A 144179-nucleotide genomic window follows, 5' to 3' on the forward strand; every position below is an offset into this window, starting at 1 on the left:
AAGATAGCATTTAAATAGTCTTCTATGAGAAAGGTCTTAAAGCACTTCAGGTAAATTATTTTTGAAATGCAGTTGCTGTTGTTACGTAGCAAATGATTCAGCTAATTTGCACAGAGCAAGATCCCATAAACAACAATGAGGTGAATGGTCTGATCCATTTTCTAGTGGTGTTGATTGAGGGCTGAATGTTGGTTGCTCTTCAAAATGGGTCATGGGACCTTTAATATTCAACTAAACAGGAAGAGCCTTGGTTTAACATCCCTAAAAGACAGCAACTCTGAGAATGCAGCACTCCCTCAGCATTGCAATGTCATTGTCCTGAAGTAGGATTACAAACTTATAACCCTTGATTCAGAGGCAAGAGTGTTACTAATTGAGCCAAGCTGATACATTATTTTTGCTCATAGTAGAAACTGTACATCACACTGTTCCTCAGTGAGACCCCTAATTCATTTTACATTACTTTACATGGCTTTTGGACAACTTAGGAGGGTCAGTCTAAATAGTCGATTAACCTAAAATCTATGATCTGAACATTTGAAAGTGATCAATGTATCACGTAGCAAAATGAATTGGCCTGGATGTTCCGGGGCCTATGTCTGTGTACACTGCCCCGCAAGTTCCGGGTTTCCACATGCGGTGCACAGGCGCGAAAACACGGAACTTGCGATCTGTCAAGTTTCAGCTTGACAGATCATACAAATCCGCAGGAAATGGACATTCGCTGGTGCAGGATCCAACTACAGGAAACTCTTTTTTATCCGGCACCGACGGGACCGGCGTGGTGCCTGTTGATCAAAAAGTCCGGATTACAGAGAGGTATACTTACCAAGGTATAAGAGCCCCGTACACGACCACAGGTGCAGGAACCCCGGTTACACGGCACTTGTGCAGGAGTCCCGGTTACACGGCCACAGATCCAGGAGTCCCGGTTACACGGGCACTAATATATAGTAAAACTTACCTGAACCTACTCCTGAATTTTGCCGGTTAAGAGAGATTTTAGGTGCCGGTTAAAAGAGAGTTTCCTGTACTGCCCAGCGAATGCCCACAAAACTCTTATGTTTGGCAAAAGCAGACGTAAGACCTTCTTTTACCAGCGTAAGGGTTTAAGTAAATTTTAAATAATTTTTAAAAAATGATTTAAACATTCAAAAACCTTTAAAATTAGTTTAGGTTATTTTTGGTCCCTTTAAAAATGTTTAAATTTAGTTTTCAAAAAACTTTTTTTGTTTAATTAAATTGTATTTTAATTAATTATATTGTATTTTAATTAATTTTGAACATGTGATGATTTATTTTTATTTAAGTGCAGTGAAAGTGTGTTAGGGGATTCCTAGGGAATTCTGTACGTAAATGTCGATTTATGTACAGAATCTCCATAACATAATGGGAATCCCCCTTTGTGATTGGTTGGGCTGGCCCATGTGATCCCAGGGATGCCTGCGAATTGCTTGTGCCCCTGGGATACATGGACCTTCAGGAGCACGAGTCTTCGAAGGTACGGACGCACCAGGTAGGTGCGTACTTTTCTTGTAGTTTGGAGGCGTTCGCCCGCGGGAAGCTTCCGACCGTAATTTCCAGCCCATTGTTTTGTTCAGGATTGGCCATTTTAAACAAGTAACCCTTGAGTCTTTCATGTTAAGCATCAGGGTGACACCTGGTGGCCAAATCAGCTTATGTTTGATGAGATGTATGAGCAACCATACCATTAGCGTGAAATCAAAGACTAGTTTAATGCCAAGATTATTAATGGTGGTTCTTTCATTTAAATTTCTTCCATATTCACAGAATCACAGAATCCCCACAGTGCAGATAGAGGCCATTTCGGCCCATCGAGCCTCCACTGACACATATCCCACCCTATCCCTGTAACCCCACGTATTTAATCCCCTAACACTAAGGGTCAATTTATCATAGCCAAATCAACCTAACCCGCACATCTTTGGACATATTAATGGTTGCAAATTCCTTTGTTGCTGATGATGGTACTTTATTTGGATGGAGGGGAGGGGAAATCTAACCATGTGCCATTGATTTCTTGTTAATATACGGTTGGTTTGATTTAAAATTGCAATTGGACTGATGTTTGAAAACAGAAATGATTTGGCTACTTACTAGAGATTAACGTGGCTGGATTGCATACTAGTGAATCTATCAGTTTTACAAGTCAGGTCTTCAACCAACAGTGCTGTAAGATTTACAGGTTATGCTTGGAAATGTTGATATTTTATCATCTATTTTATGAGCTAAACTCTAACACTAATTTGTTTTACTGCTGGAGAGGAAAATATGCTAATGAGAGTTACAGTCACGAACAAATTATGTCATCTGAAAGAAATTTAATTGAAACCCTGCATTAATGCTCCTAATTTGCCAGAAAAGTGGTTGCATTGTGTTGATGTCACCTAATTATTGCTTAATAGGGATGTCAAGCAATTAAAAAAAGAATTACAATTAATCTCACGATTAACATTTTTGATCTCAGTTAATCTTGGTTTTAAGCTCATATTTAATTGCTACAATTACTGCATCCGCCTCTTTCAAGTTTGTTTTATACACATTTTTAAAAGTTGGAATGGAATGTATTAATTGCATAAGTTAACTTCATAATTTATCTTGTCTTCTCTCCTACTCTTCTCAACCTTGGTGTGCCCTGCCCTACAGGCCATAGCTTTTCACCTAGGTTTCTTAATTAAAAAAATTATTTTTTGCACTGTTAAAAGTATTTCTTATTTATCTTGAACTCTGTGAATTAAGTGCACACAAAACAAATGTAATTCTTTACTAAAAACTAATATAAGCAAAGTCTTCCATTATAGCTTGATCTCATTCAGAACTTTAAGTAAACACATTACACCAGTAGAAGGGTAAAGTTATATCATTAGGGCTAGAATTTCCATTTACCATTCTTACGAACCAGTAAGCCCACTTAATCAGATTTGGTCATCCACCAAAAAACAAAGTGCTGCTCAAGTCAAGCCTTCTACCTTTAACAGTACACATATAATGACTGCAGATAATAATTAAAAACAAATCAGCTGTTTCAGCTTGTTTTTTTGAAACATATATAGGTAGAAATTGGTATGTGTTGCACCCGTTTTTCGGGTGTGCGGTGAACGCAAAGCATACCAATTTAGCAGTGGGACGGCCTGTGCCAAATCTGCGCGGGTGTTGGTCCCACTGCCAAATTCGTGGGGCCCATTTTTTAGGCATCCTGAGTAGACACCTAAAACAGGCTTTAGGGCGCTTGAATGTGCAAATTGGGGGCCTAATGCCTGTTAACAACCCCTTTGAGGAATGAGTCCATGATGAGTGGGGCAGGCCCGATGCCTGCCCCGCTCAAGATTCTTCAGCAGCACCCTTGGCCACCAACAAAAAGGAAATTTGGGCTGGCCTTAGGCCTTTCTGTTTGGGTCTGAGCTGCTCACACAGCACCAAGTGTTGGTGCGAAAACGGGTCCAGACTAACTTCCACCCCATAAACTTTTACTGTGACAGTGAAGTCAATTCCAAGCTCCATAGCATGTTTTTGGCACATGGAAATTTGTTCAGTCAATAGTATCATGAAATGGGTAGAGAAAGGGAGAAATAAGAGAATGAGATGAACTTTTGATGAAAAGAATTTTTGCAATCTGACATAGTCATTGTTCTACATTGTTAAAAATGGCATAGCCTAACTTTTGACATTTTCCCCCCTAACCTTTTACCCTCCTCTGCTAAAAGTGCTGACTTATGCTAACATACTGTTCCAAGGCTGCCAGGAGCCCTCGGGTACCTCGCCCAAGGAGAATGACTAAGACAATGAGGAGAGAGGTTAGTAGAAGTTTAGGGAGAGGGTTGTTGGAGCATGGAATGTTTTGCCACAGAAAGTGATTGAAGCAGAGACCATTGCATCTTTTAAGAAAAAGGTTGATAAATATTTGAACCAGAGAAGATACAGTACGATGGAGAGTGCGCAGGGCAGTGAGATGATGGGACAAATAGCCTCCTTCTATGCTGTAAACTTCTATGGTTTCATGGGCATTCAGATAGTGAATCTCAGCAAGCTGTTTGACTGTGGAGAACATCACAACTGAGCCTGATGTGACTTCACTCCACATCCGCGCACACACACCTTCCCAGGGAACCTTTAGTGATCAATAATAGGAACATTGACTAATCTTTTTCTTCTTCTCTAGTCTAGAGGGTTTTGGGCAAATATTATTTCCTGTATCAGTTTTAACACAGACCAGAGAATGGTCTTGGGACCTTCCTGGTCTGTGCGACTCAATCCCACAACAGGCAACACACTGATATTTTTGAAGCCTGGGGCTCATGACTGCTGTGAATTTTCCCCATTTTAGTAATTCTGGGTTAGTATTATGTTAATATGTTGTTAATTCACTTTTGTGACCTAGTTTTTTCACTTGTGTAACCTAGTTTTGAATGCAGCCAGAACTGATAGGATGAAGTTCTCCAAAAAAAGAAAACTTGACTGAGTTTAACAACCATTTGATGTTTTAATATTTAGATTTTTGGCACAATGTGGTGCTTATGAAGATATTGAATTTCAGTCTGTCCCACTTTTGTTAGCTTGTTTTGGCATTAAGTATAACTTCCTTCTTCTCTGCTCCAACAATACTGTGCTCTAACCCCAATCTCAGAGGAGCAACAATAACTTGCATTTATATAGCGCCTTTAACGTAGTAAAACATCTCAAGGCACTTCACATTATACTAACCCAGAATTACTAACTTGAACAACATAAACCTAGATATTGGGAATAATGAACAACAATGTGCATATCAGGGTTTCTTTTTAAAGAATCTACAGCTGGGATAGTTTTGGTATGAAGTAAAGCTAATTTGTGATGTAGCAAAAACCGATATATAAATGCCTTGAACTTTACACTACCATTAGATCACAAGCCTGTCATCTTATTTACAAAAATATACTATTATAAATGAAAACTTATAATGTAAAATTTCTCAGTACTGTAGGTACATACACCATGTGGTGCAACACTAGGCTATAGAGGACTCTAAGATCCCAGGTTTGATGGTTGCTGAGTTGACGGTTCTCCACAGGGGCAATGTGGTGCACTACAATAGGCCTCAGCATCTCTGGGCCAGAGAGGTGAAAATTAGGTAGGGTTTCTGTTCCTGATTATTATCTTGTGATTCTTGATGAAAGGAGAGGAGGTATAAGAAGAGAAAATTGGAGGAGAAAGGAAAACAATTTGAGAAAGACGGATGAATCAATGGAATAATTGGATTGTAAATCATTGGCAGCCTTTGTACCTCGAAGACAGCGACATGAGTTGCAGCAGCAGAGAAGTCTCACCTGACACCAAAGGTTCACTGTGCGGACGAGCGCGATGGTCCACTACCAACACTAATTGACCCCTTCCAGGATTTTCTATTTTTATTAGATTTTCAACAGTCCCATCATGACAATGATATTAATTTGATCAAGCAATCAACAGCAGGAACATTTTAACATATGTTGACAGCCTCTTTAATATAAGGGCAGATTTCTAGTTGAGAAAGTGGCTGAGAGATAAGGTTGGTATTGGTTACATTCTGTAAGGGAGAAAATCAGATGCTAGGATTAATGGCTGTATGAAGAAAGCAAGATATAAAGTTAAAACAGTATTCAAAAAAGTTCCTGCGTGCAAAAGCTTTTTGAAGTTTTCTTCCAGAAACATACACATGCAAAGCTTTTAGGTGGCTGCTTATTGCTGCCTTGATTTGAGTGGAGTGGCTGAATGTGTTCTGTCATCTTCATAACACTACTTTGATGCACGTCTGGGACTTTATAAATATTGTATGAAATGGCCATCTTTACATTTCTGCATTGCTGATGCATTTGCCCCGAAGCTACAAGCATTTGAAACAAAAATGAACGTGTGAAAATTGACTCATTCATTAGCAACATTTTAAAAGATGATAGAAGTTTAGCTTTTGAGTCCTAATGATTCCCCTGTGGTGCAAAAAATTGAATGCAGCGGCAAGCGCAATAGTGAGATATCCTAAAGTGCTTTAAAGCGTTGTATTTTTAATGTTTTTTGTTTTAATTTCCCTGGTTTCTTTTCCCTTTTCTAGCTAATTTTATATCTTCCACTCCAATTCTTTCCTGAAGGCATTGACTCTGGTGTTGTTCTTTAGGCATTGGTTGCTCACTGATACTCTGCCTACATAGCGATTATTCATGTGTGAACCTTGACAATGATGGTTGGCAAGCTTTTAAACTACATGTAGCATCAAGCTAAGCCTGACCATATCTTCACCCAACATAACACACTTGCACTTCCAGGTAAGGTTGTTGCATAGCGATCAGGAGTGGGAAATCTGGCAAAATTCCTCTCTTTATTTCAACATACAGCAGGTGCAAGCAAAGGACAGTCACGATAATGAAGAAGGAGAAGACATGCCCATTTTTGGATAGAAACTAGAAGCTAGCAGCTATTCCAGTTGTATTTCCAGACTATTTCCAGGTTCTAGGCTCTGCCAGCGGCGTAGACTATGACCTGAATGTGGATATACAGGCTGGTTTAGCTCAGGTCAGAAGTGCACTTTGGGTGCATTCAGTCTGATCAGTGCCCAGGTGTGGAAGGAGAGGAAAATCATCCCCCTATCTATCTATTACAATATATCAAAAAAATCCTTTGTGCACTTTCAGTCTACTTTTTCCATTACAAATTGCTACGTCTATATTTACAATGGAAGCTGCCTATATAAGCTTGTCATTCTGTAATTACACTCTGTCCCCCTCCCCTCATGGCACATATGGTTCCTACAAAATATACTACCTGCAGAATCTTTTTCCACTCTCCACAAAAATGGTCTGAATTGTGCAACTTCAGCTCCATCTCTTCTACATCTAGTTATTAATGACTCCTCGTTCAGGGTATCTTCCAGGAAGGCTCTGTTAGAACTAATTAACTCTTTCTATTGTGGTATTCCGCCAGCCAGCTGAGGGGGCAACACTAGATGGGGAGAGAAACCAAACTGGGGTTCACCCACCAATCGATGGGGGTAAAACTATGGAATATAGCAGTATGAAAAAAATATGTATTTATTGAGACGTTGGAAAAATTCTCCAATGTCTGGATCTCCAACGTGGCAACAGATGCATCAACACCTGCTGACTGACTAAAGATCAGAGAGTGATGGGCAGCAAAGACCTGAGGACCAAAAAGGGTAAATTCCCTTTTCTTTCAGCTAGCATGAGGCCAGGAAGGAAAGTTGGGTGGTCAGCAGGATGTGGGTCTCATGGGCAAGATAAGCTTGGAGAATGCATGGGGGGAGATGGGAGGGAAAATAAAGAACAAAGGCGGGTCTAGGTTTAGGGTGAAGGGATGCTGGGGGTGGTTTGGCTTGGTGGGCAACAAGAAGAGGGAAAGCAACAGAGGCAGCTGAACAGATGGTCTCTATCTTAGTGATGAAGAAATCCATGAGCTCCTCTCATGCTGTTTGAATCTCTCAATCAAAAATTAGGGTGGAGAGGGCAGAATCACAGAAACCCCACAGTGCAGATAGAGGCCATTTCGGCCCATCGAGCCTGCACCGACACATATCCCACCCGATCCCCGTAACCCCTGCACATATCCCACCCTATCCCCGTAACCCCATGTATTTAATCCCCCTAACACTAAGGGTCAATTTATCATAGCCAATCAACCTAACCTGCACATCTTTGGACTGTGGGAGGAAACCGGAGCACCCGGAGGAAACCCACGCAAACACGGGGAGAATGTGCAAACTCCACACAGACAGTCACCCGAGGCCGGATTCGAACCCGGGTCCCTGGCGCTGTGAGACAACAGTGCTAACCACTATGCCACCGTGCTGGGTATAAGGAGATGGATGGTAGTGGAGAAAAGAAGGTGAAGGTTAATTTTGTTCTCCAGAATGATCCTAGAGTAGTGGGCAGTTTTGCAACGTGAGGTCTGGTAGAGCTTGATGTGATCCAGCCAGATCTAGTGACGGATGGCTAAGCCAGTTGTGTGCCAGAAATGCTCAAGTCTGCACCCCTGGATTTGAGGGAGCAAAGATGGCAGCCATACCGGGGGAACAACCAGGATGGGAGACAGTGAATGTTTTGCTGGAGACAAATGCATCGAAGGTGGAGGTGATGGAGTGGTTGAGCAAATAAAAGGTTGCACAGATATTGTGGCAAATGGAGAGACAAAGGCTAGGCAGTTTGAAAGTGCACATGCAAGTGACCTGCTGGAGTTTTTTCCAGGGGAAGACGCAGAGGAACTGGGGTTGGCAGAGAGTTAGGGAGATGTGGCTGATGAGGGATACAAGGAATTAGTCAGAGATGGTCTTGTGAGTGTTTGAGACCATGGGAGTAGAGATGCCAAGGGAGATAGCAAGCTCAAGGGGGTGTCCATTAATATGGATGAGAGTTTATATGGAGGGATGTTTAGAGAGGATAGGAAGGGTGGTAATTCATAGGAGAGAGGGCATATGGGAAGCAGAGATGAAGATTGAAATCGCTCAGTGCAGAGGCTGAGGGAAAAAAGGAAGGAGGATATTTTGGGGAGAAATTGAGGCTGAGGCTTGGGGTGTGGGGGGGGGGGTAGTAGACAATGTGGACTTTAAAATGAGAGGTGAAATGGGGATAGCATGGTGGGGTGCTTGAAGGAGGAGGAAGTACCAGAGGAGTAGGGGGACAGACCAGTGCGTGACTTGCTGATAAGGGCCACACTGCCACATCGGCAATTTTGGGCATGCAGGTGGTGGAAAATATTGCAAGTAAGTTTCAAGGTGCCACCAAGCAAGGATTCAACATTTTTAGCAGGAGAGAAGAAATATGGCAAGAAAGAAGGAAAAAAATTAAAGTTACAATTGTAAATATTAAGAAAAAGAGAATAAGAGAATAGGATAACGAGAAAATATATTGAACACAAGTAAAGTTCTTAAAACTTTTATTTTTATTTAGAATCATTTTTAAATGTATATTTTAATAATATAACAATAATATTATTATAGTAATAAAGCAACTCCTGGGTGGCAACAGCATTATTATTGTGAGCGGGAGAAGCAGGCCACCACTTGGAGCCGGCAACAGTGAGGAGGAGGCCGCGGTGACGAGGAGGACGGAGCGGCTGAAGGACATCGTGCTCCCACTGCCACTGGAAGCCACTGTATTGACTTTCTGAACACGCCGCTGTATGAATAGCTGACGTGTCCCTACGGGGAGTAAGCATTCCATTGTAATTGTACTTGTACTGGTTACATATGGCAAATAAAATTGAATTGAATTGAATATTAGGTGAATTTTCATTGTCATCATGTGTGAGCTGAAATCTTTAAGAATATTTGGCTCAGGGGACACAGAATTCCCAGAATTGGAATAAAAAAGAACATGGTGTTGGAAAATGTCAAAATTCCAAATAACGTTTCAGTTAAAAAATGCTTTTGTTGCCATACCTTTGTGGCATTCAGGACCTTCAATAAACTGTGAAAAGAAATTGATGGCACTTTCATGGTATATGTGGAACATGAAGAACAAATCGTCAATCTGAGTGTGACCTGGAAGCTACAATTCACTTGTACCTTCATAACCTATTAGTCAGATCACACATGAAATAGTATACATATTCAATGACTCCCTGCTGCACAATGTCTATTTATAGCAATGTCACTGTCGAGATCAATGTTTTTCACTAGGAGAGAAGAAAATAGATCAATCCAGGACTGTATAAATCTCCAGTGTACCAGTCATAAGAAGATAATGAGATCATAATGTACTTTAGTAAAATGCAGATTGTAGCATATCCATTTTGTTATTAAAAAATTGCATTATGATGCTGGACTGCATAAGGCTATAGGAAATCTGTGTCTTGTCTGTCAGTTCCCCAGTCCTATTTTTCAAAGTCTTTCTGTGCTCTCAGCAGCCATCAGGGTAAAATCTGTATGTGTGTGTATACATTCTACACTGCTGTATTGTGTATCACTGAGTGAGAGCAGTCTGTTCCCTAATGGTCTAGAAGTGAGTCTGCATCTGATTCCTGGTGCACTAGTGGAGGTAGATGTGTGTGTGTTTTCCCTATTGGCTTGTGGACAAACCTTAGTCATTTGGATCAATATTGACTTCACATTGCAAATACATAAATTCTAAGGTCTCTAAAACATGAGAAATACCTGACTGTTCATCTGTAATACCAGACATTTGACAGTTCTCACAGGGATAGAGCTACGGTTTCAGCAAGATATATAGAAAACAAACACCTGACGGGTCAGAACCTGCAAAAGAAACCTACAAGATCACGTTAGGCAAATAGCTGAATCAGTTATTTTTTTTGTATGGTTAATATATTTTTTCTCGTTATTTTTCTAGTCTAGCGATATATGTCAATATTGTAGAATTTTTTGCAATAAAGTACACAGGCTGGATATTTTCCACTGAAATCAGCTCTGAGTGGCAGCATAACTCAGCACAAAGTGATAAATCCCATGAGTCATCTGTACACAAATTCTGCTCTGTCGCTGTGGTGTTGCTGTTATGTTACTGGACTAGTAATCTAGAGGCCTGGACTAATACTCCAGAGAGTGTGAGTTCAACTCCCACCATTTGAGAATTTGAATTCAGTGTAAAGAAAATGGCTATAAAAGCTGGATTCAATAAAAGTGACCATGAAGCTGTTGGATTGTCATTAAAACTGGTTTCCTTTACGGAAGGAAAACTGGTTTCCTTTACGGAAGGAAACCTGCCGTCCTTACCCGGTCTGGCCTATGTGAGACTCCAGTCCTGCACCAATGTGATTGACTCATAACTGCCCTATGAAGTGGCCACTTGGAGCAAACCGCTACCCAGTAATCCAAGAAGAACCAGCACCTTCTCAGAGCAGCGAAAGATGGCCTTGCCAGTGATGCCTACATCCCGAGAATGAAATTTTAAAAAATTCACTATCTAAACATAGGAACATAGAAGATAGGAGCAGGAGTAGGCCATTCGGCCCCTTGAGCCTGCTCCGCCATTCAATGAGATCATGGCTGATCATCCAGATTCAGTACCCTGTCCCTGCCTTCTCCCCATATCCCTTGATCCCTTTAGCCTTAAGAAATATATCTAACTCCTTCTTGAATATATTTAATTAATTGGCCTCAACTGCCTTCTGTGGTAGAGAATTCCACAGGTTCACCACTCTCTGGGTGAAGAAATTCCTCCTCATCTCTGTCCTAAATGGCTTACCCCTTATCTTTAGACTGTGACCCCTGGTTCTGGACTCCTCAGCCATTGGGAACATCCTTCCTGCATCAAGTCTGTCTAGTCCTGTTAGAATTTTATAAGTTTCAATGAGGTCCCCTCTCATTCTTCTAAACTCCAGCGAGTATAAGCCCAATCGACCCAATCTCTCCTCATACGTCATTCCTGCCATCCCAGGTATCAGCCTGGTGAATCTTCGCTGCACACTAAAGTCTTTAAATGTGGTTTTTGGGTGACCGAATAAGTGATGAGAAACAATAGGCCAGAAATTGCTGTCAAAATAATGGTGAGGCTAATACTCATACCATTTATGAGTAAATGGTACAGCAACTTCAGGTGTGGCTGATGAATGGTTAAATACAGGTATCCAAAATTTGCAGTCGGAGATGCTCCACTCCGCATTAACTTCACGAAAATGCCATCTCGCTGTCTGCCTCAACACTGAACTGCATTGAATGGCGTGAAGTTGCGCGGTAGATACAAACTAAACTCTGCACGGAAAGTTAAGTCTTGTCTATTTCAGTCTAACCAACCTATCAACAATGTGTTAAATGTTAATTACTGCCAGTCAACCTCTCTGGCACTGAAAATTAATTATTACACGTGTGGAGCCTCATTGCTTCAGGTTTTAATTGTTATTGGAGATTTTAAAAATGTAAAAAAAAATTACTTTTCCTTTCTGCCTCTTTTTTCTATCTCTCTCAATCCAATCTTTCTTTCCCTCTCTTTATTTCACTTTCTGTACCTGATTTGACTTTAAATTCATGCACTCTAACTTACACTTCCTTCTCATTCCTTGCACTGTTACTTTCACAATCTTTCAATCTGATTGGTTAAGGAGATACACAGTTGCTTGCCCTGTTCACTCAGGTCCCAGGTGCCCTGTTTCCCTTGCTGTGCCTTTATTAGCTCGCACTTTCAGCAACTTGCCACGTAAGCCATTTAAATCCTAAACATGCAAGGACAAGTCTAACTATGGGAAGATGCCGTTAGATGCTCTGCTACTGCAAATTATGGCCCAATATCTTTGTGATGGCAGACAACTGGTTTAGCCATTCACCGCCAGATCTGGCTGGACCACATAAAGCATTATCGGGTCCTGCCCTCGTCTGCCAAAATTGCTCACTATTCCAGAATCATTCTGGAATGCAAAGATAAACACTGGCTCCTATTCTCTATTGCTAACTGTCTTCTTAAACCCCTTTTCCCTGTCTCCTCCACCCACACCGCCGACAACAAGTGTGAGGAGCTCATGGACTTCTTTGTCTCTAAGATTGAGACCATCCGTTCAGCTGCCTTTGCCACTTTCCTTTCTTCCCCTAGCCCACTGGGCCAAACTTCCTCTAAGGTTCCCTGCTGCCCTAGCCCTGAGCCCACATCTTTCTCCAGTTTCTCTCCGATCTCCCCTCATGACCTCTCTGCGCTCATCTTGTCCATGAGACCCACTTCCTGCTCCCTCGACCCTATTTCCACCAAACTGCTGACCACCCAACTTCCTTTTCTGGCTCCCATGTTAGCTAACATTGTTAATGGTTCTCTCTCCTCAGGTACTGGCCCCTCTCCATCAAATCTGCTGTCATCACCCCTCTCAAAAAACCAACCCTCGACCCCTCCGTCCTTGCAAACTACCACCCCATCTCCAACCTCCCTTTCCTCTTCAAAGTCCTTGAACGTGTTGTCCCCTCCCAAATCCGTGCCCATCTTTCCCGCAATTCCATGTTTGAATCCCTCCAATCAGGTTTCCGCCCTTGCCACAGTACCAAAACGGCTCTCATCAAAGTCACAAATGACATCCTTTGTGACTGTGACAAAGGTACACTATTCCTCCTTGTCCTTCTTGACTTGTCTGCAGCCTTTTACACGGTTGACCACTCCATCCTTCTCCAACGCCTCTCCACCGTCGTCCAGCTGGGTGGGACTGCACTTGCCTGGTTCCATTCTTATCTATCTAATCATAGCCAGAGAATCACATGCAATGGCTTCTCTTCCCGCTCCTGCATCGTTACCTCTGGTGTTCCCCAAGGATCTATCCTTGAGTCCCCCAAGGGTCTATCCTTGGCCCCCTCCAATTTCTCATCTACATGTTGCCTCTTGGCGACATCATCCGAAAACACAGCGTCAGTTTCCACATGTACGCTGACGATGCCCAGCTCTACCTCGCTACCACTTCTCTCAGCCCCTCCACGGTCTCTAAATTGTCAAACTGTTTGTACGACATCCAGTTCTGGATGAGCAGAAATTTTCTCCAGTTAAATATTGGGAAGACCGAAGCCATTGTTTTCAGTCCGTTCCCTAGCCACTGACTCCATCCCTCTCCCTAACATCTGTCAGAGGCTGAACCACACTGTTCGCAACCTTGGTGTCATATTTAACCCTGAAATGAGCTTCCAACCACATATCCGCAGCATAACTAAGACCGCCTATTTCCACTTCCGTAACATCGCCCGTCTCCGCCCTGGCCTCAGCTCATCCGCTGCTGAAACCCTCATCCATGCCTTTGTTACCTCTAGCCTTGACTATTCCAACGCACTCCTGGCTGGCCTCCTGGCCTACCCTACGTAAACTTGATGTCATCCAAAACTCAGCTGCCCATGTCCTAACTCGCACCAAGTCCCATTTGCCCATCACCCCTGTGCTCGGTGACCTACATTGGCTCCTGGTTAAGCAACGCCTTGATTTCAAAATTCTCATCCTTGTTTTCAAATCCTCCATGGCCTCGCCTCTCCCTATCTCTGTAATCTCCTTCAGCCCCACAATCCCACCCCCCCCCCGAGATATCTGCGCTCCTCTAATTCTGCCCTCGAGCATCCCTGATTATAGTCGCTCAACCATTGGTGGCCGTGCCTTCAGTTGCCTAGGCCCTAAGCTCTGGAATTCCCTGCCTAAACCTCTCCGCCTCGCTACCTCTCTTTCCTCCTTTAAGATGCTCCTTAAAAGCTACCTCTTTAACCAAGCTTTTGGTCACCTGCCCTAATTTATTCTTATGTGGCTCGGTGTCAAATTTTTTGTCTTTTAATACTCCTGTGAAGCACCTTGGGACGTTTTACTATGTTAAAGGTGCTATATAAATACAAGCTGTTGTTGTGATATAAAGAGAAAAGTAGTCTGGCACAAAACAAACTACCTGTATTAATAATAAAACAAGCATCTACTAGCTTAGTGCGTAAATGTAGCACATGGATGAAGATTTTCTCTGTCCTATATGTAACAGAATCATAAAACAATTAATCAAATATGGAATTTCCATTTTGTTCCACACGGTGCACAGAAAAAGTCTTCTGCTGTGGTGTGTCAGTCCACCACACAGACCAAGAGCTTCACAGGCTCGATTCCTCACCTGTACAAAGGCTGGTAGTCGATTTCAACTGGGATGGTCTTTGGTTGCAATTGGTCTCGGTGTTCCCAGGTGCAGAAGGCGAAAAATTAGCCGTGATTCCAGTTTGCTATCAACAATCTCTGCTGGAAATGTGTCTGTGCATATTGGGAAAGGACAGAATTGGGCTTGCTTGGGATGATTCCCATGGTCCAAAAGCTCATTGGTTCACAGATGAAGAATGGCCTCTTGGGAGGTACTGGAGAGCTGTTGCCGCCTATGGAACCAATTTGAATTGATAACTTTATGAAAAGCAGAATAAGGGGAGGACAAATATAAACTTTGTATATGGCAAAAGATGCATCAACACCCATCCCTCCAGATGCTGTACATCAGATCATCGGACAGACTAAAGAAATTTCTAAGGTTACAATATGAAGGCCTTGGAAGTGTTGAACAAGGAACTGATGACATATGTAACAGAATACCTCGATACACTCATTAGACCCAACCACAAGGGTTGCATGCAAGCCACGCGGAACTGCCTGCCACACTGTACTGTAACTGGTGTTCACCATGCAGGTAAATGATAGTAACACGCTAACTAAGCAAGTGCAAATGAACAAGGAAGTGGGAAGATGAACCTGTAGTCTGACCTTGCCAGTGCACTTTTGCTTTTTTCTTATTCACAAACTTAAATTTGTAATTTATTTTTACAAATTGGTGGTGATAGTATTGTTCTGATAGCACAGAGCGGTTTATTAATGCAATTCAAACCCTGCTGCACCTTTCAATGAACTCTCAAGATTGTTATTCCTTATAATATATAGAATTTTTTTGCCAGTGGCGAGCTTTCATATTTAATTTTTTACCATTGCAGTTGGCATTTTTCTTTCTTTCTACAACACAAAGTTCAGATTAATGGATGTAATTTTTTTTAAGAGAATAGAACGATCACTTAAAAATGATCATACTTTATTTAAAAGAATGAAACACATAGCATTTTAAAAATGCAATCACGATAATTAAAATGATGTGAGATTTGACAAGTCTGACGTGAAGCATATCAGGCTATGAAGAGGACAGGTCGGTGTAGTGGATTAGTGGCACTTGTCCTTTAAGTTGTGGCCTCAGGGTTCAAATGCAGTGTTCAATGCACCTCACCCTGAAAGAAAATCTCCTCTGCCTACTGGTTGTATGTTTGGTCTTATGTGAAATGAGTTTCCGCAGTCTCACACATGAAGCTGGAGGGCATAAGGCCATGTTTGCCAATCTCATTCAGAGACACCACAGGGGATGGAAAAGTGTTCGGCCTGGAGCAGTGTGTTCTTTGCAAGTTGGTGCCTGAAATGGAAAGTGTGTCATTCCATAAATAAAAAAAACAATATTTGTATGTATTTTTACCTATTCTACTGAAACACACCCTCCTTGTGTGGCTGATAGCAAAATACTGCGGATGCTGGAAATCCGAAATAACAACAGAAAATGCTGGAAAAACTCAGCAGGCCAGGCAACATCCGTGGAGAGAAAATAGAGTCAACGTTTCGAGTCAAACCCTTTGTCGAGACCTTGTGTGGCTCTTGTTCTTTGGAGCCATTGTTATTCCTCTGGCTCGATTCCTTTCTGTCCGTCAGTGGTCTCCAAGGTAACCAGACGCGCCCCAGTCGCGCGTTACCGCCCTCTCTATTTTGATTGCTTGTGGCGCGGTGGAGCCCCGCCCCATTCCGGGAGTCGGCCGCATGTGATTGGTCAATGGAGCTGTCCATCAGGGGTTCTCCCCCCCCGCCCCGCCCCTGTCTCGGTGGTCCGCAGGGTGGCAGTGAGCGTGCGCGGACCCGCTGTCGGTTGGGCTTGAGCCGATTCCGCGGCGGGCGGCGTTCAACATGCCGGTGAGTGAGTGAAGCTGGAGCGCGAAGGCGGCGGTGTATTGCAACAGCTCGGTGTCCCCGCCGCCTCTCCGTTTGTCGGCTTTGGAGCGACGGGAAATGCGGAGCTTCGGCTCAGGCCTTTCAAGCGCCGAGTCGCCGGGGGGGATCAGCCAGAGTCCCCGGGCTGCTCGGTGCAAACCTGCGCTGCGCGGTAGGCCTCGCTCCATAAAGCGCGAACAAAGCCGGGGCTCCGGACAAATGCCGGGTACCAGTGAGACTGCGGTGCTATTTGGGGATGAGATGCACCGAGACCGCATCCCAATTCAGCGCCCACTCCAGCGCAGTGCCTGCGATCAGCGCTTTAATCCAGATTCAGCCCAGATCGGCGAGAGCTACCGTCCGTCCATCCATCCCATCCGCAGCTCCCTTCGTTTAATGTCGGCACTGATTTATTTTTTTTGGGTGGGGGGGCGAGGGTTAATTCTACTTCTTCTGGACGCTACCGTGAGGGAAATATTGTCAATGTGTGATGGTGGTTTGCGAAGTGAGGATGCAAAGGCCTGTGGTGCAGAGGGAGTGAGTGAGTGAGTGAGAGAGAAGGGGCCAAGCCCAGCGAGCAAACATGAGTGTGCTGTAAACAATATTTGGACCAGCCTGAAAGCTGGTGACGCGCCTGTGAGTGAGCTGCATCTATTCTGCAGCATGATGATGATGGATAAGAGATGAATTCATCTGATTACATGAGCAAGAGATGGAGAGGCCTGGGTGCTTGGTCCATGTAAGTGAGCGAAGGATCGCAATTGTAGGATTAATGTATAGCACATATATCTTGATGGGTAGCTTTGGGTTAAAAACAATATGCAGATGATAAAGATTTAAAGACAGCGGGTGCAGTTGGGCTTTAAAAAGAAATTGCATTCGAGTCTCGCTGGATGGAATTAATGTGAGTGGTTCAGTCACCAACGCCTACATTATTTCATTTTGTTCTAAAATGTTTGCTAAATTAGCAGGAGCAGCGAGGGTGGAGGATGCAGTTAATGGTTTGCAGAAGGATTTACATCAGTTATTGCAATTGGGTAGACAAATGGCAAATTAATGTAATACCGACAAATGTAAAGTATTGCATATTGGGCAAAAGGTGTGTGGCAAGGGAGTGGAATTGGCACTGGGAGATTTGCAAAGGGCCTAAGAGTAAGCTTGCAATGCTACAATTCGTTGACAACATGAAGAAGCAATTAAAAAAAACAAACAGGATATTTGGATACATACTCAGAATAATTAAGTAAACATCTTTAGAGTTTATTCTGAGGCTTTGTAATCTCCTGTTGCTCAAGTCCTTCCCAATCCACCTCTGATCACATAACTATTTTTCCTTGCCCCACTGTTCACTAATGGCTTCCTTTATTCAAGCACTAGGAGCACAGAATTGGTAGATGAAAGACCACGGTCCATCTAGTTCATCATTAATCATCTTGGTAGTCACATGATATAATAATGGATTTGTTGACAATTCATAGGCTCAATGATAGAGATTGATTGCTAATAGCAAGCCCAGACACACTTCACCTCCCTTCATCATCCCTCCTCTGTCTTCTTAACCAATGTTCCCTTTCTAACCTCCCTCTCCAAGATTGCTGAATACATTGTTATCCCCTAGTTCCTTACTGATCTCTCTTATAAGCCCCTGATTAAATTCCTTTAGTCAGTTTCTGCGATGCCCATAGCACCGAGACTGCCTTGGTCAAAACCACCAATTACTTCCTTTTTAAATATGCTGCACCTCAAACTCCTCAGCCTTTGGTGATGTTCAACACAGACCGGCTGCAGGGCATTCTGGAGGGGGAGGGCGAACAGCCAGAGGTCGTGGTCCACATTGGTACCAACGACATAGGTAAAAAGAGGGATGAGGTCCTGCAGCAAGAATTTAGGGAGCTAGGTGAAGGATTAAAGAGCAGGACCTCAAAGGTTGTAATCTCTGGATTACTCCCGGTGCCACGTGCTAGTGGGTATAGGAATAGGAAGATAGAACAGATGAATGCGTGGCTAAAGGGATGGTGCAGGGGGGAGGGCTTTAGTTTCCTGGATCACTGGGTCTGCTTCTGGGAAAGGTGGGACTTGTACAAGTCGGACGGTTTACACCTGAACCAGAGGGGAACCAATATCCTTGCGGGGAGGTTTGCTAGCACTGCTGGGGGGGGTTTAAACTAACTTGGCAGGGGGATGGGGTACAGAGTGGAGCTATAGTAGGGGGTGATTTACAGCCAAATACAGAGGAAAAAACAAGTCAGCTGGGAAGGCAGAGCAAATATGTGAAGGCAAAAGGGAATATGGCAGGGCTGGAAGGCATATATTTTAATGCAAGGAGTCTTGCAAATAAGGTGGATGAACTGAAGTTGTTGTTGAACACATGGGAGTACGATATTGTTGCTATCACGGAGACATGGTTGAGGGAGGGTCAGGACTGGCAGCTCAATATTCCGGGGTATAGAATCTTCAGGCGAGACAGAGGGGGGTGTAAAAGGGGAGGGGGTGTTGCAATATTAATTAAGGAGTCAATTACTGCTGTAAGGAGGGACGATATATTAGCGGGTTCCTCTAATGAGGCCATATGGGTAGAACTTAAAAACAAAAAGGGGGCAAGCACTTTGCTGGGAGTGTACTATAGGCCCCCAAACAGTCAGGGGGAGATAGAGGAACAGATATGTAGGCAAATCTCAGAAAAGTGCGAAAATAATAGGGTAATAATAGTGGGGGATTTCAACTTCCCCAATATAAATTGGGATAGTTAGAGGGTGCAGAATTCTTAAAGTGCACCCAGGAGAGCTTTTTGAGCCAACATGTAGAAAGTCCTACAAGAGAGGGGGCGGTACTGGACCTAATTCTGGGGAATGTAGCCGGGCAAGTGGTGGAAGTATCAGTAGGAGAGCATTTTGGCGACAGTGACCATAATTCGGTGAGATTTAAGGTGGTCATGGAAAAAGACAAAGACGGCCCGGAAATAAGGGTTCTAAATTGGGGGAAGGCCGATTTTAATATGATAAGGCAGGATCTGGCCAAAGTGGACTGGGAGCAGCTACTTATAGGAAAATCCACATCAAAACAGTGGGAGACTTTCAGAAGGGAAATAGAGAGAGTACAACGCCAACATGTTCCTGTAAAGGTCAAGGGTGGGACCAACAAGCAAAGGGAACCTTGGATGACAAGGGATATACAAAAATGCATTAGAAATAAAAGGGGGGCTTTTGGCAGTTACAAAAGGCTAAAGACGGAAGAAGCCCTAGAGGAGTATAAAAAGTGCAGGGGCATACTTAAAAAATAAATTAGGAGGGCGAGGAGGGGCCATGAAATAACACTGGCGAGCAAAATAAAGGAAAATCCTAAGATGTTTTATAAGTATATTAAGGGCAAGAGGATAACCAGGGAAAGGGTAGGGCCCATTAGGGACCAAAGTGGCAATCTGTGTGTAGAGCCAGATGATGTAGGTGGGGTTTTAAATGAATTTTTTGCATCTGTGTTCACTATGGAGAAAGACGATGCAGACATAGAAATCGGGCAAGGGGACTGTGACATACTTGAGCATATTAGCATCGAGAGGGAGGAGGTGCTAGCGGTTTTAGCAGGCCAAAAAGTGGATAAATCCCCAGGCCCGGACGAGATGTATCCCAGGCTGCTGTGGGAGGCAAAGGAGGAGATTGCAGGGGCTCTGACACAAATTTTCAGAACCTCTCTGGCCACAGGGGATGTACCAGAGGACTGGAGAACAGCTAATGTAGTACCATTATACAAGAAGGGTAGCAGGGATAAACCAGGGAATTACAGGCCAGTGAGCCTAACATCTGTGGTAGGGAAATTATTGGAAAAAATTCTGAGGGACAAAATTAGTCTCCACTTGGAGAGGCAAGGATTAATTGGGGATAGTCAGCATGGCTTTGTCAAGGGTAAATCATGTCTGACAAATCTGATTGAATTTTTCGAGGGGGTGACTAGGGGGGTGGATGAGGGAAATGCTGTGGATGTGGTTTACATGGACTTCAGTAAAGCTTTTGACAAAGTCCCGCATAGGAGACTGGTCAAGAAGGTAAGAGCCCATGGGCTCCAGGGTGCCTTGGCGCGTTGGATCCTAAACTGGCTGAGTGGCAGGAGGCAGAGGGTGATGGTCGAAGGTTGCTTTTGTGACTGGAAGCCTGTGTCCAGTGGGGTACCTCAGGGATCGGTGCTGGGTCCCTTGTTGTTTGTGATCTACATAAATGATTTGGATGAGAATGTGAAAGGTATGATCAGTAAGTTCGCAGATGACACGAAAATTGGTGGGGTGGTAAATTGCGAGGAGGAAAGCCTCAGGCTACAGGACGATATAAACGGGTTGGTCAGATGGGCGCAAAAGTGGCAAATGGAATTTAACCCTGAAAAGTGCGAGGTGATGCATTTTGGACAGACAAATAAGGCAAGGGAATACACAATGAGTGGTAGGACCCTAGGAAGTACAGAGGGTCAGAGGGACCTTGGTGTACATGTACATAGATCCCTGAAGGCAGCGGAACAGGTAGATAAGGTGGTTAAAAAGGCATATGGGATACTTGCCTTCATTAGCCGAGGCATAGAATATAAGAGCAGGGAGGTTATGATGGAGCTGTACAAAACGCTGGTGAGGCCACAGCTGGAGTACTGTGTGCAGTTCTGGTCGCCTCACTATAGGAAGGATGTGATTGCTTTGGAGAGGGTGCAGAGAAGATTCACCAGGATGTTACCTGGGATGGAGCGCCTCAGCTATGAAGAAAGACTAAACAGGCTGGGGTTGTTTTCCTTGGAGCAAAGAAGGCTGAGGGGGGGACCTGATTGAGGTGTACAAAATGATGAGGGGCATAGATAGGGTAGACAAAGAGGAACTTTTCCCCTTAGTAGGGGGGTCAATAACGAGGGGGCATAGATTCAGGGTAAGGGGCAGGAGATTTAGAGGGGATTTGAGGAGGAACTTTTTCACCCAGAGGGTGGTTGGAATGTGGAACTCAATGCCTAAAAGGGTGGTAGAGGCAGGAACCCTCACAACATTCAAGAAGCATTTGGATGAGCACTTGAAATGCCATTGCATACAAGGCTATGGACCAAATGCTGGAAAATGGGATTAGACTGGACAGGGATGGATGGGCGGCGCAGACACGATGGGCCGAAGGGCCTCTTTCTGTGCTGTAAAACTCTCTGACTCTATGACCAACATGCCATCCACCTCCACCATCTCACCTCTGTGGAACCATCCTTGCTTGTCACAACAGAACCAGTACATGAGACTGAACCATTTTTAACTAAACATTAGCAAAACTGAAGCCATCCATTTGGCTCTCACCAAAATCCTCTATACCATTGCCCCAATCTCCATCTCCCTCTCCGGTAGCTTGCACAGGTTAAAATAAATGGTGCACAACCTCCGTGTTTTGTTTGACCCAAGATGAGCTTCCAAAACCACTTAATTCCGCCCTTACCTCATCTCCACTGTTGCTGAAATCCTTATACAGACTTTTTAGCTGTAGATTTGATTTCTCCAATGCCCTACATGCTAGCCTCCTGAACCGCCCTACATGCTAGCCTCCTGAACCGCCCTACATGCTAGCCTCCTGAACCGCCCTACATGCTAGCCTCCTGAACCACCCTACTTAAACTCCCAACTCATCCAAAACTCCATTGCCTACATCCTATTTGTTCATCATCCTTGTCCTCATTTGCCTTCATTGGCTGCTTGTCCCCCAACATTTCAAAATCCTCATTTACAAATTCCGTTCAGTGCCTTGCCCCACACACCTCTGCAACCTCCGCCAGTCCTATGTCCTTGAGTCCGATGGCTCTGGCCTCGTCCCTCTGGTTCAGTAATGGTGCTAGATCCTACTTTTTCAAACTCCTTCTCTGAAACTTTCCACCTTGCTACTTTTCTTCCCTTCTTTAAAAACCTCCTCAAAATTATCTCTAACTATTCTTTTAGTCACTTCTTCTAACTCCTTTATATTTGTTCATCATCCATTTCACCCTTTTCATACATTAAAGGTTCTCTACAAATATAAGTTGTTCTTCTTATCGTGTCCACGGACAGTCTATACATAGCCCAGCCAGAACTGGACACATTTTTGCGCCTTGTTGTTGGATTCGGCAAGATCTGCAACAGTGCAGGGTTCCTCTAACGATGGGCATTGCAGGAGATGTTGCATAGTCTGTGCCTCAGTTCCACATTCACAAGTTGTCGGGCTGGTTGAATATCCCCATTTGTTTAGTGACACCTTTGAGCAACCTACACCGGTCCTAAGTCTGTTAAGGCACTTCCAGATTGCCCAGTTGCAATTAGCCCCTGGGGGAAGGCTTTCATCAGGTAAAATTTCCATCGCTGGGGGTTGTTCAAGACTGGTGAGCCAGTCTTTCCACAAGGCGATGCGGGCTTCAGATGAGGTTGATTGTAATGGAACAACACTGTTCATGAAGCTCTTCCTTGACTTTAGGTGGCTGCGTGTAGGTGTATGACAATGCAGAGGGTGCCTCTCATCTGATGTTTGACGGAGTCATTCTTTCTTGCTGGCTACCGTTCTTCTTGTATCAGGGGGAGCGATACCCGCCAGGATATATAGGCTGTTGGTTTTAAGCAACCTGTGATAAATCGGCAGCTTGCATTCAGAAAGGCATCCATATATGTAAAGTTGCTATACATCACTAAATATCTGATTAATAACTCTTTATCACAGACATATCAGTTCATCTTCCTTTTGAGCTATGTGCTTGCATCAATGCTATCGAAAGTAAATTATTTCTATATTTGTTGTGTACTGTAACATAATTGATGTACATTTAGTGATTTTAATCAGCACTCTCAAGTACAGGTTCAGCATTACTACTGTCACTAACACAAGTAAGTAATTGTAAAACTAGGAAATTGGTTGGATATTAGAATGTACAGGACAGGACTGCCTCACTCAAACTGCAAATGACTTGGTTCCCAATATTGGTGCATTCATGACTTGCTCTGGTCTCTCTCTAGACATGTTAGACAGTAAGTAGGTAGCGGTAGGTTTGTTGAAAATCCGAATACAGTTTTCTGTATTCCCCATTTGTTATCGTTTTTCTAGGTTACTGAATTGGAAGTGGCAGTAACTGGGTTGTGCTCTAATCTGGCTACCATTCCCACAGAATGGAGTTTCCCCCAGAGAAATGATCCAGAATCACTGCATCATCATAAATTCATTTTTTGAGTGCCTGTCACTATAGTTTTATGAAATACTTCATTACATTTGCAACTTAAAAGGGGTCCTACTCCTTTGAGTGATCCAAGTACTTCAGTGTATCTGGCTTGTTAGGCTGCAAAGAATGTAAGAACATTGGGAAGAAGTAAGTAGCACTTAGTCTGTTCCATTTAATCTGCAATAAAATATCTCCTTCATATTCTCTTCATATTTTCTCCCCCCCCCCCCCGCCGCCAATACATTTCTATTGATTTCCAATTCTATTAGATAAATTAAACCCCTATCGGGTTTCTGGCTTCTCTATTACACTATGTTCCTATTCCTCCACATCGTCTTGCACCAGAATCTGGTTTATACATGAACCCACCGAATACTTCCTGATCGTTCATTCAATATAGACTTCAACAATTCATCAGGCAAACCGGTTTTATTCAATTTCTCTGCTGACTGCAAGTATCTAATCTTTAGAACAAGTCCGCTTGTGTTAATCTTTACCCCAGGACTAAAATAGCATTTTCCAGTTCCTTTAATTATTTTTAAAACCTGTATCATATTCCTTCGTAACCTTTTTATGCTCCATAGAAAGTAAACTAAGCTGTCTCAGCTGGTCCCCAAAGCACTTGGACGTGAGCCCAGGAGTCTACTATTTGCTCATCTCCACGCTCTTTGTAAAGCATCAATAGCCTTCTCTGATAATGCAAAGCAAAGCTAGCTACTGATTTACTAATGGCCAAGAGTCTCAAACTCCTGTCTTTGCTTAAATTTAGTGAAAATTAGATGTAAATAAATAGTGGAATTTTTCCTATTTTTTAGTCAGATTAGCAAATCTTTTACTCAAATTAGCAAAAACAGCAATTTTAACCCTGGGTTTACCAAGCGAGTGTTTACACTGCAGCTTTAATGTCCATATAAAGCGATTTCCAGTGCAAAACCTGTGGTATAAATTCAGTAATGTCTGACCTGACTCCAGAGGAAGCCGTGTGTGAATCCAGTATGGTGATAAACCTACTTTACTAAGTGTTTGAGGGTTGAATAGTCCACCTGGACTCATTTTAAACCTGCCTGATGTTAATTAAAATGTTTAGAGAAGGATATCCCTGCCCCCCATCCCGTGCTTTCTTAAACATTTAAATTGTTTACTGTATCTGGGCATGTGAATAGCTCTGTTCTGGACAGGGCTGACGTTCCATCTGTGCATAAGCCAAGAAATGTAAATGTGGTTCTGCCTGCCTGAAATCCGAACTACAGCTGCTAGTAGCTGTAGTGTAAATGACCTTTAGTGTGTCCTATAAATTAATTAATAAAAAAGTCTTACAAAAAATAATACTGCCTCCTTTGTCTATAAATGCTCTATACTCACACTGCCTCACTCCAGTAAGCCTGCTATAATCTATCTGCTGTAAGATCTTTCCTGTTGTAATCATGCTTATCTGCAACAGTAGAAAAAAGAACAATGAACAAAGTGGCATTTAAATAGCGTCTTTCAAGTCCACTGGATGTCACAAAGTGCTTCACGGCTAATGAATTCTAGTTCTGATGAAGGGTCATCGACCTGAAACAGTAACTCTGTTTCTCTCTCCACGGATGCTGCCTGACCCGCTGAGTATTTCCAGCATTTCCTGTTTTTATTTCAGATTTCCAGCATCTGCAGTATTTTGCTTTTGAATTCTAGTTCTTGTTTTGTATTGTAGACAATAACGCAGCAGCCAATTTGTCCATAGCAAGGTTCCATAAACACTAATGAGCTAAATATTATCCAGTTAGTGTTTTTTTTGCTATGCCGATTGAGGAATAAAGTTTGGCCAGGATACCGGGAGAACCCACCTGCTCTTTTTTGATTTGTACTTTGGGATCTTTTACATCATCTGAACAGGTAAATTGGGCCTTGGTTTAGCCTCTCATCCAAAAGACGGCACCTCTGACAATGCAGCAGTCATTAAGTTTAGGTTATGTGCTCAAGTCTCTGGAGTGGGACTTGAACCCACAACCTTCTGAGTCAGCAAGAGTGCTGCTTCTGGGCTAAGTTAACACTAAAGGTGAGCATAACTACACATAGCCTTACTATTATTTGTTTTAACCATTCATTTACACTGTGAAGCTCACTCAGCCCTTTCTAAATACTTGCTGCTTGTAACTTAGTGAATTATTTAGAAAAGCAAAATCTGTCATCTGCAGATGTGGTTATCTTTTACTTATTAATGCCATTTGTGAAGCTGTTCACTTGTGATGGGGCACTTAATATTGTTATCCATTGTGAAAATTCCCTATTTACAACTTTCTGTTACCTATCATCCAGCCCACCTTATCTATACATATATCTAGTATGCTAAATATTAGCAAACTATTCATGGTTAAAACGAATTAACTTCCTCTTATTGTGGTGGCAGAGTATGTTGGAGCTCCAACGTGCAAACCATCTCGATTTACCCCATCTTCTACCCTGATAGTTCAGCAGATAAAATATATTGCTTGATTTGGTGCAGAGCCTTGTAGACCAAGAAGACCCAGACTTGATGCTTGGTTTTTGCTGAGTTAGCCAATCACAGGTGGGCAACTGTGTTGTACTGCAATTGGGTGCAGAGTTTCTTGGCCGAGGAGGGAGGAAATCGAAGGTTCCTGCTCTTGATTGTTAGCACTTGACTTCTAGTGAAAAGTGAGCATGTGTGGATGATGACAGGTTTGGGCTTCTGGTTGAATAGCCCAGGGTCACACATGAAAAACAACTGATTTAAGCAATGTACTGGAGTGCTGCTGGAATGTGTCACTGCCTTCAGGAGAGATGGGGTTAAATTGTAATGGGAGAGGTGTATGAGCAATAGAGCATTTAAAAAAAAAAAAGGCTTTCATATGAATATTTTGTGCTGCTCGTTGAAGGAAATACTACTTACTGTTTCTAAGTAATTACTAATAGTCAAATTTGAGCTTGTGATAGTTTGTAGCTAATTAATTTTGAACTTCAACTTAAAAAAAAAAAAAAAAAGTGCTGTAGTTATGAATCAACTTGCAATTTAATCTGAGCAGTCTTTCTGAATTCCAATCTATGAATTTGATTTCAACCTCTCCTCTGTATAATATGATTATATGTAATGTTAAAGTCTTGCTTGCATTATAAAGTCAATTCTGGGGAGATCCCAACATGTACTGAGTTGCAACCCTCATTCTAGTGATTTATCTGTACAAAACACACCCCTCTGGCCATGAGAATACTGTGACAGTAGTTCAATGTAAACTAGTCCCACAGTGCCTCCATTGAGGGCTGCCTTTGATCTCCTTCTGTTTCCAGGCAATAGCAAGACTAGTGCCAAAGTCCCTTTGGGTATAAGGTTTCATTTATATTTACCAATTCATTCATGACAGTCGAGTGGTGCAGATGTTTTGAGGGGTGGTGATTGTGGAAAATTCTAAGCCTAAACATAATTTATATTTCAGTGTTTAGCGCTGCAGCCAGGTCTGTCCAGATACCAGTGTAGAAAAAGTGCAAGAATATTATACATTTCAGAATTATTAAATGTGTAGTACTGCCCATAATTAAGTGACATTAAACCTTCCAGTCAGTTGTCTGATCAGAATGCCTTGTACAGTATAATATGTGGCAAGGTATTTTTATGAAAAGATTTTATTCCAGTCTGTTGTAGCACTAACCTATACATAATTGATTATAATTGGAAATCTACAATTGGCTTCATTATTCCTAGGCTAGTGAAGAGCAATTTTCACTCATGATTGCTATCTCTCTGCTGATAAGTGTCTAGTCGGTTGAGGAAGACATGGGGTTCAGTTGTGATACCCTCCACAGGTGAATAGTCTGCCAATATTCACTGTTTGGACTCAGACATAAAGAATTATCACTTGGGGTGGACTGCTCGTATCCATGCAACTGTGCCCTGCGTCAATAGATTTTTGGGCTCTAAGGGAATCGAGGGATATGGGGATCGGGTGGGAAAGTGGAGTTGAGGTCGAAGATCAGCCATGATACTAGTGAATGGCGGAGCAGGCTCGAAGGGCCGTATGGCCTACTCCTGCTCCGATTTCTTATGTTCCTATGAGTCTGTGCCTTCAGAACAGGAGAGCAAATTGAAGGGCGGAGAAGAAGAATAGATTTTGTTCATGGATATTGTAGGGCTTTTAGCTTAAAAAGAGGTGACTTTAGCAGAAAGGGAAAATGTTGCAACAATTCCTAATTTCCTACTTTATTGGTGATCAGTCATTCTTGTTTGTATATCCACAGAGTAATAAATTAGAGAAGACTGACCGTGTCGAGTCCAGCGATAATGTGAAGGTCGTAGTACGCTGCCGGCCAATGAATGAAAAGGAAAGAAACATGGGACACAGACAAGTGGTGAATGTGGATGAGATACGAGGAACAATCACTGTCTACAAGACAGATGCTGCCAATGAGCCACCAAAAACATTCACTTTTGATACAGTCTTTGGTCCGGAGAGCAAGCAAGTAGATGTGTACAATCTCACTGCAAGACCCATTGTTGATTCTGTTCTGGAAGGATACAATGGTAACTCCTAGGCCTATAACTGCGTTCAGTTATTTAATTAAAAAAATATTCTTATGTAAAATTCCCATCATTATGTTTAGAGTTAGGATTTCATTCAGACTCCTGTATCCAGTTTATGGGAATCCAGTAATGCATACAAGAAGAATGATTTCACAGATGGAGCTATTTCAATATAAAATGCTTCTTTCCCTCACCAATCTGTTGTTCAAAGAAAATTATGCAAGGATCATTTAACCTTGCAGATCTCTTTATTCATTCTCTTCCCTTGGAGACCTGCTACCTTGGATCCAGTGTGTTACAAATAAGCACAGACACACCCTTTGGCTCATTGCTTCTGGTAGGTGGGGTGTGTGCGGTGGGAGAGCTGAGCTGTTACAGGTTGGTGGAGGAGGGGATTCCCCTTATTGAATAAGATGAGGGTCGATTGCATTGGAAAAATGCACTTTCTGAAGTATAAAGCCATTGCAAGGCTTTACCTGGATGTATTATTTTAATGGATAATTATATTTTATTTTAATAACTAGTAACCTATTATATACTTGGCTACAAAGGTGCTTTTTCAAATTGTAACTTATGAACACAACCAGAAGCAGTGGCTTTAAGATTGCCATTGTTTTTGTACTATGCAAAGTTAGAGTGTGGGTGGAGGGAAATAAAGGATTCGACCTGGATAATTGATTTTTGTCTTTCTCTTTCAGTACTGTGCGTTTTCAGCATTTTAAATTTTTGTTTCAGATTTTAAGCATTTGCATTTTTTCTTTGAGTGATCTTTACTGGAGCTGCGATCATATTTACATGTTGTGATCAGAAGGGCATTAGGTGTTATTCCTGATGGCTATTCCGTTTAACTCTGAGAATTGAACCAATTAAGATTAAATCAAAGCCTTAATTCACAAATTGAGATACTGCATTTCTTTTTTGTTTGTGTGAAATCAGTGACCTCCTTTCACAGATAATTATCAGTAGGCCTGCTACTTTTATCAGTAATTATTATTAACAAAATTTGATTCTCTAATTCAGCAGGCCTGATTTTTAAACGGATTCATGTCTATTAAAAGGTTTAACTGCCGTCTTTCCTAAAATTCCTCAGCAATAGTCATTTTGATCTTTACAATAGCATGCACCACCCTTAACATGGGTAATTAAAGCATTTATGGTACTAAAGGATCACTTTTTAAATTATTTCTGCAGCCTGTCTGCTGTATGCAATTTTGCCTTTGCAGGAATGAAGCTGGCTGTTGAAAGGCTAGTACCAGTGTTGCTAACCCAGGTTGTAGTGCTTTTTGATACCAGTTTTCATTACTGCTAGTTTCATCTGGTAACAGGAGTTCTGATGGGCACTGGTATAGGTCTGTGCCAAAGCTTTCAACGCTAGCACTGCTTGATGCTTATACATCTAGTTTGATTACTTGGATAGACCTGGTATTAGTGTTGCTAATATCAGAATAGGTGTTAGTGATATTTATACCATCTAAAACCTCAAACAAATGTCTAGCAGATTCTAAGGATGCCCATTATGAATACGTTTTGTTTGATCCATAATTTGAAGTCCTTTTCAAGACACCATGGCTTTTGTTAAATGTACTGGAGAATATTGTACAAATCTTCCCTTCATTAGTATTTACAAGAGAAGCTGAAAACTGAATACATTTCCACTACGTGCTGAGGAATAGAATATTATTTCTATTTTAGACACTCAAAAGCTTGGTAATGTAGAGCTCCCATCACCTTATAACAATCTGTCAACCTAAACGCTTGAGCTGTATGCCTATTACTGTACTAGAATGATTTTTTTATTTTCCAAACTCTCTGTTCAGGCCTTTTGAAGTGAGATTGTTGAATTAGTGCCAGGGTTACTGAGTGTGAGAACAGTTTTCTGCTGTGGATTGTAGCATACTAGAGACTGTCTGAAGTCTTTCTCTCACTAATCAGCATGGTAAGAGTGGAGATACTTCATCCTATCATCTTTTTGGATGAATTTATAAATTCAAGAGTAGAAAGCCATAATATCTGTGTTGCAGATATGTGACCTATATGTATATGGAGTAGACTAGGACCAAAGGCTCAGAAGTGAAAGACAACAATTTTGTCCTTGTGCACTAACCTGTCCTCAGAACGTAACTGTTTCAGACAGTTTGCCTGGACACTTATTTATCACTGACATTACTATGGCTCTCCTGATGAACCATAAAAGTTTCTGATCGTAACCAGCTGTGAAAACATAAAATATGTTCACTGTGCTAATTGAAAATGAGTATCGAGCACTTCGAGTTCCACCCCTTTCACCTCTTTAAAATCCTTGTTGTCTACTGCCACCCCAAGTTTCTCACCAAGATATCCTTCCTCCTTTACTCAGCATCTACACTGAGCAACTCCTCATCCTCAATGCTTTAAAAATTCATCTCATTGCCCCTTGTCCTCTTTCCTCTGAATTCACTGACCACCTGTCCTTACTAAACCTCTCCCTCCAGAAAACACTCCTACTCATACTTGCGTCAACCCATGACCTTGGCATCTCACATGGCCTCTATACTCCCATGATCTCTATTGCAGACAAGGCCATCTCTGACCACTTCCTTATCCTTCATCACCCACATCCTCCTATCCCCTTTCAACCAATGTTCCCCCTAATGTTTTTTGGGTGCGCGGTCCATTCACAGTTTCGCGCATGCGCAAAATTTTACATTAGAAAAGCTGGTCCCTATAAGCTGCGCACTGCGCAGCCCAGGAACGTTGCTTCCAACCCTGGTTTCCGCTGTGCTTGGAAATGTTTTCCCCCTCAAATCACTTACAACTGCACTTTATAAATCCCAATTGCCCAGCTTTTGGACCTCCATTCTCCACAGTGCTTCTGTTGTCGCAGTCACAAATGACATCCTGAGTGTGACCATGGGGCATTAGCCCTCCTTGTCCTTCTTGACCTCTGCAGCCTTTGCCACGGTCAACCACACCATTCTCTAATGCCTTTCTTCTGTTGACCAACTTCATGGGATTGGCCCTCGCTTGGTTGCACTCTTGCCTACTTGATCGTAGCCAGAGAATTTCCAGAAATGGCTTCTCTTCCCACCCTCGCACCGTTACCTCTGTAGTCCTTCAAGGATCTATCCTTGGCTTGCTCCTCCTATTCATCAACATATTACCTCCTTGGCGATATCATCCACAGACAATGGGGGTCAACATCTACACTGACAACACCCAGCTCTACTTCTCCACCACTGCCTCTCTATTGTCAGATATCTAGCCTTGGGGTGAGCTGCAGTTTCCTCCAGTTAAACAGGAAAAAAAATGACGCCTTCTTTTCAACCCCTACCACAAACTCCATACCCTCGCCACTGATTTCATCCCCCCCATCCCAGCCATCTTCTCCAGGTGAACCACACTATTCGGAATCTTGGAATGCTATTCAACCCCAAGCTGATCTTCTAATCCCATATCCTTCCATCCAAGGGCTATGGTGAGAAAGTGGAGTTGAAGTAGAAGATCAGCCATGATCTTATTTAATGCCAGAGCAGGCTCGAGGGGTTGTATGGCCTCCTCCTGCTCCTATTAAGTTCTTACCACAAACACTGCCTAGTTCCATTCTGTAACATCACCCACCTCTGCCCCTTCCTCAGCCTATTTGATGCTGAAACCTTCCACCCATGCCTTTGTCCTCTCCAGACTCAACTATTCCATTGCTCGCCTGGCTGGCCTCCTAGCCTCCACCCTCCGTAAACCTCAGCCGTTGGCTCCCAGTTCCCCAATGTCTCATTTAAAATTCCCTCTCTAAACCTCTCTGCCTTTCTACCTCCTTCTTGTCCTTTAAGGCGCACCTCTTTGCCTAAGCTTTTGGTCACCCCTCTCAATATCTCCTCTGTCTCAGTGTACATTTTTGTCTGATTACACCTCTGTAAAATACTTTGAACTGTTTTCCTATTTTAAAGTGCTAAATAAATGCAAGTGTTCCATAGAATTTACAGCACAGAAACAAGCCATTTGGCCCAACCGGTCTATGCTGGTGTTTATGCTCCACATGAGCCTCCTCCCACTCAATTTACTTCATCTCACCATATCGACATATCCTTCTTTTCCTTTATCCTTCATGTACTTATCTAGCTTCCCTTTAAATGCATCTATGCTATTCGAGTGAACCACTCCATGTGGTAGCGAGTTCCACATTCTCACCACTCTGAGTAAAGAAGTTTCTCCTGAATTGCATATTGGATTTATTAGTGACTGTTATATTTATGGCCTCTAGTATTGGACAACCCCACAATTAAAAACATCTTCTCGACATCTTCCCTATTGAACCCCTTCATAATTTTGAAGACCTCTATCCGGTCACACCTCCATCTTCTCTCTTTCTAGAGAAAAGAGCCCTAGTTATTTTAATGGATGGACCATCTAAATCTTGGACTGTTGAAGCAACAGAGAAAACTCCCTAAATTGAATTCTGAATATTCGTCACTCACACTGCCAGTCACAAACTTTTTCACTTTAAAATGTTTAACTCTGTTGTTCAGCCTCAGTGTGTTATGTTTTAGCTGCAAATCACAAAACACCCTTTTCTTTAATTTCTCTAGGTACCGTTTTTGCTTATGGACAAACTGGCACTGGCAAGACATTCACTATGGAAGGCGTGCGGGCTGTGCCTGAACTTAGGGGCATTATTCCCAATTCATTTGCTCATATATTTGGCCACATTGCAAAGTCTGAGGGAGACACCAGGTAAAGTTCCAAAGTTAAATGTATTTCAGAGTTACAAAAGCAGTGTTGTAAAAATAGTTGTTTTATTTGTTCCAAGACTGATTCTAGAGATTTTTAATAATCGACATTACAAACTCGTTTTAAAAAAAAAAAAAAAAAGTTTCTGCATGTGGAGGGTGAAACAGTACTAATTTGTACTCTTGTTCTTGAAGGGGTTGGAGTATGTGTTCAATCCTTGGTAGCGTAGTGTCCTGTTTGAGTGTGCATACAATCGCTGGTAGTGTTTGCGATGGAGCCTGGTCTCATCAGCTCAGTGATGTTAAATTTGTGCTGTAAAGCCATGAAGAACATTGGCCTAGAAATTCAGTATAGCCACGTTTGGGGCGCTACAGCCGGGCGGCCGCTAAAGTTTGCGCCCGGCGCAACTTAGCGCCACCTTCGCCGATATTCAGTGGCATCGCCCCAAGAGGTTGCTGCTGCACTAAAACAGGCGATGCACGACTATCATTAGGCGCTAAGCCGGTGGCCCGGGGCGATACCCCCGAGGGCGGGCGCAGCGCAGGTGCGGCGAGTTGCTGATTGAAGGCAGACACTCTGGCGCCGGTGAGCTCTTAAAGGGGGAGGGTGGATTTGTTTGGCTGCCACGCCCTGCACACTGCAGCCCTGAAGCAAGGCCTGACCACTGCTGCTTGATCTGTACAACGCCCAGGACAATGGAGAAGGCCAGGGAGAGAGCGCAGCGCTTCAGCGAGGGTGACCTGAGGGTGCTGGTTGGCGCAGTGGAGCGCAGGCGCCATGTTCTGTTCCCTGAAGGTGGCAGGAGGCCGCTGCCCAGCACCTATCGGAAAGCCTGGAGGGAGGTGTCAAACAGGGTGACCTCCAACAACGTGGTTGCCAGGACTCCTGTACAATGCCGAAAAAAGTTCAACGACCTCACTCGGGTTGTCAGGGTGAGTACCCTTTCCAGTGTCCTCCTCATCCCTGCATGTGCACCTCTGTTTATGGGCAAAGGGACCTGAAAACCCTAATGCCCAGCCCTCATCCAGCAGCTATGGGACTGTCATGAAAATCACTTGCACATTCAGGACTTTACACACTGTCAGGGCTATTCCACCATGGGAGGCAGTGCAGACAAGATCAGGGCTTCACACTGTCGGGGCTAGTCCACCATGGGAGGCAGTGCAGACAAGATCAGGGCTTCACACTGTACTTAGAGGCCGTCCTTTCTCTTGCAGGGCAAGGTGGCGCACAACCGAAGGCAGCAGCGTGAGACCGGGGGAGGCCATCCTGACCTCAAACAGCTCTCCGACCTGGAGCAGCGTGTGGAGCGCATTATGTCAGGCCGGCTGATTGGCCCCGTCGCCAGTGGAGATGCCGACCCTGTTGTGGGCCCCAATGGTAAGGGCATCACCTTTTTGACCTCTCTCTTTCCACTTGCGCCTCAGAACAGCATCCTTTGCCACTGTCGGACCAATGTAGTGCATAGCAGCATTCATGCCTCCCTCGCTGCCGCCCTGTCCTCACTCTAAAGCAACTCTTGTGCCTCCCTGCTTTCAGATGCTGAATCGCCCGGTGAGGAGGCGGGCCCTCAAGCTGGCACTGTGAGTGAATCGGAGGGCGAGGAGGAGGAAGAGGAAGCTGGACCATCAGTGCCACCCTCAGCCGAGGCAGCCCATGGCGATGATGGGGACACGTCTTCCCTGGAGGGGAGCAGGGGGGAAGGGTCGGAGGAGAGTGAAGCTCCGGGGCCCAGCGGGCTGCAGCAACGCGGGAGAGGTGGGGAAGCTCGGCGGCCTTCTCCCCGGAGGGTGAGTGCGGCCTCCAGTCCTGCTACGGTGAGCGCAGAGGAGGTGCGGCTCCTAGCGGAAATGGCCGCCCAGGCTGAGCGCAGGTACACTGAGCTCATGGCTGCAGTGGCAAGGATGCCTGACTCCATAGAGTCACTGTCAAGGAGTGTGCAGGAATTCGGCGCAGCACAGGCCAGGAGTCTGCAACAATTCAGTGCAGCACAGGCCAGGAGTCTGCAGGACTTCGCGGCAGCACAGGCGGCTTCTAGCCAAGTGCTCAGTCGTGCCGTGCATTCACTGGCTGGTGTCATGCGGACACAGACCAGGGCCACACGGGCACTAACTGCTGGTACCCTCGCTGGATCGGCCAGGCATCGCCAGGGCACTCGCCGCACCGCAGCAGCCCAGCAGTCTGTGCTTCAGATTGCTGTGCATGCTGCAGTGCTGGCCCGTGCGAGTGCCAATGTATCAGGCAACCAGGGACTACCTGTGATCTGTCAGGTTGGCAGCATTCCTGCAGCCGAAACTGTCACTCCTCCATTGCAGCTGCCACCAGCCGCTGGACAGACTGCTGCCGCCCAAGCAGAGTTGGAGCAGTCAGCAGCCGGCCCCTCCGGGCCCAGAGCTGGTCCAGGCCGACCCCCAAGGGCATCTGCCGTCTCACCATCTGACCCTCAGCAGCCTTCCCCCAGCCTTGCTGCAGCCACTGGGGTCCCATTGAGGAGGAGCTGCAGGGCGGGCAGGGGCCAGTCACGGATGCGAAACGCATCACCCTCGCGGGGGAAAAAGTAGGTGGTGTGGCCAAATGTTTTGTTTCACTTGTAAAGGCCGATACTGGTGTCTTTGTTTTACTTGTAAAGGCCGAGACTGGTCTATTTGTTTTTTTGGAAAGGCCGAGACTGGTCTATTTGTTTTTTGGGGGGGGCTTCTCTCCATTAGTTTGTTATGTGGGAAGGGCACAGAGGTATCAAAGTAATAAATTTTCTGAAATCGCACCGTCCATGCTTTCTTTTGGAAGTCCTGGTTGCCCTGCTCGGCTGAGGGCTTGTGGAGCGGCGACATTCATCTTGTGCCATTCCCTGAGAGGGGGCCTAGAACCGACGTGCAATAAGCCGCCGACGGGCGGCCCTTGCACTTTCTGCCTCCCTCCTGTGCTGGTCCTCCTCCTCCTCCTCCTCTGGTGGTCTTCCAAAGTCTGGTGGCAGTGGCTGAGTCCTGCAGATAGCCAGGTTGTGCAGCATGCAGCACACGACAACGAAATGGGAGACTCGCTCAAGCGAGTACTGTACGGCTCCTCCGGAACGATCCAGACAGCGGAACCGTTGCTTCAGGACGCCGATTGTTTGCTCAATGATGTTCCTGGTTGCTTGATGGCTGTCATTGTATCCCTCTTCAGCAGGGGTGCGGGGCGCACGGAGCGGGGTCATCAGCCAGGTGCACAAAGGATAGCCTTTGTCCCCGAGAAGCCATCCTCGTGGGTGAGGCTGGGCCTGGAACATGTCTGCCACAGAAGTTTGGCGCAGGATGAAGGCATCGTGGCTGCTGCCTGGAAAGCGGGCATTGACAGCTAGGATGAGCTGCCTGTGGTCACACACCAACTGCACGTTGAGCGAATGGTAGCCCTTCCGGTTGCGGTAATCCTCGGCATTCTCTAGAGGTGCCCGCAAAGCCACATGCGTGCAGTCAATGGCGCCCTGCACCATGGGGAAGCCGGCTAATGCTGAAAAGCCCATTGCACGCTGTTGCTGCTTGTCAACGGTCATGGAGAAGGAGATGAACTGACGTCTCCTTCTGAAAAGGGCATTGGTCACCTGGCGGATGCAGCAATGTACCGCAAACTGGGAGATGTTGGAAATGTCCCCAGTAGCGGATTGGAAGGAGCCGGTGGCATAGAAGTTGAGAGACACCGTCACCTTCACTGCCACCGACAGAGACGTCCTGCTCCTCAGCTGTGGCGGCAGATCTCCACGAAGCAGGTGGCAGATCTCAGTGACCACCGCCCTTCTGAATCGCAGCCTCCGAACACACTGCTCGTCAGACATGTTCAGATATGAGAACTGCTGGCGGTATACCCTGGGTGGGTAAGGCCTCCTTTGCCGACGCTTGTTGCCCCTTCTCCGCCTGGCCATGACTGGCACTCACGGCGTCTCTGAGCCCTTTGAATGCAATGGAGAAGCCCAACGTTTCCACCCATTGCAGCCCCCATTATATGTTTCCAATCAATGCTATGGCTCTGAAGTTAAAGACAAGTGCAAAGCTGTGGCCTGAAGCCACAAGTACCTGTGCGAGTGTTGAGCCAAACCAGAAAGCTCTCTACTTTTGTCTCTCTCCAAAGATCCGTCTCTCACAAAGAAGGAGTGTTGCAAAATGGCTGCCATTTCTACTGCAGGAGGAGTGCCCTTTAATTAGCGCGCCCCGCAGCGACTGGGAACCGTTCCCCTCTACCACTCGCTAGGGGTGCCAGGCGCACAATAGGCCGGCGCCACTGAATTTCCGGTTTGGGGCGCACAAAGGGCGTTGCACCATGAAATGACGTCAGGATCTGCGCGCGCAGCTGAGCGCGCGCAAAGGCTTGGCGCCGCCGCTAAATCTTAACTGAAGTTGGCGAGAGGCGCAGATCGCGCTGTGCCCGGGCGCTAGCCGCTTAGCACCCCACACCTCTTCCTAAGGCGCTAGCGGCTGGCGCAAACAACTGAATTTCTAGGCTATAATGGGGTGTCCAAAACTGCAGAATAAACTCTAGCTGTGGCCTAACCAATGCCGTGTACAAATTTATCAGAGGAGATAGTGAACCCAAGATTTTGCATGGATGAAGAAGTCCTAGATGCAGATCTATCAAAGGTTAGAGGTGGTAACTGTTGGCTAGACTTGAGTGATACGAAGAAACAAGATTTTTTCAGTGCCCCATGAAGGAAGTCGAGACCTAGTGATTCAGCCATTACGCTGTGATGCGCACTCACAGTTGTGAGCACTGAGGGGTTGCAATTTGATGAAGGTTGATGAATATGTTCCCCCATTTCTCAGCATGCTGGCATTAACGCATGGTAATTAACAGGAAATTTCTTAACAATATTTTGCAGCTGTATACTGTGTGTTTCCATAAAGGCTTTTGACGTAGAAGCACAAATGCTGTATTCATGCTTGTGTATTCACTAATCTTTGGCTCAGTATAGATGGCACCATCGGGCAGCTAATTGTTGGAATTTTTGAGAACTCCTACGCTTTTTCTGAGCTGCAGCTTTTGATTCCAGTAGTTTTCCAACATGAAGCTGAAAGATTTGGCAGATATCCCCATGCTGGTTCATCATCTGGCTTTCTAAACTTTGAAACTTTATGTTCAATTATTGCAGAGGCCCCATTGCAAACATCAGGAAGACAAATATCATTCTGACTACTCGGCACTGAAGCTGTTATCAGAATCACCTTAACAGTATATTGTTAATAGTTTGATAAATGAAAGAAAAGTACGGAACAACGGTCAAGTGGGCATTTGTTTAATTATCTTGATTGGCTGTACGTCGTTTTATGATGCTCGAAATTAGGTACAGCAATCCAAAAATGACCTCCGTAGCAAAGTTGGAATGACTTGTTTTGATTTGCACTCGGTGGCCTTGAAATGTAACCTGTTGCCAACATAGTTTATCAAATATATGTGTTGAAGCTGTTATCAACAATTATTTGTTTAACTTTGTGGTAAATAGCTTTGCATTAATTGGAAACTTAGCAAATGGTCAATAATCACACCTAATCCAAATACAGGAAACTGTCTGGTATCCGGCACGGACGGGACCGAGCTGGTGCCGGTCTATCAACAATGCTGGAGAATCGAGCGCTATAGTTAAAAGATACGGAGCTCAGCGCTCCGTCTAAAGCAACAAACCCAGCTTCAAAACAATCAGCACAGCTTGCAAGCGTCTCTGTAGCTTAGCAACAGCTTCAGTTAGACGCTTGCACAGCCAGAAATGAGTTTTAAAAAAAAAAGTAACTAAAAGTTAACTGAACCGACTCCTGAATTTTGCCGGTTAACCGACATTTCCGGTTATTTAGTGGCCGGTTAATCAAAAGTTTCCTGTAGGACTGTACCCTTGTATCTATGTTTCCTGTTTCCTGTTCCAATCTGCTGTAATACCAACATTGCTTCTGCCAACAGTGTGGTTCCTGCAAAAAAAAACTTTAATTCAAAGGAAAGGTCAGTTGATACCCCTGTCAAAACTTTCAATGCTATCCATAGCAGGGGTTATTAGGAAGAGTGTTTGAAAAGACAGTTTCTTGATCACAGTGTGGTAATTGTTACTTAAAAAAATTATACACCTTTATTCGGCGAGATCCTTTGGAACACCTTTAGATGTTTTTCAAAATGTTAAAATTGGTTGATAACTACTTGATAGACTAGGGTATATTTATTGTGTGGCAAAATATGATTTTCTTTTTTCTCTGATTCAATTTGTAGCCTCAGTACAATCTCTTTCTGTGCTGAGTTAGCTGATTTCAGCCGAGGGAGCAGTGGGAATTTTATATACAGTAGCAAACTTGTGAAAAAAGGAAATGCTGCATTTTACCAAATAATTGTGTTTGTAGTCATTGAATTATTGATTCCTTGGGTAACGTGAGGCAATCTTTCTACTCCATGATTAGTTTGACAAAAGAAAAAGGCATTAAGAAAATAAACTCACTAAAAATGCATAGGTTTAGGGTTAACTAGGAGAACTATGAGGGTAAATTCAGCAAACCCATGCTTGCAGTGGGGAGCCATACTTGAAATGTGCAAGATAGAGAATTAGAGCTACAATGTTGTATCCCTATCCAAACTATGTTCCCTTTGACTGTGGCTCCCTGCTGGGAGTGTAGAGTTAATGGGCTGGATTTTCCGACCCCCATGGGTGTGTACACACCCGTAGGGGCCTCGCAAGTGCCGGGTTTAGGCATGCGAAGAGTATGCGCTAAAACCCGGCACTTTCGATCTGTCAAGAATCCTCTTGACGGATCATTCGCCTGCCCGGGAAAAGGGCCTCCGCAGGTGAAGAGTTCCGCTTTTTGCACAACCTCCGCCTGCTGAAAACCTTTAAAAATCTTACGCCTGGTAAAAGCCTGCGTAAGGCCTGCTTTTACCAGCATAAGAGTTTAAAAAATATATATATTTTTTTTTTCACTCATTTATAATTTAAAAAATACTTTAAAAAAGGTAAGATTATTTTTAGCCCCGTAAATAAAATTTATTTTTTTCAAAAAATTAAATTTGTTAAATATTTAATGTAATTTTAACATTTTAAATACGTGATTTGAATTTTTTTTAATGTTTAACTTTTTTAAGTGATCCCCATTCATACTTTATGATATACAGGTATCTGCCTATACAGACCTGTCAAAAGTATGAAATCCCTTCTTTGATTGGTTCTCCATGGCCCACGTGATCCCAGGGATGCTTGTGAACCGCATGCGCCTCTGGGATACCTGGGCCTCTGCGCATTTTGTAGAGCAGAGGCCGAGGATCGCAAGTCTCGACCTACGGAGCCAGCAGGTAAGTTCGTAGATTTATTCCAATCGGAGGCATCCGCCCGTAGGAAGCCTCCGATCGGAAAGTCTGGCCCATTGAATCTGGCCTCTAAAGCATGAACATGCTGATTTTTTTTTTTTCTTGCCTTTTTTTTAAGGTTCCTTGTGCGAGTATCCTATCTGGAGATTTATAATGAGGAGGTTCGTGACCTTCTTGGGAAGGATCAGAGTCAGAGACTGGAGGTAAGAAATTCAGTCCATGTTGCACAACCAATTACAGGAAACTCGTTTAAATGGCACCTAAATATCCGGACTTCTCTATTAACTGACAAAATTCTCACTCCGAAAACAACACCTCAATAATCGGCAATGTTGCCGAGTCCGAGTCTCCCGCGGTGGCCGAGTTAGTCAGTGGGGGTAGTTCTCCAAACTGCCACTACTCGGCTTCTTGGCGGTGTCGGAAGTCGGAACACCTCAATACCCCTGTAACAGGAGCCTGACTCTCCCGCGCTGCCAGTAGTCTCTTCTGATCCGCCATTTTACAGGGGTACTGTGTGTCTCCCATGCTGCTGGTAGTCATTGCATTGCATTACCCTCAACTGGCAGTACTGTACTTAATCAAGCATCTTCCACCATCCATTTAACACAACATTCTGTAGGTGAGTACCCAATTACTGTATACTGCACATTTCTTAATATTTTTATTTTTCTTTGTTAAAAATAGCCTCGGTAGATAACCCTCTCCGTCATCCGGAATTTTTGATCAACCGGCAACACGCAGATCCCGTCGGTGCCGGATACCAGAGTTTCCTGTAATGGGGAAGAAAGGAAAAACTTACTACAGGAAACTTTGTGATATCCGGCACCGACGGGACCGAGCTGTTGCCGATCTATCAAAACTGCCAGACATACAAAGTTAATGTTGAAGCATATGGAGATTTTCATCTCCGTATCTGACAACAAACACTGTTGCTTAGCAACAGCTTCAAACAGTCAGCCCGTACCTTGGAAGCGTCTCTGTAGCTTAGCAACAGCTTCAGAGAGACTTTCCAGAGCCCGACTGTTGGAAAAAAAAGCCACGAGAAGAAAAACAACCTAAGAGAACGGCTCCTGATTTCTGCCAGTAGATCGAGGTTTCTGGACATACAACCTCCGGATAAACCAAAGTCTCCTGTAAATTTATCATTTTATAGATGGTTCATTTCCCACAGTAGAGTAGAAAGACTACTGCTTCTAGGGATCCTATGAAGACTTTCACTAGATATGAAAGGCTAGCTCAACCTTCATTAGCTGCTTGTATTTAGAATTTCACTGAGGAGCTTTTGCTAGTAACACTACTTCAACTTTATTTGTATTTTAAATAATCCCTTTCCTACTTAATTGTACAGTTGACTCATGAGGATAATTTTCAACTTCAGCGTTTGTGTAGTAACTTGGCAGACTGGATTTTTTGCCTGTTGGGGAACCCACTCGATTTTCATCCACTCTGCCCAGGCAGTAAAATTGGAATTACTCGTATTACTTCAGTTTGCACATTTAGGATCCTGTCTCATTTCCATGTGTTTTATTTCTAATTTTTGTGTGTTTCATTGTGTAGGTTAAGGAACGGCCTGATGTTGGAGTGTACATTAAAGATCTCTCTGGTTATGTAGTAAACAATGCAGATGACATGGACCGCATTATGACTTTGGGGAATAAAAACCGTAAGTTTAAAAAAAAAAAAATTGATACGAACTGCATGGTTTTAAGGATGCTCTTTTTGTCCCAGGATTTTTAGTCTGTATTTTGGACATTTGTGGACTGATGAAGTATTTTTTGATTTACCCCCTCCCCCTAAGAAGCACCCAGTCAAATTGCCTGTTTGCATCCTGTATCAGTTGAAATAGTCTGCAAATGGATCAGAGACACCAGCTCTAATTAAAGGAGCCAAAACTAATTTCACCTGGCAAATCCTAGAGTAGATTTTTTTTATTACTCCAGTTTAAAATGGTCCAGCTAATCCCACTGATCTCTGAGCTGTCTCCAGGTTAGATACAATGATGGATGCAGTCGACTCACCACTACTGACCGAGCTGGCCGAGTCCTGAAGGACATAACTGCCAGTTTGGGCCTGCGACAGGTGGTGAAAGAACCAACACGAGGGGAAAACCTACTTGACCTCGTCCTCGCCAATTTACCCGCCTTCACATTGAGGACACCATCGTGTTGTGTGGCACTACCACCGTGCTAAATGGGATAGATTCAGAACAGATCTATCAGCTCAAAACTGGGCATGAGGCGCTGTGGGCCATCAGCAGCAGCAGAATTGTATTCCACCACAATCTCTAACCTCATGGCCTGGCATATCCCTCGCTCTACCATTTCCACCAAGCCAGGGGATCAACCCTGGTTCAATAAGGAGTGTAGAAGAGCATGCCAGGAGCAGCACCAGGTGTACCTAAAAATGAGGTGCCAACCTGGGGAAGCTGCAACACAGGACTACATGCATGTTAAAAAGCGGAAGCAGCATGCTATAGACAGGGCTAAGCGATTCCAAAATCAACGGATCAGATCAAAGCTCTGCAGTCCTGCCACATCCAGTTGTGAATAGTGGTGGACCATTAAACAATTAATGGGAGGAGGAGGCTCCATGAATTTCCCAATACTCAATGAAGGTGGAGCCCAGCATGTGAGTGCAAAAGACAAGGCTGAAGCGTTTGCAACCATCTTCAGCCAGAAGTGCCAAGTGGATGATCCATATCGGCCTCCTCCTGAGGTCCCCACCATCACCGAAGCCAGTCTTCAGCCAATTTGATTCACTCCACGTGATATCAAGAAACGGCTATGCGCACTGGATACAGCAAAGGCTATGGGTCCTGACAACATCCCGGCTATCGTGCTGAAGACTTATGCTCCAGAACTAGCCACGCCTCTAGCCAAGCTGTTCCACTACAGCTACAACATTGGTAACTATCCGACAATGTGGAAAACTGCCCAGGTATGTCCGGTCCACAAAAAGCAGGACAAATCTAACCCGGCCCCATCAGTCTACTCTCAATCATCAGCAAAGTGATGGAAAGTGTCATTGACAGTGCTATCAAGCGACACTTACTCACCAAAAACGTGCTCACTCACTGATGCCCAGTTTGGGTTCCGCCAAGACCACTTGGCTCCCGACTTCATTACAGCCTTGGTCCAAACACGGACAAAGGAGCTGAATTCCAGCGGTGAGGTGAGAGTGACTGCCCTTGACATCAAGGCAGCATTTGACCGAGTGTGGCATCAAGGAGCCCTAGTAAAATTGAAGTCAATGGGACTTGGTGGGGGGGTCGCACCACTGGCTGGAGTCATACCTAGCACAAAGGAAGATGGTTATGGTGGTTGAAGGTCAATCATCACAGCCCCAGGACATCGCTGCAGTAGTTCCTCAGGGCAGTGTCCTCGGCCCAACCATCTTCACATGCTTCATCAATGACCTTCCCTCCAACATAAAGTCAGAAATGGGGATGTTCGCTGATGGCTGCACAGTGTTCAGTGCCATTCACAGCTCCTCAGATAATGAAGCAGCCAATGCCTGCATGCAACAAGACCTGGACGACGTTCAGGCTTGGGCTGATAAGTGGCAGGTAACATTCGCGCCACAGAAGTGCCAGGCAATGACTACCTCCAACAAGCGAGAGTCTAACCAGCTCCCCATGACATTCAACAGCATTACCATCGCCGAATCCCCCACCATCAACATCTTGGGTGTCACCATTGACCAGAAACCTTACTGGACCAGCCACATAAATACTTTGGCAACAAGAGCAGGTCAGAGGCTAGGTATTCTGCGGCGAGTGTCCTCCTCTCTTGATTCCCCAAAGCCTTTCCACCATCTCCAAGGCACAAGTAAGGAGTGTGATGGAATACTCTCCACTTGCCTGGAAGCGCGACACCATCCAGGACAAAGCAGCCCGCTTGATTGGCACCCCATCCACCACCTTAAACATTCACTCTCTCCACTACCGGCGTACCGTGGCTGCAGTGTGTACCACCTACAAGATGCACTGCAGCAACTCGCCAAGGCTTCTTTGGCAGCACCTCCCAAACCCGCAGTCTCTTCCACCTAGAAGGACAAGGGCAGCAGGCGCATTGGAACACCGCCACCTCCAGGTTCCCCTCCAAGTCTCTCACTATCCTGACTTAGAAGTATATCGCCGCTCCTTCATCGTGGCTGGGTCAAAATCATGGAACACTCTACCTAACAGCACTCTGGAAGTACCTTTACCACACGGACTGCAGCAGTTGAAGGCGGCGGCTAACCCACCACCTCGAGGGCAATTAGGGATGGTAATAAATGCTGGCCTTGCCAGCGGCACCCACATCTCATAAATGAAAAATCCCTATCTCTGTAGGCCTAGGAAACTGAATTATGTTGAATCAGAGTAGGAATATACAATCCTGGGCCCCTAAGCATGTCTATATTGAAAATGGTGGCCTTGGTGTAGTGCTTACTCATTTACCATAAACTTTAATTAAAATTTAAGATGCGTTGATCTTTTTTAATTTGGCAATGTTAGGAATAGCGTCATCACAAACAAAATCCTACTTGCACCGTAAAGTTCTATTTTGAAGTTCCCTGATGTAGAGGTGTTAATTGTTGTGGATGAGATGGAGTCTTTCAGCTCTGACCTTGGAGAGCCTTTGCCTTGTGCTACTGTGCCAGTTCACTCATATTTTCCTTTAAGAATATAAGAAATAGGAGCAGGAGTAGGCCATTCGGCCCTTCGAGCCTGCTCCGCCATTCAATGAGATCATGGCTGAACTTCTGTCTCAACTCCGTTCACCGGCCCTATCGCCATATCCCTTGATGCCCTTACTAGTCAGAAATCTATTGACTTCTGTTTTGCATATACCCAATGACTGAGCCTCCACAGCCCTCTGGGGTAGAGAATTCCAAAGATTCACCACCCTCTGTGTGAAGAAACTTCTTCTCATCTCAGTCCTGAATGGCCTACCCTTTATCCTGAGGCTGTGGCCCCTGGTTCTAGATTCCCCAGCCAAGGGAAACATTCTCCCAGCATCCACCCTATCGAGCCCTGTAATAATTTTGTATGCTTCAATGAGATCCCCTCTCATTCTTCTGATTTCAAGAGAATACAGGCCTAGTTTACTCAATCTCTTCTCATACGATAGTCCTGTCATCCCAGGAATCAATCTCATGCACTCCCTCTATGGCAAGTATATCCTTCCTTAGATAAGGAGACCAAAATTGTACACAGTACTCCAGGTGTGGTCTCACCAAGGCCCTATATAATTGGAGTAAGACTTCTTTACTCCTGTACTCAAATCCTCTTGTAATGAAGACCAGCATACCATTTGCCTTCCTAATGGCTTGCTGCACCTGCACATTCACTTTCAGTGACTCATGTACAAGGACACCCAGGTCCCTTTGAGCATCTGCATTCCCCAATCTTTCACCATTTAGGAAATACTCTGCCTTTCTGTTTTTTCTACCAAAGTGGATAACTTCACATTTATCCACATTATATTCCATCTGCCATGATCTCGCCCACTCACTGAGCCTGTCGAGATCCCCTTGAAGCCTCTTCACATCCTCTTCACAACTGACACTGCCACCTAGCTTTGTGTCATCAGCAAATTTGGAAATGTTACATTTAGTCCCCTCTTCCAAATCATTGATATAGATTGTGAATAGCTGGGGCCCAAGCACTGATCCTTGTGTTACCCCACTAGTCACAGCCTGCCATCCTGAAAAAGACCCGTTTATCCCTACTCTTTGTTTTCCGTCTGTTAACCAATTCTCAATCCATGCTAGTATATTACCCCCAATTCCACGTGCCCTAATTTTGTTCACCACCCTCTTGTGTGGGACCTTATCGAAGGCCTTCTGAAAATCCAAATACACCACATCTACCGGTTCCCCTTTGTCTACTCCTCTAGTTAAATCCTCAAAGAACTCCAATAGATTTGTCAAACAGATTTCCCTTTCATAAATCCATGTTGACTCTGCCCAATCTTACTATTAGTTTCTAAGTGCCCAGTTATTGCATCCTTTATAATAGATTCCAGCATTTTCCCAACTACTGATGTGAGGCTAACAGGTCTGTAGTTCCTCGTTTTCTCTCTCCCTCCTTTCTTAAATAGTGGGGTTACATTTGCTATCCTTCAATCTGCAGGAACTGTTCCAGAATCTATAGAATTTTGGAAGATGACAACCAATGCGTCCACTATCCCAATTGCCACCTCATTCAAAACCCTAGGATGTAGGTCATCCGGTCCTTTGGATTTATTGACTTTTAGTCCCATTAATTTTGCTAGTACTGCTTTTTTACTAATAATTTTGTTTAAGTTCCTCATTCTCGCCACACCCTTGGTTTTCTCGTATTTCTGGGAGGCTTTTTGTGTCTTCCTCCGTGAAGACAGAAACAAAGTATTTATTTAATTTCTCTGCCATTTCCTCATTCCCCATTATAAATTCTCCCGTCTCTGACTGTAAAGGACCTACATTTACCTTCACCAGTCTTTTCCTTTGCACATACCTATAGAAGCTTTTACAATCCATTTTTATATTTTTCGCTAGTTTGTGCTCCTATTCTAATTGGTACCCTGAACAATATTGCTAAATTTGTACATGTATTCGAGTTGAATTTAAAAAAAAATTACTTGTGTCCTTAATAGCTCTCAAACTATCGGAACAACTTCATCCTGAAGCCTGGATGCAAGGCAGCATTCTAACAAACTGTTGCGGAGTCTCTCCCTAACCCCACAATAAGAGAAAGGAGAATTACAACCTGTTCTTTTTGGGCTGGCTTTGAGTAATCGTCCTGGAGGGTATCTCAGTCCTATTTTGCATCTCACTTTTTAAAAAACTGGCGATATATTGATATTGATGCTTTGTTTCCTTCTAGGTTCTGTTGGTGCCACAAATATGAATGAGCACAGCTCCCGTTCTCATGCTATTTTCACCATTACCATAGAGTGTAGTGAAAAAGGAGTTGATGGAAATATTCATGTTCGCATGGGCAAGCTACACCTCGTTGATCTTGCAGTAAGAATTGGCAGAATATCTAGAGAATGCTTATACACAGTGGCAGAGTACTCTGCCCTTTTTATTTTAAGTGTGAAAAGTTATATACCAGCCACATTTGCAGTTTACTCTTCTAACTTTAACCTGTGCTTCTGCAGAATTTGTAGCACCTCTTAAAATCTTGATTTTTAATTTTTTTTAAAATTTTAATTGTTCCACCCTTAGCTATTGTTTCTTACTGAAGCCCAAGTTTCACTTCTTTCTGACCCTTCTCCCTTCCAGTTTCCTTCTTGTATTCAGTCTTTCCTTCCTCCTGCAATCTTCAGGATTGAAAAACTCAAGCTGGCCATCACTTAATAAGTTCTAATGAAACATGCACATCCAAAGTGTCATAAACTGTCTTTTCTCTTTACAGATGCTGACTAACTTTTTGTGCATTTCAGCATTTTCTGTTTTTATTTTGAAAATTAAGATATTTTTTCAAGTATATATCTGATACAACTTTTGTAACCACAAAAATGAAAAGTAATAATGAGCACTTTTACAGGAATATGTTGAGTGGCAAAGAATTGATCCCATCATATGTGCTTGCAGGGTTCAGAACGACAAGGAAAGACTGGAACCACAGGACAGCGATTGAAAGAAGCAACAAAGATCAACCTCTCATTGTCCACCCTGGGCAATGTTATCTCTGCTCTTGTTGATGGTAAAAGTACACATGTACCCTACCGTAACTCTAAACTGACACGCCTACTCCAGGATTCATTAGGAGGCAATTCAAAGACCATGATGGTGAGTCTTTTATTCCTCCTATTGATGCATATAATGCATTGAGGATAACTGATGTACATTTTGTGAGATTAGACTGTATTTAAACAATGTGAATAGCATATAGTTTGACAGCTAATTGTTTCTATAATTCAAGAGCCATCTTGTGAAAAGTGGCTCAGTAAGTACAATTGTAGCACTTTTTACGTAAACAGGCCTATTCCCATAGCTACAACAGGATAAAAACATTCTTTAGACTTTTCTCTATCACACAATGTCAAACCTTTTCTGCAAGGGAGAGGGCTGGTGCTTTGAGTTAACGTTTATCCACTTTTGGCTCCAGAACTTTTATTGAAAAGGTCAAATCGATGGGCTATTCTGTCTGTCTGCATCTTTCAGAAGACATCAATAGAAGTTGACTACCTATTTTTGAAGGGTGAAAAATCTATTTTACTGATGATGTTTAGTATTAGGATGTCCCTCCCAAATTCCTTTTGATTTAATGACTTCCTTGGACCACAAACCATTTGCAGTTAACTGGATGAGTAGACAACCTAGTTCCAGGGCTGTGTTCATTTCAACTTGTGGAGAGATGCCTAATCTGTGTACCATCTACAAGATGCACTGCAGCAACTCGCCAAGGCTTCTTTGGCAACACCTCACAAACCCCCGATTTCTTGAAGGACAAGGGCAGCAGGCGCATGGGAACACCGCCACCTCCAAGTTCCCCTCCAAGTCACATGGCATCCTGACATGGAAATATATTGCTGATCCTTCATAGTCGTTGGGTCAAAATCCTGGAACTCCCTACCTAGCAGCACTGTGGGAGTACCTTCACCACAAGGACTGCAGTGGTTCAAGAAGGTGGCTCACCACCTTCTCAGGGGCATTAGGGATGGGCAATAAATGCTGGCCTTGCCAGCGAGACACACATCCCATAAACAAATTTTAAAAAAAAAATCTCTACTTGGCACCTCCTTGTAACGAAGTAGCTAAGATTGACAACTCGGTAGCGTGCAGGATTGAATTTACATCACCTTTTTCTATTTTTTTTTAACCAGTGTGCAAACATTGGACCAGCAGATTACAATTATGATGAAACCATAAGTACTTTACGATATGCAAATAGAGCCAAGAATATAAAGAATAAAGCCAGAATTAATGAAGACCCTAAAGATGCATTGTTGCGCCAGTTCCAGAAGGAAATAGAGGATCTTAGGAGTAAACTGAAGGAAGGTATGGACCCCTGATGTAGAGGAACATTGAGCTACTGATAAAAAAAATAAAAATGTTGATTAATTGAAATTTTTAATGATTTGCAGGGGAAGAAATCTCTGGTTCAGAAATGAGTGGCTCTGAAGATGATGATGAAGAAGGGGAAAGTGGAGATGGGGGAGAGAAGAAAAAGAAACGAAGAGGTAGACATTTAAAATAAATTTGGATTATGTCCCTAATTAATAAATAATGTAAATTGGGATGGGAGCATTCAAATTTAATGTGATAGTAAACTACGTTCAACAATGGATTTGTACTGGTCAGAAATAATTTGTTTTTGCGTTTTATTCTGTTTCTCCCTTCCCTATTTAGCCTAATTTTGGTTGGGAAGGCTGGGTGTGTGAAGCCTCAACTTGTGTTTAGCTAGAGTAAGGGTGTACTATTTATATTTTAAAAAACTGTACATCAATATAAAACTAAGTGGCAACCTTATGGAACAACTGTGTGCTGCTGTACTACTGTGGTGCATTTATGATATGCAGGCTGTGTATTTATGCCTGCGATATTTTTCGTTCATTCTCTGGATGTGGGGGTTACTAAAAAGGCTGGTATTTATTTCCCATCCCTAGTTGCCTTGAGAGGGCCTTCTTGAATTGCTGAAGTCCATGTGGTGAAGGTCTTGTTATTCTTTGTAGTGGTTTGATATGACTGAGTGCCTTGCTGGGCAGTTACAGCTAAAGGATCAGTTGGGTTTTTATGACAACTGATATTTTTATTTGCAGTTTTTTTTTTAAACCGAGTTCAATTTCTCAAACTGTTATAGTGGGATTTGGACTCCTCTTCGATGGATATTAATCCAGGCCTCTGGATTGCTAGTCCAGTAACATAACCACTATGCTACCATACCTCTTGTGATCAAACATGGCTGTTCTAGTGTATCACCTAGTATCTAACTGCAAAGGAGAAATGACCCAGCCTATCTTGTGGAGAAGAATGGGTGCGACACAGGGGCAACTAAAAAGAGAGGAGAAACTAACTTAAAAAGGTTGACGCTGCCAGAAGATTGAAACACAAATGAGAAAATAAGTGTTCTAAAACTTCATAAAATCTTACAGCACAGAAGGAAGCCATTCGGCCCATTGTGCCTTTGTCGGGTCTTTGAAAGTACCACTTTCTCACTCTTCCCCTTTTTTCTTAAATTTGGTCATATCAAATATTTACGGCTAATGAAGATTTAGGGAGAGGCACACATGATCGACTATTGATTTATATGAGAGCGCACAAATTTAAACAAATAATCTGTGTAGCTTAAAAATGTATATGTTCTACTTGGTTCACTTTAAAGAGGCAAGGCATTGAAATGTAAAACACTTAGGGGGAGAAATTGGGTGAGTAGCGCCACCTGTTAGCGCCTAAAGAGGCAGTCAGTGGCTGTAGCGCCACTGGCTGCGCCTCCCGCGATATTCAGCAGGGGCGCTAATGGTGGCGTTAGCCTTTTGCGCTGCGCCACCACCGATGACATCATCGGTGTGCGCAGCGCCCCATTCGCGCCCCGATCGCGATATTTGGTAGCGAACGCAGCTGTAGCGCCGTTCGCTACCCGCGCCCGGATCACGGGGCCTTGCTGCGCCGGCAGAGGCGCAAGTTAAGGTGGCGGTGCAGGGCGGCCGCCTGCCAGCACCTCCGTCCCCGGCCTCCTGGTCCTCCCCCCGCCCCCCCCCCCGCGGCATTGCCGGCTGTTTCCCGAGAGCCCGGCACTTCTCCTTGGTGCCGGGCTCTTTTGCCGGCACTCGCGATCGGGGCTCGCGCTGCTGCAGGCCCCTCCCCCTTAACAGTGGGAGGAAGGCCTGCAGTACCGCAGCGTGCCGTGCCGCAGCGCTGCGAAATTCACTTTCAGCACCCTAAGAGGGACGCGGAGCACCTCGAGCTGCGCCCCGTCTCCCTCTAGGGGCACTTCAACTGAATTTGCGGCGATCGCTAATGCGGCGATCGCGGTGCAAATTCCAGCGCCCAGGCGAACTTTGTGCCGCTTGGGCGCCTCAGGCCAATTTCTAGGCCTTGTGGGGGAAAAATTCTGTTGGTTTGCGTCTCCCGCTAGCGCCTTAAGAGGGCGCTAATGGTGCGCAAAGCAACTAGCGTCCGGGCGCAGTGATATCTGCACCTCTCGCGGAATTGACTGGACATTTTGCAGCGGCGCTAAACAATATCGCCCGATCTCCTGCGCACGCAGACCTTGACGTCATTCGAGCATGCAACACCCTTGTGATGCCCCGGAATGGAAATTGAGTGGCGCCTCCCTCCTTTCCGCCTGGCGCAACCAACGACAGGTAGACTGGAATGCTTCCTAGTCGCTGTGGGGCTGGGGGGGCGCTATTTAAAGGGGGCCTCTTCCTGGCTTTTTGTGTGGTAGACATTTTTGCACCACTCGTTCTGAGAGAGAAAGAGAGAGACTTCTGCATTGAGGCAACGCTGTGTGAAGTCGTTTTGGCTTCTGACCATAACTTTGCAGGTACTTTGGTTTTTGACCTTAATTACTTTGATTGCCAAGAGACTATGGGGGCTGCACTATTGGGGGCGTTGTCCTGTGCCAGCAGATTCGGAGGCCACAGAGAGAGAGTGGCAATCATGGCCAGACGGAGGAGGGCCAACAGGCCTCTCTACAGGAGACGTTACCCTCCCATGGTATTTCGCCAACAATTCTCCTACATTAATTTGTCTGAGGAGCAGTGTTTGCGAAGGCTGCGTTTCAGCAAGGAGGTGGTCACTGAGCTCTGCCACCTGCTTCAGTCAGATCTGCAGCCTCAACTGAGGAGCAGGATGTCTCTGTCGGTGGCAGTGAAGATAACAGTGACTCTCAACTTTTATGCCACCAGCTCATTTCAATCAGCTACTGGGGACACCGCCAATATCTCTCAGTTCGCGGTCCATTGCTGCATCCGTCAGGTCACAAATGCCCTCTATAAAAGGAGACGAGAGTACATCTCTTTCCCCATGACCCCAGACAAGCAGCAAGAACGCGCTATGGGTTTTGCGAGGATAGCGGGCTTCCCCTTGGTGCAGGGTGCCATTGACTGCACGCATGTGGCTTTGTGTGCTCCGCATGAGAATGCAGAGGATTTCCGCAACCGAAAGGGGTTCCATTCCTTAAACGTGCAGTTGGTCTGTGACCACAGACAGCTGATACTCGCTGTTGATGCCTGTTATCCTGGCAGCCGCCACAATGCATACATCCTGTGCCAGACTACTGTGGCAGAACTTTTCCAGGCACCGCATCACCCAGGTGGTTGGCTTCTTGTGGACAAGGGATATCCACTGTGCACCTGGCTGATGACACTGCTCCATACGCCCAACACCCCTGCTGAGCTGCGGTACAACGAGAGTCATCAAGCTACCAGGAACAGCGTTGAGCACACAATCGGCATGCTCAAACAACGGTTCTGCTGTCTGGACCATTCTGGAGGAGCCCTTCAGTACTCGCCTGAGCGAGTCTCCCTCTTCGTTGTTGTATGCTGCATAACCTGGCAATCCTCAGGACCCAGCCAATGCCACCAGGCCTTGGAGCACCACCAGAGGCAGAGGAGGAGGATGATCAGCAGCAGCACCAAGGCGGGAGGGAGGCCCACAGTGTAGAAACTGGAAGGGCCGTCCGTCAACGGCTGATAGCAAGCCGCTTCTAGGCCCCTGCTGAGGAAATGGCTTCTGCCATTGAGAACAACACGAATGAAACCAACCCGCAACCCCTAAGCCAGCCAAGGCAGCAATGATTGCAAAGACCAAACGTACATTTTGAATACAAAAATGTATTTATTTTACAAACTCTGTGTGTGTTATTCCCTCATGACAAACTAATAGAAAGAAACACAAAAAAACAATCATTAACATAACTGGTTCTCACAACCTGGAGATAATGTCCAAAACACTAAACAAAAGTTTGACCACGAACCTCGGCCTTTAATTAAAAAAAATGACCAACATTTTGTGTCACCTCCTACTTCTTGCCCTTCGAGGGTGATCTTCCCTTGCGCACTTCCCCCCCTTCCCACCCTACTGCTCCTCCGTAATGGGACCCCAGTGGCTGCAGCAAGGCTGGTGGAAGGCTGCTGATTGTCAGAACCTGAGACTGCAGATGCCCTTGAAGGACAGCCTCGACCAGCTCTGGGCCTGGAGGGCCCAGCTGCAGACTGCACCAACTCTGCATGGGCGGCAGCAGTCTACAGGCGGTGGTAAGTACAGTGGAGAAGTGACAGTGGTGGCAGCAGGAATGCTGTCATCTTGAGAGAGGACAGCAACTCCCTGCTCGACCGACGCACTGGCACTCCCACGGGGCACCACTTCAGCATCCGGAGCAATCTGCTGGAGCACAGATTGCTGGCCTGCTGCGGCGCGGTGAGAGTCCCAGGGAAATGTGTCCGAACCAGCGAGGATGGCAGCAGTCAGTGCTCGCGTGGCCTCAATCTGAATCTGCATGAGAGCAGTCAGAGATGGGGTCATGGCAGCCAGGGACTGAATTGCAGCACTAAACATTTGTGCGGCATCTGCCTGTGCTACAGCGAAGTGCTCCACACTCCTTGCCAGTGATTCAGTGCATTTGGGCACCCTTCCCACTGCACCCATGAGCTCAGTGTGCATGTCCACCGCCTGGGTGTTCATTTCAGCAGTCAGCCGCTCCTCCTCTGCGTCCACTGCAGTAGGACTTGCTGGCATACTCTCCGTCTGGGGAGAAGGCCCCCGAGCTTCCCTACCCCCATCGCGTTGCTGCAGCCCGCTCGGTCCTGGAGCTTCACCCTCATCAGACCCTTCCCGCTCCCTCCAGGAAAGGCGTGTTCCCAGTGTGGGCATGGGCTTCCTCGGGAGAGGGTGGCGCTGATGCTCTGGCTTCATCTTCCTCCTTGCCTGCAGCTTCACTCCTGTCTCCTCAGCTGGTGAATCACCACCTGAAAGCAGGGAGGTACAAGTGGCTTTAGTGTGAGGACAGGGTGGCAGTAAGGGAGGAATGAGTGCAGTGATTTAGTAAGTTGGATTTAAAGTGTCAAAAGCTGGTGTTCTGAGGGACAAGTGGAAGGAGAGAGGACAAAAAGGTGATGACCTTAACCATTGCTGTCCAGAACGGAGTTGGCCTCTCCAATGGCGACGGGACCGATCGCCCAGCTTGCCACAATCCTGTGGACGCGCGCCTCAAGATCGCTGAGGGGTTGCAGCTGAAGCCGCCCTCCACCCGTCCGTTGCTGCTGTCTCCTATTATGAGATAGCTTGGCCTGCAAGAAAAAGGACGGCGTCTGAGTAAATATACAGCCATGGTCTTGCCTGATGTGCCTCCCATAGTTGAATAGCCCTTACTGTATGCAGCCATGGTCTTGTCTGATGTGCCTCCCATAGGTGAATAGCCCTTACTGTATGCAAAGTGTGGAATGTGTGTGTGTGTTTCATGAGAAGGCCATAGGTGTTGGATGAGTGTTGGGCATTGGGGTTTTAAGACCCTCTGGCCATCGAGTGAGTTTGAGATGGAGGGATGGAGAGGTATTGAAAAAAAGCCACTCACCCTGATGACCCGAGTGAGGTCGTTGAACTTTTTTCTACATTGTATATGGGTCCTGGGCACCATGCTCCTGGAGGAGACGCTCTGTGCCACCTCCCTCCACACTCTTCTGTAACCGTGCAGCAAAGGCATCCTGCCACTCTCTGGGTCCAGTATTGATCTTCTGCGCTCCACCACGCCAACCAGAGCCTCCAATGCCGGCTTGCTGAAGCGCTGTGCTCGCTCCCTGGCCCCCTCCATAGTCCTTGGCTGCAAGGTTTAGGCACAGGTCTCTCCAGGCCGAGATTCAAGGCTGCAATGAGCAGGGTGTGACTGGAGAGCAAGATCGACCCTCCCCTTTAAGAACTGTCCGGCGCCAGTGTGTCTGTGTTCCATGGCTAACTGACCAGTTGCGCTGCGCCCGCGCTCTGAGTTAGCGCCTCGCTCCTCGGTCTTTCCGCCTTGAGAGGTGTGTAGCGCCTGATTTAGCGCTCCAATCACCTCCAGGGGCGATAAAAGCCAAGTTTGCCGTCGGAGGCGATAATTAGCGCCAGGCGCTAAACTTTGCGCACGGCCGATAATCGTGCCCCAAACGGGGCGATACTGAATTTTTCCCCCTCATTCCATCTATTTCAAAGCATTAGGTTGTAAGTAAGATTGTTATTTATAGAAACATTCATTTGAGTGAAGTGGATGAAAGCAGAACACACTGCAAAGCAATGGAGGTGGAAGATCCTAACTAAATTCACTAACGCCATTAAATGCTCTACTGTTATGTATGCAACACCACAGTCTTTTTGGTCATCTGGGTGTCTCGCATCCATGAAAACCCATCACCATACTTCAGAATATTTCAACCCAACTACTAAGAAAGCCATCTAAAGTATAGTTTCCATTTACTTGATATGTCTTTCCATAGGAAAGAGAACTTTGGAGCAAGTTATCAAGAAACTAGGCCTAGGGACACCCAATTGTGTGCAAGTACATGGTTGAAATGTCACCAGCATAGAGCACTGGTAAGTTTTATGCAACTTTCCCAGCTAGGGCCACCCTCCCTGTTAAGGCATTGGCTTGTGGAGTTACCTGAATCTGAGTGGGAAGAATCCTAGCCCCCAGCGATAGGTCAATTAGCCACACTGTCTGGTCAATCACCAACAGCACCCTTGATTACTGGAGTACTGCAGACCTACCTGGTTCAGGCATTCAAACACCAAGGGCTAAAAGTTCAGTTGGGCGCCGTTTGGGGCGCCAAGCTCGCCTGGGCGCCGGAATTACCGCTGCGAGTGGAGCCACTTGCGCCATCCCGATATTCAGTTTCTGCGCCCCAAACGAAAGCGGGCCGCTACTCGAGGCTCCCCGTGCCCCGCTTGGGGCGCTCACCCTGAATATCGGCGCGCTAAGTGCGCTGCGGTACTGCAGGCCTTCCTCCCACTGTTAAGGGGGAGGTGCCTCCAACAGCGCGATCCCCGCTCGCGAGTGCCGGCAAATGAGCCCGGCACCAAGGAGAAGTGCCGGGTTCTCGGGAAACAGCCGGCAATGCCGCGGGGGGGGGGGGGGTTTAGGAGGCAGGGGACAGAGGTGCTGGCGGGCGGCCGCCGAAAAAGCGGCTGCCCGCACCTCCACCTTAACTAGCGCCACTACCGCCACAGGTAGGCCCTATGAACCGGTCGCTATTTGCGACCAGCGTTAGAGGCGGGCGCGACCAAATATGGACATCGGGGCGGGAGCGGGGCGCTGCGCACACCGATGACGTCATCGGTGGCGGCGCAGCGCTACAGGCTAACGCCGCCATTAGCGCCCCGCTAAATATCGCTGGAGGTGTGGCCAGTGGCGCTAAAGCCACTGAGTGCCCTCTTTGGGCGCAAACTGGTGGCGCAGCCCACTGAATTTCTAGGCCCAAGTCTGCAGCATAAGATTAATATGATTCCAGCTTCCCATTGCCAAGCCATCGCAATCCCAAAGAGATCCTACTTGCGCCCATCCTTCCCAACTCCCCCTCCACTCACCAAGAGAATATTCACTGGTTGGCCATTCGATAACCAACAGCGTAATATTGATCATCCGGTTACGGAGTAGGTATCAGGAACTCTCTTTGTTAGCGGCATTTTAAGTAGCACAACTCGCTATAAAATATGTGAATGCATTGCCATCATCTTTTTGACCCCAACATAGACAAACCCAATTCCCCATTGAACAGAGGTTTCACCAGTTTGAGGTGCAGAAATTGCTAGCCCACTCATGCTGGAGCCCTAAATAATAGTGTGTGTGTTCTTGGACCTGGCTTACTAGGTAATATCTTCCAGCAGCATTTCATCAATTCTTCATCAGCTTTATGATGGACATCTCTCTCCAGTGTGATGGAATGACCTATGCAGGATACCATGTAATGTGCCAGCCACTTGATGTTCTCGATGTCCAAATACAGTGTTGTGTCCCAGGCTTACTCATCACTGACAGCCTAAAACAGATTCTCATGAGTGGCTTTGGCAAATAGACATACCTGTGAGGCTGATTTCCCATACTAGGGTGCTGAACATCATTAAGGCTAGAGCTATCCCTGTAGCAGTTTTGCCTTTGTGGCACAAACCTGTTTTGAAGCTTGGTCCTGGATCTTGCACATCGGCTGAAGAAAGCTCTTCTGTTGCATGTGTAGGATTCTGAACCACAGAGGAGCACTTGTTGGACATGCACGTTATGTGTACACAGAGCACACAACACAAATCAGGAATTGTTTCTATTTAAATATGTCCCTTTTTAGAGGTTGTTATTGGGTAGGAAAGACATGCCAAAATGTGTAAACCAGTTTAAAAATAAAACAATGACGTGTAAAGGATCATTATAGAATCCTATACTGGCTAGCACATATTTCATTGGGGAACCCATGTCTTGCCATTACATGTACTTCATAGAGGGCCTTGGTTTAAGACCCCAAGGGCTAGAAATTCAGTAGGCTTTGCGCCCAGTTTTCGCCCAAAGAGGGCTTTTGCGCCACTTGCTGAGATTGCGCCGATATTCAGCGCTGCGGTAATGGCGGCGTTGGCCAGTAGCGCTGCGACGTCATCGGTGTGCGCAGTGCCCCGTTACCGCCCTGCTACCGGCCCGACCGCCATATTTAGTTGCGGCCGCCTCTTCCGCAGCGGCCGCAAACAGCGATCTGAAAACGGGGCCGTCCTGCAGCCTTAGTGGGGCGAGTTAAGGCGGAGGTGCGGCCGGCCGCTTTTTCGGCGGCTGCCTGCCCGCACCTCCTTCCCCGGCCTCCTCCACCCCCCCCCCCCGCGGCATTGCCGGCTGTTTTCCGGGAGCCCGGCACTTCTCCGTGGTGCCGGGCTCATTTGCCGGCACTAGCGAGCAGCGATCTCGCTGTTGCAGGCACCTCCCCCTTAAGAGAGGGAGGAAGGCCTGCAGTACCGCAGCCTGCCGCTCCGCAGCGGGTGGCGCTGCGGCACCTAGCGCGCCGAAATTCAGTTTCAGCGCCCCAAGCGGGGGCGGCCACACCCTTGAATAGCGGCCGGCTTCGACTTGGGGCGCTGAAACTGAATTTCCGGCAGGCGCAAGTGGCTCCGCGCGCAGTGGTAACTTCTGGGCGCAAGCGAGCTGGCGGGCCCAAACTGAATTTCTAGGCCCAAATCTTTGTGGGACATATACAGGGTTCAACACGTCTTACACTGATATTTCCCTTTAATTTTACAAGAATGAAATCTGGAAAGAAATTGCCCCACATCATGTTAAGGCATCCCACCTTTGTATAAGTTTGCTATAGTTGTTTCCTATACTCTTTACTGCCATTTCAGCCAAATATTTAGCATAAATTTTAACTTTAAGCCCTGCACAAGATTTTTGTTTTTAGTTTGTCTACAGAAAAAATGTGCATGTGTATTTGAAACATCGCATCTAACAGTATTACAGTTTCTTCTTCCTCCTCTCCTCCTGCAATTATGTGGGAGATTTGAGCAATAGCATCTCCATAGACATTGTGAATGAAGCTCTGAGTCCCCAGCATACGATTGCATTATAGTGAGATTGAGATTATTTGGAAGTACTTTTTTTTGCCCTCCAACCCAGCAATAAATGAGTTACTGCTACACAGGCCTCCATTTAGCAGCCTGACCGTGTGAACAAGGAAATTCTAATGTCCGTCAAAGCTGAGATTCACATTTATGACTCCGGTTGGGGGAGGGAGGGAATAATCGGAAAGATAAACTCCGTGCTACTCAAGCTACTGAGTTTGTTGTTTTCATGTCATTTTCTATTACTTTTTGTTTTTCTTCACGCTCATTTAAGGATGGAATTGAAACTTAACATTTACATTTCTTCAGAAGGCTGCATGCTCAAATATTTTTCTTGACTTGAAGAATAAAGGTGGGCCATTGACCTACCTACTGATAAAGCAAAATACTGTGGATACTGGAAATCTGAAATAAAAACAGAAAATGCTTGAAATACTCAGCAGGTTGGGCAGCATCTGTGGAGAGAGAAACCGAGTTAACGTTTCAGGTCGATGACCTTTCGTCAGCACTTGTAGATCAGATAAAGTTAATTAAATGGTTGTTTAAAAGTGGGACAGAATTTGGAACTAAAGTAAGGGGAGCACCTCAACTGTTGTACCAGACAAATTTAGCTTACTTGCTTCTAATATATTCCACAAGCTTGTTAATATAAGTACTGCATCAGTTATAAATTTTACTATTTAACTGCTGCAGTACTTTTGTTAACATTTGTTACTTTACTGACATGGAAGAAGTTAACCCAAATGGTCTGGCCAATCGTTTCCAAAAATAATTATTTATCCACTATGCTGTGCTTTTTAATCTAATGGTGATCCTCCTTTTTGAGCACATTTTTGACGGTGATGAAATTATGTGATGTATCTTTAGCCTTTTCGGTAAGCTTGACCCAGACTGTTCCAGCTCTGCCACTTTGCGCTATCTGCCTTTTTCCCCGTACACTCAAATACTTACTTTTTTACAGGGGTGGAAAATTTAACTTGGTTGAAGACCTTTGAACTTTGGATTGATATTAGTAAAATATATCTTCTGAAAGGCTAAACGACTATAAATAATCCACTGCATTCTACTAGTGCAGCTCTTCTCTTGACTAGGGCTAGTTTGCAAGTGTATACATTCCACTGCTTTAATCCAGTATTTTGGTAGTGTCAGATTAGTCAATGGTTTAATCAATGATGTAAATATCTTTCGAGCATATTTAACTTTCTTACTGGATTAGTGGCCAAGGACATTTTTACTGGTCTCTGTGGATTTACATACTCTTGGGTCCTGGACCAGTGTATACCCAAAAGAATTTTCAACCCCTGCTCGAACTCTTCCTTTTTGAAATGCAAGCAAAACTGCTTTGATGGAAGAAAAACAAATCTGAAAGCATGTGCCTTGCATCATTTCTTGAGAAATCCCTTTGCCCATTATTCATTTTGCCTACTAATTCCAAGTCGCACATTTGTATCCTTCAATCAGCACAGTATGCAAAAATGCCTTTAGGCAGTACTATTAATAAGATGTTGCGCTACACATCATCATTCATTAAAATAGCTTTAGCCATGAGGCCGAGATGTGCAGTTTCCTGTTAATATTGTACAATATGTATTTTAGAAATGCAAATCCGATTGAAGTCTTCCTACTATTTTATGAATCTTTACAATTTTTAGTGTGAATCTAAATTGGGCCTTCATCCGAAGCTGCACTATTGTGAAGTGAAGTAACTATCCTTATCACCCAGCTTAAAACCTCCCAAAACAAGTTAGTATTGTGCCAGTCGGCTGTGAGACCTATCCCTACAATCGTGATACCACACTACATCATTCTCTACTCATAATAAAAGCTCCATGTTTTAATTTCCTACAACTGTTGCATTTTTGATTTAGTAATAACAGCACTGAACTAATTTTATTTACTGATGTGTACATTGACATAACCATTATAGTAGCAAGTTACTAAAACAGCATACTTTTATGAGGAATGCCAAGAATATCCAGCAAGCCTTAGAGGAAACTGAACAGTACATTACTTCTATCCAGCAAATAGGCTGAAAACAGACAAAACTATGGGCACATGAGCAGTACCTTCTGCTAGTTAATTGCTGAACATAATTGTATGCGAGGGACTGCATACAATGTGGAATGACTTGCATTGGAGAAAAGATGTTTTGAGTACTGAGTTTTCTATTCTTAGTTTTGAAATGTGTACTTTTTAGGCATCTAACTTGAGTTTTTCCCCCCTCTCTAGGTATCTAAAATCGGTGAATATTCTAATGTAGAATTTTATACATATACAGAAATCACAGTTTCCAGATTTTGTGTGTGGTGTGTCCTATGTTTTTAGTGCTGTTTCAGTTTTTTATTTTAAATTGCCGTTGTTTGCCATTAGTGTAGTTGCACAGATTAGATCCCAGCAATAATAAATAGTAAACCACATGGGCAAAACAACCAGCCTTAATAGAACAAATTTTATTACAAAGATGATGATTTTTCATGATTGCTGTAACAGTAAGTTCTAATAGCTTCATTATTTTCTATGAAATCTTGTTGTCAAGGGGAGAGCAAGAAAAAGTTTTAAATATGCTGAAAGAAGCCCTCGGGCTGGATTTTCTCGATGGGGAGCTTTTGGAGGCGGGACTCCCACTTGTCGGGTTTTAGTCCCGCCTCCATCGACTTGTGGCCAACCCACGCTATTTTCCCTTGATTGACCTTGTTAAGCCTGCCCAGCGAGCTTAGCAGGCCAATTAAGGGAAAGCTGGTTACAGGTGACCTCAGCGAGTGACGTTTCATCTGTCGAGCTTTTGACAGATGAAATGTCAGCGTTTGATGGCTCTGTGAAGCTCCTGGGAAGATGGCATGGAGGCGGGATGGGTACCCGCCCCCAGATTCTGCCATTTTCCCGGCAGACCCGCCTCCCCAGGGCTGGCAAAATCGCCCAAGTGTTACTTTAATGTTTATCTGTGGTAGCTGCATTACTTAGAGTGCTGGTGTAAAGTATGGTAAAGTGCCACATATTATAAATTACTATTTCTCTGGGTCTCTTGCCTCTCAATTCCATCATCCTCCTTTGACAAGAGCACTTATACTGAGGTGTAGTTTCTTATAGCTGTATTGTTTTAAGGGTCCTATTAGGTTTCCTGCAACTTGTCAAAGTGGCCAGTCTTCAAGTGTGGGCCTCTGATCTGAGAATGCTGGAAAGGTATTTGGCTACTGGGGAGAGGGGACAGGAATCACTAACAAGCCTAACCCTGTCCTCATTCAGCATCAGCAAATGCATATGGGCAGCCAAGCTCACTGGGTGATGATCTTTATGAAAATTTTGAAAGGTATTTATATAGGGTCCAATTATGTCTCAGAAATTTCTCAGAGCTTCACATGCGATGAATCTGGAGTGGGAACTTTGCCCTGTGTGTTTGTTTCTGCCCTAGCAGCAATAAGTCCAATTGTAGTTCCAGCACCTTGGCTGAGACTGGCTAACAATACAGACCAAGGATGAACCTCGTGCCTTCCTGGACCAGATGGCTCAGTATCATATTTTGCTGAGTGATCAGAAGAACCACTATCTCTTAATTTAATGTACAATTTGAGCTGTTGGATTATTAATATATACTTTGACAACATTTCACCTAATTTAGTATGAAGAAGGCAAGCCAGTTGTATATCTGGACAGCTTGAATAATTAGCTTTGTAGCATACCAGTCAGCTGACAGTAAGATATATAGCCATACTACTAATTCAGTAATCTCATTGGTACTAAATGATTTATAATGTGTTTATCAACAGAGTAGGCCAGACTGTAGCACAAATCGGTGAATCTTCGCTCCATTTTCACAGAATTAGCCTCTTGGTAATTTTTAAAGCTAAATTCAACAATATCTCAACTTGCTGTAGATTTCCCAATTGTACAGCAAGTATTTCAAAGCTCTTTTCAAGCTTTGTATGCGTGATGGCACTGTTTTGTCTCCAATAAATCATAGGGTGAGATATGTTCAGTATGCCCACAAATACAGCTAACCAGCAGTGATGAAGTAGTGAATTTGATGGACCATTCTATGAATGGATGTTTAGCCATCTATGCAAATTAAATTACACTTTTTTTTTCCAATAAAATCACAAATCTGAAAATACTAATGACCTTGTCTCTCTACTTCCTAGATCATGATGTAAGATGAAAACTTTAAAATTTATTTTAGGAATAAAACATTAACTTTATTGGGCCTACATTCTTATTTTTAGTTGGCCAGTGGATTTGGGGAAAAAAAAATCTGCTGACCTTGAAATAGAGGGCGTGATTTTTAACTACCCACCTGGCGGTAGGTGGGTAGTTAAAATTGCCCAGGTCACTTACCCACCCTGAAGCTGACCTTCCATGATTTTCACCTGCTCAACTGAGCAAGCAGCAAGGACACCCACTCAAAGCGGGTGGGGTCCATTTTAACATTTACATGGCAATTATGTCATCGGGACTTGACTATAATGTTTACCAGGTAGCCTGAGCAGGAAGTGGCAGTGAGTTTCCTGCTAGGCTAATCCAGCAAGGAAGCCAATCGGGCCAGAATAGAACCAAAAATGTGAGTTTTTAAATTTAATTTTTACTTTCCATGTGAGGCCAGGAGGAACAGAAGTGCTCCTCCTGGCCACACAAGGAAAGTTTAGGCCACCCTGCACATCACTGGGACTCCTGTGATGTGGTCTGTCAGCCAATACTGCCACTAACCTGCTGTTGGTGGATGGGATCCAGGTCGCATGATTTTCTGCCACTTCCCATCCAGAACGGCTGAGTAGTCGGCCAGCAGAATTTGAATGATGCCCGGGAGTTAAAATAATCCGCGCCTCAATTTTGGAACAGTGGGTGAGTTTCTAACTCACTGCTGCTCTCCTGCCGAAAACTGGCCCAGAGTTAAAATTGGGGCTCGAGGTTTGTAATTTATTCTTCAATTTTATAAGGGATGTTATCGGTTGCTTAAGCAGATTTTATGAGAACTACAGTTCAAAATTAATTCTGTTCCATTGAATTATCTTGATAATCCTTCATGATCGCATCTACTTTTCAAAATTGGTGATCTGCTTTTTGTGATAGTTTTGTTAAATTATGGGTAAGAGTTGTGGGGCACAATATCCTTATTAACTTTATTTTTTTTAGTGACAGTTCATACTTGAGTTGTGGTCGCTTCCATCTTCATTGCTTTGGCTGTCTGAAATGCAGAAAATAACAATTTAATTTGTCTCTCTTTTCCCTCCTTCTGTATTCACACGCTGCCCACCTGTGGCTTGTTAATTTCTTCCTCCTAATTCAAGATCAAGCAGGTTTGTGGGCTCACTTTTTTCATTTTCAATGGAATTTTTTTTTCTTTTGCATACATTTTTCTGTATGGATAGTAGCTAATGCAAGAACTGAACTTTATGCCATTAAAAAGGATATGATGCTGCATGCTTATATGCAATAAATACCCATAGAAAGGTGAACTGAAGTAGAAACCGAACTAAAACTGATATCAAAAGAAAGTCAATGGAGATTGAAGTTAGGTAGTGTGGAGACGTACAGCATGCTGTAGCCCCAAAGCACAGGACCATGGGGCAGTAGGATTATGTCCATGGCCCTGGTTCCCCATGGGTTCCTGACCTCAGTCATATTGAAGTGGAGAGGTTTTTTTGGGAACTTCTAAACTGGAGGGAAAACTGAAGTGAGTATCTTGCAACTCGAGAGTACTTTTTTGTGGTTATTACAGAGCAGCATTGGTGGAGGCTTAGGTGGATGTTACCAATGCCCTTATTTGCATGGTTTAGAACACCAGGGAATAGGGAGAAAATTCCAAGTATTATTGCACTCAAATGACAAAGTTATAAAAATGTGAAATAATTTAAAAGTATTAATTTGATGGTCAAACGTATTCACTTTGTTCACAAAAAAACACACCCAAGGCTACTTGAAGAGATGCTTGCACATCACTGTTAAGTTTGTGGCTTGGTTGAGGTGCTTCATCATAAATTTACAACTGTAAACAAGCTTATTTTAAATATAAAAAGGAATCACTTTTATAATACTGTTTTATCTGATAATCAGTTGATAGAATTCCTAGTTTCCTATTTGTAATTTATGTTTTCATGTAAAACATTACAAGACCTATTCCAGTAAATAGATCTAGTGGTTATATAAATACAAGTGCATTATCTGAAAAGCAAATTTGTTTTTTTAATTAATAATATCCTTTAAAAAAATATTGGGACACCTGGTATTTCATATAATAAAGTGAAGGAAAAGAGCAATCTAAAATGGTATGTTATTGCAATGAATAAATTGCAGTCTAATATGGCTCAGTAATGAATGTACTGTGGTCTAAATCTCTGATTGTAATAATCTGAACAAGAACAACCTAGCTCAAAACCCAACATTTATAGGAACCTAATTTCTAGTTTATTAAAAGAGCAGGTTTATCAAAATTTGGAAAGAACATGGCATCAGTTATTGAGTATATTTAGCTTCTACAAACTGGTACTTTAGCCCGATCAGCCATGATCTAATTGAATGACGGAGCAGGCTCGAGGGGCTGAATGGCCTTCTCCTGTTCCTGTGTTCCTAACCCAGGGGTACTCGTAATGTAGCTGTGTCTCCTATAGTAATATTTAAAAGCCTTGCACTTAGTGCATCTCTAATGCATTATCCATTAACTTCAAAATCTCACACATCCAGAGTGCATGTCAGTTTGTTTACACTTGATTGGCTCAAATAGCCACTATCTGTTAAGTTAAGCATGCTAATTCACTCCAATACAGACTGTTAAATAAAGCTACCAGCTGCAAACTGGAAACTGTCCAAAACAAACTAATTAAATCCCTCTTTTTTTTCTGATTTCTTTGAACAGCTGTTATTTTCTCAACTTGCCAGCCATACACCTTTTTTAAAAAAAAATACAATTTATAACATTATATAAAACAATTTGAAATAATTCACAAATGTTTAAACTTTCCTAGAAAATTATGAATGCTATGTGGAAATCCATCCAATTATTTTTTTAAGCAGTGGCCTACCCTCTAGGGGATCTGGGGCTTAAGTTTTGCTCCTTTCTAGAGCTTGAGTTCTTTCACTGGCATTTTCTTCTTAATGTTGTTCCAGCCTCTCTGCATGGATGATATTGGTGCCCTGCAGTGGACTATTCCAGCTCCTTCACTTTAAATGTCTTTTTTTAATAATATAATCCAGGCTGCTTTTTGGCTTTGCCTGACCCAGCCATGTGTGCTGCTCAGACAGCCAAGTACTTCCAGCTTGTCATGACACGGCCTCTCCTTAAGTGCCCAACTGGCCTCTTGTTCACCTGCTCCATCCTTCCCTCTCCAGCCTCGAATATCCAGTTACAAAAATAATCAGTAGACACAGCCCTCTCCTATCATGGAAAATCCATAACGGAAATTTGGTGTTCATTTTGAAACAAAATGAAGCTTTCAGCATTGCTTTCATTTACGCTTAATCATATTACAGTCGTGTTAATCCAGGCCACTTGACTGCCCAAATGTAAATATGTGATCTACTCACTGAGATGAAACAATTTATTTTTCATTAAAGGAAGGAAGAAGGTATCTCCTGAAAAGATGGCAGAAATGCAGGCAAAGATTGATGAGGAGAGGAAAGCCCTTGAAGCTAAGCTTGACATGGAGGAGGAAGAAAGGAACAAAGCCAGAGCCGAACTAGAGAAGAGAGAGAAAGACCTGCTAAAAGCACAGTAAGTCGAAGACTATAAAGTTCAATGGATGATTTTGGGATTCAAGTCACTAAAGTTAGTAAAATGTATAAATGCAATTCTGTTCTTTCCTCAAAATAAAAGATGAACAGAATTGGGCTTATTTTCATTAGAAAAAAGAATAAAAGTAGATGTGATCCACACCATAGACTATTTGATTCTGCACTGGTCAATCCACAATTTTCTACCCACTCGCTTTAATGAACAGAAAATCACGGACTGGCAAGCACAGAATAGGAATTTCTACCTCCAGGTCCTTAAAATGCTGAAAAGCATGAATGTATGCAAGTTTTAAACTTAAGCTGTGAGAATATAAGTGATTATGTGATCAACTTGGTCAGTTTTATGATCACTGAGAACTTTTTTAGATGGACTCCCAGTGGATGAATATCTGTATCTAAGGAATGGCTGTTAAATACTCTGTGGATCACAGGGTTTCCCTGTTCTGAACATAGCATCTATGAAATGCAGCAGATTGCGATTGAATAATTTTAGGTTGGTATCCTTGAGGAATAATTAGCTTATTAAAGCATGCATGTATATATGATGATCTGAAAACAAAACTTGTTTCAGCCAGCAAATCAACATTTATCTGCGTATATGTGTATGTAATTAATGCGTCAGATATTGATGTAAAAATAAGGCGAGGCTAACGGCGTTCACCGTTATTTATGTGCAAATTGGACAGCAATTTCTGGTGACGCACATGCGCAGTTAAACATGAAAATCCGGAAGTTGATGTCTGTGATGAACTTCCCCTCTAAGCTGTGCGAAAACGACATCTCGCTGTCACTCCCCATTTAAATGTATTGAACGCCATGAGGTTCCTTTACTGACATCGTAGATACAGACTAAAGTCTCCACAGAAAGTTGGGGCTTGTCCATTCCAATGTAAATTCCTTTTTAATGGCATGGTAAGTCTTAATTACTACCAAACAACCTCTCTGGCACTGAATATTAACTTTTACAAGTGTAGAGTCTCATTCCTTCAGCTTTTAATTATTGTTGGAGATTAAAAAAAAGTAAATACATAGAAACATAGGAGAAACATAGAAGCATAGAAACCTAGAAGATAGGAGCAGGAGTAGGCCATTCGGCCCCTCGAGCCTGCTCCGCCTTTCGATGAGATCATGGCTGATCGTCCAAACTCAATACCCCGTACCTGCCTTCTCCCCATATCCCTTGATACCTTTAGCTCTAAGAAATATATCTAACTCCTTCTTGAATATATTTAAAGGGTTGGCCTCAACCGCCTTCTGTGGCAGAGAATTCCACAGGTTCACCACTCTCTGGGTGAAGAAATTCCTCCTCATCTCTGTCCTAAATGGCCTGCCCCTTATCCTTAGACTATGACCCCTGGTTCTGGACTCTCCGACCATCGGGAACATTCTACCTGCATCTAGTTTGTCCAGACCTGTCAGAATTTTATAAGTTTCGATGAGATCCCCTCTCATTCTTCTAAACTCCAGCGAGTATAAGCCCAATCGACCCAATCTCTCCTCATACGTCATTCCTGCCATCCCAGGGATCAGCCTTGTGAATCTTCGCTGAACTCCTTCCATGGCAAGAACATCCTTCCTCGGATAAGGCGACCAAAACTGCACACAGTACTCAAGGTGTGGTCTCGCCAAGGCCCTGTACAACTGCAGCAGGACATCCTTGCTCCTGTACTCAAACCCTTTTGCTATGAAGGCCAACATACCATTTGCCTTCTTCACTGTCTGCTGCACCTGCATACTTACCTTCAGCGACTGGTGCACAAGGACACCCAGGTCTCGTTGCACTTCCCCTTCTCCCAATCTATTGTCATTCAGATAATAGTCTGCCTTTCTGTTTTTGACACCAAAGTGGATAACCTCGCATTTATCCACGTTATATTGCATCTGCCATGCTTCTGCCCAATCACCCAACCTGTCCAAATCATCCTGGAGTTTCTCGGTATCCTCCATGCAGCACTTTTTCTTTTTGTCTCTTTTATCTCTGTCAATCCCATGTTTCTTTCCCTCGTTTTATTTTGCTTTCAATATCTGATTTGACATTGAATTCACTATTCTAACTTGCATGTTCTGGTTCAGACTCTGCGCTGCTCATTAACGATTCTTCAATCTGATTAGTTAAGGAGATGCACAGTTGCTTGCCCTGTTCACACTGGTTCCAGATGCCCTGTAAAGGGCGCTGTGCTGTTTGGATGTTTGGCTGGCAGCAACTTGCCGTACCAAAGCCCGTAGAAAGTCTATGGGCAAGTGTAAGTCTAACGAATGGCTGGCGCCGTTTGTTCGGCACTCACTGCAAAATCCAGCCCAGTATCTATTATGTTAGTGTTTATAGAGAAGGAGTCAGTTCATGATCTGAATAATGTTCTTGCATTCAGAGGCTTGAAAGTGATACAGTAAACTCTCACCTAAACGGCACCTAATTATCCGGAATTCTCTAATAACCGGCAAAATTCAGGAGTAGGTTCAGGAACCCAAAGGTAAGTTTTACTGTATATTTGTGGCTGTGTGACCGAGGTTCTCGTACCTTTTGCCATATAACCATGGCTCATGCACCTCTGGTTGTGTAACCAGGTCCCCTGGACCCGTGGCCGTGTAACGGGGGCTCCTGGACCCGTGGCCGTGTAACGGGGGCTCCTGGACCCGTGGCCGTGTAACGGGGGCTCCTGGACCCGTGGCCGTGTAACGGGGGCTCCTGGACCCGTGGCCGTGTAACGGGGGCTCCTGGACCCGTGGCCGTGTAACGGGGGCTCCTGGACCCGTGGCCGTGTAACCGGGGGCTCCTGGGCCCGTGGCCGTGTAACCGGAGGCTCCTGGGCCCGTGGCCGTGTAACGGGGGCTCCTGGACCCGTGGCCGTGTAACGGGGGCTCTCGTACCTTGGTAGGTATACCTCTCCGTTATCCGGAATTTTTAATCAAACCGGCACCATTCCAGTCCCATAGGTGCCGGATACGAAAGAGTTTACTGTATTAGGCCTTAACTTGAAAATAAAAAGACACCTTCACAAGGATTCCAAAGAATCCACAGATGGCTACCTAAGCAAAAATGAAATCTAAATATTTCCAAACCTGACTGTCTTACCAGGTTGAGGTTTAAAAGAAACTATATACGTTTTAAAAAAAACTTTTTTTTTTGCAGAGGTTCTGTTTTAACAATCTTTTACTGAAATGAATGGAGAATTCATTGCAACTCTGTAACCTATCTCATCTGTCACTGTACAGTGCACTGTTTGGGAAAATTAGTCAGGCTGTGGGTGGACCGGAACACACAGCTGCAATTTTCTGAGTCTGCGATTCACAAAATGGCTGCCCACAAGAGGGCTACCTCACTTCTAATTGAACAACTTTTTCTGTCATTTTTAAATGTAATATTTTTATTGGACTGTAAATGGTAGAATTGTATTAATTTTGGATTGCTGAAGGTAGAATTATTAAGGTTCTTTTTTTGAGAACATCCATTGAGATTATTTATGTACACTAATATTTTCTTCATGTGAGAAACTCGTAAAAGTACATTTCAGCCAATACTAAAGATTGTTCACATTATGACGTGCATGCTTTGGTAGGATTTTAACTTGTTAAGTTTGTGAGCTCTAGTAGTGAAATTTGAGGCCTTGACCGTTAATTTGCTGGCGCTCAGAGGGCGGGTTCGGAGGCGGATCAGGTGTTAAATCCAAAATGATTGACAGCGGGTTTGTAACCCGCTGCTAACCCGCCTCCATGCCACTTTCCAAAGTGTCGGGTTGTTGCCTTCACAGCAGACCTGATACCAAGTGGCGGGAGAGATATTTAAGATTGTTAACTCCTTGTTAAATGCTATTTTGCCAGGGTAATTCCATTTCCACATTCTCAACGTATTTCATGCCGTTCGGCAAACACACCAGCTGAGTGTGTCGGTTTTCCAATGAGCTGAATAGTTCACAGCTGCAATTGCTGCATATAAACTTAACTATGACTTCAGTTCAATTTCAAATGGCCGAAGTGGCTGAATTCATGATTTTGAGGAGACCTTTGAGCTGTATTGAGGTTGAGTGTGTGCTGTGAACTCTATATATGCACCGTAAACTTGAGGTCATCCAAAACTCGGCTGCCCGTGTCCTAACTCGCACCAAGTCCTGTTCATCCATCACCCCTGTGCTCTACATTGGCTCCCGGGTAAGCAGCACCTCGATTTCAAAATTCTCATCCTTGTTTACAAATCTCTCCATGGCCTCATCCCTTCCTATCTCTAATTTCCTTCAGCCCCACAACCCCCCCCCCCCCCGCACCCGAGATATCTGCGCTCCTCTAATTCTGCTCCCTTGAGCATCCCTGATTATAATTGCTCAACCACTGGTGGCCGTGCCTTCTGTTGCCTAGGCCCTAAGCTCTGGAATTCCCTGTCTAAACCTCTCCGCCTCACTACCTCTCTTTCCTCCTTAAGATGCTCCTTAAAACCTACCTCTTTGACCAAGCTTTTGGTCACCTGCCCTAATTTATCCTTATGTGGATCGGTGTCAAATTTTTTGTCTTAAAATACTCCTGTGCAGCGCCTTGGGACGTTTTGCTACGTTAAAGGTGCTGCAAGTAGTTGTTGTCACCTCCTCGGAATAAGGTCTCTCCCCATTGACTTACTCCTGATAACATCTCATCCTAAACTGCCAGATATAAGAGCAGAATGGGAACCATTTATACTCTCTCATCCTGGTCCTTGGATTCGGAAGAGGATCATCCGCAGCAGCAGCAGAATTAGGCACAGCAGCAGGACCAAGAACAAGAGCGCCAACCTTCTCCTCAGCCGCTGGATGCTGCACAGGGCAGAGGCCATCAGGGCTTGGCTGGCCCGCGCCGCAGGAGATAACCCCAAAACCGGGTTTACAGGCAGAGGATGAGCTTCCTCAACATGAGTGAGCAACACTGTCAAAGGAGGCGGAGACTTTTGCGAGAGGTAGTCGCAGACATCTGCACAATGCTGGACCAAGACTTTCAGCCCAAAGGCGCAGGTGGACACCACTGCCCTCAACTTCTTTGCGTCTGGGTCCTTCCAGTGATCAGCAGCAGACATTAGCGGCATCTCCCAGTCGGCCGCCCACAGATGCATCACGCAGGTTATCGATGCCCTCTTTGCAAAGTCCGCCAATTACATCAACTTTTCAACTGATGAAGCACGTGTTACCGCACGGGCGCCAGGCTTTACCAATTTGGCTGGCTTTCCACGGGTGCAGGGCATCATCGAATGCACCCATGTGGCCATCAGGGCACCCCATTACAACCCAGCAGTATTTGTGAACCGCAAGGACTTCCACACCCTTAACGTGCAGCTGGTGTGTAACCACAGGAAGAGCATCATGCACCTGTGCGCAAAGTACCCCAGCAGCTGCAATGACTCTTGCATCCTGCGCCAGTCTACTGTGCCTCAGCTCTTCACTCCTCCAAATGAAATTTCCGGTGGCTCCTTGGAGAAGAGGGCTATCCCCTGAAGACGTGGCTAATGACGCCGATGATGAGACCATCCAATGAGTCTGAGGAGCGCTACAATCAGAGCCATATCTCCACCAGAAGTATCATTCAGCAGGCAGTAGGGTTGCTCAAAATACACTTCAGACGCCTGGACAAATCTGGTGGAGCCCTACAGTACGCACCAGCCAGGATCTCGAGAATCATCATCGTCTGCTGTGTCCTGCACAACATCACACTGCAACGGGGATTAGCGCTGCCTGAGGAACAGGTCGCACAGCCTCTTCAGAGGAGGAGCCAAATGAGGTTGCAGATGAGGAACCCCTGGAGGAGGCGGCTGACCCAGTGCGACCAGCATGCGAGCACATTGCTGCCCATCGGGCAAGGGATGGCCTTATTCATGCCAGATTCAACTAACATTAGGCATCACTTGCATGTGGTTGCCACATGCACGCGAGGGTTCGCATGACCCCACTTCCACACCATAGAGCATCCCTCCAATGAACTGTGCATTCCTAACCCTTTCACCACCATTGCTTCAGATAAAAGGCGCCCTCACCCCTCGCTGTGCCACCTCCACTTGTGAGCACACAAAGGGCAATGCTTTAAAACATTCACATGACGTCACTTTAATACAATAAAATAAAGGAATACAAACGTTGCACTGATTTATATGAAAGCACCCAAGTGACTACCCTTATGACTATTTGTGTGTTAGCTTTCTCTTACGCGTGCTTCTTTGTGGTGCATCCCCTGTGGCTTCAGCAAATGCAGAGGCAGCCTGCTCACTTCCCTGGCAGCCGTCCTCTGGGTCGTGGAGCCTGTGAGGGCCTCCGCCAAAGTCTGCTCTTCCTGCAGCTGTGCAGGGGCAGACTCGGCCATCTCTATTGGGGAGGCATCTGGGGCTCTGACCGAGGGGTTGGCAATGGGATAGCAGTGTGAGCGCTTGGTGAGGAGCCCCCACTTCCATTTCCCCTTCCACCGCCATCCCTCTCATGGGCAACCCGCACTTCTCTGCTAGCAAGTTGCTGGAGAGCACCTTGCTGTACATCAGTGGGGCCTGAGGACCCGTCTGTGCTGACATTCCTCATAAGGACGTCCATGAACCTCTGGTTTCTCTCCTTGATAGATGCCCATCTATCCTCCATAGCTGACCATCTATTTAGAAGTGTTACCATGTTCTCTTGAGTCTGCTGATTTATGTCCTCCATGGAGGTTGCCATCCTTTCCACGGCGGGACCTACGTTTGCCAGAGCCAGCACCATGACCCTGCTCATATTTGAGATGGATTCCTCCATTCTCTGCATACTCGCAGTCACGGAGGTTGCTAACCCAGTCAGAGCCTCCTGCACTTGTTCCTGAAGCTCCAGCACCACACTCTTTTTCTGGATGGCCCCCAAGGCTCAGCATCTGCATGCAGCTCAGCAAAGCTAGGAGAGTCCTGCGGCCTCCGACGAGGACTCTCCACTGCTGTCACTGTCTCCACCATCTGCTCTTGCTCAGTTGTGAGACACCAGGTGACAACACTACTCTATCTCACGTTGGACCCACCGAGGTGTGTGTGTCTCTGCGCTGGTGCAGGGTGCTTTCATTTCTGCTGACGCTGCTCCCTCAGAATCTGGAGGTTCCTCTGAGGAGTCCTCCTGCTCCTCCTGGACAGTCGGGAGGGAGGCTTTTGATGTGGGAGAGTGAAGACACGATTTAAACATGTGATATGTAGGCTGCAAACACATTCCCTTGTGCAAGTAATTAGCACTCAATCCCTAGGAACATCAGATCTCGTATCGGTCACTCCTGAATGCCAAATCAGATGTTTTAAAAATATTTCAGTCACCAGATTGTTCGGCTGAGCCTGTCTCACCGTCCCCCAATTCAAGCTCCTCAACACCTCCAACAATATCCAGAACTGACTCCTCAGCGCGGGTTAGCTGCGCCATGGATGGTGGCCCTCCTCCTGTGTTCTCCCTCTCCCTCTTATTGTGGGATCTCTTTTCCTGCAATGAGGGACAGAAGTGCAGTCTTAGTCGTCGTCGTACGTGTCTTCACACTGTTCCCTTTGGGGAACTGTATGAAGTGGTGGAAGGATTTCTGGCCACGATTAACGCTCCTTCCGTGACCGTAACCATCTTCGTACCAGCAATTAGGGTTTTACGGGCTCCCACAACCCATACGAGGGGGGGGGCCACCCACACCCACGGACGCAAGTATCCCGCTGGATGTCAACCCAGAATTTAGAGCCGGAGCTCCGACTCCACTTGCCAGGACTGTCTGGAGCGGGGTTCGAAACCCTACGCCTTCTGGCCCAGCGGCGGGGATGCTACCGCTACGCCAAAGGCCCACTCCGCAGTCTTAGTGAGAGTGCTGGAGTGAGTGTAAAGAATGGATAGATGTTTGGAGGGAGACTATGATGGAGTGAGGTGCCAATACCAATTTCCCTCCTTGAGTTGTTAGTTGTTGTCATGGTATAACATTGAGTGTGAGTGTGAGGGGTGCATAGAAAGATGGGGATGTGATTCTGTACATGCGGAGAGAGGGATGAGTGACTGGGGTGAGTTAGTATGTGCAGGAGTAGGGCTGGCAATGTAGATGGATGGGGATGTGAAGACAGGCACAGCAGAATGAAGTTAAGTGTGCTCTTACACTCACTTTTGCTGAACGTAGGAGATCATTGAACCTCTTCCTACACTGGACCCAGGTGTGTGTACAGATGGACCTCGTACTTACCTCCTCAGCAATTTGCAGCCAGGCTGCCTTTGTGCTGAGGAGGCTTCCTCCTTCCATCTGAAGGGAACAGAACCTCCTTGCGCCCTCTTACTCCCTCCACAAGAACATGGAGGGGGGAGTCATCAAAACGGGGAGAAGCTTTTGTTCTAGGAGCAGTCATCTTGGCAAACAGCAGCACTCGGGAGCATCAAAATGTAAATGAAAGGCAAAGGGGACATGGCCCCCTTAAATGCAACTGCTTCAAAGACGTCATCGAAGGCGAGCTGCAGACACGCACCCACTGATTGGGCCGGGTAGTGCGCACAGTGGTCTTAATAAGCCCAATCTACTGAAAATCGTTAGCTCATTGCGGATACAACCGGCAGCGGTTCCGCAACCTGCCAGACAGCGAACCTGCCTCCGGACAGAAGATCCAGCCCCTTTATGTTTTATTAAGTTACCTGCCAATGATTTTCTGATGAAACTAGTCAAGCTCCCATGGCATTGCAGTCAAGACCAAGTGTAGTCTTCAGGTGAAGCAAGGTTAAATGGTGGAGGTTAATTGGGCTTGGGCGTAATTCAGTCCTCCTTTTAAAGTTGTACATTCTGTCCTTATTTTTATATAATGTTGAGTTTATATTCATAATTAAATAGCAAAACTTACCCTAATTTGGGACGCAGAGACATCGAGTTGATTGGAGCATAAGAGTTTCTTTGGATTACAGTTTGAGAAATTGGGAGATACAGGCACTGCCACACCACCACTGGTAGGAAGGTGTAATTACAGTGTTTACACAGACAATTTCCATTATAAATCTGGACGTAGGAATTTATAATTGGAAAAGTTGACAAGAAGTACACAAGTATAAGATTTATGATATGTTTTCTTGTGTGTTGCTCAGTTTCATAGTTGCATTGTTCAGATCTTGAAATGCTTTTCTTTAAAATGCATTTTAAGTAGTTCAATTGACAAATTTTACTTGCACATCAGGGAAGAATATCAGTGCAGAATAGAATTTCCTTAAACATTCCATAAAGCTATGTTTAGTTAGGGTGCTTTATCGTTGGCTTCTCTATCAGTTTTGTTTTCGTCATTGGGCCATATTTTGCAACCCCCTACAGCTGCGTGCGAGGTGTGTACACGCCCGTAGGGGCCACACAAGTTCCGGGTTTAGACGTGCGAAGCGCATGCGCTAAAACCCAGAACTTGTGATTTGTCAAGAATCCTCTTGACCGATCCTCTGCATCCCCGGGAGATGGGCCTCTGCGGGTGGAGAGTTGCGCTATTTGGCCAACTTCTGCCCGCTGAATGCCCGTGAAAGGCCTGCTTTTACCAACATGAGTTTTAAAAAATAGAAAAATAAAATGTTATCACTCATTTATACATTAAAAACCCTGTCCAATAAGATAAGTTTATTTTTAGCCCCATTAAAACATACACATTTTTTTCAAAAAATTAAATTTTCGTTTAAAATATTTAATTAAATGGCATTTTGGTTCATTTTAAATATGTAATTAAAAAAAAATTATTTCATGTGTTCATGTATTTTTTAAGTGATTCCCCAGTCATACTTATGGGAGTTCTGTCCGTACATGTGCCCTTGGAATACGTGGGCCTCTACCCACTCATTCCCGGAGAGGCCCAGGATCGCAAGCCTCCATACCTCCCGGGCTACCAGGTAAATGCGTAGATTTTCTGCTGGTCGGAGGCCGCATCGCAGATTTTGGGCCATTGTATTTGTAGTATTGCAGTACCAGGTTATGTCCACTAGATGTAGCTAACATGACATTGATGGAAATCTTAGGGTTTTCTCCCCAATGAAATCACTAAGAATTGCACCCTATCAATCCCTTCTACCCCTTATGTTGCAGTTGTACTCACATTTCTCATTATGTCCCATTGCTATTATCTTGCTGCTCAACACACATTATCTTTCTTGTGTACATTGGGATCATAATTGAGGTATTTTCAAATTAACTACATTGGGTAGTTACTAGGTCATTACTTCAATAGCCACAAGTGCTGTAGAGTTAAAACTCATAACTGTGAACAAGTGAGACTGACTCCTCCAGCCATATAGATATGTTAACTGTAGCAAGATATTATTTTAAGTTGTCTCTCTTTAATGTGCAATTTATTTTAAACTATATTGCGGACATATTAACATGCACGTAGATGAACAAAAATGGCTTTAGTAGTATCAGAGCTCATTAAAACCAACTTAGTGTGATGTGTCAGTAAGATATTGGGCCGTATTTTGCGACCCCACGGGTGCGTACGAGGTGCAACGCCCCGTAGGGGCCTCAAGTTCCGGGTTTAGGCATGCGAAGCACATGCGCTAAAACCCGGAACTTGCGATCTGTCAAGAATCCTCTTGACAGATCCTCCGCACCCCCGGGAGAAGGGCCTCTGCGGGTGGGGTTGCGCTGTTTGCCCAATTTCCGCCCACTGAATGCCTGTGAAATTCTTTCACCCGGTAAAAGCAGGCGTAAGGCTTGCTTTTACCAGCATAAGAGTTTTAAAAAAAATAGAAAAATAAAATTTTATCACTCATTTATACATTAAAAACCCTGTCCAGTAAGGTCAGTTTATTTTTTAGCCCTGTTAAAACATATTAAAAAAATCAAAAAATTAAGTTTTCATTTAAAATATTTAATTACTGTAAATGGCATTTTAATTAATTTTAAATATGTAATTTTTAAGAATTTATTTCATGTGTTTGTGAATTTTTTAAGTGATCCCCATTCATATTTATGGGAGTTCTGTATGTACGGAACTCCCATAAGTATGAATGGGGATTCCCTTTTATTGGTTGGGCCGGCCCACGTGATCCAAGGGGTGCTTGCTGTTATCAATCTGCTCCCTCCCTCTTTGTGGGGGATTGCTTGCGCTCCGTTGACCAAAGTTAATGAGTACAAAATCACACATCAACCTGCATCCCATTGCTCCATGGTCCAACACTGCTTTTACTTCCTTCTATGTGTAAACTGTGATATTATTAAGGATTTACATTTTTTCCTCCTTGAAGAGAATTTACATCTTAATGTTATTATAATATAAAAGTGTGTAATGGGATCCATTCTTTCCAACTCTCAAGGCAGGAACATCAGACCTTGTTGGAAAAATTGTCAGCTCTAGAGAAGAAGGTGATTGTGGGGGGAGTGGATCTTCTGGCCAAAGCTGAAGAGCAAGAAAGACTACTGGATGAGTCGAATAGTGAGCTAGAGGCGCGTCGGAATCGGGCAGAGCAACTTCGGAAAGAGCTGGAGGAAAAAGAGGTAATGCAGTTACTACTCTTAATGCATTCTTTCTTAGGACCACGAAATTAAAACTCTGCCTCACTCAATCTTCCTGTTATCCTACAGTTTACAAGCCTTAAAACTCCAGCTTGGTGTCACCTGAACCTTTATTCTTGGTTTACCTTGTCTTTACTCCTACTGTTTTCAATCTTGGTGTCCTATATTATAGACATTGATCTTTTACTCAGTTTGTCCAATTTAAAAAGTAAAGTTTCCAAGAAAGACTTGCATTAATATAGCTCCTTTCACTACCACTGGATGTCCCAAAGTGCTTTACAGCCAATTAAGTATTTTGAAGTGTCGTCACTGTTGTGATGTAGGAAACGCGGCAGCCAATTTGCGCACAGCAAGGTCACGCAAACAACAATGTGGTAATGACCAGATAATCTGTTTTAGTGATGTTGGTTGAGGGATAAATATTGACCAGGACACTGGGCATAACTCCCCTGCTCTTCTTCAAAATAGTGCCATGGAATCTTTTAAGTCCACCTGAGAGAGTAGACGGGGCCTTGGTTTTAACATCCCATCCAAAGGACGGCACCTCAGACAGTGCAGCAATCCCTCAGTACTGCACTGGAGTGTCAGCCTAGATTTGTTTTTTTTTGTTTTTTTTTTGTGCTAGCCTCCGAAGTGGGACTTGACTCCACAACCTTTAACTCCGAGGCAAGGGGTGCTACCAACTGAGCCACAGCTGATGCTTCAAGTTTGCAGGACTGCAATCTGGATGAATAAACAATATTACTGCAATCTGGATGAATAAACAATATTATTGGAGTAGCCTGTATCTTGGTATCAACAACACTTAATGTTAGAGAAGCATGCAAATTCAGAACGTAGTGAGAACAATCAATTTATTTGGTATGGAAAATAATAAAGATGCATCTTACTGACTCTACACATAGGCTTACTTCTTTAGCTAAAGTCCATGCTGGCCTCAGCTCACCTACTCCTATATTGCATTAAATCCTGCTTACTCCTCTCTTCTGTCCTTGCTGACCTACATTTAAAATTCTCATTCTGTGTTTAAATTCTTTCAGGGTCTTGTTTCTATCTTCCTATCTCTGTAACCTCCTCCAACTCTGCAACCCCCAACTCTGGCCTCTTGTGCATCTCCCCTCCCTTTGTCCTACCATTTGCCATCTGAGCCCCTTGTTCTGAAATTCCTTCCCTAAACCTCTCCACCTCTTCTGCTTTCCTACCATCCTTAAAACTTACCTTTTTAATCAAGCTCTTGATCACGCCTCCTAATATCCTGTTCTTTGACTTGGTGCACATCTTTTATCTGATTTCATCTCTGTGAAACACCTTGGAATATTTTTCTACATTAAAGGCACTACATAAATGCAAGTAGCCTCATCTGCCATTCATGCTGCAACTATATTGGCTCAGATAGTTTAATATTTCATTAACAATTCTCAATTATTATATACTTGTTGTGGGACAACCAAAAATTTTCTTTGCAGTATAATTTTTGCGATAGGCGTTCCTGCTTGTAGCACAAAAGCTTATAGGGGTAAAACTATCCTGGAAAGGCGTTGCATCCACCTATATTGGTACTGGTCACTTTTAAAAAATAAATTAATGTCCCTTCCTGGTCTGTTTTTTCATTAAATAGCAAGAACGTTTGGACATCGAGGAGAAGTACACCAGTTTGCAGGAGGAGGCCCAGGGCAAGACGAAGAAACTGAAGAAAGTTTGGACAATGCTGATGGCAGCAAAGTCTGAGGTGAGCAGGCAGACACATTTTTGGAGGAACTGCTGTGATTTTTAGATTATTTTCCTTGCGTAATATTGTTTATTCCACTCTAACATTACTCAAACTACACATGAGTATATAAAATTCTGAAAGCCCAAACTGTGAAAGCTAGTTTAATTAAATATTCATCAAAAGCATTATATGTAAGCAGACAGGTTTTAACCTTAAATGTAAGGAAAGCAGAATATAACCAACATTTAGAACATCCAGTTTCTCACTGCTAATGTCTTATACAACTGTCCATAGGAATAGCGCACTTTCTATATATAGCTTAATAATTGTTTGTATGGAATGCCAGCATAGAGAGTACACTGAAGTTACAAGCTTAGAACTTGCAGTTCATAATTCAAGATAGGTAGGAAAGGGGCGCATCTGAAAAAAAATACCAAAAAATGAATAAATGTATTATGAAACAAACTCAAACATTTTACTAGTCATTTCTCAATTGTGCTTAGTAATTGGATTGCCTGTTCCATGTAAAAGTAAAGCTCTTTCACTTGCCCTTGCTTGATAACCTGCAGAAGTGGAGTCCTGGTGGAAGTAACTCCTTTGCCCAGTTTCTTTGCATTACAACTTTCTTGCTTGTGTTTTGTACTTCGACATGATGACATTCCCGTTGTTGTATTCTGGTTTGTTTTTATTCAAAGATGGCAGACTTGCAACAAGAACATCAACGTGAGATTGAAGGACTGCTGGAGAATATCAGACAGCTGAGCCGAGAACTCCGTCTCCAGATGCTCATTATTAACAACTTTATTCCTCAAGAATACCAGGTTAGACAGTTTTTTTTAATGATTTGTTTATGTAAGTGCTTTGATGATGGAAAAACTGAACTTTTTGCTCTCGTGGTGCCTTGAGGCAATCCTAGTTGAAACACGTTAAAGATTATGGTCTTCCTGTTGCTTGGATAGCACAGCTTCCATGGGCAAGGAATATGTTTTCCATAATGTGCACATCACTAGTCCATGAGCTTTTGAACTTGGGTTTAAGGGCTATTTTATGATTTGATAGAAAAGAACCTGCAATGAAATACAGCACATGAACAAAGGGAAACTGACACACACTTGTTCAATGAACGGTGATGTAAGTGAGTTATGAAGGTTTTTCTTATTTGTGCAATATGTTCAGTATGCCATTCTTCTTTGTGTATTCTCTTATAACATAATTGGGAATGATTTTGTTAAAAACTGATTTTTTTAATACCACTAGATTGCTCTTTTCATACATCTTTATCCACCAACTTTGAAACAATGATGGAAAGCATTCCATTCACAGAGCCAGTTGATCTCCCCCCCCCCCCCCCCCCCCATCCCAGTAATATTAACAAGCCATGAAACTAATAATGAATGTTTAATTCCACGCAGGAGCAAAAGATTAGTATGTTTATTGTTGGTTGCTGTATTATTGGTTGCTGTATGTAAAGACATTCAGCTCCTGACACTTCAGTTCTGTATAGCCTGCTGTAAGTGTGAAGCTATTGCTGTGACATACCTGATTGCGGCAGATTTGCAGCATTGCTTGCTGATGAAAAGTTAGTGGTTCTAATTGAAATGTTAACATGTCATGTGATCCATCTCACACGTGGAACTTGCATAATCAGCTCTAATGAAAAGGATTTCCCTTGGTGAATAATAGAAATTGGTGGATAGTTGAGAGTCCCAAATTCTGGTGTTATAAGTATCATACAGAAATACTTTGGGCATTAAATTAGGACGAATAACATAAATTGCATTTCATCTTTCTAGGGCAGTTAGGTTGATTGTGTCATATAGGAAGAAATTGATGTTGGTTTGTTTTGTAAGGTAGCAAAATTTCCCGCAAGACTTTGTCCTGCGAAAATTCTGGTCGATAATTGGGAAGGGTGATAACTGAATTGCAGATAATGAGGTTCCATTGTACTACAGAGGAGCCTGATGACTACTACTTGTCAAGCATGATTTATCAGAATACCTGTTTAGTAAACTGGGTAATTTCTCGTCTTGTATTTGTTGTGTTTCGTGCTTTGGCACAATAAATAAATGTCAGGTTTGGCTAAAATGGATATTTGTGCCTTCTAGGAGATGATTGAGAACTACGTACACTGGAATGAAGACATTGGAGAGTGGCAACTGGTAGGTTTGTACAGTCAATAAATTGGGACACAAATTCTGTATCCAACTGATGCCTGACTAGAAGATTTATATTGGCGATAGAACATCTATAAAGCTGTTGGGTGATGTGAGTCTTTAGAACTGTCTCAACAAGAGGAGTTTCAGTATTTCTATTTCCACTGTATGCTTGTTAGCTGTAGATATTGATATAGTTCTACTGTTAATTAATAATTAAATGTAATGTTAAATCGAGAAATATCATACAGTAGCTTACATTACATAAATTATATGATTTATCTTAATTAGTTGGTAAGTGTGCTACATCTCTTTACAGTTCATAGTGTAATATCTGTGTTTTAATGCCAATATTGAGAGGCATGCATGCAGGAATAAAGGTATTTGTCTGCGAATATTGGTAAAAATAATTTCTAGGTTTCAAGCATTAGTTTGGAAATTGGATTAGAAGAAATGCCACAATGAAATTTTAAAAGTAATAGCGGCCAAAACATTTTAAGTAATGCCAAAGTTTAGTTTTACATAGAATATACAGCACAGAAACAGGCCATTCAGCCCAGCCAGTCCATGCTGGCAATTATCCTCCACTCCAGCCTTCTCCCGTCCTTCCTCATCTAACTCGGATCAGCATAACCCTCTATTCCCTTCTCCCTCGTGCTTATCTAGCCTCCCCTTAAATGCATCTATACTATTTGTCCCAACCACTCCCTATGGTAGCGAGTTCCTCGCCACTCTCTGGGTAAAGAAGTTTCTTCTGTATTCCATTTGGATTTCTTGGTGACTAGTTTTGCTCTTTCCCACAAGTGGAAACACCCTCTGTGTCTACTCTATCAAAACATTTCATAGTTTTAAAGACCTCTATTAGGTCACGTCTCAGCCTTCGCTTTTCAAGAGAAAAGAGACCCAGCCTGTTCATCCTTTCCAGATGGGTATAACCTCGCATTTCTGGTATCCTCCTTATAAATCTTTTTTGAACCCTCTCCAGTGCCTCTATATATTTTAATAATAATATGGCAAACTGTACACAATACTCCAAGTGTGATCTAACCAAGGTTTGATACAAGTTTAGCATAACTTCTCTACGCTTCAATTCTACCCCTCAAGAAATAAACCCTGGTACTTGGTTTGCTTTTTTATGGCCTTATTAACCTGCGTCGTTACTTTGATTTGGGTACTTGTACTCCCAGATCTGTGTGCTCCTTATTTTCCAAACAATTTGTGACCTTTTTCTTGCCAAAATGTAATACCTCACTTTTATCTGTGTTGAAATTCATTTGCCAATTATATGCCCATTCTGCAAGTTTATTAATGTCTTGTAATTTGTTGCAGCCTCCTCAGTATTGACTATCTCTCTTTTCTCTCCCCACCCCCCCCCCCCCCCCCAAATAGGTGTCATTCACAAATTTAGAAATTGTGTTTTTTGATCCCAAAGTTTAAACCGTCTAAAAAGTTTGGTTCCATAAGTGCTTTTTTAAAATAATTGTATAGTTCCTATTTTGTTGTATCCACATTATCAACTCTCACCTATGCTCCTCATTATAACCAGCTGAAGTGTGATGCCAAAATTAGCCTGAAGAAAATGGTCTGTACTGTCTCCACATTTGATTCTGGGCTTTTTTTAAGTGCACCCTAAAGGATTTGTTTACAGTAGCTTAAGAATGATAAGTTTTAAGCTCACAAGAAGACTTTTTCTTTTAATTGTAGAAATGTGTGGCATACACCGGAAACAACATGAGAAAACAGACACCAGTACCTGACAAAAAAGAAAAAGATGTAAGTTTTGAATTCTTAGTTTTAGAGGAAACATTTTCATCTGAAGGTGTTCTTTGTCTCCCCCACCCATGCCCCAACACTATTAATTGGTGTTTATGTCTTCGTAATTTAAATAAAAATGTTCAGCTGTTGAAGGTGTAATTTATTTAAAGTGCATCTAACCAGTAGAATACATGCATTTTCCAATTAAACTGGGCTCTAATCTCTTCAATTAATTTTGTGACGGGGTAAATTTGTGTTTTTTGAAGAATGCTACTCAGACATTGAGTAAAATAACAACAAATAATTTTGGTGACTTGATTCTTTTCTGAATTTATTATTCCTGAGTGCAGTGAAGTTGGCTTGAGTTTTGAAAATAAGCTTCCCCGATGCAGCAGGGGTGTGAAGTGAAATTCAACTTAAGTTACAGTAGAACTCCAGCCTTGGACACTCTGGAAGAAATTACATTGTCATATTTGTTAGAAATGATTAGTAACAAAAATGTAATTGTATCAATTTTATGGCTTAAGGAGTTGACTAGTGTTAGAGTAAATATTGCTTATAAAACAATGCTGCCATTAATCGCTTGCATATGGATGTATCAAAATATTGTCCATCTCTAATGAGTTGTTGGCTGTAAATGAAGCATAAAGAAAGACTTGATGGGTTCTGGTAGTGATCAGAGTTTTCTGCCATTTGCAAACCTCTTTTTCCCACAGAATAGTTGCTTATGAAATGTTTTACAGGAAACTTTGTGCTATCCGGCACCCACGGGACCGAGCTGCTGCCGTTGCCTCAAAACTGCCGTACTCTCCAGAGTTAATGTTGAGAGATACGGAGATTCTTATCTCCGTATTTGACAACAAACACTGTTGCTTAGCAACAGCTTCTAAACACTCGGGTGTGGCCCTAAAGCTCTGTAGCTGAAGCTGTTGCTATAACTACAGACCTTACACAGCTTGACTGTTCAAACAAAGCAAAAAAAAAAAAAACAAAAAGAATAAAAAACGGCGGCTGATTTTTGCCGGTGGCTCCAGATTGCCAGATAGCTCACCTCCGGATAGCACAAAGTTTCCTGTACTTCAGTTTTTTTTTAAAGAAATTTTCTTTAGTACAGATTTGAAGTAGTTCAATATCATTGTGCACTTATTTACAAAGTATGCAATACACCTTTCAATATCCATTTTATATGTGGAACTATCTACAAATGTGCTAATGTATTGAGTCCATACCAGTTTACTGTTGCCAGTGTTACTCGTGTGCCATGTACAAACCAGTATGGAAATGATATAAAGCTTGGCTTAGTGGTAAGAATTCTCACCTCTTAGAAGGTTGAGGGTTCAGCCCTGCATCAGGACTTGAGCACATAACCTAAACTGACATTTCAGTGCAGTATTCAGGGTGCTGCATTGTTGAAGGTGGTGTCTTTCAGGCGAGATGTGAAACTGTGGGACCATCTTTTCTGGCGGTTTTAAAAGATCCCATGGCACTATATTTGAAGAGAAGCTGAGGTGTTCTGGCTGACATTTATTCCTCAACCAATACCACCAAAGCAGACACATTTATCGTACTGCTGTTTGTGGGACCTTACTGTACGTGAATTAGCTGCCGCATTTGCCTACAAAACAAATAACTACACTGTTGAAGCACTTTGGGACATTCTGAAGAATGAAAGATGCTATATAAATGCAAGTTCTTTCTTTCTGAAGACTAAATACACCTTCCAGTTCTATTACACAAGTATAAATGTTGTCTAATTTTCTTACTGGCATCCACCACACTACACACTGTTGAGCAGAGATGGAACAGTCTGGGTCAAGCTTACTGAAAAGGCTAAAGATAATTAAATAATTTCATCACACTGTCAAAAATGTGCTCAAAAGGAGGATCACCATTAGATTAAAAAATATGGCAACCCAGTAAGTCACCATAGCAATTTATATTAAGAGCATAGAAATCAATGTAGTGGATAAATCTTTTTTTGGAAAACAATTGGCCAGACCATTTGGTTATCATCTTCCATGCCAGTAAAGTAACACATGTTAACAGAAGTACTACAGCAGTTAAATAGTCACATTTATAACTAATACAGCACTTGTGATTAACAAGCTTGTGGAATATATTAAAAGCAAGTAAGTTAAATTGTCTGGTACTCCCCTTATGTTACTTAACTGATACATTTAGTTCCAAATTCTGCCCCACCTTTTTAAAAAAGCCATTTAATTAACTTTAGCTGATCTACAAGCTCTAATGAAAGGTCATCGACCTGAAACGTTGGCTGGAATTTTTCCATTTAAAAAACGGATGGTTTTGGAGTGTGGGGGCAGTTAAATTGTTAAAAATAGGATTCCTGACCTAATCCCATCTCCAAACCCGTCCACGTACGGTTTTGCTGGCGGCGGGACAGGGGCGGGTGACCAACCCGCTCCCAGGGATCGTTACCTCAATTTAAATATTGTAATGAGGCTGGAAGCCTCTTTTTTCCCCTGTCCATTTTGAATTTAACTGCCTGTGGCCGGGTTTCACACAATTCATTAAATCCGGCAGTTAAACTGAGGTGGGGCCTGCTGCATCCAGGAGGTAAGTAGCTTTATACCTACCTCCTGGATCCAGGGTCTCTACCTAACCCACCCCCTGTGATTTGAGACCCCACCACAAGGCCTCCGATCACTCCCTCCACCCCCCAACCCCCCCCCCCCCCCCCCCACTGCCAATTTCCAATTCCCCCCCCCCCCCCCCCCCCCCCATTGCCTGCCAATCCTGCACACACACCCTCTCTCCCTCCCCCCCCCCCCTCCCCTGGCCGATCCTCTGTTTTCTCCCCCCCCTCACGATTGCCATCCCTCCCCTGGGCCGACCCCTTGCAGCTAAGGCCTACCCGCCTGCAGCCAACCAGCTTTTCAAGCTGGCTGGATGCGGCCGGGAAACCGAGGCCTCGCATTCAAATTAGGCATTCCCGGGTTCTCGGACCGCCTCCCCGAAGAAACTTCCGCCCATTAACACTCTTTCTCTTCACAGATGCTGCATGACCTGCTGAGTATTTCCAGCATTTTCTGTTTTTATTTCAGATTTCCAGCATCTACAGTATTTCACTATTGTATTGTTTATTATATCATGGTTTATGATCTCAGCATAGAATTATAGTGCAGTTTTACTGAATGCACAGATGCATTTCCTGTAATGTATTTTAAGTAAATCTTTCCTGTGGGGCCTAGTAAAAACTAGCAGCAGGTCTTGTTGAAGTTAACATTAGATGATGACATGAAGTCAGTCGGTTTGAATGAACGGGATGCAAGAGACTCTGTCTAATAGTATAAACTGTACTTTCAGAAATTCTGAACTCCACAGAAACTCTTTAATTCTTTTGCTTGATTCCTAACATGAAACTAGTTTTTGATTGTTTGTGTTTTCTTTATTATTTTAGCCCTTTGAAGTGGATCTATCCCATGTTTACTTGGCCTACACTGAAGAAAGTCTAAGACAGTCATTAATGAAGCTGGAGAGACCAAGAACCTCAAAGGGAGGGAAATCCAGACCCAAAACAGGCAGAAAGTGAGGCAACAATGGAAATATTCACTTAAATTTTATATAAATAATGTGTAGGATGTTCCTTAATTTTATGTTTTCCTCTATTCTCACTAATTTTCTCCACCTGAAAACAGTGACTCTTTGTTGAGATATGATTTCACAGGCACTGGACAACTTCCAGTACTTCATCTATGTAGACATTATTCATATCAGCTTTGACAGGAAGCATTGGTAGATTATTCAACCATGGCGATAATCATAGCCAAGCCAAAATATGCCCTCATCCAACATCCATACAAGTATTCTTCCATCAGCCGGCTGGATAACGCTCAGGAATGTGTTTTACTTCCCAACCAAAGGGTACTGCAGATAATTGTAGCACTTCCATTGACACCATAGCCGAGATCAGTGAGGAGCTTTGTGGTCTCATTGAGTTCCTGATTTTCTGTGATCAGCTATAGGTTATCTGCAAATAAATTCTCCACATCAGACAACTTGCCCCTGCAAGAGGGCAGATAACTAACTCTCAGTCCTCTGGTAATGCTCTTTAAAAACTAGCCAGTAGGCTTGCAAGAGCGACATATGTTGAAAAATTTCAGCTTTCACCATACACGTTTCTGAGGTGTTCTGGTTTAGCGTTATGTATATTGGATACAGTTACATAGGAAAATACAATTGTGTGAATTTGGGTATAGTTGTGTAGTATATTGGATTCCAGACATGCTAATCCAGAGTGTTAGAACCTGGCTTCACACTTATGGTCCTCCACTTGCTGAGTTCTGATCTTACCTATTGTATTATGGAAAGATGTAGGGCAGAGGCCAAGTGCTCATGTCTCCCTCTCCACCCTGGGAGGAAATTGGCGAAATCATTTTGGCAACTTTTGTTGGGGAAATTAGCTTGGAGGCACCCAAGAAATGGGAACAGGAGTAAAATGCTTAATCTCCTCTTCAGATGTTTTAATTTTTGTTTCATTTGTAAAACTTTCTCTACAGCAATGACTACACTTCAAAAGTACTTCATTATTTTTAAAGCGCTTTGGGACATCCTAAGATTCTGAATGGCACTATATAAATGCAAGTTTGTTTCAAAGATGCACATTTAAAAAAAATAGTTTGCTGCATCGCATGAACATCTCAAAGTTTATTATGTAAATATTGGCCCAGATTTTCCAATCGGAGGCTTCCTGCGTGCAGATGCCTCCAATCTGGAAAAAATCTATGCCCTTACCCGAGGGCTCTGGAGGCCTGGACACTTCCGATCCTGGGCCCCTCCTGGTGCGTGCGTGCGCGCGCGCAGAGGCCCAGGTATCCCGGGGCGCAGGCAGTTCGCAAGCGTCCCTGGGATCACGTAGGCCATGGGGAACCAATGGAAGAAGGGAACCCCCCTTCATACTTCTGGCAGGTCTCTCAGCTTAAACCCGTCAAAAGTATGAATGGGGATCACTCAAAAAACACATCAAAACATTAAATAATTTTTTTTAAATCACTTATTTAAAATTACATAAAATTTAAATTTTGTTTAAAATATTTAATTTATTGAAAAAAATAATTAATATTTTACGGGGCTAAAAATAAACTTAACTTTTTAAAAAGTATTTTTAAATTATAAATGAGTGGGGAAATTTTTAAAAAACTTTTTTAAAACTCTTATGCTGGTAAAAGCAGGCCTTACTTCAGCGGGCGGAGGTGCTGCAGAAAGCGGAACTCTCTGCCTGCGGAGGCCCTTCTCCAGGGCAGGCGTGCGATCTGTCAAGAGAATTCTCGATAGATCGGAAGTGCCGGTTTTCAGCACATGCCGGAAACCGGCACCTGCGAGGCCCCTACGGGTGTGTACACAGCTCGTACACACCCGTAGGGTTGGAAGATACGGGCCATTATAAATTCTAGAATGCTCAGAATATGGATGATTCCGATTGTACTGCATAACTGAAATTTGATCACCTGAAGGAAAAAGGATGTGTGTTCTGAAAGTATTGAATGGGTCAAAGCCCAGTAATTTTCAATTTTAAGTGGATTTGTAGTTCAATGTTGCTATAGCTCCAGGAATTCCCATGTTTTTTCAGAAACAATTTCCTCTACAGAGGTGCAAGAGGGAAAGCTATTGATCTACAGGGCTATTTACTTGATATAAACAAAATGAATGGCTACAAAAACCCACCACCATGTTTTAGTGTTCAAACCAAGTTATTGAGAAATCTTAATCCCCTCCTAGAGACACATCCCAAGAATGGACCCAGATTGGCAAAAGACAAGGCTAAGGAGATTCTTAAATGTGTGTAGTGGTACTGCTGGAGCTAAATCCCACTGCTTGTCAAGCTAGGACCACTCTACTGGTTAGGGCATTGCCTCACAGGATTACGTAGAGCTGAGTGGAAAGAGACAGCTCGATATCTGATTAAGGAACTAGGCTGGCTGAGTAATCGCTAAAGATGCCCCTGGAGTACTGTCATTTTTGTCTATTTTAGCACACATTTAGGAAAAAGTAAAACTGAATGTAAATCGCTCAAAAAGCATTGTGATCCATTTCTTTTTTCATAATCAGGAAACGATCTACAAAACCTGAAGCTGGAATTGACTCCCTTCTTCAGTGAGCAAGAGACAAGGCTGACCAAGGTGGATGGACCAGATTTTAGATGGAAAATGTTTCCTGGACAATGAAAATAATCATTGTGCAAAGAATCATGACAGTTTATGTTGTCGCACTGAGGCTTTCTTGAACCATACATACTGGTCTATAAGAACAGTTGGACAAGAAACGGGCTTAAATTTAATGCTAATGACTGTGAAATGCCAGTGAGTTTGTAAGATTTGTTAGTCAACGTTCCAGTTGCTATCAGAATGTTGGTAGTGAATGTTTACAACTAAATGTTTTGGGATTCCAGTATTTAGTTGTCATTTTGTTCTTCTTGACATTGGATTTGGCTTATACTGTATTCTGGTTGGTTTTATTAGTGAATAGAAAATGTACTACTGGCAGCTAAGCTATTAAAAGAAAAAATTGCTGCCTATGAAAGAAATTCAAACCCTAAGTTAACATTTTCAGACACTTCTTCAAACTCAAAGGACTCCGATTTATAAAACTGTTCCAAACGTCCAGGTCTCAAGTAATTTAATTGAGCTGAAGCTGTTACCTCTGTCTTTCCGTCCTCCTCCAATGTACAGGCTTTCAAAACACAAACTTGGCTTCACCTCACCACTAGTTCTTTGCTTATCTTGTCTTCTGTTAGCCAGAGGCTTGTGTGCACTTTGTTGTGATGGTATATCAAGGGTTTGCAGTTCTCAGAATGTGTTAATGACTGCTGTAAGATGAGAGAATTTTGAGTGCTGCTAGATAATGTAGTTCCCTAGTTTTGATTAAGATGGTACATTACTATATTGCATCAGTCATTTCAGACTAGATTAATTGACCACAAGGCACATCATTCACCTTTAGGAGGGGAAAAAGAAAGATTTACGTTGTTTACGGTAATGATAAAATTGTTGGTTCTGGTAAATTAGTCACCCTTCTCCTTCTCCATTGAGGATGCAAGACCATGGAAAGGATGCAGAAGAGGTTCACTAAGATGAGAGGTTGTAGTTCTGAAGAGAGCCTATAGGAACTGGGGCTCTTTTCCATCAGAACAAAGAAGGTTAAGAAGAAATTTGATAGTGTTCAAAATTAGGAGAGGAGTTAAATTAGGAAAAAAAAACTCTTTCCACTGGTGGTTTCATACCCAAGGACATAAGTTTGATATTCACCAAAAGGAAAAGGGAGTGGTTGAGTTTTTTAATGCAGAAGGTATTTAGAACATGGAATCGCACAACAGAAACAGTGATAGAAACTGAATCTATAAGGTAAGTGAATAAATGGCTAAGTATAAAAGGGTATGGAGAAAGGGCAGGGGAATAGGACTAAGTGGATAGCTCTTTGAGAGTCAGCATAGGCACAATGGACCAAATGGCCTCCTCCAGTGTTATTGCATTCTTTCCTGGTCACGTCACATAAAAATAGAGAGTCAATCAATTGGCAGTTGCAGCAATTTACTGAAATATGTGAGAAGCTATTTAGAAGCACCCTGTGTACTGGCAACTGTTAACTAGAAAAGCTGGAAACATAAATACAGGAAACAAAAACAGAACACTGAAGGGCCCTGTGCTCACGGAACCCACATTCAATGTGAGCGCAGGTTGCTGTTAGGTCTACAATGTTGTCGTCCCAATTCTCCAACCTGCTCTCCTGACACATCTCCACTGGGAGCTCAGGATTGTAGAGCTAGTCCTTAATAGCTACTGTAAAAAAAAAACTCTTGTATCTTTAACTTTCTGTTTGAAAGCTAAATCCGAGATCTCACTTAAAACATTCCTTATGCTTGTTAAAAGGAAAGCTTCTCTGTTGTGGGGACATATGGCAGATTCTGGTTAGAACTTTCATCTGCAGCAAAATACAAGGGGACTTGTTCAAACTGCTGCAGGATAGAAGATGACCAGGAAACAGTAAGATCTCCAAAACAAATAAAAAGGTTTGATAGGAACAGCAAACTGTTACTGATGGTACTAGACCATACTCTTAAATGTTATGTGGGTACCCTGCTTTCTAAACATTGTATAAGGTTAAATATGTATGCAAAAGGAAATATTTTCACCTCTGATCAAACTTCAACCTACTGTTTGCCGCCCATTCCTAGGACTGAGGTGGTACTTGCTGCTAGAAGTGTGAAAAACAAAAGGTTGTATGTGTACTTGCTTTGGATACATGGTGGCTAATCCACAGCAAGGATACTTGGTTTCCTGGTTTCACTATTTTGGCATAAGTAATATGTAACCAGGTCATTGACAGCACCTGCGAACAATTGTTGGTTCTTCGATACACATTTGTGACTATAGAAGTAGATTTGGTTTTATTTCAGACTCCGTTGGAAAATGGAGGTTTATGGAATCATAAATTTCATAATACTGGAAGAGTACTGATTCCAAGGTTTAAAAAAAAACATTTATTTAGACTTCAGCGCTAAGTGAAAGTCAAATAAATTACATAAATGCATAAATGAAAATGTATTCACATCGTGGAAACTTTAACCATGAAAGATGCTAATTTCAACCCATTATATTGAATACACTAGGTTCAGCTTCAGCTGATTTATCATGGGCATTATTAAAGAATGCTTCTACTTGCTAGAGCACTAAATTGATCATATTTTCAGTTGATCATATTTCTGCATGATTTGCAACCATGCCAGAATGCTCTTCACAATCACAGAATCACAGAAACCCCACAGTGCAGATAAAGGCCATTTCGGCCCATCGAGCCTGCACCGACACATATCCCACCCGATCCCCGTAACCCCTACACCAACACATATCCCACCCTATCCCCGTAACCCCACGTATTTAATCCCCCTAACACTAAGGGTCAATTTATCATAGCCAATCATCCTAACCCGCACATCTTTGGACTGTGGGAGGAAACCGGAGCACCCGGAGGAAACCCACGCAAACACGGGGAGAATGTGCAAACTCCACACACAGTCACCTGAGGCCGGATTCGAACCTGGGTCCCTGGCGCTGTGAGGCAACAGTGCTAACCACTATGCCACCGTGCTCTTTGCTACATATTAAATGGCACAGGGACCATGTAGCTTGCAACTATTTGATAGTTTAAACAAAAATGATAAAGCAGCCCAGCATTAAGAAAAATAGCCAATACCTTAACTACTTCCTTTTGTAACCTGACTAGAAGATTTATATTGCTATAACTCTGACAACTGTAAAAGGCTGGTAGGTGATATGAGCGAGTATGTGCTTAGCACAAGTTGAGCGTCCTGAATCCGGCAACCTCGGGACCGAGGCTGAGCCGGTTTTCGTGTTTTTCCAGACTTCGGAACGTGTTTCTGATGTCCGAAGTCCGGAAATATCGCAACCTGGGCTTGGGCGTTTCCGGACTTCGGACATCAGAAACACGTTCCGAGTCCGGAAATGCCTGGGCCGCTCCGCGTAGCGCTGACTCGTTCCTCTGCCCCTCCCCTTCTGTTAAAAGGGTGGGACGCTGCATCCGATGGCCCACACGAGGCCATCGGGGTGGCATGGTGCTGTGGCCGCAGCCTGGCGGAAACACTTAGTGGAGCTGTGCAGATTAAGGAGGATAAAACACAACACTAAAGTTTTATTGCAACACTTGCATTTTTCATAGGATTTTTCAAAAAAAGACAACAAAAGTTAATGGCTTTTTGAAGTACAGGTCGAGCATCCAAAATCCGGAGTTCCGGATTCCGGGACATTTAACGGATTCCAAACGACCCTGCCACCAATCGTTCCGGAACTCTGGATTTTGGACGCTCAACCTGCAGTACAGAAACTGGGTCCACATTAACTTTATTTGTAACTATCAAATACTGCAGTTAAACTGTTGGTACAAATACTTTGTTACAAGAAGCTTTTTCACCGTTCCAATAAAAGCTGCATGATCGTGGAACTCTGACCTCAATAAGATTAAACCAGTGGTGAGTAATGCTAATTAGATGGTCTGCATAAGTGTGAAATAGAGGTTTAACTATAAAGCAGTTGTTGAGAGGTTGTAATTCAACGTCAGACTGACAAACTTGACCCTCCAGTGTTTCCTCTGAATAGTTTATAGATATGTTTGATATGTCTGTCTTTTGTTCTTGTGAACTTTAATACTCTCAATGCAGTATTGTATTTTCTCAGAATATTATTTCAGGGAAAATTATATGCTGAAAATTGTTTACGTCTCAAACGCAGGAAAAGAACCTTAGTTTTTGGTCTGCAAGATAAGTGTCAACTTTTCTTTTTACCTCTCCTGATTAAACAGCAATTGCCCTGGACTGCTGGTCAAGAACACTTTCTTACCTTCTACATATTTGAATTTAACAGTGAGTGTTGAATGCAATGATGTTGCACATCATATACACAATGCAAGGGGTTATCATTGTGTGTTTTAATGTGTACATGATATGTGTCTGTTACTGTTACAAAGCTCATTGTAAGATGTTTAAAAATCATTAATAGAAACCTGCACATGTTCTGAAATCCTATTCTAATGCTGGGTTGTATAGCGTGATTAATAGAGGTCCCCAGGTTGTGTTTAACTTTGTTTTGCCTGATTTGAACTCTTGCCATACAAATGTGTCTTTTTTATTGATTATTCTTTGTAATCTGTTATGTATAAATTGTGCATTGTGTTGTACATATGAGAATATGTATATGTATATATACAGCATGTTAATGTCCATGAATAAAGAAATCTCTATACACTTGTATGTTTTATCGCTGGTAACTTCAGTATTGGAAACTAATGCTTTGCCATTTTAATTGAACATTCCATGATTGAAGCCATCGGTTAACTTAATATATTTAATTATCATAAAACAAAATAGTCCATTGTCAGTGCTATTTTTAATTGGCATGATCTCTCTCCCTATCTTCTTGGACTCTGAACTGGGGGCCTCAGTCAGAGGTGATCTGTACTTGGACTTCACACGTCAAAACCGACCAGCACATCATATAAACATAGGAACAGGAGTCAGCCTTTCAGCCCCTCGAGCCTGTTCTGCTATTCAATTAGATCATGACTGATCTGTATTGTAACTCTTATCTACCCGACTCCGGAACCCTTGATACTCTTGCCTAACACAAATCTATCACTCAGTTTTGACATTTTCACTTGATCTAACCTCAACAGCTTTTTGGGGGGGGAAGTTTCCAGATTTCCGCTACCCTTTGTGTGGAAAAAGTGCTTTATGACATCAGCCCAGAACGGCCTAGCTCTAATTTTAATGTTCTGCCTCCTTGTTCTAGACTCTCCTACCAGAGGAAATAGTTTTTCTTTATCTACCCTGTCAAATCCTTTAATCATCTTAATCACACCTTAATCTTCTATATTCAAGGTAATACAAGTCTAGTCTATGCAACCTGCCCTCATTAAAGTTAACCTTTTTAGCCCCGGTATCATTTGGTAAATCTGCTCTGCACCCCCTCCAAGGCCAATACATCCTTCTTGAGGTGCGATGCTCAGAACCTAATGCTCCAGGTGGCGTCTAACCAGAGTTCTGTACAGCTGTAACATAACTTCCACCCCTTTGTATTCCAGCTCTTGTGATAAAGACAAACATTCCATTAGCCTTTTTAATTATAGTTTTGAACCTGTCCACCAGCATTGTGATTTCTGTACTTGAACCCCTAAATCTCTGCTCATCCACAGTTCCTAGCTTCTCACCATTTATCTTTCTTGGGTCCGAAGTGGATGACATCATACTTCCCCATGTTGAATTCCATCTGCCAGTTTTGCCCACTCACTTAATCTATCAATGTCCTTTTGCAACTTTCTGCTCCCATCTACACTATTTACTGTGCTACCTAACTTGGTATCATCAGCAAACTTTGATATTTTTAATAGAAACATAGAAGATAGGAACAGGAGTAGGCCATTCAGCCCCTCGAGCCTGCTCCGCCATTCAATGAGATCATGGCTGATCAGCCAAACTCAGTACCTTGTCCCTGCCTTCTCCCCATATCCCTTGATCCCTCTAGCCTTAAGAAATATATCTAACTCCTTGAATATATTTAATGATTTGACCTCAACTGCCTTGTGTGGTAGAGAATTCCACAGGTTCACCACTCTCTGGGTGAAGAAATTCCTCCTCATCTCTGTCCTAAATGGCTTACCCCTTATCCTTAGACTGTGACCCCTGGTTCTGGACTCCCCTGCCATCGGGAACATCCTTCCTGCATCTAGTTTGTCTAGTCCTGTTAGAATTTTATAAGTTTCAATGAGATCCCCTCTCATTCTTCTAAACTCCAGCGAGTATAAGCCCAATTGACCCAATCTCTCATATGTCATTCCTGCCATCCCAGGTATCAGTCTGGTGAATCTTCGCTGCACTCCCTCCATGGCAAGAACATCCTTCCTGAAATAGGGCAACCAAAACTGCACACAATACTCAAGGGGGTCGATTTTAACTCAGCCGTGAGGCAGGCTTTGAGGCGTGTGGGTGGTTAAAATCGCAAAACCTGGGGGTTGGGACCCCCCCCCCCCACCCCCCGCCTGGTTCCCGACACCTAGCCATTTTAACCCAAGAATGTCTGATGGTCCTGAATCAGTCCTGCCTGTAACAGGCGGGACTGGTCTTTAGGGCCCTTAAACAGCACTGATTGGCCTTTATAATCCCATTTTAACAGGCCCTTGCCTGTTTAACTCTTTCCCCCACATAAAACACATCTGGTGGGGATCACGCCTGTGAAACCTGGTGTGAGCACTATTGGCTTGCTGACTATCAGCTGCATGTCAACCATTAAAGAGGAGATTTGATCAGTCATCATTTGCAGGTGGCAGGACTTTGTTGTTTCAGGTCTGGGGCAACATTTACCAGGCTTAGCCACACCTGTGGAAGGTTGGAGCCTCAAGCACTTCTCCAGTGTGACCTCCTGGGAAATCCCGTTCGCCACCTTCACTCAGCGCTTCCTCAACGGAGGCATGTACCAGAAGCATGGGAGCCATTTATTTCCTTCCCTTCTGGGCATTAGATGAGCTCGAACACCAGCCGCGGCACCAGCAGAACCTGGAACAACAGCGGCAGCAACAGGAGCGCCAGGCTGCTGCGCACCCACCTGAAGCTGCACAGGCCAGAAGGGGCCAGCGCTTGGAAGTGGCTTGAGAGCACCTTGCTGTACATCAGGGGGCCATGGGGACCCGTATCTGCACTGGCAGTCCTACTCAGAAGAACTTCCATGAAGGTCTGGTTTCTCTGCTCAATAGATGCCCATCACTCCTCAAGAGATGTCATTCTATTATGAGCACTCACCATGTTTTCCATACCCTGGCGACTTATCTCCTCCATGGAGGTTGCCATCCTTTCCATGGTGATGCGTTCATGCGCCAATGACTCCACAAAGGCTCTGCTCATGTTCGCTATGGACTCCTCCATTCGTTCCACACTCACATCGACCCTGGAGACAAAACCTGCCAGAGACTCCTGCATCTGTTCCTGGACTTCCAGCCCCGCTGATCTTATGGATGGACCCAGAGGCAGAGGGTCGACATGCAGCTGAGCCGAGCTGGCAGAGTCCTGCGCCCTCCGACTAGGACTCTCCACTGCTGTTCCTGTCTCCACAATCTGCTGATGCTCACTTGTGAGCTGTGATACACCAGGTGACAACACTACTCTATGTCCCGAAGGTCCTACCGATGTGTGAGTGTCTGCGCTGGTGCTGGGTGCGCTGAATTCTGCTGATGCTGCGCCCTCAGAGGTTGCAGATTCCTCTGAGGAGTCTGGAAGCTCAGGCTCTTCCTCCTGGACAGTGGGGATGGGGGCTCTCGATGGTCCTGTGGGGAGTGAAGGAAAGAGCTAAAGATGTGAGGTCAAGGTTACATGTACATTGCATATTGCAGATGATCATAGGTCCACCTGTTATAGCTTCAGAATCATTATCAGCGACTCATGCAATGTCAATGAGAGATGGAAAACTATTCTATCACCAGCTTGCTGTGATGCACCTGTCTGTCCATCCCCCACTTGCACCTCATCCTCCAGTCCTACGATCTCCAGGACTGCCTCCTCCCAGGGGGTGAGGTGGGCTACTGATGGTGGCCCTCCTCCTGTCCTCGCTCGTTCTCTTTTATTGTGAGCTCTCTTTTCCTGCAATGAGGGAGACAAGTGGAGTTTGAGTGAGAATGAAGGAGTGAGTGTAGAGAATCCATATCATAGATGCTTAGAAGGAGACAAAGATGGAGTGAGGTGGCAAGACCAAGGGCCCTCCCTGTGTGTTGTCAGTTGTTTTCATAGCATCAGAGTGATAGGGAGTGTGAGGGCTGCATAGTCGAATAGTTAGGTGAATGTGAGCATAGAGAGAGAGGGAATGGGTAAGGGTGCATGGATGTCTGTCAAGTGGGATGTGGAGGAAGAGATTGCTAAAGCTGAGTGCTGGTGAGGAGAGGCAATGGGGATCAGATTGAGAGTGATGGGAACTTCATACTCACTTTTCCAGTGTCCTGAAGGTCATGAAATCTCTTCCTGCACTGTATCCAGGTTCTGCAGGTAGCTGATAAGGAGTTGACCTCCTCTGCCACTTGCAGCCACGCAGCCTTTGTCTGCTGGGGAGGCATCTTCCTCCCTGAAGAAGGGAAGGGCACCTCTTTATGAGCTCTTGCTCCCTCAACTAAAGCTTGCAGGGCAACGTCATCAAACCTGGGAGCAGACCTAGGTCTCTCACTGGCCATTCTGCCTCCAGGTCCCTCTAGCATGAAAGGGCAAAAGGTTGGCAGCCTGCAGAAGAAGCAAGGCTTGTTGCAGACCTTAAATGCAGCAGCAATGATGACGTCATATTCTGCGACTTTCTGACTGGAAATATTCATTTGCCAAGGGTTCCCACACGTTGGAAATCAATTGGCCAATTGAGTTAAAACTGCATCAATCTCACACACCCATTTAGATTCGTGTGGGAAACACCAAATTCGGGGAACCCGATAATTGCCCGCACCTGAGTTAAAATCGACCCCAAGGTGTGGTCTCACCAAGGCCCTGTACAACTGCAGCAAGACATCCTTGTTCCTGTACTCGAACCCTCTCGCTACGAAGGCCAACATACCATTTGCCTTCTTAACTGCCTGCTGCACCTGCATGCTTACCTTCAGCGACTGGTGCACAAGGACACCCAGGTCTCGTTGCACTTCCGCTTCTCCCAATCTATTGCCATTCAGATAATAATCTGCCTTCCTGTTTTTGCCACCAAAGTGGATAACCTCGCATTTATCCACATTGGGCAGGTGCATGGCAGATGCAGTATAATCACCCAACCTGTCCAAATCATACTGGAGTTTCTCGACATCCTCCTTTTCACTCTATTTTTTGGGTGAGGGATTTTGATGCTGAGATCCAGGGGCTGAATTTTGCCAGCGCTCAGAGTGCGGGTTTGGAGGCAGGTCTGCTGTCAAAATAGCAAAGATTGACCGGGTAGGAAACCCGCTGTCAACCCACCTCCACGCGAGTCTCCCGGGTGTTGGGTCTGTCTGCGCAGAACTAACCCGACACCAAGCGGCAGGGGAGACAATTTAGATCATTAAATGGCTTGTTAACAGCCAATTTAATTATATTTTGAGCCTACCTTGTAATTTTAGTGCTCCCCCAAGGGTTACCCGCTGCTTGGGGGACACGCTAGCTCACCCCGTCATGCGTGGAGTCTGCTTTGATTTATCTGATAACCTGACAGCTGCAGAATTGGTACAAATGATACCATGTTCAGTTTCGGAGCTCAAACTGTTGGTTACTGCATGTGTAAGACATTGAGCTTTCTGTAGTTTGCAAGTGTTTAGAGCCAACTTTATATCCAGTGGCACCTCATTGGAACAACCTCTCTCACCATTGACATCGCTTCTGTCATCTCAACATCTATTCCAGCAACATTGGTGTCCTTGAAAAGATCTCACCTTGGTCTTCTGAATCCTTCCATGATCAGCCCCAACACCAACATCACCTGATGCTGCACAGGGCATCAGCACCTGACAACATTGCTGCCCAGGAGGCCAGCGATGGCATCACCATGGCCAGATTTACTTCACTTGACACTGTGCACCCTGACTGCCACATGATGTGCCAGGTTGACACCATCCCACACCAGCACCATAAAGCATCCCAATAATGCCCAAGACATTCCTTTCACACTCATCGCAATAGCAGGCGGGGGGGGGGGGGGAGAAGTTATGTCTCAACATTCACTGGATCTCACTAAGACACTTCTCAAGGTGCGCACAGATCTGTCCAATAAGGTGACATGTTGAAAATATAGATTTCAATGTTTTATAACACATTACCAGAAACTTCACAAGGACATTGGCTAAACCACCCAGGTGCCTACCTTTGTGAGTTGTTAGTTGATATGCTTGCAGGAGGATGAGGGTGAGTGCGAGGGGTGGCTAGTGAGATGGGGAAGTGACAATGTAGCTAGAGAGGGATGGGTGGAGGTGCAAGGTAAGTTGGTGTGAGTACGGATGTGCAGGAGTAGGGTAGGGAAGTCAGAGTGATGGGTATGTGATGAGCGGCACAGCAGGGTGAGTTTGAGTGTGGCTTTGCAGTAATGTTTCATGATCTACTGAGATCACTGAAAGGTTTGTACCACTGCAGCTAGGGACTCTACTGACGACATTCCTGCTTTTGTCCTCCTGTGCAATGTGCAACCAAACTGTTAATCTCCTGGGGAGGTCTCTTCTGCCCATGGGAAGGGAAGAGAATCTCCCTGCATGCTGTGACTCTCTCCATAAGCATGTGGAGGAAGTCATGCATGAGCCTGGGTACAGACGTGCACCTTTGTGCAGTGCTTGTCAGTGTTTGCAGAGCCTCAATGCTGTAGAACACTGACAGCACAACTGTCAAAATCAATGTGGCCGTGGTCCCTTTAAGGAAACCAGCTGATGACGCGTCATCAAATGACGTTATCAGACCCGCTTCCTAATAATTGGCCAGGAACCCCACAGGGCGGTCTTAACAAGGCCAATCTATGGAAAATAATTTCCAGAGAGCGGCTGCTGATGGGAGTGGGACTGGAACCCGCCAACCAGCTCTCCCACCGCCATCCCGCCTCTGCAGGGAAAATCCTGCCCTAGGTTTTCATCCACATTTTGTCTGCATTTACTGCACCAAGTTAGGTGTAACACAGGTTAGGTGAAAGATCAGTTTCCCTTTACACTGCCCCAACAATGCACCTTACGTCCAAATGTAGATGTGCACTCGTTGGTATGGCTGTGTGTTCCATTTCCCACAGCAGCTGTTCTTAGGCCCTTTCAATTTAGCGTCAACTTGGTTAAGATCGGCCAAACTTACTTCACTGAGGACTCTGGAGCAAACTTTCATGCCATTACTCTGAATTGAATTCAAAATCGGGTTCAAGAGGTGAAAAGAAAGTGCTCCAACTCATTGCACCATCCACCTTTGTTAACTCTTCCAATAATTTTTAAATGTATGAATCTATTCTGTGGCAAATATAATTAAATATTATTTTTTATGTATTGTGTGTATATAAAACTGCACCTGGTTCTAAATAGTGAAACCTAACATTAGACAATATTAATTATATTTGCCACAGAATAATATTTTGATTTAATCTTCCTTTAAATGACTTTACAATCTCGAGTTTTTCTAACAATATTTAACTTTGCGAGAAGAATCTGATCCTTGTGGAGTAACAAGTGGCTTGTGTGGATGTATAGCACTGATGCGAATCAGTAAAACTTTTATAACCACATTTCTATTCTTTGTAAGTTACTTGTGGTTTTCTTTGCGGTAAATGTGTGAATTATTTCTTCTAGCAGTTAGGCTTATGCATTTAATTGCATTCAGTGGTGATTGCATCTCTATTCTCTTCTATTTACATTTTTTTTTAAAGATAGAAGCCTACTGTTGAGTACAGTTGGAACCACATTGATGTGTAATCTCATCCAGGTGGGATTGAGTTGCTGGTACTGTGGATGAGATAACTTGCCCAATAGTAGCGCTTCCCAGTTTGAAGCTTTAAAATGTATCAAAGCTTGACCTCATCACATCATAGTTTACTGACACAATTTGCTGTAAAGCTGACCTTTGCATCTGGTTTTCATCCATTCTTGGGTCATTTTTATTCCCAATTTGGGTCACACCCCTCTATTTTGTTGAATTTTTATTGCAGTACTCCAGCCAGCCTCATAGTACACCCCTCCAAACCCAATCAGTATCTCATCGCCGCTCCAATTCCCATCAGTGTTACAGTACATCAGTTCATTCAGAATCCGAATATACCAGTCCAGTCACAATCAGAATGCAGTGCTCAAATCAGTGCCACATTACACCACCTCAATCAGTATCACTACCCTAGTTCAATCAATATCATAGTACAACCAACCCAGTTTGTGTACAGTGTAAGTTTGAATATTGTGCTGTTAGTATATTGCCAATCTTTTCTGGTTCTCTATATTTTATGGCCTAGAAATTCGGTTGGTTGCGCCAGCGATTAGCGCCTAATGAGCCCGAGATTTGGGGCGCTACCCAATGTTTGGGCGGGCGCAACGAGGATAGCGACAACTCCCATATTGAGTATCCATTTAGCGCCTGCGCTAACTGTTAGCACGCGCCCGTGTGCGCAGGCAGATCATGACATCATTTCAGTGTGCAACGCCCTTTTGGCGCCCCTGACCGGATATACGGTGGCGCCCGGAACCTTTCCGCCTGGCGCTATTAGTGACAGTTCGATGGAACGTTCCCAGGCCCTTCTCGGAGTCGGGGGGCACTATTTAAAGGGGACAGATCTAGTATAAAAGCTGCAGCCACTTGGCCTGTTCATTCTGATCGTTGCTGGAGAGAGTTGGTGAGCTACTGTTGCACAGGATTTATCGGATTTAGCCTTCGAATACTTGGGACCTTCAGCCCTGTCCGGAGCAGTTGGAGCACTAGACATTACAGCGTGTCACCCGTCTGGCATAGCAATGGGAGCTGCTTTGGAGGGGAACGTCCTCATGGCCAGACACTTTGAAGGGGCACAGAGACGGCGGGAGAGAGGGCTGGGATTGGCCAGAAGGAGGAGGGGCAATGGAGGTCGGCCACTCCGAAGATACGCTGCGAGGGTTTTCAGGCAGCAGGTGTCATACCTTACCATGTCGGAGGAGCAGTGTCTGCGAAGGCTCCAATTTGGTAAGGAGGTTGTGACTGAGCTGTGCCACCTGCTTGCTGAGGATCTGCAGCCGCGTCTACGGTGCAGGACCTCTCTGTCGGTGGCCGTCAAAGTGACTGTTGCCCTCAACTTTTACGCCACCGGATCCTTTCAGTCAGCCACTGGGGACATAGCGAATATATCTCAATTTGCAGTGCATTGTTGCATCCGGCAAGTGACAGCTGCCCTCTATAGAAGAAGGCATCAATTAATCACCTTCCCTCTGACCCTGGAGAAGCAGGCGGAGCGCGCGCAGGGCTTCGCTGCTATTGCGGACTTCCCCATGGTGCAGGGGGCCATTGATTGCACACACGTGGCTTTGCGGGCGCCATTACTGAATCCTGAGGAGTTCCGCAACCGCAAGGGGTTCCACTCCCTCAATGTCCAGCTGGTCTGTGACCACTGCCAGATGATCATGGCAGTCAACGCGCAATTCCCTGGGAGCAGCCACGATGCGTTCATCCTGCGGCAGACCTCAGTTTCTGACCTTTTTGAGGGCCCGGCTCACCCACGAGGCTGGCTTCTTGGCGACAAGGGCTATCCTCTCTGCCAATGGCTCATGACCCCACTCCGTTTGCCCGCCACCCCGGCAGAAGAGCTTTACAATAGCAGCCATCAGGCGACCAGGAACATTGTGGAGCACACTATTGGTGTGCTCAAACAGCGTTTCCGCTGTCTAGACCATTCGGGGGGAGCCCTGCAGTACTCGCCGGAGCAAATGGGTCGCATCGTCGTCGTCTGCTGCATGCTCCACAACTTGGCCATTCGACAAACCCAGCCAATGCCAGCTGCCCCTCAAGGTCCAGCAGAGCAGGCGGACGAGGAGGAGGAGGAGGAGGAGGAAGAGCAGGCGGACGAGGAGGAGGAGGAGGAGGAAGATGGGAGGGCTCCTGAAACTGGAAGGGCCGTCCGTCAGAGGCTCACAAGGACTCGGTTCGAGGACCCTCTGACGGAATGATGGGTCTCATTCGTCCTGCACACTTCTGATCGTTCAAAGCCTATGAAGGCCACCATGAGTGTAAATAGTTACGAGTACCATAGTAAATAAAAAAAAAATTATTTTCAAAAAAGTGCTTCCTTCCAGCATAACAACGTCATGTCAACAGAAACCATAGCTAACAAAATAACAGTTAACTCTCTGGCAAAGCCGCAAAACTAAACAAACCATCACCAACAATCAGAACAGGTGAGGGCGTCCTTGAATTTGGGGAAAGAAACGTCTCAGCAACTCCCTCTACTGCTGGCCCCTTGATGGAGACCGACTTCTCTTTTGCGGTCGGCCCCTTCCCTCCCTGCTGCTCCTCCGTAGTTGAACCTCAGTGGCGGCGTCAAGGATGGGGGACGCCTGGTGACTGTCTGCAAGCGCAGAAGCCCCTGAGGGACGGCCTGGACGACCTCTGGGCTTGGAGGGTGTGGAGGCTGGCTGCTTGATCTGGCCATGGCTGGAAGCAGTGTGCACTGCAGGTGGTGGCAGCTGCACTGCAGATGTTCCAGCGGTGGCATGAGCAATGGTCACCTGCCGAGAGAGGACACCTGCACCATGGTCGGACGACACACTGGCTCTTGGAGGGGACCGGCTCGGCTCTACCGCCACAAGCGACTGCTCCACTGATTCCTGGCCTCGTGTCGTACTGGAAGGGCCCGGGGTGATCCTAGCTGATGCAGATAGGGTGGCAGCAGTGAGAGTTCGCGTTGCCTCAATCTGGGTCTGGACGAGGCCAGCAAGTGACTGCGTGGCAGCAGTGAGGACCTGTGTGGCAGGTGCCAGTGCTTCGGAGAAGCCCTGGACAGTTCTCTCAATTGCTTCGGACAAGGCCGGAGCAGTCCGTTCCACTGCCTCGGACAAGCCCTGGACAGACCTTTCCAGGGATTGTCCGAAGCTCTGAACAGTCCTTTCCATAGCGGCCTCAAAGCCCTGGACAGTCCTCTCCATTGCTGCCCCGAAGCCCTGGACAGTCCTCTCCATTGCAGTGCCAAAGTCCAGCACACTCTTTGCCAGTGTTTCTATCGACTGAGGCATCCTCCCCACTGCAGCCATAAGCTCAGTGTGCCTGAGCTGGGCCTGGGTGCTCATTTCAGCCAGGCTACGCACCTCCTCTGCACTCTGTGCAGCAGTCATCGCTCCCTGCCTCGCCCTCCGGGGAGCCGGTGCCCGAACTTGCCTACCCCCCTCGCGTTGATGCAGGCCGCTTGTTCCGGCAACTGGCTCCTCATCAGAGCAACCCCCCCTCCCCTCCAGGGAGCTACTATCCCCAGTCTGCAGATGTGTTGACTCCCCTGCGGCTGGAACGGATGGTGCGGCTTCCTCCTGATCCTCGCCTCCGGAGGCACTGGCACTGGCAGCTTCAGGGCCCGGATCCTGAGCTGGTGATGCAGCATCTGAAAACAGGGATGTGGAAGAGTGGCTTTAGCAAAAGGACAGGTTGGCAGCAAGGCATGCCAGATTGCGGCAAGGCTATGACATGGCTCCACAGTGAGAAAGCATGCTGGCGGGGGGACTAAGTGGAAGGAGACAGCTGAAAAATGTGAGATCCTTACCATCACTGTCGACAATGGGGTCGGCAGCTGCAGTGGTAACAGGACCACTCAGACGTCCTCCAAGAATCTGGTGCACTCTCTCCTCGAGATCCGTCAGGGTGACCACTTGTGGAGGTCCTCCACCGGTTCGAAGCTGGTCCTTGCGAATCGTCGCCAGCTTGGACTGCAGGGGAAAGAAGGGGAAGTTCTGTTACATGACACCCTGAGTGATCATCTCATGCCCCCCATGGTGCAAGAGCCCTTACATGATGCCCTGAGTGATCATCTCATGCTCCCCATGGTGCAAGAGCCCTTACATGACGCCCTGAGTGATCATCTCATGCCCCCCATGGTGCAAGAGCCCTTACATGATGCCCTGAGTGATCATCTCATGCCCCCCATGGTGCAAGAGCCCTTACATGACGCCCTGAGTGATCATCTCATGCCCCCCATGGTGCAAGAGCCCTTACATGACGCCCTGAGTGATCATCTCATGCCCCCCCATGGTGCAAGAGCCCTTACATGACGCCCTGAGTGATCATCTCATGCCCCCCCGTTGCAAGAGCCCTTACCTGACGCCCTGAGTGATCATCTCACGCCCCCCACGGTGCAAGAGCCCTTACATGACGCCTTGAGTCAAATGTGCATGTGTGTGCCCAGAAAGGGCCATGGGTGCTTGCTGACACATGGCCATTGGGGCATCGTGCACCCTGTAGCCATGAAGTCAGGTGCAGATGGAAGGAATCAGAAGTTTGCATAAACACCACTCACCCTCACGACCCGAGTGAGGTCGTTGAATTTCTTCCTGCACTGAACAGGGCTCCTGGTCGCCATGTTGCTGGAGTTGACCCTCTGACAAACATCCCTCCAAGCTCGGCGGTAGTCCTTTTGATTCGGCCTCCTGCCATTCGGCCTCCTGCCATTGTCAGGATAGAGAATATCTCGACGGCGCTCCCCTGCGGCCACCAAGTGCTCCAGAGCCTCAGTGCTGAAGCGCTCTGCTCTCTGTCTCACCTTCTCCATCTTGACCAAGTTTTTTGCGCCAGAGAAGGGCGTGCGCCGATTCTGAGGCCTACAGGGCGATGAGTGTGGAAGCTGAGGCTGACTGACCCACCCCTTTACGAGCCGGCCGGCGCCTGGAAGTCTCGTGGTTATCGGTAATTGAGATCACCTGCGCTGCGCCCGTCCGCGCCGATATTGGGTAGCGCTAGAAGTTTTGCGCCTTAGGAGGCCCGCGCAACGTCTGAATTCGCGCCTCAATCACCTTTGGGGGCGATGCAACCCAATATTGTGCCAGGCGCCGATAAGTTTCGTCTGGCTATAAACTTTGCGCAGCGCCAGTTCTAACGCCTCAAGCGGGGCTATACCCAATTTCTAGGCCTATATCTGTAAATAAATCTGGACAAGTAGTTAAACCTGAACGCAGTAATCCAACTGTATGGTATTTTCCACCTTCTGAGGTAATGGTAGGCGGGGGTGGTAATTCCATGTATCCTGTAGTAAGCGATTTATTGCCCTCCAAGGTTAATTGTTAGACCTGGGCTAACTCATACACAGCAAAAAATAGAGACGCAGGTTTGGTTTCATAAGAAGGTCAGTCTGCTTATGGAAACTAATCTAGCTGTAAACATGAGAAAGGCATTGGGAAGAAAAGCTCAAACTAACACGTCAGTTCATACAACCTCCCCCCTCTTGCAGTACAGTGTTTAAATCACTTAATCTTTTCTGCACCCTTCAATGGGACATTGGCCCAGATTTTGCTGTACTAAAAATGCGAGGCTGTCGCCGCACGTTGTTATTACAGGGTAAAATTGACACCATCATCTGATGTCCGCACATGCACAGTTAAACGTGGAAATCCAGAGGTTGCTGTCAGTGACACCCTACTCCTCCACAGGCTGCACTGTTGCAGTCTTTGCTGATGCAATCTGCACAGAGATCACTGTAATGGTGTGAACCAAATTTTAAAACTAATTAATTAATTGAGATGGGAGACCAGGCAATGTGTTGTTGTTGCATGCGGGAGCTCGTGGACACCATTGAGGTCCACGGCGACCACATCTGCAGCAAATGTTGGCTGCTCGAGAACCTTCGGCTCAGAGTTGATGAGCTGGAGTCCGAGCTTCAGACACTGCGACACATTAAGGAGGGGGAGTGTTACCTGGACACTATGTTCCAGGAGGCAGTCACACCCACTAGAATAATTACTTCCAATTTGGCCCATGGTCAGGGACAGGAGGGTGTGACTACAAGCGAGGCAGGTATTGGGATCCAGGAGGTAGTGGTGGAGGAGCCTCAGCCCTTGGCCTTGTCCAACAGGTACGAGATTCTTGCTCCGTGTGTGGACGAGGCCAGGAACTGCAGGGAGGATGAGCAAACTGACCACAGCACTGTGGCACAGGGAGCCATTCAAGTGGGGGGAGCAAAAAGAAATGTTGTAGTGATTGGGGACAGTATAGTGAGGGGGATAGATACTGTTCTCTGCAGCCGAGAGCGTGAGTCCCGAAGGCTGTGTTGCCTGCCCGGTGCCAGTGTTAAGGACATCTCCTCTGGGCTGGAGAGAAACTTGGAGTGGGAGGGTCCATGTAGGTAACAATGACATAGGTAGGACAAAGAAAGAGGTTCTGCTGAGAGAGTATGAGCAGCTAGGGGCTAAATTAAAAAGCAGAACCACAAAGGTAATAATCTCTGGATTACTACTTGAGCTACGAGCGAATTTGCATAGGGTAAATAAGGTCAGAGAAATGAACGAGTGGCTCAAAGGCTGGTGTGGGAGAAATGGGCTTCAATTTATGGGGCACTGGCACCAGTACTGGGGTAAGAGGGAGCTGTTCCGTTTGGACGGGCTTCACTTGAACCATGCTGGGGCTAGAGTCCTGGCAAATCGAATAACTAGGGCTGTAGAGAGGGCTTTAAACTAAATAGTCGGGGGGAGGATCCAGGTGAGCAGGAAAATAAAAAGTCAATGAGAAAATGAGAAAGCAATAGAGTAGGCTAGAGATGAGGGAAATAATAACCAGAGTGTGACAGGAAGGGATGTTTAAAAATAAGAGTGTAACAGAAAAAAGGCCAAAACAAGGAAAAATGGTAAAATTACAAAGTTAAAAGCTCTATATCTGAATGCACGCAGCATTCGTAACAAGATAAATGAGTTGACGGCACAAATAGATACAAATGGGTATGATCTGATCGCCATTACAGAGACGTGGTTGCAAGGCGACCAGGGCTGGGAACTGAATATTCCAGGGTAATTCAGAAGAATAGAAAGAAAGGAAAGGGAGGAGGGGTGCCTTTGTTGGTAAAAAATGGGATCAATGCAGTGGTGAGAAGTGATATTGGCTCAGAGGATCAAGATGTAGAATTGGTTTGGGTGGAGATAAAAAATAATAAGGGGAGAAGTCTCTGGTGGGCGTAGTCTACAGGCCCCCGAACAGTAACAATGCTGTTGGACAGAGTATAAATCAACAAATAATGGAGGCCTGTAAAAAAGGTATGGTAATAATCATGGGTGATTTTAATCTCCATATTGATTGGACAAATCAAATTGGCCATGGTAGCCTGGAGGAGGAGTTCGTAGAGTGCATCCGGGATGTTTTCCGAGAACAGTATGTAATGGAACCAACCAGGGAGCAGGCTATCTTGGATCTGGTACTATGTAATGAGACAGAATTAATAAATGATCTCATAGTAAAGGATCCTCTAGGAAAGAGTGATCATAGCATGGTTGAATTTCAAATTCAGTTGGAGGGTGAGAAAGTTGTATCCCAAACCAGTGTCCTGACCTTAAACAAAGACAATTATAATGGCATGAGGGCAGAACTGGTTAATGTGGACTGGAATAACAAATTAAAGGGTAAGAAAGTTGAAATGCAGTGGCGGACATTTATGGAGATATTTCATAACTCTCAACAAAAATATATTCCAGTGAGAAAGAAAGATTTTAAGAGAAGGGAGCACCATCCATGGGTAACTAAGGAAGTAAAGGATGGTATCAAATTGAAAACAAAGGCATACAATGTTGCCTAGATTGGTGGGAGACCAGAGAATTGGGAAAATTTTAAAAATCAGCAGAGGATGACTAAAAAAATAATAGAGAGAAAATGAATTATGAGAGTAAGCTGGCAAGAAACATTAAAACAGATAGTAAGAGCTTCTACAGGTATATAAAAAGGAAGAGGGTATCGAAAGTAAATGTTGGTCCCTTAGAGGATGAGACTGGGGAATTAATAATGGGGAACGGGGAAATGGCAGATACTCTGAACAAATATTTTGCTCTGTCTTCACTGTAGAAGACACTAACAACATTCCAATAATGGATAATCAAGGGGCCACAAGGAGTGGGGAACTAAAGACAATCACTATCACTAAGGAAATAGTACTTGGTAAAATAATGGGACTAAAAGACGACAAGTCCCCTGGACCAGATGGCCTTCATCCCAGGGTCTTAAAAGAAATGGCTGCAGAGATAGTGGATGCATTGGTTGCAGTATACCAAAATTCCCTGGATTCTGGAGAGGTCCCAGCAGATTGGAAAACATCTAATGTAACACCCCTATTTAAGAAAGGAAGGAGACAGAAAGTAGGAAACTATAGACCAGTTAGCCTAACATCTATTGTTGGGAAAATGCTGAAGCCCTTCATTAAGGAAGCAGTAGCAGGGCATTTAGAAAAACATACTGCAGTCAAACAGAGTCAGCATGGTTTTAGGAAAGAAAAATCATGTTTAACAAATTTGCTGGAGTTCTTTGAGGGTGTAACAAGCAGGGTGGACAAGGGTGAGCCAGTGGATGTGGTGCATTTGGATTTCGAGAAGGCATTCGATAAGGTGCCACATAAGATAAGAGCTCACGGAGTTGGATGGAGAATTGGCTAACTAACAGAAAGCAGAGAGTCGGGATAAATGGGTCATTTTCTGGTTGGCAAACGATAACTAGTGGGGTGCCACAAGGATCAGTGCTGGGGCCCCAACTATTTATAATCTACATTAATGACTTGGATGAAGGGATCGAGTGTAATGTAGCCAAGTTTGCAGATGATACAAAGATGGGTGGGAAAGCAAGTTGTGCAGAGGACTCAAAGAACCTGCAAAGGGATATAGACAGGTTAGGTGAGTGGGCAAACATTTGGCAGATGGAGTATAATGTGGGAAAGTGCGAGGTTATCCACTTTGGCAGGAAAAATAAAAAAGCAAATTATTACGTCCGTGAATGATTGAGACACGGACAGCAGGAGTTGAAGAAAACAGGTCTTTACTGATGGAAGTCAATAGTGAAACTGAAAACAACAGAGGTTCACTAGCGCCTTTTATACAGGGGTGGTCACTGCCGGTACTGCAGTCTGAGACCAGTTATTCTCTTAAAGGTACATATACAACAATTCCTCCCCTTTTAGATAAACAGTACATAACATTCATTTAACAACTAAATGATAACTAATTATAATCACAATTACGGTTGCTAGATACATTGGTTAAGTTTAAGCAATTATAAGTTCAGTCTTTGAGGAGGCTTCCTGATTCTGTCTGGATAACGCCTCTTTGGGGTATCAGGTTCTTCTGGCAATGTTGAGTCGAGATCAATGTCGTTGTTTGGTTCATCTGCTTCCAATATTACCGGTTTTGCGGTAGCTGCAATTGGAACGTCGATTTCATTACCAGGTGTATCAGATCGTGGTGTGGAGTTGACGTTTTCCAGTGACTCTAGAATCTGGTCAGCATGGCGTCTTACAATGCTCTCCCCAACGTCCACGGTATACATGAAAGGTCCTTGCCGTGTACAAATCATTCCTGGCTGCCATTTCTCAGTGCGGTAGTCCCGGGCCAAAACTGGTTGACCTATCTTAAAACTCCTGGTCGGCCTTTCATTCATATTCTGAAACTGCCTGTTCTCCACATCTCTTCGGACGTTTGGCTTAACCAAATCCAAGCGGCATCGTAGTCTTCGATTGAAGAACATCATGGCTGGAGTTTGGTTGGTAACCGCATGTGTCGCATTCTGGTAGGCAAACAAGAAGTTGTCCACCTTGTGTTGTAGGGATATATCTTCATTACACATTGCCTTGATAGCCTTCTTGAATGTTTGGACAAACCTCTCGGCCAATCCATTAGTGGCTGGATGATATGGGGCAGATGTGTAATGCTTAACACCATTGTTCTTTAAGAACCTCCGGAACTCTTCAGACACAAACTGTGGTCCATTGTCAGAGCAAATCTGTTCAGGCAGCCCATTCCTGGTGAATATGGTTCGTAAAACTGTGATAGTTTTTTCCGTGGTGGTTGAGGACATTTTTATTACCTCTGGCCACTTTGAATGTGCATCCACCGCAATTAAAAACATCGAGTTCATGAAGGGACCAGCAAAATCAATGTGCACCCTTTGCCATGGAGATGAGGGCCACTCCCATGGATGCAGAGGAGCTTGTGGTAGGGCGTTTTGGACCTTCTGGCATCCTGCACAGCTCTTGGTCACCTCTTCGATTTCTCTATCGATTCCTGGCCACCACACAAACGCTCTGGCTAAGTTCTTCATTTTTACCCCACCCAGATGACCCTCATGAAGCTCATTGAGCACTCTATCCGTCAACTTAGGTGGAATTACTACTCTGGATCCACACATCAAGGTTCCTCTGCACACTGACAGCTGTTCTCTTCTCGGCGAGAATGTTGGCAGCAGTGGTTCGCCATGTGCTGGCCATCCCTTCACCGTTAAATCATAGACCCGTGATAGTGTCGGGTCATTCCGTGTTTCCTTTTCTATGTTTGCATTCGTCACAGGGAGACATTCGACTATGGTCGAGTGGAATAACTACATTGGATCCACTGCAAGGTCTTCTTCTTCCACCGTTGGCAACGGTAGGCGTGACAATCCATCAGCATTTCCATGCTGTTTAGTTCCTTTGTACTCGATGTCATATTGGTGTGCCCCTAGGAAAAGGGACCACCTCTGCAGCCGTTGTGCTGTCATTATCGGTACGCCCTTCTGAGGGTTGAAAATGGAGACAAGAGGTTGATGATTGGTTAGTAGAGTAAATTTTTGACCGTGCAGGTAGTGATTGAACTTCTTCACCCCCCACACTAGGCTGAGGGCCTCTCTGTTAATCTGGGCGTAGTTACGCTCGGCAGATGTTAACGAGCGTGGCGCAAAAGCTATCGGCCTCTCTAAACCATCAAGGAATTTATGTGACAGTACCGCCCCAATGCCGTAGGGAGACGCATCACACGCCAGTCTGATCGGCAGTGCTGGGTTGTAGTGAGCCAATACTTCCCTTGAAGTGATTAAGTCCTTACTCTTCTGAAAGGCCCGCTTACAATCATCGCCCCATTTCCATGCTACCCCCGTTCGTAGCAGGGCGTTCAGTGGGTGCAGAATTGTCGACAAATTCGGCAAAAACTTATGGTAGTAATTCACCAATCCGAGGAATGACCTCAGTTGCAACACATTTTGAGGCGCTGGGGCCTTAACAACCGCTTCAATTTTGTCAGGGGACTTATGTAACCCCTCTTCATCAATCACGTGGCCACAATACGATATCTGTTTCTTAAAAAATTCGCAGTTGGGGCGGTTGGCTCGCAGCCCATGTTCCCGTAGTCTAGTGAGCACCTGTTCTAGGTTGTTAAGGTGTTCACTGTCATCTTCACCTGTTACAAGGATGTCGTCCAAGTAACACTGAGTCCCCAGAATCCCTTGCAGGACTTGTTCCATCGCTCTTTGCCATATCGCCGGAGCCGATGCTACTCCGAATACCAATCGATGATACTGGTAAAGACCTTTGTGAGTGTTTATCGTGAGATACTTCCTAAAGGACACTTCAACCTCCATCTGCAAATATGCTTGTGCTAAGTCAATTTTTGTAAAACGCTTCCCTCCAGACAGTGAGGCGAAGATGTCTTCTATCCTTGGAAGAGGATATTGTACTGTGTGAAGGACTGGGTTCACCGTCACCTTGAAATCCCCACAGATGCGAATCTTCCTTGGCTCCCCGGACTTATTGCTTAACGTTTTCTTCATGACAGGAATGATGGGTGTCGCCCACTCGCTCCAGTCGACCTTAGACAACACGCCTGCCTTCTCCAGATTCTCCAGCTCTGCCTCGACGGCTGGGCGAATTGCATATGGTACCGGTCTTGCTTTGAAAAACTTGGGAACTGCATTCTCTTCTATTTTTAATCGAGGCGGTTACGCCTTTAAGCGTGCCCAGTTCTTGTTGAAATATCTCTTTGGCGTTAGCTAAGATTGTTGACAATCGTCCAGGAGTGACGTCTTCATCTTTTTTACCGTCCACTGTCATTGCATGAATGGAGTGCCAATCTAAGTTTATCTTCCTGATCCATTCCCGTCCCAATAACGGTGGTCCACCATTTGGCAGTATGTAGAGATACAATTTCCGTATTTTCTTGCCGTTGTATTCGACAGGCACCCTTATTTTTCCTCTGGGGTATACTTTTTGCCCCGTATACGTCGTCAAGACGATGGATGTCTCTCTCAAGGGTATGTGTGAAAATAGCCGCTCGTAGTCTCGTCGATTCATGACGGTTAGCGCTGATCTTGTATCCAATTCCATTTTAACTTGGGACCTTGCTAGCGTGAGGGTGACCCAAATGGTTCGGTGATCCTTTTTTGCGATTACATTGTGAAGTTTGAGACAGCTTAGTCTCCTGTTCCCGGATTCACTATCGCTCATCTGGTCTTCGGAACTACTGTCCGTCATCTTTTGTACTTTCTTGTACGGTTCCTTAGTAGCCTTTTTGTTGTCGCTGGTCTTCTTCCCAGACCTGCAAACTCGTGCAATGTGTCCCATCTTCCCACATTGCCTGCATATTTTGTCTTTGGACCAGCAGTCCTTCTGGTCATGGTTAGTTCTGCCGCAGCGATAACATTTTGCAAATCCCCGTGTCATTTCGTGGGTGCCGTATTCCTGTGGTTTTTGTTGAATTTCTGCAGCTCCCCTGGCTGCTGCTTCATACAATACTGCCACACTGAAAGCCTTATCTAGCGTCAGCTCTTTCTCTGAGAGTAACTTCTTCTGTGTTCCTTCACTCAGGAGTCCACAGACAAATTTGTCCCGTAGGGTATCTGCCTGTCCTGCTCCGAACTGGCAGTGCTTTGATAGCTTGCGTAGTTCCGTAAGGTACTCAGCATTGCTCTCATCTTTATGCTGATTTCTTCTGTGGAATTTAAATCTTTCTGCTATCAACAGCGGTGCAGGGTTTAGGTGTTCCTGTAGGACAGCAACAATTTCGTTAAAACTCTTCGCCTTCGGTTTGGCTGGAGTAATCAGGCCCCGCAATAGGCCGTACGTTCTAGCGCCCATTAAGTTTAGCAATATCGATGCCTTTTTCTCCTCCGCTATTTCATTTGCCTCGAAATATACCTCGACTCTTTCCACATACGTGGTCCAGTCCTCTATTGTATTATCAAAAGCAGTGATACAGCCAGCCTTCAGCATCTTGCAAATCTAAAATGGCACCTCCCGCGCTTTGCCTTCTTCCCCGATTTAACAAAATGGCGCCTCCCGCGCTTTGCCTTCTTCCCCGCTGTTGTTAGCGCTGCTTTCCGCGGTTCCCGTTGCAACCTGCAGCTCTCCGCGGTTTCTTGCGCGTTTAATATTTCTTTTTTTTATTATTTTCCCGTCGTGGAACAACCCTGTGGGACTCTTGCCTCCCTCTTCGCGGGTCTATACGCAGCCCGGCTTCGTAGCACCGGCCGCGCCCTGTGTGCTCCACCCTCTCTCTCTCTTCTTCCCGACAATGCTGCTCGGCCCCGTTGCAAACCACCCGCTCGAGTTCACGACCGCCGCAGCCCAGGAAGGATCAGTGCACTACCTGCCACCAGCCCGATTAGCTGAGGCACCGTCGACAGGAACCAGGCCCCGCTTCCAACAGCTTCTCCAGCAATCTTCAACTCCGCAAACACAGGGGCGGATGCCCACGGTCGACGCCCGTTTCTACTGCCTCTTACTTTCTTTTCTTTCTGGCCTCGACCTCTGCTCACTTCGCTGTAGGAATGGATCCCAGGAGGTGGTGCAGACTGTAGGTAGGTTCGTATCTGCTCGTCGCCAGTATTACGCCCGTGAATGATTGAGACACGGACAGCAGGAGTTGAAGAAAACAGGTCTTTACTGATGGAAGCCAATAGTGAAACTGAAAACAACAGAGGCTCACTAGCGCCTTTTATACAGGGGTGGTCACTGCCGGTACTGCAGTCTGAGACCAGTTATTCTCTTAAAGGTACATACACAACACAAATTATCATTTCAATGGAGAGGGATTACAAAATGCTACAGTTCAGAGGGACCTGGGAGTCCTTGTGCATGAAACACAAAAAGTTAGCATGCAGGTACAGCAAGTAATCAAAAAGGCAAATGGAATGTTGGCCTTTATTTCAAGTGGGTTGGAGTATAAAAGCAGGGAAGTCCTGCTACAACTGTACAAGGTATTCGTGAGACCACACCTTGAGTACTGCGTACAGTTTTGGTCTCCTTATTTAAGGAAGGATATATTTGCATTGGAGGCAGTTCAGAGACGATTCACAGAATCACAGAAACCCCACAGTGCAGATAGAGGCCATTTCAGCCCATCGAGCCTGCACCGACACATATCCCACCCTATCCCCGTAACCCCGCGTATTTAATCCCCCTAACACTAAGGGTCAATTTATCATCGCCAATCAACCTAACCCGCACATCTTTGGACTATGGGAGGAAACCGGAGCACCCGGAGAAAACCCACGCAAACACGGGGAGAATGTGCAAACTCCACACAGACAGTTGCCCGAGGCCGGATTCGAACCCGGGTCCCTGGCGCTGTGAGGCAACAGTGCTAACCACTATGCCACCGTGCTGCCTAGGTTAATTCCAGAGATGAGGTGTTTGACTTATGAGGAAAGATTGAGCAGGCTGGGCCTATACTCATTGGAATTTAGAAGAATGAGAGGTGATCTTATTGAAACATATAAGATACTGAGGGGGCTCGACAGGGTAGATGCAGAGAGGATGTTTCCCCTCATGGGGAAATCTAGAACTCAGGGGCACAGTCTCAGAATAAAGGGTCGCTCTTTTAGAACTGAGATGAGGAGGAACTTCTTCTCTCAGAGGGTCCTAAATTTGTGGAATTCTCTGCCCCAGAGAGCTATAGAGACTGGGTCATTAAATACATTTAAAGTGGAGATAGATACATTTTTGCAAGATAAGAGAATGAAGGGTTATGGGGAGCAGGCTGGGAAGTGGTTTTGAGCTCTAGATCAGCCATGATCTTATTGAATGGTGGAGCAGGCTCGAGGGGCCAAGTGGCCTATTCCTGCTCCTATTTCTTATGTTCTTATGTTCTTGGGGTAATTACCCACTAGTCTCGCACTAAAGACAGATGAAAAAGTTCGGGCTAGTGCAATCAAGAGTAACTGAGTTTTTAACGATGTAATAAGTGATCATTACTGCTGAACAACCTTTCTAGCCCTGAAAAATTAATTTTATAAGTGCGGAGTCGCATTCCCTCAGAAGAAAATTAATGTTGCAGATTTAAGAAAAATTAAAATTATTTTGTTTTTATTTTTCTATTCTCTTATGTCTCTCCCTTAATCCTATCTGTATGTCCCGATCTGTATTTTGCTTCCTGTAGAATGATTTAAATTAATTTATATTTCCTTTTTCTTTACTTCCTGCTTTGCAGTCGACGTGGCTTCGTGAGGATTCTTCAATCTGATTGGTTGAAGAGCCTCCCTGCTGCTTGCTCTGCTCACGGACGTCACATATCCCCTGTAGAGGGCGTCGCACTGGATCAGACCCCCGAAAACTAGAAATCTCTACAAACAAGCCCGTGAAACGACTTTGGGCAACTGTACGCGAGGTGAACGGTGAAAGCCGGGCCAATGTAAATCTTGGTTTCTTTCAATTATGCAAAATTGCAGTTCATTCACATCTCATTAAGTTGAACTAACAGCTCTTGCCTCTTACCTTTAATGGTTTCAGTTTTCATCTTCTTGTCCTCACAATTTTCTATTATCTCAAACATCTCATCCATTGCTAAATATGCCTCTTAAGAAATTTGATTTCCTCTTTCATATATGAGTACCATATCATGGTGCATTCTCTACCACTAATTATATTATTTGTGGAATATTTATTCTATCAGGACTTTGCCGTCATTAGATAATTTTACTATTGTCATTAGTGGTAATTGCCACTTTGAACTTTCTTCTCTTGGTCATCCCAAGCGCCAAATGGGATTACCCACATGCCCTTTCTCCTTCCTGCATTCTCAATGTGCTGAAATTAAGACTTACTGCACCAAATCCTACTCTCATACTCCCCAAGCACCTCAGAACTGTTCAGCTTCTTGCTTCTCTCAGCCTTGCCTGGTTATCTTTTATACTATATTATATTTTTGCAATGCAGAGGAGACAATGAAGATCATCTTACTGAAAGTCAAGATCAATTAAATTTATGTCTAAAGATGTATTTAAAAAAAACACTGCAAAGCCTATTTCACATGGTTTCTCCCCTGGCCAACCTCTCATCTTCCACCTTGCGTTCAAATCCCTTTAAGGCCTCACCCCTCCCTATCTCTGCAACTTCTTCCAGCCCTACAACCCTCTGCGTTCCACCAATTCTGACCTCTTGTACATCCTCGACTTCCTTCGCCCCACAATTGGCAGCCGTGCCTTCAGCTGTCTAAGTGCTAAGCTCTGGACTTCCTTCCCTAATCTCGCCACCTTTCTTCCTTTAAGACGCTCCTTAAAACCTACCTCTTTGACCAAGCTTTTGGTCACCTGTCCTAATGTCTCCTTCTTTGGCTCTGTCAATTTTTAGTCGGTGTATGCTCCTGTGATGTTTTACTACTTTAAATGTGCCATATAAATGCAAAATCTCCCCCCAACCCCAACAACGTTTGTACTCATTAGTATTGGGGAATGGAGAATTTTCCACTTCAGACATAGCACACATCTATTCTGCATGGCATTGGCAATTAGCCACTAAATTAGGGACAGTAGGCCCATATGTATTAGAAACCTGTTTGAGGATGCTCAAGCTACTTTCACATAGGACCCTTGCAACCAGCCAACGAGGGAGCTTTCATCCTATCATTCTGGGCTAGCTTTGAACCCAGGTACCACAAGGTGAAAGGCCACTGTCTAACCCACTGCACTGCCTAGTTCCTTGATGTTGCTTATGAAAATGTATAGGGCTTTTGAATATTAAAGTATGTAAAACTCAGGAGAACTTTTAATTAACTTAAACATGTCAACCCATAAAACTGTTTTTAGAATAAGAATAATTTTAAAAATGTTTGAATGAAGCACTGGAGTAATTTTTTGAGCTAATATGACCCCATGGTATAAAATTACAACAAATGTAAATTGGACTAACAATTGTATATATTTACTTATCAAAGAATATTTTTCATAGTCCCATAATTTTGCAAGTACAAATTATGCTGTGTCATGCATCTTACAATATAAGCAATCTGAACATGCTACAATTCGTCATTTTTCAAAGGTATTTTTCAACATGCTTGCTTGCCGCTTGGTAAAGGATATTTGTAAATCTGATAAATTGGTTTGGTTTAAAACATTTACTTGAACTGACACTGTTAGTGGTTACTTTTAGCCTTAAGGTGGGTTAAGGTTTCCTCTCTGTGAATAGTTTTGTGCACAGGGGAAGACCTGAAGCATCAATGTCAGATATAGCTGAAATGGTAAAATGATTCATTTTTGTAATTCTCATTCTCCACTGCAGAAGTTTCTATAACTTCTAGGGTTTTTCCTACACTTTAACCTAGTAGATGCTGTAAAATTGCATTAGATAGGCTTCTAGATTAGCTAATTAAAGGAAAAATGGAACAAACTGTAAGAATATATCCAAGAAATGTAAGTGTAAGCTAAATAAGCTGCCCTGAACATGAATGAATGGGGCAAATAAAATGGAAATAAGAAAGTAAAGCAAAGTCTACAGGATAAAACAAAAAGCAAGATATCGCAGCTGCTGGAAATCTTAAATAAAAACAGAAAATGCTGAAAACACTCAGGAGGTCAGGCAGTAGAGGGAGGAAGGTTAACATTTCAGTTTGATGACCTTTTCTCAGAACCCTTAAGGAGATGGTGTTGTAGGGTAACAGGACCTCTAACTTGCGGAGGCTGAATGCAAGCTCTGACAACTTCTCTTACCTCCCCCGCACCCATTACTGAACACCAAGTCATCATCTCTCAGACCATCACTGACCTTACCCCCACATCCTCCAACCTCATTGTCCCCCAACCACGAACAACCCGCTTCTACCTCCTCCCCAAGATCAACAAACAGGACTGTCCTGGTAGACCTGCCCCACGGAACTTATTTCTTCTTATCTTGACTCCATTTTTTCCTCTCCTTGCCCAGTCCCTACCCCCCTACAAGAGCGACTCTTCTGATGGTCTCTGCCACTTTACCCAATTCCAGTTTCTTGGCCCTAACTGCTTCCTTTTCACTGTGGACATTCAGTTCCTCGACATCTTCATCCCCCACCAGGATGGCCTGCAGGCCCCCCACTTCTTCCTTGAACAGCGGCCCAACCAGTCTCCATCTACCACCGCCTGGCTGAATTTGTTGGACTTGCTAGGGAAGACCAGAACAAGGGGGCACAACCTTAAAGCTAGAGCTAAGACATCACGCAGGCGAGGCAGCATGCTGTAGAGAGAGGAAGGTAGGGTTCACTTTTCAGGGGTGATATCAGGATAGTGATATCCTGGCCACAAAGGGTAGCAGAAATCTGAAAACCCAAGAAGAAAGTCGTCAAAATACTTAGGCCTAGAATTTTCACATAGCAAATTGCACTGCTTTTACACCATTGAAAGAGATTTGCACCTGTCAGTGGTCTGGAGAGCTAGTTACACAAGTATATCTTGGGTCAGCTCATGTTATATCTATTGAAGGAGTTATTGGTGTAAACCCTGTCTAAAATGGGTGTAATCTGACAGAATGCAAGGAAATTAGAATGCAACCTATAAAAAAGACATTTCTGACTGCAGGAGATTTGGGGACAGATAGATAAGTAAGGAACAGTGCTTGGCTCACTCACTTGACTGTTGACTAACTTCCCTGCATGTCTCATAAATCTTTTTCTGCAACTTTTCAAGAACGTCTACTACAGGAGCAGCCAAACAAGGCAGCAGGACATGGCCCACAGGCCAACTTGAGGCAACTGACATCAGGAGACACAGGCTGCTGAGTGTGGCAGAAAACCTGCCAGAAAGATCATTTGAAGGGAGGTGGCGATGGCACTGAGTGTCAATTGTGGCAACCACAGGACTGCAGGCCAGTTCCGCAAGGGAGTTCAATGACGTTTTGAGAGCAGGCAATATAACACACTGGTCACTCTCCCTTTTCTTGGTCACCCTGGGAGCCAGCACACTCCTCACCCGCTGAAAGGAGCACTTGTGCAACTAGTATTCTAGTTAGAGTGGGGGTGTCTAATTCAGGATCTTGCTCTATGGCTACCCAACTCTCCCAACAGCAATTACTTACATGCACAACTCTCAAGCCCTCTTCTCTACTTTAACAGGTTGATGCCCCCCTTAGCTCTTACTTCAGCTCTCCCAAGACCCTTGGCACATACTCCTCAACTGCTAACCTTCCCCTCATTTGCTCAATCTTGTTGCAGGAGAAATTGGCGCACAATGCCTGAAAAAGGCAGTCCACCAACAGTGCCATCCCCAACCTTAAAAAGTTCACATCTTACGAAGAGAAAGCCATGGAGCTCATGAGGAGACACTTTGCTCTTGCTATGGAAGATGGTGAGGTCAATGGCATATTGCAGGCACCAGGTTAGTGCCTGAAGACTTATCCACTGTCACGCTGGCATCCATGTGAACTACCATACAGCTACAAGCTTCCACCCCCTTTGTCTCCCTAATCAGTGTATGGACAAAATTAAACCCCTCGGTCATTCACAGTCCGTGAAATATTTTACATGGACCAGAACAGACAGATGGAGCCTGGGTTTAACATCTCACCTGAAAGATTGACCATCCAGCACTGACTTGGTACTGCACTGAAGAATCAGCTTATATTATGTGTTCAAGGCTGGGAATGATGATTGGAACCCACAACCTCTAACTCAGACAAGAATGCTACCACTGAGCTAAATGGACACAATGGCAGGAAGTTCTTTATGTAATAAATCATTAACATTTGGAATGAATTTCCAGGTAGTGGAGGCAAAAAAATTTGAAGTCATTTAAGTGACAATTGAATGCAGTGATGGGGAAACTAGGCTTTTCTAGCTGAGCTGAGCTGGGTTGAACGGCCCTCCTCATTCATATTTATTTTGTAATTTTGTGAACTCTCCGTGTCGAGTTATATTACCACATTGCATTGCTAGTCAAAGTCAGCATCAATACAAGTCATTTCCACATACATCTAGAATTATCAATAATATGCAGTCAGGAAATGTGTGGGGAATGACCACTATTATTACATCTGTCAAATTTGCCTTTGACTCATTCACTTGAAATGGATGCCCATTTTTGGATGCAGCTGACATGCATTATCTTATTATCTGTGGCACTCATCTGATTTTCAAAAGCGATTTTGGACCAGAAGCTCAACATTTACTGTTATTTGTGAATTTATATGCACTTGGGCCGTGTTGTGCAACACTAGGTTACTGTAAATTTGTTACTGCAAAGCATCATAGTGCAACATTCTCGAACCTTTCAGAAATATTTAAGATGGTTAGGGTTTTTTTTTAATTACATTTTTTATCTTGCTCCTTTTTTTGTTGAATTATTCCCTGTTCCTATGTTAGGTCTTCAGTGGCACACTGAGCAACACCAAAGAATCAGACAGAGAACAGTCACTTACTGGAAGTGGGTAGGGTTTTTTTGGGTGCTTTTTTGTTGTGAAGACCTCCACAAAGAACAGCTTATTTGCTTGACTTCCAAAATAGCTCATGCATGCGAGCAACACCAAAAACTTTAAATTTGCTTCTATGGGAAGCTCAAATGCAGAGCTTAGCATCAAGGCCCAACCCTCCCCAATTCTCCCCCCCCCCCTCCTCCGGCCCCCCGGCACCAATCCCTATTTAATTGAACATCAAACTACCTTCTTACAAGATCCTAGATATGGATGATGCAGACCTATCCTAAACTATTCTTCCAGAGCCAACCGTCACCCCGTCACGACAACCTGCTGTTTATTCAATAATTTTAGAGTGCTTCACTATCTTACCCAGAAGTGCATTCCACTTGTTGCTCATTTTTTGCATAAAGAACTTTTTAACAGCAGTTTGAACCATTGCCCGCTTGCTCTACTGTTTAATTTGAAGTAGCGATCAGTACTGACCTTTTCTATATTGTTTATTACCTTATGTATCTGTATCGCCTCCTTTCAAAGTGGAAATACCCAAGTTTCTTCAGCCTTTCTTCATAACGCAGTCTTCTGATGCTCAGGATCAGTCTTGTGGATTTTCTCCGTACTGACTCCAAGGAGCACATATTACTTTCTCCCTCCTTAAGAGAAATTACTCTGAACTAACTTAGTTATCCCAGATCAAGACTACTACTACAACTCAATAATTGGGAAGGAGAAACGTATAAACTTCTGACAAAATGTATAAAATTCTGACAAAACGTATAAAATTCTGACAGGGCTAGACAGACTGGATGCAGGGAGGATGTTTCCCCTGGCTGGGGGGTCTAGAACGAGGGGTCACAGTCTCAGGATACGGGGTAGGACATTTAGGACTGAGATGAGGAGAAATTTCTTCACTCAAAGGATGGTGAACCTGTGGAATTCTCTACCACAGAAGGCTGTGGAGGCCAAGTCACTGAATATATTTAAGATAGATTTCTAGACACAAAAGGCATCAAGGGGTATGGAGAGAGAGCGGGAATATGGTATTGAGATAGAGGATCAGCCATGATCATATTGATTGGCGGAGCAGGCTCGAAGGGCCAAATGGCCTACTCCTGCTCCTATTTTTCTATGTTTCTATGAGATTGGTGGTGCAGTCACAGAGGTAAAATTTAACAGAGCTTCTGAAGGAGGGGAGAGATTTGGCAAGGCATTTAGGAAGAGAATTCTAGAGTGCAGAGGGGTAGTGGCTGGAAGCCCCATAATAGACGTTGGAGTGGAGAGAGGCAAGGCATGCAGTAAACCAGAATCGGAAGAATGCAGAGTGTGAGCTTGGGTACAGAACTGGAGGAAATTACAGAAGCAGGGTGGAGCAAGGCAGTGGATAACTTTGAAGACAGGGACAAAGATTTTAAAGTGAATGCACAGGAGATAGTTAGCTACTTGAGAGTGGTATGTACAGAGTGTGCACGAATTTGCACAGGAAAGGATATGGGCTACAAAGTGCTTGATGAATTGGCTTTTATGCAGAGTAGAGCTGGCGAGGCTGTTATTGAGAAATTTGAGCATTGAGGTGATGAAGATGTGGATAAGAGTTTCAGTAGCGGAAGGGACTGAGGTAAGGTCACAGGTGGGCAATATTCCGGAGATGGAAGTAAGTGCTCTTGGTAATAGGCCAAATTCAGACTTTGTAACTCAGCTATATATGGTGCGATAGCATAGTGGTTATGTTACTGGGTTAATAATACAAAGGCCTGGGCCAATTGATCTTGGAAGATATGAATTCAAATCCCACCAATGCAGATGGGGAATGTTAATTAAATAAATCTGGAATAAAAAGCTAGTATCAGTAATGGTGACCATGAAACTATCGGATTGTCGTAAAAACCTATCTGGTTCACTAATGTCCTTTAGGGAAGGAAATCTGCTGTCCTTACCTGGTCTGGCCTATATGCAATGTGGTTGACTCTGAAATGGCCTAGCAAGTCATTGTACCAAACAGCTACAAAGAAGTATCACCACATAGACTACAGTGGTTCAAGAAGGCAGCTCACCACAATCTTCTCAAGGGTATATAGGGATGGGCAATAAATGTTGGCCTTGGCAGCAATGCCCACATCCCATGAATGAATAAATTTTTTAAAAAAGCTCGGTTTCAAACAAGACACCAGAGTGTGCAGCTGTAGTTTCAGGCCAAGAGAGTAGCTGAGAGGGAGATGAAATTGGTATGTGAGGGGTGAAGTTTGTGGATGGAGCCAAAGAAGACAGCTTTGCTTTTATTGATTTTGAGCAGGAGAAAGCTCTATCTTATCCAAGACTTCACATTAGACAGGCAGGCCGATATAGGTATGATGCAAAGCAGACTACAGAGATTCAAAGTAAATAGCGAGACAGATGGATGCAATAACGCATTCGAAAAAGTGGTGCTTGGAGCTAGGCAGTAGTTGGAAAGGACGGAGGAGTTGAGAGTATTATTTTTTAAGAAGGGGGCTGAGTAGGAGCTGGGTCAGGTGGAGATTGAGGGAGCAGGTGGTGAATAGCATTTCTGATTAATGCTGGGGTTGGAGATGGAGACGGAGCTGCCTAGGCCTTAAGCTCTTGAATTCCCTCTAAATCTCTTCAACTCTCTACCTTATTCTCCTCCTTTAATACGCTCCTTAAAACCTAAATCTTTGAATAAGCTTTCGGTCATCTATCCTAATGAATTTCCGATCGGAGGCTTCCTGTGTGCGGATGCCTCTGATCTGGAAAAATCTACGCACTTACCTGCTGGCTCCGTAGGTCCCGAGATTTCCGATCCTGGGAATCTGCTCTACGAAATGCACAGAGGCCCAGGTATCCCAGGGACGCATGCGGTTCGCCATGGTGAACCAATCAAAGAAGGGAATCCTCCTGCACACTTTTGACAGGTCTCTACGCATGGATCTGTCAAAAAGTATGAATGGGGATCACTTATAAAACAGTTAAACATTAAATAATGTTTTTTTTAAAATCACGTATTTAAAATTAGTTAAAATTACATTAAATTAAATATTTTAAACAAAAATGTAATTTTTTGAAAAATATAATTCAAGTTTTTTGCAGGGTTAAAAATAAACTCACCTTTTTAAAAAGTATTTTAAAATTATAAATGAGTGGAAAAAAAATATTTTTTATTTTTTTAAAACTCTTATGCTGGTAAAAGCAGGCCTTACGGAGGCTTTTACCAGGCATAAGATTTTTAAAGGTTTTCAGCGGGCGGACGTTGTGCAGAAAGCGAAACCCTCTACCTGCAGAGGCCCTTCTCCCGGGCAGGCGATGATCTGTCAAGGGGATTCGTGACAGATCAGAAGTGTCGGGTTTTTAGTGCATGCGCTTCGGATGCCTGAAACAGGCGCTTGCGAGGCCCCTATGGGTGCGTACACACCTGTGGGGGTCGGAATATCCGGCCCAATATCTCCTGGTGTGGCTTGGTATCATATTTTGTTTCATAACACATATTTGAAGCGCCTTTGGATGTTTTACTATTTTAAATGCGCTCTATAAAGGCAAGTTGTTGTTGCAAACAAAACCTCGACAACCATAATACCTTGCTCAAGTGTAGCCAGGGGCATCTCTGCACTGCACTGCAGTTGCTCTCCACCTTCATGCCACACAATTTACCTGTTCAGTCCTGAGGCTGTGCACTCAGCATGATGATACCCGTTGCACATCAAATGGCCGTGGCATGGGGAAAACTTGCCCTGTGATTGCTATGGCGCCAGAGCAGTATCGTGGATTTTCATTCCAATGATCTCCCACCCCAGCTCTGACTCCCACTGATCTCCCACCCCAGCTCTGACTCCCACTGATCTCCCACTCCAGCTCTGACTCCCACTGATCTCCCACCCCAGCTCTGACTCCCACTGATCTCCCACCCCAGCTCTGACTCCCACTGATCTCCCACCCCAGCTCTGACTCCCACTGATCTCGCACCCCAGCTCTCGCTCCCACTGATCTCCCACCCCAGCTCGGACTCCCACTGATCTCCCACCCCAGCTCTCGCTCCCACTGATCTCCCACCCCAGCTCGGACTCCCACTGATCTCCCACCCCAGCTCTGACTCCCAATGATCTCCCACCCCAGCTCTGACTCCCACTGATCTCCCACCCCAGCTCTGACTCCCACTGGTCTCCCACCCCAGCTCTCACTCCCACTGATCTCCCACCCCAGCTCGGACTCTCACCGATCTCCACCCCAGCTCTCACTCCCACTGATCTCCACCCCAGCTCTGACTCCCACTGATCTCCACCCCAGCTCTGACTCCCACTGATCTCCCACCCCAGCTCTGACTCCCACTGATCTCCCACCCCAGCTCTGACTCCCACTGATCTCCCACTCCAAGCTCTGACTCCCACTGATCTCCCACCCCAGCTCTGACTCCCACTGATCTCCCACCCAGCTCTGACTCCCACTGATCTCCCACCCCAGCTCTGACTCCCACTGATCTCGCACCCCAGCTCTCGCTCCCACTGATCTCCCACCACCAGCTCGGACTCCCACTGATCTCCCACCCCAGCTCTCGCTCCCACTGATCTCCCACCCCAGCTCGGACTCCCACTGATCTCCCACCCCAGCTCTGACTCCCAATGATCTCCCACCCCAGCTCTGACTCCCACTGATCTCCCACCCCAGCTCTGACTCCCACTGGTCTCCCACCCAGCTCTCACTCCCACTGATCTCCCACCCCAGCTCGGACTCTCACCGATCTCCCACCCCAGCTCTCACTCCCACTGATCTCCCACCCCAGCTCTGACTCCCACTGATCTCCCCACCCCAGCTCTGACTCCCACTGATCTCCCACCCCAGCTCTGACTCCCACTGATCTCCCACCCCAGCTCTGACTCCCACTGACCTCGCACCCCAGCTCGGACTCCCACTGATCTCCCACCCCAGCTCTCACTCCACTGATCTCCCACCCCAGCTCGGACTCCCACTGATCTCCCACCCCCAGCTCGGACTCCCACTGATCTCCCACCCCAGCTCTCCACTCCACTGATCTCCCACCCCAGCTCTGACTCCCACTGATCTCCCACCCCCAGCTCGGACTCCCACTGATCTCCCACCCCAGCTCGGACTCCCAATGATCTCCCACCCCAGCTCTCACTCCCACTGATCTCCCATCCCAGCTCTGACTCCCACTGATCTCCCACCCCAGCTCGGACTCCCACTGATCTCCCCACCCCAGCTCTCACTCCCACTGATCTCCCACCCCAGCTCTCACTCCCACTGATCTCCCACTCCAGCTCTGACTCCCACTGATCTCCCACCCCAGCTCTGACTCCCACTGATCTCCCACCCCAGCTCTGACTCCCACTGATCTCCCACCCCAGCTCTCACTCCCACTGATCTCCACCCCAGCTCTGACTCCCACTGATCTCCCACCCCCAGCTCTCACTCCCACTGATCTCCCACCCCAGCTCTGACTCTCACTGATCTCCCACCCCAGCTCTTGACTCCCACTGATCTCCCACTCCAGCTCTGACTCCCACTGATCTCCCACCCCAGCTCTGACTCCCACTGATCTCCCACCCCAGCTCTGACTCCCACGGATCTCCCACTCCAGCTCTGACTCCCACTGATCTCCCACCCCAGCTCTGACTCCCACTTGATCTCCCACCCCCAGCTCTGACTCCCACGGATCTCCCCACCCCTCCCTCACTCCCAATAATCTTCCACTGCTCCTCTGACTCTCGCTAACGGCCTGGCTGCCATAACCCGCTTTTCAGCTGATTGAATGCAGATAATAGGCGTATTTTCAATCGCCTTAAACTTTTGGGCAGTTTCATCGCAGTAAAATCATATGAATTCACAGGTGACTTTGTCGAAATAGTCGCAAAATGCCCACTGTGGGCAATGAAAATTGGAAGCTTCATGAATGTTATCTGGTCTAAAAGATATCTCAGAATGAATCACCAATGCCAACTGCAATGACTGTCGGATAAGAGTTTCCTTCCTGCCAGCTTCAGTGCACGGGGGGTGGACCTTAGATTATCTAATTCAATACGTAAAATGATTAATTCTGGTAAATCTCATTCATGACACGACGGTGTGGTGGTACTTCAGTGACCACCTGGGTTTTTCCAAGACATCGGGTGAATGGATATAAAAGGTGGGCTCACCCTTCAGTGTTTCACAAGCTTCTGGCGATACATTAATCTGTTATCACTTGTTCAAGTAATCAGAACATTACAAGCTATCTGGACCAAGATGCTGAAAGCTGTGATTTTGCTTTTCTCCATCTTAGCGAGCATCGACAGTGGGGTCGTGAGAACATAAGATCTGAAGACCAGACCTTAGTGGAGATCATCAAATCTCTGAAACATTTAACAGAGGGGCAGAAAAAGTACGGTAAGCATCTTATGTGTTAACAACAGATCACCCACTGAACATCATAATGTACAATAGCCGTTCTAATCATATGTTGAAACACGTTATATATGAACGAAAATGAACATTCATAGTCTGCCTGTCGATGATTACTATCTGATACATACAATGAAATCTGGCTGATTATACAAACTCAGGGGCCCAGCAAGACCTAGAAAAATGAGAAAACCAGGAAACATCTGACAGTGCATGTTCCTCATTGGAGGCTAAATGTCTTCATTAAAAATAGAAAGAAAAAAACATTTGTTGTTTCTTCAGATAACGTACAAAGAAACAGCAGAGTTACTTTATACTGATTTATCATTCTGTGTAATAGTCATGTAGCAAACATTGCTCTAAAATATTAACTACTAGCTGAAGTGCCCGGCGGTGCCGAGGCTTTTTCGAGGGGCATGTTGTTGTTGGAAGAGAGAGAGAGAGCGACTGGGGGAGAAGAGAGAGAGCGACTGGGGGGAAGAGAGAGAGCGGACTGGGGGGGAAGAGAGAGAGCGACTGGGGGGAAGAGAGAGAGAGCGACTGGGGGGAGAGAGAGAGCGACGGGGGGGAAGGGGGGAAGACGGGGGGGGAAGAAGGGGAGGGGGGAAGAGGGGGGGAAGGGGAGGGGAAAGGGGGGAAAGGGGAGGGAGGGGGGGAAGGGGGGGGAGGGGGAAGGGGTGGGGGGGAAGGGGGGAAGGGGAGGGGAAGGGGGGAAGGGGAAGGGGAGGGGAGGGGGGAAGGGGAGGGGAGGGGGGAAGGGAGAGGGGAGGGGGGAAGGGGGGAAGGGGAGGGGAGAGGGAGGGTGGGGGTAGGGGAGGGGAGGGGGAGAGGGAAGGGGGAAGAGTCCCCGAGCCCCCGCCCCCCCCATCTCCCCGAGCACCGCCCCCCCCATCTCCCCGAGCACCGCCCCCACCCCGATCTCCCGAGCCCCTGCTCCCCCCCGATCTCAGGAGCACGGCCCCCCCCCCGATCTCCCAAGCCCCGCCCCACCGGAGCCCCGATCTCCCGAGCCCCGCCCCCCGATCTCCCGAGCCCCGCCCCCCCCCGATCTGCGGAGCCCCGACCCGCGAGCCCCGCCCCCCTGAGCCCCCCCCCGATCTCCGGAGCCCCGCCCCCCTGATCTCCGGAGCCCCGCCCCCCCCTGAGGGTCGCCCCCCCTGATCTCCCGAGCCCCGCCCTCCCCTGATCTGTAGTCCGGGCCCGCGATCTCCCGATGTCCTGCCCCGCGATCTCCCGATGTCCCGCCCCCCCGATCTCTCCGCCCCCGCGATCTCCCGATGTCCCGCCTCCCGCTCCCCCGATGTCCCGAGCCCCGCCCCCCGCCCTCCCGAGCAGCGGCGTCACACTCTCCGGTGCCCCCGCCCTCCCGCTCTCTGGACCCCCGCCCTCCAGATCGCCGATTGCGGCTGAGAGACCCGCCCCCCGCCCGAGCCGAGCGCGGAACAGAGAGACGCCGCGTCTCAGCTGCTCCTGCTGCGCGCGCCACCCTGACCCTCGTGGCTGACGCCGTTGCCCCGGGTAACGTGACGGGGGGTGTGGGGGCGGGGTGGTGAGGAGCTTAGCAGAAGCCCTAGCTTGGGCCTGGCTGGGCAAGAAAGGCCCAGGCTTTCAGGCCTAACAAAAAAAACAGGGAAAGGTAGGAAAAAGAATGTTCAGGTTAGAAAAAGTATTTACAAATGAATGAAGTTTTTATTAAAACAATTTAATAAATTCAATTTTATTTTGCTGGAAATGTATATTTGAAAAGAAAGACGCAGAAAGCAGGAAAAAGAATGGAAGCAAGATGGCGGCACTCACCTCGGTTCAGAAGGATAAGGCCCGCCCACACACGCATCGATTGGTTCGACCGTCAGGTCACCGAAGCATAGGATTGGTCAATGGTCTTGTCACTCGACTGTAGGAGGGCCCGGCGTACGATTGGTTGACCTCGAGGTCACTCTGTCGCTAATGAGCGGGATAATGAGATGCTAATGAGCGGAATGTTGAAGGTTTTTCGGATACCGCGGGCGCGATTTTAGCCCGGCCGAAACGTAAATACGCTTAAGACCGTTTTGGAAAGGTAAGCTTTCTTTCGACGTAACGCACGCGTAGGTACGCCCTGTAACTTTCGAGCGCATAGCCCGACAGACGCACACATGATGACAGACAGACAGAATGCCAGACAGACAGACAGAAGGACAGAAGCATCGCTTTATATATATAGACTAGCTGAAGTGCCCGGCGGTGCCGAGGCTTTTTCGACGGCATGTTGTTGTTGGTAGAGAGAGAGAGAGAGCGACTGGGGGGGGGGGGAGAGAGAGAGAGAGAGAGCGCGACTGGGGGGGAAGAGAGAGAGCGACTGGGGGGAAGAGAGAGAACGGGTGGGGGGAAGAGAGGGCGGGTGGGGGGAAGAGAGGGCGGGGAAGGGAGGGCGGGGGGGAAGGGAGGGCGGGGGGGGAAGGGAGGGCGGGGGGGGAGGGGAGGGGGGGAGGGCAGGGGGGAAGGGAGGGCGGGGGAAGGGAGGGAGGGGGGAGGGGAAGGAGGGGGAGGGGGAGGGGAAGGAGGGGGAGGGGAGGGGAGGGGAGGGGGAGGGCGGGGGGGAGGGAGGAAGGGAGGGCTTGAGGCTGAGAGATGGCTACGACCGGTTGCCGGGGTAACCCTGCCTCGCCGCCCCGCCCCGCCCCGCACTCCCGAGAGCCCCGCTCTCGAAGCCCCAGCCACCCCGCCCCGCACTCCCGAGAGCCCCGCTCTCCGAGCCCGCCCCGCACTCCCGAGAGCCCCGCTCTCCGAGCCCCGCCCCCCCCGGCCGAGCCGGCTTGAAGTCCCTCTCAGGCCGAGATCCGCACTCTCGAGAGCCCCGTCCCCCCCGTCCGAGCCGAGCGCGGAACAGAGAGAGACGCCGCGTCTCACCTGCTCCTGCTGCGCGCGCACCCTGACCCTCGTGGCTGACGCCATTGCCCCGGGTAACGTGACACGGGGGGGGTGGTGAGGAGCTTAGCAGCAGCCCAATTACCTAGCTCGTGCCTGGCTGGGCAAGAAAGGCCCAGGCTTTCAGGCCTAAGAAAAAAACGGGGAAAGGTAGGAAAAAGAATCTTCAGGTTAGATAAAATATTACAAATGAGTGATTTATTTTAAAACAATTTAATAAATTCAATTTTATTTTGCTGGAAATGTATATTTGAAAAGAAAGACGCAGAAAGCAGGAAAAAGAATGGAAGCAAGATGGCGGCTACTCACCTCGGTTCAGAACAATAAGGCCCGCCCACACACGCACTGATTGGTCGACCGTCAGGTGACCAAAGCGTAGGCTTGGTCAATCGTCCCGTCACTCGACCGTAGGAGGGCCCGGCCGCACGCGGCAGCAAGCCGGCGTACGATTGGTCGAGCTCGAGGTCACTCTGCCACTAATGAGCGGATAATGAGATGCTAATGAGCGGAATGTTAAGGTTTTTCGGATACCGCGGGCGCGATTTTAGCACGGCCGAAACGTAAATATGCTTAAAACTGTTTTGGAAAGGTAAGCTTTCTTTCGACGTAACGCACGCGTAGGTACGCGCTGTAACTTTTGAGCGCATAGCCGCCCAGACGCACACCTGCAGACAGACAGAAGGACAGACAGAAGGACAGACAGACAGAAGGACAGACAGAAGGACCGATTTATATATATAGATATTGGCCTAGAAATTCAGTTGGGCGCTGCAAGCTTTGCGCCCAGTTGGCGCCTAAAGAGGGTTTCTGCGCCAGTATAAGAGGTTGCGCTGATATTCAGCGCTGCGGTAATGGCGGCGGTAGCCGGTAGCGCTGCACCGACACCGATGACGTCATCGGTGCGCGCAGTGCCCCGGTACCGCCCCGCTTCCGGACCAAACCCCATATTTAGTTGCGGCCGCCTCTTCTGCAGCGGCCGCAAACAACGTTCGTGAAACGGGGCCGTACTGCTGCGCTACTGGGGCGCTTTAAGGTGGAGGTGCGGCCGGCTGCTTTTTCGGCGGCCGCCTGCCCGCACCTCCCTCCCCGGCCTCCTCCACCACCCCCCCGCGGCATTGGTGGCTGATTCCCGTGAGTCCGGCACTTCTCTGTGGTGCTGGGCTCATTTGCTGGCAGAATCCAGCGGCGACCTCACGGCTGCAGGCAGCTCCTCCTTAAGAGAAGGAGGAGGCCTGCAGTACCCCAGCCTGCCGCACTGCATCGGGTGGCGCAGCGGCAGCTGGAGCGCTGAAATTCACTTTCAGCGCCCCAAGCGGAGGCGGGCACACCCTGGAACAGCGCCCGGTTCCGAATTGGGGCGCTAAAAGTGAATTTCTGGCGGTCGCAACGGGCTCCGCGCGCAGCGCTAACTTTTGGGCGTTAGCCTGCTGGCGGGCCTTAACTGAATTTCTAAGCCATTGTCTCTAATGATAAAAGTTTATGCTGAGTTTTTAGTCGAACCTACAATTTGAGACACATGGACTGTTACTAATCATGTTTAGCTGCCTCCAAAAAAGCTAACAGTCTGTTGAGGATTTAGCAACAGTTCAGTTCCATGGTAATAAACGTTTCGTGCTGAACGGTTTCAGGGATGTGTTACTTTGAATAGAAAGGTTCTAACAGCACATTTCTTGTCTTTGAAGGCTGTCTGTCATAACACCATGGTGCTGGACATTTTCGGAGATTCGACGGTAAGTGAAAGTGTTTCTGCAATATGAAATTGAAGTTTGTGAATTGTATTTTAAACGACTGCCACAATATCATTACATCACTACATAGCTTCAATCAGTCTCAACTATCCTTCGACTGGGTAATAATCACTGACCATCCATCTTAGAGTAGGTTGATTTGAAGGATAAAACCACAGGTTATGTCCACTAATTGGTTTTCTCCTGTTCAGTAGCAGTAATAGCACTGGATTATTAATACTCAAATAATATTCAGATTCTCCTGTTGCTTCATCATACGAAAATCATGGGCAGGGAAAGACCAACTGGTCCATCAAGCCTGCCCCACACTCCTGATGCCGGGTGTATCAGGAGAAGATTCTTCCCACCCCCTCGCAGGCAAGTAATCTCCTGGGAGAGGCAAAAGCACAGGAAGAAAACCCAGGACCAATAAGGGGGAAAAAATCTGTAAAATTAATCTCTGACCGTCTCAGGCAATCAAAACCAGTCCACGCGATCACACTGACCATGCGTACGTTAACTGTGAATCAACTTACCTTTTATATGACATGAACTTTTACCATCTCGTGTATTTGTCCTTTTCAACACTCAAGCATCAGTTGGTTGAAGCTCTTTGCATATACAACAGTGTAGGGGAGTATTCTTTATTCTTTAACAGGCTTTTGTGCTCTCCATTACCTTTGAATGTAGAATGTTTACATTGGCGTATTTGTCTTAAGTTTCTCACTTCATTATTGTAGCACGGGAATTTTAGCCATTTAAAACAGCAATAAGCATTTGAACGCTAACGATTTCTGGGTCTTCATCTTTGAACACGACAAGGTCTTGGAGTCCATTTTTATGAAAGACCGGTCTTAGTAATCAGAACGTTTCCAGGATTACTTCTTTAAGCTTTAATTATAGATCGATTCAATGAAAAGTTCATGGCCAACGCCAGGGGCAATCTGGTGGAATTCATTTTTTTTCTGTCGCTGTCTGAGTGTGTTTAAGTATTCAACAATTTGATTTTCAGCCTCAGAGTGTATCAGAAACATTTTGCAAAGCTGCCAAAGCTCTGAAGAGTATTACTGCCTGTCAGCCCATCCAGCACGACATGGAGAAACTTCAAGTGAATTTGCTGAAAGCAGGAGAACAGGTGAGGCTGCTTTACAACAGACCAACTCATTCAATACTTAGAATCTAATACTGGAAGCACTAAACATGCCATTATGGAAATATACTTTACTGGACTAGTAATCCAGAGGATTGGAATCATAATCCAGAGGCCTGGACTAACAATCAACAACAACAACAACAACTTGTATTTATATAGCACCTTTAACATAGTAAAACGTCCTAAGGCGCTGCACAGGAGTATTTTAAGACACCGAGACACATAAGGAGAAATTTGGGCAGGTGACCAAAAGTGTGGTCAAAGAGGTAGGTTTTAAGGAGCGTCTGAAAGGAGGAAAGAGAGGGACCGAGGCGGAAAGGTTTAGGCAGGGAATTCCAGAGCTTAGGGCCTAGGCAACAGAAGGCACGGCCACCAATGGTTGAGCAATTATAATCAGGGATGCGCAAGAGGGCAGAATTAGAGGAGCGCAGACATCTCAGGGATTTTGGGGGGCTGGAGGCGATTACAGCTATAGGGAGGGGCGAGGCCATGGAGGGATTTGAAAACAAGGACATCCGGTGAATGTGAGGTCAAATCCCAACATGGCATTTTGAGACTTGCAGTTCAGATTTGAAAAAAATCTTGAAATAAAACGCTAGTGGCAGTAAAGGTGACCATGGCAGATCGTTGTAAAAACCCAACTGGTTCACGCATGTCCTTTAGTTAAGGGAACTTGCCATCCTTTACCTGATCTGGCCTATATGTTACTCCAGTCCCGCAGCAACGTGGTTAACTCTTAACTGCCCTCTGATGTGGCCTAATAAGCCATTTGTACCAGCTCCAGAGGGTGCAGATCCCCATACCTATATCCACAGCATCACTAATGCGCTGAGGGAAAATTGTCTTGATTCTCTGTGGGCAAAATCAGAGGAGACCCACTGGTCATCTTCAACAAGCAAGTAAAAACTGTTGATAATTTACCACTCATTCGATTCTACTTGAATAGCCACTATTTAATGTAATTCGTGTTCTGCGAGCATGAAGTCTAACTGATATTTTTCTCCCTGTAGACACCCACTTGCACTGTGGAAAAAGATTATCTGATTCAATTAGATATGTTTCTAAAGCACCTGAAGACGTTTTCCATGAGAACATACAGTCAATGATATTGTGAAGAATATTGAGATCTTATCTTCAATTAGCTTCAAGCAGTGGGAGAGTAACTGAAACGCTGGTTAAATTTAGGCAGCTCATTTTCTTTTCTGTAATACAAAAATCACACATACAATATTTATTTATTTATCAGCTGGACAATATTACAACGTTCAAAAAACATTGAATAAATGCTGGATTGTTATGTATTTAATATTCATGTAAATTATATATTTTTTCATTAAACAAAACTCATATTGATCTGATATAGAATTGAAATACCAATGCTGGTGTAAATGCTGAATGCAATTATAAAAATGCTGAATATTTGCTACCAACTTATATCATCATAGAATCAGAGAATCATACAGCACAGAAGGACAGCATTCGGCCCATCGTACCTGTGCAGGCTCTTTGAAAGAGCGATCCAATTATTCCCATGGTCCCACTCTTTCCCCTTAGCCCCATAAATCTTTCCTTTTATGCTTAATGTATCTGACGGCAAAGTAATAAATTCTTATAAAATATATATTGTGTGGAGTTTCTATGTTTAAAATGAATACTTTTGGTGATCTTCATACACTAATTAAGTCAAGATTGGCTACACTTCATTGGCTGTTGTAATATACTTGGGTGGAACAAATCAAGGACAAAGACACGATGAGTTGTTCATCCATGTGCTTGTTTATTAGGCCAGAGCAAACTGAGCATGCTCATACCAAACCATGTGATAATACACTGCTTTCCCCCTTTAAAAAAAAGTGTGTGTATTCCCCTCTCAAATACAACAAACCTATGGTCCCACCTTTCCCAGCTTTACATGTACCACGTAACTAAAACTCCTGGCTTTTTCTCTTTTAAATGAACTACAAATCCAGTTTAATAACAGGTTTGCAGAGCCTTCCTGATTTCCTTACAGAAGATTTTAGGTGTTGAACCAATTTTCAGGCTGTTTTGTTTTGATCCCGAACTCAAAGATGATCCTGTTTGTATCTCAGACTTGCTTGAACCTGGTACTTCAGTTACTGAAATCTGAACTGAGTCAAACTCATGTATGTGTTCATGGTCAAGGGGTTCACGACCATGTCTTGGTTCATCTCTAGCAGAGATCATTTGATCTACATGAACACTTCAGATTTTGTCACCAATTTCAACCAAATATCTCTTGGTTCTACCAACTTCTACTATGGTTCCTACATTCCACTTCTGTGAGCTCGACTCGCCAGGGGGACTGAGAACACGGATGCACTCGTTTTGTTTGAAACTGCATTCTTTCTGATTGGTGTCATAATAACGTTTCTGACTCAACTGTTTCTGTTCAACTCTTGAGGTCAAATTCGGTTGAACAAGACTCAGTCGTGTTCTCAATCTTTTCTTCATCAAAAGTTCTGCTGGGGTATGTCCAGTTTTAGTGTGCAGAGTAGTTCTGTACTTCAGCAAGAAATTTTCCAAACATTGCTTCATGCTGAGTCCCAAACAACCCTGCAACACTTGCTTTTTGAGAGCTACTTTAACTATTCTGACTGACCTTTCGGCTGCTCCATTTGAAGCTGGATGATATGATGGAATGAGAGCGTGTTTGATAACGTTGCATTTCATGAATTCTTGAAACAGAGCAGAACGTAACTGAGGGCCATTGTCAGAAACAAGATCTTCAGGTAAGCCATGACATGCAAAGATAAACCTCAACACATCTATGGTGTGTTCAGTTGTAGTATTTGAACCCATCATTTCACTTCAATCCACTTTGAGTGACTATCTACAATTACCAGGAAATAATCATTTGTTTTCTCACAGAAGTCTACATGTACTCTCTGAAAAGGTCTACTTGGGCATGACTAGGGTTGTAGTGGAGTTTTGGGTGGTTTGTTTCTGTAATTTTGCCAAATGCTGCATTTGCTGACAAATGATTCAAGATCACTGTCTAATCCAGGCCCGTAAACAAAACTTCTTGCAATTTATTTCATACTGACTATCCCTGGATGTTCAGTATGAAGTCTGGCCAGAATTCTATCTCTCAAAGTAATAGGTACCACCACTCTGGTTCCCCACTTGATGCAACTTTGCTCACAAGACAATTCAGTATAACGGTTATGCAATAATTTCAATTCTGTGTCCAGACACTGATCAGTCCATCCATTCAAGGTATTTTCATGCACTCTTTTCAGTACTGAGTCCTTTTGAGTCTCATCTGCAATCTCAGTTGCATTCATGGGAAAGTCTTTGTCATCTGCACCTAGCATGAAAATCGCACCTTCATTCCCAACACGAGTCCTCATGTGGCAACCTAGACAAGGCATCTGCGATTGAAGTGCGATATTCAATCGTGTAGTCACATTGTGACAACAACACTGCCCAACATTGCATTCTTGATGCGGCCATTGCAGGGATGGCAGATTTGGGCCCCAATATTGCTAGGAGCGGTTTGTGATCAGTTATCAGGGTAAACTTTCTGCCGATCAGGAACTGTTGGAATTTCTCGATTCCAAACACTATGGTGAGTGCTTCCTTTTCAATTTGCACGTAGATGCGAACGCGAATTGTTCCTCTTGGTTGTCATCTATTACGTTGCTTATGATAGCTCCCACACAATAGCTGGAAGCATCACACGCTAACTTAAGCTCCACTCTGTGTCGTAGTGCACAAGTGCAGCATCGCTAGAGAGATTTCTCTTACATGCGTCGTAAGTTTCCTGATGCGATTTTGTCCACTTCCACTGGACATCCTTCTTGAGGAGCTTGTGCAATGGAGCTAACATGGTCACTAATTCAGGTAAGAAACGTGTGTAGTACTAGATCTTAACTCAGACATGTTCTGTGGATTTGGAACATTGATGACAACATCAACCTTTTCCTTCACTGGTTGCAAGCCATTTGCATCAACTTTCAAACCAAGGTACACAACCTCAGGCTGCACAAAAGCACATTTGCTGCTTTTCAATTTGACATTGTGGGCATTCAACCTTTGAAGCACTATCTCTAACACTTCTAGATTTTCTTCCTCGCTGCTTGTTGCGATCAGCACATCGTCTTGATTGCATAACCAATTTGGAACTCCTTGCAAAACCTTATCCATCATACCCTAGAAGATTTTGGACGATGACTTTACATAATACGGCAGCTTGGTGTATGATGTCCCTTGCGTGTGTTGATGGTGAGATACTGTTGACTCTCTTTGTCAACATTCAGCTGAGCGTAAGCATATGACAGGTCAAGTGTGTAGAAAACCTTTGACACAGAGAGTGCTGCATACAAATTTTGCGATGTAGGTAAAGGGTACTGTTCATCATCACCCGCTTGGTTGATAGTAGCTTTGTAGTCACCGCATAAGCTTACTCATGATAAAGCAGCCCACTGCCCTGTCGACACACATATCAATATATTGCTCGTTGATCAAAAGTTTTGTATGGAAGTCTTTCTCACAACTGCTAGCGTTGCCGCAGTGGCATAGATACTATAGATGTACTCAAATCCTCTTGCAATGAAGACCAAAATACCATTTGCCTTCCTAACTGCTTGCTGCACCTGCATGTTTGCTTTCCGTGACTGGTGCACAAGGACACCCAGGTTCCTTTGTGCATCAACATTTCCCAATCTATCACCATTTAAATAATACTCTGCCTTTCTGTTTTACCTACCGAACTGGATAATTAACATTTATCCACGTTATACCACATCTGCCATGTATTTGCCCACTCACTCAACTTGTCTAAATCGCCTTGAAGCCTCTTTGCATCCTCCTCACAACTCACAATCCCACCTAGTTTCATGTCATCAGCAAACTTGGAAATATTACATTTGGTTCCCTCATCCAAATCATTGATATATATTGTGAATAGTTGGGGCCCAAGCACTGATCTCTGTGGTACCCCACTAGTCACCGCCTGCCACCCCGAAAAAGACCCATTTATTCCTACTCTCTGTTTCCTGTCTTTTAACCAATTTTCAATCCATGCTAGTATATTACCCCCAATCCCATGTGCTTTAATTTTGCACACTAACCTCTTATGTGGGACTTTATCAAAGGCCTTCTGAAAATCCAAATACACCACATCCACTGGTTCTCCCTTATCTATTCTACCAGTTACATCCTCAAAAAACTCCAGTAGGTTTGTCAAACACGATTTCCCTTTCATAAATCCATGTTGACTTTGTCCAATCCTGTTGATATTTTCTAAGTGTCCTGTTATCACATCCTTTATAATAGACTCTAGCATTTTCCCTACTACTGATGTTAGGCTAACCGGTCTGTAGTTCCCTGTTTTCTCTCTCCCTCCTTTTTTAAATAGTGGGGTTACATTTGCCACCCTCCAATCTGCAGGAACTGTTCCATAATCCATAGAATTTTGGAAGATGACATCCACTATTCCCATGGCTACCTCTTTCAGTACTCTGGGATGCCGATTATCAGGCCCTGGGGATTTATCGGCTTTCAGTCCCATTAATTTCTTCAGCACTATTTTTTTACGAACACTAATTTCCTTTAATTCCTCCTTCTCACTAGACCCTTGGTTCCCTAGCATTTCTGGGAAGTTATTTGTGTCCTCGTCCGTGAAGACAGAACCAAAGTATTTGTTTAATTGCTCTGCCATTTCCTTGTTCCCCATTATAAATTCTCCCGTTTTTGACTGTAAGGGACCAACATTTGTTTTCACTAATCTTTTTCTTTTTACATACTTGTAGAAGCTGTTGCAATCCACTTTTATGTTCCTTGCAAGTTTACTCTCATACTCTATTTTTCCCCTCTTAATCAATCTCTTGGTCCTTTTTTGCTGAACTCAAACTGCACCCAATCCTCAGGCTTGCCACTTTTTCTGGCAACTTTGTAGGGCTCCTCTTTGAATCTAATACTATCCTTAATTTCTTTTGTTCGCCATGGTTGGGCCACTTAACCTTTTGTGTTTTTGCGCCAGAAAAGAATGTATAAGTCTTGCAATTCATGCATTTGTTCCTTAAATGTTAGCCATTGCCTATCCACCATCATGCCTTTTAATGAAGCTTCCCAATCTATCATAGCCAACTCACTCCTCATAATTCGTAGTTTCCTTTGTTTAAATTTAGGACCCTAGTTTCGGATTAGACTTCTTCACTTTCGATCTTAATGAAGAATTCTATCATGTTATGGTCACTCTTCCCTAAAGGACCCAGCACAAAAAGATTATTAATTAACCCCTTCTCATTGTACAGTACCCAATCTAGGATAGCCTGTTCCCTAGTTGGCTCCTCAATGTACTGGTCCAAAAAAACATCTTGTACACACTCCAGGAATTCATCCTCCACAGTATTATTGCTAATTTGATTTGGCCAGTCTATATGTAGATTAAAGTCACCCATGATTACTGTAGTACCCTTGTTACATGTACCTCTAATTTCCTGTTTAATGCCATCCCTTACATTACCACTACTTTGGAGGCCTATATACAACTCCCACCAATGTTTTCTGCCCCTTGGTGTATTTTAGCTCCACCCAGACTGATTCTACATCATTATTTTCTGAGCCACTATCCTTTCGCACTATTGCTCTGATTTCATCCTTTACTAACAATGCTACCCCACCTCCTTTTTCTTTTTGCCTGTCCTTCCTAAATATCGAATATCCTTGGATATTCAGCTCCCAGCCTTGGTCACCCTGCAGCCATGTCTCCATAATTGCAATTATATCGTATCCGTTTAAATCTATTTGCACTGATAATTCATCTACCTTATTACGCATGCTTCATGCATTCAGATACAGTGCCTTTAGATTTGTCTTTTTAACATTTTTAGACATTTTAACATTTTTTTGTACTATGGCACTATTTGTCTTACCATTTTTTCTTACCCGGCCCCTATTTGTTAGTGCACTCCTTTGTTTGTACGCTCTGTCCCTTCCTGACACAATCTGGTTATATCCTTACCCCAATCACTTTCCTGCACTGCTTCCTTGTCTTCTCTCTTTGGATTTCTCTCCACCAGGACCCTCCCCCCACCCTCCACTTATTTAGTTTAAAGCCCTATCTACCTCCCGAGTTATTTGATTTGCTAGAACTCTGGTCCCAGCATGGTTCAGGTGTAGTCCGTCCCAACGGAACAGCTCTCTCTTTCCCCAGTACTGGTGCCAGTGCCCCATGAATTGAAACCCACTTCTCCCACACCAATTTTTGAGCCACACATTCATCTCCCTGATCCTATTGACCCTATGCCAATTTGCTCGTGGCTCAGGTAATAATCCAGAGATTATGATCTTTGTGGTTCTGCTTTTTAATTTAGTCCCTAGCTGCTCAAACTCTCTCAGCAGAACCTCTTTCTTTGTCCTACCTATGTCGTTGGTACCTATGTGGACCACGACAACTGGATCCTCCCCCTCCCACTCCAAGTTCTTCTCCAGCCCGGAGGAGATGTCCTTTACCCTGGCAACATAGCCTTCGGGACTCACGGTCCTGGCTGCAGAGAACAGTGTCTATCCCCCTAATTATATGGTCACCTACTACAACCACCTTCCTTTTTACTCCCCCCACTTGAACGGCTTCCTGTACTATGGTGCCGTGGTCAGTTTGCTCATCCTCCCCGCAGTCCCCGCACTTGTCCACAAGGGTTGCAAGAACCTTGAATCTATTGGACAAGTGCAGGGACTGAGGCTCCTGCAATACTACCTCCTGGATCCCCGTACCTGCCTCACTCGCAGTCACACCCTCCTGTCCCTGGCCACGTGTCAATTCTAAAGTATTTAATCTAAGGGGTGTGGCTGCCTCCTGGAGCAAAAGGTCCAGGTAACTTTCTCCCTCCCTGATGTCTCGCAATGTCTGCAGCTCGGAATCCAGCTCCTCAACTCGGGGCCAAAGTTCCTTGAGCTGCAGACACTTACCGCAAATGTTGTCACCCTGGACAAAAATGTCCACAAGCTAGCACATATTGCAGCAGCAACACATCTCCTGTTCTCCCATTATTGTATTTATTTAATTAATTAGTTTAGTGTTAATCAAATTATTTACTTCGTTTAGTTTATTAAATTAATTAAATTAGGTTTAGTTTTTAAAATTTAGTTATATGTTATGTTAACTTAAAACTTAGCCCACAGTCACTACCAATCACTTACCTGCCTTACCTGTGATGTCACACTGCCATTTTCTCTTGATGATGCAGGTCTGCTGCTGCTTTTATCCCTGCTCTCAGGCATCGGGCTGCTCCCGTTCAGATCTGCCGCTGCTGTGCAGGAGAAGTTAGGAAAAGCAAGCACCTCCTTCCTCCACTTCACCGAACTCCCACACTTACCAAACTCCCAGTTGTTCACTCTGTGCTCACTTCACTCACACACATGAAGGTGATGCACAGATAATTCTGCATGAGCATTAATAATAAAACATCACAAAAATTCAGTTTATTTGTCACCAATTCACCTTAAAGTTGTCCACTTGAAGGTTGAACACTGTGTCCTTCCATGATCCCTAAAAATGGGTTTGGAACCCCATCCTCATCGCCAAAATGTAATATACTTGGATAGAACAAATGAAGGGCAGAGACACGATGAGTTGCTAGGCCATGTGCTTGCTTTATTAGGCCAGAGCGAACTGAGCTTGCTCATATCAAACCATGTGATAATACATTGCAGCTGTAAAGCTCTTTGGGATGTCCTGAGGTTGTGAAATGCGCTATAGCAATGCAAGTCTTTCTTTCTTCATCGGAGGAAGATTGATACATGTTTTACCTTTGCCACCAAGTGTCCATTTGCAAGTCAGATATGACACAATCAGTGTAATGTAAATCTCTGCTGTTTTGATCCTTTGCGGGACAACATTTATTTTCCCGTGCAAAAACATCGGTAAATAAGTGACAATCAACACGGATTTGTTTAAGGCTAATCGTGTCTGCAAAGCTTGACTGAGTTCTTTGATGAAGTAATGGAGAGGGTTGATGTATCTATAGACTTTCAAAATGTGCTTGATTAAATGCAACATAATAGGTTGGACTATGTTAGCAAAATTGCTATGGTCTGGTTTCTACCCCAGTTATATTGACTTCAGATTTGACATCAATTGCATGGCCCTGTCTAGGAGTGCCACATCATGAAATCCCACAAGTGCCACTTTCTTGCATAGACCACTGACTCAGCCATTGCTCAGTTGGTAGCACTCTCACCTATTAGTCAGAATGTTGTGGGTTCAGAGTCCCACTCCAGAGACTTGAGCACGTAATCCAGGCTGACACTCCTGTGCAGTACTGAGGGAGTGCTGCATTGTTGGAGGTACCATCTTTTGGATGAGACGTTAAAATTAGGCTCTGGCTGCCTTGAATGTACAAGATTCCATGGCACTATTTGAAGAAGAGCAGGGTAGTTCTCCCTGGTGTCCTGGCCAATATTTATCCCTCAAGCAACATCACTAACACCAACATCATTTCACCATTATCACATTGCTTTACGTGGGATCTTGCTATGTCCAAATTGGCTGCTGCATTTCCTGTACTACAGCAGTGACTACACTTCAAAAGTACTTCTTTATCTTTAAAGCGCTTTGGGACATCCTGAGATTGCGAAAGGCGCTATATCAATACATAACTGGAGGAGGGCTAATTTCAGTGATTTGAAAAGGGATCTAGCCCAAATGGATTGTAATCAAAGATTGGTAGGCAAAACAAGAATTGAGCAATAGGATGCCTTCAAAGTTAGAAAACTCGGTACAGACTAGACACATTCCCCCGAGGGGGAAAGGAATTGCTTCCAAAGCTAGATCTTCCTGGGTGACTAAAGATATGGAGTGTTAAATGAAACAAGGAAAGGAGGCTTCGGACAGATGTCAGGTTCATAACACAATAGACAACCAAGCTGCATCCAGAAAGTACAGAGATCGAAAAAAGGAAATAAGAGGGGCAAAGAGAGAGAATGAGAATAGATTAGTGGCCAACGTAAAAGGGAATGCAAAAGTCTTTTATCAGCATATTAATGTGAAAAAGTTGTCAGAGGTGTAGTGAGGCCCTTTACGGACCAAAAAGGAGATTGTCTTGTGGAGGGCAAGGTAGAGGTCCTAAATGAGTACTTTGCATCTGTCTTCATGAAAGAAGA

The 144179-nt window shown here is 44.9% G+C and overlaps 1 protein-coding gene and 1 long non-coding RNA gene across 2 annotated transcripts; both read left to right on the forward strand.

The window, feature by feature from the left end:
* Window positions 1-2747: 2747 nt before the first annotated feature.
* On the forward strand, window positions 2748-9462 carry LOC147114186 (uncharacterized). The gene is made up of 2 exons (XR_015079367.1): window positions 2748-6296; window positions 8981-9462. It is a non-coding gene; the product is annotated as an uncharacterized LOC147114186 (long non-coding RNA).
* A 6834-nt stretch (window positions 9463-16296) lies between these two features.
* On the forward strand, window positions 16297-94129 carry kif3a (kinesin family member 3A). The gene is made up of 17 exons (XM_085995839.1): window positions 16297-16403; window positions 27825-28107; window positions 32670-32814; window positions 40232-40316; window positions 41671-41776; window positions 46964-47103; window positions 47677-47874; window positions 48912-49086; window positions 49173-49268; window positions 66130-66286; window positions 77535-77715; window positions 79352-79462; window positions 80140-80265; window positions 81550-81603; window positions 83302-83370; window positions 86774-86901; window positions 89422-94129. Exons 1-17 carry the CDS (start codon window positions 16398-16400, stop codon window positions 89468-89470), a joined length of 2109 nt encoding a protein of 702 aa, XP_085851965.1. The 5' UTR covers window positions 16297-16397; the 3' UTR covers window positions 89471-94129.
* The last annotated feature ends 50050 nt before the right edge of the window (window positions 94130-144179 follow it).

The sequence above is a fragment of the Somniosus microcephalus genome, chromosome 8, assembly GCF_052327205.1.
Source record: "Somniosus microcephalus isolate GS21.2 chromosome 8, FLI_Smic_1.0, whole genome shotgun sequence".
NCBI lineage: Eukaryota > Metazoa > Chordata > Chondrichthyes > Squaliformes > Somniosidae > Somniosus > Somniosus microcephalus.

Coding starts and splice junctions, on each gene's coding strand:
- kif3a (XM_085995839.1), top strand. Junction 28,108..32,669: donor TGTTCTGGAAGGATACAATG/GTAACTCCTAGG, acceptor TAATTTCTCTAG/GTACCGTTTTTGCTTATGGA. Junction 80,266..81,549: donor TTATTCCTCAAGAATACCAG/GTTAGACAGTTT, acceptor TGTGCCTTCTAG/GAGATGATTGAGAACTACGT.